The sequence below is a fragment of the Thermobia domestica genome, chromosome 5 (assembly GCF_964235325.1).
Source record: "Thermobia domestica chromosome 5, izTheDome1.hap1.1, whole genome shotgun sequence".
Taxonomy (NCBI): domain Eukaryota; kingdom Metazoa; phylum Arthropoda; class Insecta; order Zygentoma; family Lepismatidae; genus Thermobia; species Thermobia domestica.
Window position 1 is genome coordinate 213,911 of NC_137458.1, and position 144,179 is coordinate 358,089.

Below are 144,179 nucleotides of genomic sequence, written 5' to 3' on the forward strand. Positions count from 1 at the left end.
ATAACTGACAATATAGCCTCAAAGTATATTATATATAAATTATATAAAACATGTGCTGCGATGTTTTGTTTCATGCTTATAGGTGGAGGTAAAATACATCGCAGCATGCGTTGAGCCGAGAAGTTTCCATTTCTGCCCATGTTACAGAATGGATTGATTTAAATCACCTGATTTTTTAAATAAAATCGTAGATTTAAATCAAATTCCAAAATAAATTAATTTAAAGTGAAAAGTAAAATCCCATTTCTGTTCTGTTATTTCGATTATGAAATGAAATGAAATCTTTAAGTTTTACGTCCCACGATTATGCCTGTTAGGCTAAAGGAGACGGTCATGATGAGAGATGAGTAAAATGGTGGAATGTTATTTCGATTATGGAAGATAATAATCATAATACAATGAAACGCAATATATGTACAGCACAATATGAAAACGACTGTTTCGTGCAGAGGATGATTGGGGAAAATCCCGATCTGAACGGGTACCGGGGAATCCTGCTCTCTTCTTTTTGTAACATAGGGTTTGTAAATCGTTAACTATTCTACCGGGGAAATCACCATCGACATTTAAGACTAAAATTCTTTTGTGTACAAGTCTGCTTGTATATTCCCAGATAATAGGGGCGTATTTAGGGGATCCAATCCCCTCTCCGAAACTTAAAAATTTTGTACATTTTACATAACTTCAGTCGAAATTTATGTGTACTTCGTACCGCACGTTAGTTTTGGCCACCCGATTTTTTAAAATTTATTCCTGCCAAATATCAGTAAGTTTCGTGAAAAAGTTTATAAACGTTGCTGTACTTTTTTCTTCATCTTAAAAACATTGTTTGGGATTGAAATAGGTTAACGATTGAGGATTAATTCAAAATTCAACCCCAATACTTTTACTTAAATGACATAATCAACATTTTATACTAATTCCTAATGTTTTTTCTTCAGTTTCCGATTTGTATTATACGAGGAGAAAGATGTCATTTAAATCAAAAAATAAACTTAAATGAAAAATCAACAAAATCATATTTTACAAAATTATATCTTATTTTTACAAAATCATATTTTTTTTTCAACCTTGCTATGTTATAATCTACTCGCTATAAAATCATACAGAATACCTTGGCAACTTCTGTTCTGTATTTTTCTAGTACACGCTTTTTTTTTCTTTTTTTTAACGTTCCATGCTTATGCTCTAAGGCTGAGGGAGATTGTGACTAATGAACAAATTGTCGAGCGAAGAAAGTGAGCGGAAACGGGAAAACGCGAGAACATGGTGTTTATCCATCACAAAATCCAATTGCAAGAGCTGAGATCGAAATGAAATTGAAATTAAATCTTTCATTTTACGTTCCACGGTTATGCCGGCTAAAGAGCGGAGATCGAACCGGGGACCCCACAGGTTAGCACTCTACCAGTGAATTACCGCGGCCGTAACATGGAAATATTGGTTGGTATAAGTTTAGCATTCCGTTTCAGCACTGAGGCTAAATGAGACATGGACTACAGTTTAAGGTAGAACTTGAACGACAGTAAAGCGCTTTAATTTCAAGACTCTCCTACCGGCAATCGAAACCAGGACTCCATTAGCGCGCGTACGCTAGCCCTAGACCAGCAAGAACAGTTGCCAAGGTGTTTTTAGACTAGAAGTTAAAGTCAATAAACATGATAAGCATAAATACAACATACTGTGAGATGACCACAAACTGAAGACGCAAAATGACACATACCTAACAAATCAAATATATTTCATGCTGAGAAGTAAGTACGGGCCGGGACTCTCTAAAAGGTAAACGGAAGAAGACAGAGTAATACAATGTTGTTTATCACCTAATAAACTAGAAACAATGGAAATTCTAACCTGATGCCTATGCAACCAGCAGCACGTGAGTGTGTAATTTGGAGGCGATGTTGATGGATAATCATTGGGAAGACTGAAGTACAAGACTACAGGCGGAAGGAAGGCCACTTTCAACTCCTTGTAATTTTCATCTGAAACACAAATAATCAATTAGACATCTCTACTTTGAAGTTTACATAATAACACATTATTATATATTAAAAAAGCAAAATACGGAACTAACTCCATGTCTTAAGGAACCCATGGGTTTATCGCCACAAAAATATAAGCAAACAATTGAATTCCCTAACCAAAATTTTAAATACCTATTATAGTTATTTTTATTATGAACTAGTTTTGAGGATATTCATTTTATTTTGTGCAATGGACATAAAGAAGTGCACTTCGTTTCATTTCTGCATTTTCTTTCATTTTACGTTACAATGGAGTCTTTATTCACGTCTGAACCTCATTCGTGGGAATTATTCTGATAACGTACTCTCACATACGTTTCTTATAGGTCATGATAATGCTCCAGCCAATGAGAGTACACGTGCAGACGAAATTAATAAAACTTCGTATGATATGAGGGTTCCGAGATTTCATTTTACGCCTAGGTTCTTGACTTGTGGGCGGGGCGCAAGAAAGACTAGCATTCTGCAAGATGGTGAAAGACTAAGTGGAACTCCGTTGTGCTAGTTGCTAAGTTCTTCCGCTATTTTATTTTATTTATTTTTTATTTATTTATTTATTTATTTATTTATTTATTTATTTATTTATTTATTTATTTTTTTTAACTTTTTGTTAACCTAGAACAAAGTAAGTATGTAACTGTTATACTCAATCGTGAAACTCAATCCGGGACTTTTTTCTTTCCAGGTTTAAATGAACGTCTAGGCTGGAAGTTTTGTATGCAGTAGAAACTGGTAGACGGCGCTCATTTCCCGAACTTTTGGATAGACCGTTACTCAAGATGGCGGACAACAGTCTGAATGTCTACGTGGAACAGCGTGTTGTGATGAAGTTTTTAGTGAACGAGGGCATAAAACCTGCTGAAATTTACAGAAGACTTCAGGCTCAGTACGGTGATGAGCACTCAGTCACAGTAAGGCATTGGAATGGTGTAAGCGCTTCAAAGATGGTCGTATCTCTATCACTGACAATTCCGGTCGTGGTGGATCACAGCCCACAGCAGTCATTCCTGAGAACATTCAGCGCGTGGACCAGCTGATCCTGGATGAACGCTGGGATAAGTGCATAACCGTAGCTGGAGGTTATGTGGAAAAATAAATTCACTTTCCACACTTTGAAATTGTTCTATTTGTTTTTAAAAATGTTCCGGATTGACTTGAATGACCCTCGTTAACATTTCAAAATACAATGAATTGAAGTGAGGATGCATTTTATTCAATGATTTCCTCATTGTTCATGTTCACAGTCCGTTTCTTTTTATTATGTTCTCTATAATAGAATCGAATTGCTCAAGTATATTGCTTTTAACATAACTCCTAATATTGTGGTTTGTTGCGGCTGTTTGTGCTGAGGTTGGAACAGAACTTCGTTTTGTTTGAATCACATCATAATGTGCATGGTAACAGCGTTTGTCAGCGGATAGATCTGTATGCATTCTGCTTGTTATTGGCGAAGCTTTCAATGCATGGGGGCTGGATGGATTCCAAGTTCGATTCCCGAACTTGGTTATTATGTTGGTATCTTTTGCCATCCGAAATAATCATAATACTATTTCTAAATTGATTTAATCATTTTCTTCTCAACTTCAACTGTACGTAACGTTTCATGTGAAGTATACGTTTCTGCTATTACTATTCGCATGATACTTACTAATAAAACGTATGGAATACATTTTACATAATAAAAATTGTACTAACCTTTTTTTATTCCTAGTAAACTGAAATTACCTTAGCACACAGCTCTATAGCCAGTTATGGACCTTGGCTTCTTACACCAGTTACCTCCATCTTTTCCTGTCTCTAACTGGCTTATCAACCCATCTTTGTTTGGGTCTTCCTTTTCTTCTGTTAAAAGTAAATCTTCTCATTCATGATCCTTTTGGGAAGGCAATCTTCTTTCATACGTTTCACGTGACCCAGCCATCTCAGTCTTTGTTATTTTATGTATCCGACGGTCTTTATTTATTTATTTATTTATTTTTTTTTGGGGGGGGGTCTTTTACTTCTCTGTTGGAGTGTCAATTTTAATGGACCTAAAAATCTTCCTTTTCTTTCAAGTACGCGTAGACTATTTTGGTTTTCATTAACGAGTGTTCATAGTTCTGAAGCGTATGTTACTATTGGTTGTATAAGGGCTTCATATATTTTTAATTTTGTGCTTCTGTTAACTAGTTTTTCAGCAGCTTGTTGTTGGCGTGATAAGCTTTGTTTTCTGCTTGAATTCGTTCTTTTATTGCTATTGTTGTGTTGTTTCTATTACCTATTAAATACCCTAAATATTTAAATGTGAGCACGCTTTCAAACGTTTTATCTTGTATTGTTGTTTATTTCGTCTATACTCTGCAGTTGCTATTATCATATGTTTTGTTTGCTCTCGTTCATGTGTAATCCCATTATACTGGTTGTTTCTTCATTCCCTCTCAGTTCTTGCTATTATTGCAACATCATCGGCATATGCACAGATTTGGTTGGTCTTGTAGTCTTGTTTACATATATTGTGTATGGAGAGCGTAGGGTAACTATGAACAGCGTTGTTGATAGTCCATCTCCTTGTTTAACCTGTTTATCGTATTGGAATTATCCTTCTAATAACTGTTCTATTTTTTACTTTTGTTGTTGTTTCATTAGCAGGTTATCTAGAGCTTCTGTGAGTGCGTTTCTATTCACACTGTTGACCACCTTTTTAAAATCTATAAATAGTATCTGCAGGTCCGTACCATATTCGTAACTTATTTCTATTCATTACCTGTAGTATATAAACAATTGGTCTATCGTGCTGCGCTTTTTTCAAAATCCACATTGATATTCCCATTTCTTTCTTCGCATACTTCTTGATTATGCCTGTTACATTCAATGATGATGTTCTCTAATCTTTACATTCTATTTTATCTTCTTTTTTGTGCAGAAGATGTATTATCCCCATCTTCTATCTGTCTGGTATTTATTCTTCCGTCCAGGTTTGTTGGATTATATCAAATATTTTTTCTTCCAGTTTAGATCCTGCGTGTTTTATTAGTTCTGTGGTTATGCTATCCTCCCCCGGGGCCTTATTGTTCTTAAGTTTACTCATCATCTGTTCTGTTTTCCCTTCGAGGGTGTTGCCTCAATTTCTTCCTCAGGTTTTCCTTTCTTGTGTCCTTTAGCCATCTTTTCTTTGCCTATTTGCTCCTGTTGCTCTTCTTGCACCTGTATCTGAGGATTCAATAATTCTTTAAAATAGTCTGTTCAATTTTTTTTTTTTTATTATTTCCCATTTTTTTCTTCTTTCCTATTTCTGTATCCTATTAATATCATTTTCGGCTGATATTATCTTTTCATCAATACTGTATAGAATTTTCTGTTTAAATTCTGTATTTCCTACATTATACCTTTCATTGTCTCTTTTTCTTTTTATAACTTTATACATTTCATAGTTGCCCCTTGTCTCCTTTTTTTTCTAATTATTTCTTGATATTGTTCATCAGATCATGTTACTTTATTATTTCTGTTTTTCTTTCGTTCAATTGTTTCGGTCACAGCTTACTTTATTACGTCATCCCATCTTTCTTGTATTGTTGAGCTTACTTTTTATGCCCTTTTCTTACACTTACTTTTAATTATGTTCTTGAATTTATCAGTTTTTTCAGTTTGATTTCTGACTTCTCTGTATTCCATTTCTCATTTGTAACGGTTATCTTTATCGCAGTTTGAATCCCTTAAGCTCTTAACATCGTGACTGTTTTGCCTAATCACTGAAAATTTTGTATATTTTAATGAACCCTCGAATTTGAGGCAATTCCAAGAATTAACCTAAGACGCTAAATTTCTTACTGGATAATGAGAACAAGCCCACTCTTTCCTGCTTGGTGGTGCTGTTATCTCCTTTTTGTTGGCGGAGCAGCGTAGAACAGTGATAGCTGATGTCTTAGTATGTTATTCATCGATATTTTTAGAAATGCATCACCCAAAATGGACTCTTCCAGAAACACTTGTAAGTGAAAATTCGCCATACTAAAAATTTATGTAGTGCCAGTTTCAATGTACTTATGCAATATGAAAGTGCATGATAGTCTTTTTACTAAATTGTAAAATTTCTCTTTTACAAAATCTAAATTTTAAATTGAAAAAGCTAGAAAATCACGTGAAAACCACATTTTCTTCCCTGCATTCATCTGCTTCCTACACACCTTGGCAATTAAAAAAATGGATTTGTCCAGTTCTTTGAGGGGGTATGACAAGGGAAGGACATCTCAACTTAGAAGAAAAGGACAAAATGTGTGTTGTGAACGCTGTGAAATCCTATGAATTCTTTGACATGGATGAAATAATTTAAAATGAAATACGTCGTGAAAAGTTATGCACTAAATGAGTCTCCGTACAAGATGAAAATACGTTCGTACGTTTCTTCCGATAAAAAAGACAATAAATGAGCTTTGATGAACTTAATATAATGTAATGTAATGTATCAGGGATGATTACAGTGTTTTGTGCTGTAGTTAATAAGTGAAAAGTTATTAATTATTAAAAAAAGAAAGAAGAAAAAGAAATAATTACGAAAAAGAGTAAGATGTAAAAACTGAATCACTGGTTTCAGAAGCATAAAAATAAGTAAATAAATAAAAAGATGGGTAAATCGTTAGGTTCAGTCATTAATATAAGTGTATATTGTGTTGTTGTGGTAATATATCATGCCATTTGCATGGTGACTAAATACAGTCTAAAGAAATTGGAAACCAAAGAAGTGGATGTTACCCAAAAAAAAAAAAAACAAAAAAAAAATGCAATGTCTATATCCGGAGATCCTATATGTGTGTGAACTTACAGTTCCCTAGATGGTATGGATAGGTTCTTTTAATTCATAAAACAACAGATGAATTTATTTATTGGTGAAACCGGCTACAGCAGATAAAGGTAACGAATCACGGTTCATTACAGACCAGCTAAACTCACATCCCTGAAAAGGTTCAACCCAAAAATCTTCTGTTATAAAGAGTGGTCTCACAAGTACAAAAAAAAGATATTTAGTCGTCCTGAGGCATTCGTACAGTAATATAAATGGCTTTAGCCATTGTGAGGCAAAAGCCACTTACCGATTATGGAATACCAGATAAGGATCGAATCACTGACTGTACAGTTATACACATGGCGCCTACGCATCATGGGGCCGAAACTGGTCATATGAATGGTACGCATCGTTGGGTCGAGTACAATTATATGAATGGCGTCGCACGGTTTAGGGGCTGGCACGTAAGAAGTCTTTAGCCTGTTTTTTTACGAAACAAAGTGATCGATCCAACTGTCTAAACATAAAGTCATAACATATTTCATTGTTTATATGCCATTAAAAAAAATTAAAATATAGTACCATGTTGTGGGCAGAAAAATTAGAAGTTTTAGACCAGGTTAAAAGTGAAATTGAATATGCACAAACTTATAAATTTCGATATTCTGATAGTGAAATCAAGTTAGAAGAAATTTGGTGTTCTTTGGGTTTGCATCTCGAAAATGATACGTTGCGAAGATGCGGAAAAAAAGGTCTTAACTGATTCAATTTTCAATATTAATGTCGAATATAAAGAAAATTTTGTCTATTTTTAAAAATCTCCGAAGGTTCGATTCTTACAAATACATTGAAAAAAAAATATACAGCCAGAAACTACGTTAGTCTTAATGAGAAAAGCAAAAAAGTTAATAATCACCACAAAATATATATATCAGAATTTTCTTCTACATGTAACAAGTAGCGCTTTCGGAAAAAAACTTCTTCCTTCATCGGCTTGCTTAAAATTCAAAAAGGATTTAAAACATGAAGGAGTATTTGGAAGGGTAAAAAATGGTTAAAAGGTTAAGAAATGTAAAAACAAATCCTCTGTCAAAAAATTAAACAGATGGGAATACGCATTCACTGTCATTGCACACTGCTGTTCACTGTTTTCTTTTCTTGCTTTCCAAATGGTGAAAGTATGTAGTGAAAAGATTACTCCAAATAATATTTATTTCACCTCTTTCCAAATTAAGTAAGGGTCTCTCTTTATGGATGTAATATGATTATATATATATATATATATATATATATATATATATATATATATATATATATATATATATATATATATATATATATATATATATATAGGCTCAGGGCCCGTCTTTCAGAACCGGTATCTGAAAATTAAAACCGGCAAGGGTTATCATCATTGCCTTTTATTTCTTTAATTTATTTGTTTTGCATTTTGGAATAGGTGAAAGGGGATTTGAATAAGGGAGGGAAAGGAAACCACAAACAAGAAACAAGAGACAAAAAAACGAAACAAAAACAAAACAAGACAAAGAATGAACAAAGAATAAACTATTCAAAACTCAACTATTGACTGTTGTAATTTCCAAAGTGCTATAACCGTTAAGCTTGACCCTAACATATTCTAATATTAAACTATGCAATACTCAAGTGATTTTTTGATATATATAAAGTGTATATATATATATATATATATATATATATATATATATATATATATATATATATATATATATATATATATATATATATATATATATATATAAGAAGTGATTTTTTGATATATATAAAGTGTATATAATTCAAACAAAAAGAAATATTTGCACTAGAACAACTGAACATGTTCGTACTTCGAACTGAACATGTAGTCTCGGAACCCGCAACAGTTGTCTGGTCTAGCAACGCATTTTAGAGATTATAACCATCACATCGCGGAATCATGTTTAGTTGAAAAAGCAAAAACAGCAACAGAACGAAATATCAAAGAATCATATTACATCCACACAGAGAAACTCATACTTAATTTGGATAGAGGTGAAATAAATATTATTTGGAGTAATCTTTTCACTACATACTTTCACCATTTGGAAAGCAAGAAAAGAAAACAGCAGTGTGCAATGACAGTGAGTGCCTATTCCCATCTGTTTAATTTTTTGACAGAGGATTTGTTTTTACATTTCTTAACCTTTTAACCATTTTTTACCCTTCCAAATACTCCTTCATGTTTTAAATCCTTTTTGAATTTTAAGCAAGCCGATGAAGGAAGAAGTTTTTTTTTTTCCGAAAGCGCTACTTGTTACATGTAGAAGAAAATTCTGATATATATATTTTGTGGTGATTATTAACTTTTTTGCTTTTCTCATTAAATATTGTAGCCTTGTTGGAATTGGAAGTCGCTTGCAAGTCTTTAACATTGCAAAATTAGGAGGGGAAAAAAAAAACGAACTATCGGCTAAGAAAATTTATGAGAAATGCACCAAGAATGTGGTAGTATACAGAAGACTGTTCGCTTTATATCCGATCATTTTTGACGGGTACTCCCTTTGATAGATATCACGTCGCCACCACCAATCATGTTCTATTGGAACCCCAGCATTATGGACTATCACACGGCATAGCAGTTTCCATTGCAGCAAGCTGCGGTGCACGACAGGCATGGGAGTCATCCGGTGGCATGACAGGCAGGCATGCATTCCCGTTCCTGGGCTTTTTACAGGAATGTATTCAGACGGAATGACAGAATTCCTAATTCCTCTGTCATTTCCTGATAATAAAAATGTAGTGATGTTCTGGCGGTATGACTCGAAGTCTTGTACATATGGCCATCACCAGGTTCGTGACCATTGCATGCAACTGTGGGATGTCTCGCCGATAGATAGGTGTTATAATGGATTCTTGGAACTACCTTGCATTCATTTCTAGTTTTTTGTCCACCTTGGTTATCATTAACTTACCCTCATATCCGAATCCCTTAATAACCATAAAGCCACAAGGAAAACTTTCCTTGCACTGACGAGCCAAGTTGCTGCACCCCTCGCCGACAATGTCATGGTGTGTGATCGCCCGAATGTGATCACCAGCAGTGAGATGGGCACATGATTCATTCATTGTGACAGCTTTCTTCCATTCGGAACCTGCGAGGTACTTTCCAAATAGTTCCCTACAGGTCACTTTATGTTCAGCAATGTGACGCGGTAGCAGGTGGTGGATACGGGCCGTCCGCATACACTTCAACCTGAGACGCTTACGAATTGTTTTGTTGACAATGCGAGGTAGAATCTCTGGCACATATCACGCTGCGTCGGGGGATTTTCTTGGCACGCCAATCAATCGACGGATCCCCCTTAGCACTACGGGTGTCACTTTGCTTACAGCCCTTCTCCTGGTGCTTTTCATGAGTGTATGTATCGCAAGGGGAGCCTGTTGTGTGTTGTGTATAATCTGTTGCGAGGATCGGTTGATTTTCCGTAGAATATCTATAATTCTGGTCTTTGGAAAGTTTTGTCATGACTAACGTTTTAGTTATTTACTTTCAAGTCTTTTTTAAATATTAAAGTGATTACGAACAGCCTTTAATCTCCAACTTACTTTTGACGAAAGAATTGTGTGGACTGTATAAGTAATAACTGTAATGCAACAGAAAATAGCAGAGATGCCATGAACTGTCCAAAACTTATTCTTTACCTGCATTTAATTACTGTTACTTTCTTAATCACAAAGAATACATACCACTACTTCGGAAGTCCTTGTATACAATACTAAAGTCTTCAGGGACCTCTAGTTGTGCAAAGAATGTTCCTCCGGGCTCTTCTTCATTTTCGTTAATTTGCAATTCTTCTTCATTGTAAATGCTCTTCAAAGCAAACAGCTCATCTCTCTGACTCTCCTCGTCGTTCATCTACAGAAATTAAACACATCAGAGTTAACCTTAATAATAAATTATGGACGTCTCGCTAGTTCTTAATAGTAAACAGTCACGGTAATAGATGTCACTACATATTATTAGTGTGCGCTGGCACCTGGTACTCGAATCATCGCATTGAATATAGTCAAGTCTTTCAATAATTGGATAAATACAGTATAGAAATGAAATGAAATCTTTAAATTTTACCCGTACGTCCCGCGATTTTGCCGGTTACGCTAAAGGAGACGGTGATGAGGACAAATGAATGAAATGGTGGAATGAAGAAAGTGGGACGAAATGGGAGAACTCCGAGAAAACCCACGAGCACGGTGTTTGTCCACCACAAAGTCCACACGGCGAAAGCTGGGTTCGAACCAGGGACCCCAAGCACCGAAGGTAAACGCTCTACCACTGAGCCACCGCGCCCCAAATATAGTATAGAGTCTGGGAAACATTAATAATAACAATAATCATAATAATAATAAAATTTGTAAAATGTGAACAGTTAGAGCGAAACGAAAACTTGAGGGGAGCAAATAGCTATTTTAAAGGGAAAATCACATAACTGTTATACAATTATAAGATTATTGACATCAGTTGCTTTTTTTTTTTTTTTTAAGGCCTGTGTAAAATTATGATGATGAAGGTCTTGGTAAAGAAGAAAAATGAAGGCTAAAGGAGAAGATGATTAATGAAAGTAAATGTCGGAAATCGAACCCGAGACCATGTGAAGAGGAAGAAGAACAAAAAGAATCGGATCGAAAAACCTTTCCAACATTATGGAAGTCTTTAAACTAACAGCTCATCTAATTTATTTATTTATTTCAGTTTAATCTCCAACAGCTTTGCTCTTCAGGTACAGAAAATGATGAGAGAGAGAATAATATGAATGGTGGACAAACCATATGCAACATCCACTGGAACCCTAACAATCTTGGGGGACCTCCAGACTAACGCCATTGGAAGATCGATTGTTCCGAATTGCATATATAGGCCATACTGCGGACTATCAACATGAACAGTAACAAAAAAAAAAAAAAAAAAAAAAAAAAAAAAAAAAAATCACTTTATTAATTATCCTATTCCTATCGAAGGATAGTCGAAAATATTCGCACTGGAAACGTAGATGACAAAACTGTAACCTGATTTAAAAAAAGAAAATGTAAATATGTACACAGACTCAGAACAGGCAACATTGCTGAATGAAGTGCGTGCTCAATTGGTTCACGCTAAAAATCCAGAACAGTTACCACCACTTAAAAATGCTCTAACACTCCACATCATGAGAGCAGATCTGCAACTAACATTTGGCGTCAGGCAACTATAATGTTCCCTCTCAACTGAAAATGTTACAACTCGCTTTCTAACCTAATGGCAATATATTATGAGACATCTGATGACAAGAATTGACAATTTCATTTTAGTAAAAACAAACTAAATGTTGGTATTCTATTTCTAAAGTTGGTATCAGGAATGACTATTTTCCAGCTTGTCTATGGACTGATCGAACCCGGGACCCCAAGCACCAGAGGTGAACACTCTACCACTGAGCCAATGCGGCCCCCTCCCAATACTTGATATGGAGCAACATTGGGAAATGTTTTTTCCCTCGTAACTATTCAATATACTAGAATGTGTCTTGGCACAAAGGAACAAGAGTATATTTAAGGTGGATCGTATCCGAATATATGCAGCCACGGCTGGTTAAAAGAGCCCAAAAATTCCCTAATGAGATATGTTGGGAGAAAATTTTCCGAATTATCTCAAATTTCCCTTTCCCTGCACATCATACACTCGTGAATTTGACTTTTTTTTTTCAAGTTATACATGAGCCATGATACTAGGCTCAGCCCGAATCTTGAGCCAGGCGGAGAACGGGCCGAACCCTAAACTGGCCGGACACAAAAGAGACGGGTTCTAAACAGGCTGGGCATAATCGGCCTGAGAACAACCAAGTCTGATAAGCCAAGTCAATCCTTCAATATGCAATGGAAAATGAGAAATGTGTCGTCATAACATTGCAATGTCTATATGTCCTTCTCGAATGTCAAAATCGTGTGAAAGGTTACCCAAGGTCTGTTTTGTATATCCCTATTCTGTCTGTCTATTTGTTATCTGTGCTTGCTCTGTCCAGCCATCTTTATTATGTAATACAGCTCATGGATGTAAAAGTCTTATACTACACTCATTAGTGCGTTACGAGTAACAAGGAAGATATGTAAAACTGCTACACCGTATGTAATACTAATACTACAAGTACTACTGCTAACACTACTATTACTATTACGATTACGAATGCTAGTGCTAATTAAACTATTGCTGACACTGCTACTACTATTACTACTACGACTACTACTACTACTCATTACTATACTAATACGACAACGAATACCACTATGTTATTACTAGTAATACGAAAACAAAACAATGAAAATGAAATCTTTAAGTTTTACGTCTCACATTTATGCCGGCTAGGCTACAGGAGACGGTGATGATGAGAAATAAATGAAATGGTGGAATGAATAGTGGGGGGAAACGGTAGAACGCCGAGAAAACCCCCCACACACAGTGTTTGCCCACCACAAAGTTCACTTGGCGAGAGCTGGGATCGAACCAGGGACCCCCATGCACCAGAGGTGAACGCTCAACCACTGAGCTACTGTTACAGGAACACCTAATCGACCCTGGTGTCTTGGTGATTTATTTGATTATTATATTTTGTTATATTTGTAGTATCATACTATAAACAATACAGGAACATATAACACCATTTGGTATTTGCCTTGCTAATTGAACATTATTTATTACAAATTGTACTGATCTTATGAACACACCAGTTCACGGTTTCGGCCTCCGTGGTCTAATGATAGCGTAACAAATTCTGCTTAGTAGGTCAAGTACTTGACTTTATCATACCTTCTTTAGGTAACTACGGTTCAGGGCGTATGGATGATGATGGGATGAATTGGTGGAATGAAAACAGTGGAAAGAAACGGGACCACCCGGAAACTCCCAAGCACACTGTGTTTGTCCACCACAAAGCTCACATAGCACGAGTAGGGATTGATCCGACGACCTCTAGCACCAGGTGTGAGTGCTTTACCTACTGAGCCACCGTTGTCCCTCGTAGATCAAGCATCGCTTCACATTCTACGCAGACCGGCCATAGTAACTAGCATTTCTCAGTTTTCTTCTGTACTTAGAAGGTAAATTCGGTATCACCAGACATGTCAACTCTGACGTGAAGTTGTAGCAGTTGTAGTAGTATTAGCAGTGGTCGTAGTAGTAATAGTAGAAGTAGAAGTAGTAGTAGTACTAGTACTAGTAGAAGTACTAATAGTAGAAGTAGAAGTAGTACTAGTACTAGTAGAAGTACTAATCAGTAGCATAGCCAGGATGTGTGTTTGGGGGGGGGGGGGCAAGTGCTGTTATAGGTACATATAGAAAAATTACAAACAAAAAAATATATAAACATAAAAATATATAAAAAATTACAAACATCAAAGTACTAAAATACATTGTCGGACCTCTTTGGGGGGGGGCCCGGCCCCGCCGGGCCCCCCCTTCCCAACGCCACTGGTACTAATAGTAGTAGTATTACAGTACTTTGCAGTCTTTAATAAAGAGTCAGTTTCCCAAATACATTACGATTAACATAGGCTAACAACATTAGTTTCCGATCCGCCTTTCAGAGTGTCCGGGCGGCCCAGAAATATATGTGCCCGGTTCGGCCCTATAGCATTTGTGTCCGAACCGGAATGTGCCCGGCCCTGTCCAGTTTGATATTTGAAACGGACAAGACCGGGCCCAACGGGGCGCGCCCGGCCCATGCAGGGCTCTGACTAGGATTTATAGTTCTAAAGCAGTAGACATTTAACTGAAAATAGGACTAAATGAAACTCCTGCCGACCTTTAATGACCTCCTCGGAGCGTCAGGCGGTATAGAAATTCTCAGGAAGATAGATTTAATGGAATAAAGGAGATCTGTTGCTTTTACTCTTTCCAGCTGAACCGAAAGTCCTATTCCTTCTGTCCCTCCACTATAAGTATGTAGTGTATCCATATTGTTCACTTGTTCAGTGCTGCACTTTCACATATTCAGAAATAACGAAAACAATGGCAATGGAATTCTAAACTTCTTTCCTTACCTTATCACTCGAAGGAAGAAGTTGCATTCACGAGTGTAGATTATTTTGGGAGGGCTAAGTACAAATACAGCGTGTCGACATAAGGCATAAAACACGAACTAACTTAAAAACACAAACCCACTTTTGCTCAGTGGCCAAGCTTAAATGCTATCTAACCGAGTCAAAACAAGATAGCAGAGGCAAGCGGTAGCGTAGAGATTGCATCCGTGGGAAGCAGGCGCGTCTGCGACGGTGGGTATATGCATCAACAAGGACATTGGAGTACACTTTATATGATATAACACAAGCTTTACGTGTGACACTTCCTGATCAATTTATAGACTATCTTAACGTAGCACTTCATTTTATGTCTTCCTTAACGAGTACTTCGTAGTAAAGAGCACACTTTGAATTCGTATTTCAGCCTTATCATGCATACGTGAAGATCCCGATATATTTTGATTACTTATATAATTCTATTGTGAAATTGATTCACATATTCCTTCCGTATATTTTACAAATGTATGCCCCCTAAAATTGGATAGAAGCGAGCCCCGAAAGGGAAGTACGTTGTGGGACACCGTAAAAGGTTGCTAGAATCAATTGGTATATTTCTCTCCCATATTGCATCATGTGAGAGTTCCAAGTTCCTAGGAGCCAAGCCAAGGAGTTCCTAGGTTAGTTATAGTATCGAGACTGGGTTCGAAATACTGATACATCATGTTCTACTATCAGTTTATCCAATATGACCGCACTACGAGCCTTTATATATTCCAATATTAAACTTTACCTTTCTCTGCAATTAGTCACCGTACAATGGTGACCTTTACTACCTTCTTCCTTTGATGCTTAAATCTCGTATAATGCTATCGACTTTTTTACTTTTTGGGGAAATTAACTCGTGCACTCTTAATACACACATGGAGACGTGTGAACAACACTTATGTCAATATATTTGTGTTCCCTAGCATTTTTGTCATGTAAGGTGTGACTTTTACAAAGAAAATAATTTGCTAAATAAACTATGAAGAATTAGAAAGTCTTAGTGCCCGAGGCAGCAAAGCAGTCCAAGCGGTTGCTGGATAGATGTTGGATACTATTTGAAATGATTGAAGCCTATGTATATTAAATGCACGAAAATATTTAGTACGAGTGCAAATATTGTGTATAGTTCCTTTCTTATGCAGATTACGCTAATGATGCTAAAGTTACCCTAGCGTAATACTTCCAGGGGGCATATCGCCGGTTTCCTTCCATATTAATCTTCGTTTGTAAAGTAATATATTTCACCAGTAAATTTTCCAAACAATGACATCCAGATTGTGGATTAGAATTCCTATCATAACCACTTTGTCCTTTGCAAACTATCGCATGAATTAACGGTGCTGGTCAATAATAGTCCACCAAGAAAATGGAAACTTGATGATTAAAATGTAATACTTCAAAATAAACATCAGTAAATTCATATTTAGGCATTACATTAAAACACGCAAAGAGGTATGTTAACACAAACCATTTTATAACATAAACCAGCTATGTAACCAAGAACAATTAAACAACAGCAAACACACACTCCTGTCTCCACATCCGCTGTGCTTCTTCCTGTATTCGCTCTCTCTTACCTTAATATCACTTGTTAGGTTATAAAAACTACTTCTTTGTGCAGGTATACCTACCTGATAAACCTGGGAAATATCTAACAGAATACGAGTTCCTAAGGCATTAGAATAAAAATATTTGTGTAAGATGTTGGGCTATTCTTTACCTGCACATGTAGTAACATTACACAGCAAATTATAGAGCAAAAATAATGTATTACCGTTTCTCAATTATCTGCAGGCAAATAATTTGTCAGTATTGCATTCCACATACGCAAGAACAAAATATTACATCAATAACACCCTGGGATGCTGTATTACTCGTTCCTCAATAAAATCCACAAAATATGAACTTGAAAATAATGTCAATTACACATTTCCCAAATTAGCAGATGTGTTCTTTTTGAACGAATCTGAATCATAAACCAGTTACTTTCCTTCGTTCATCTGATTCGAACCAAGGCACAGAATATCGTGCTATACCCAAGCATGTAAGAAAATGCTCAACCGACTTAAAAAATAGCAGAAAACATCGTCTGCTTATCAGATGGACAATGTTACTGCTATCTTGCTATTGCCATCAGTGCTTAACTTATTGACAGTACCCCCAAACAAAATCATCTCTGCTAGTTCCAAAACACAAAATTTTAATGATCTTTGCTTTTAACTGATTCGTTGAACTCACTGTCATCGTTTTATATGGTCTCATGCTTCTGCTGTCGTCGTGTTCGAGGAATGGGAAATGTCTTCTCCCACAGTTGTTCCAGGTTCTTACTACTTCCTTATATCTTATCAGCTTCCACGAGCTTTCACCAAATGGCTAGCGAGAAACTTCCAATCATAGACAAAGATTTCACTAAACTCGATTATCCGCGCAATCGAGTGGAAGATTAAATTATGAGATATAGTTGCAACAGGCAAGCAGTAATAATTTATTAATTTATTCTTATGTAACGAGAATTTCTAAAATCGAAAATATGTTCCTATTGGAAGGAGGACAAAACAGTTCGCGTTGATTTTCTCAGAGTTCTTCCGTTTCCTCCCATTATCTCCATTCCACTATTTCATTCATTATCATCATCACCGTCTCCATCAGCCTTGGAGCATAATCGTAGAAAAACGAGCTTCTGGATCTCGCATCGGTACAGTGCCTGGTCATTAATTCCGTACGAGTCTTCGCAGATCATCACAACGCATAATATGAGTTAAGAAGTTTTCGTGCCAAACTAGAAAATTTTAAGGATAGCAGACAATACAAATTGGCTCATCCCTAAGAAATTGTCAAGACAACGCAAAATTTGCGATATAACATACGATAATCAGCCAAGCCATGGCCTTGCACTTAAAATGACATTTTGCCTTTGTGTGTGTGTGTGTGTGTGTGTGTGTGTGTGTGTGTGTGTGTGTGTGTGTGTGTGTGTGTGTGTGTGTGTGTGTGTGTGTGTGTGTGTGTTGTGTTGTGTTGTGTTGTGTTGATGTACGAAGATTTTGCAAAGACTTATATGGAATGACCCCGAAAACGATAAATTTGTGGCACAAATATCAAATAACAAAATCAGTATGTGATATTGGATATTACAATCAAGGGCGTATTTAGAGGGACCAAGGGGGTCTGGACTTCCCGAGATATCCTTAATAATTCTAAGAGTTATCTCTTCTAGAAAATAAATAAATAAATAAATGAAAATTGAAATATTTCTGGAAATGAATCAGAAATTTAAAAAAATAAACAGAAGGTAAAACCCATTTATCCGAAAGTTCAAGAATTACAACAGTTCAAGAGATGGTGATACATAGTTCTCTTCTCTGATTTTCGTTTTCCTTGTGATATTCAGAAATATACTAGCATTATCATAACACACGGTTAGAAGGACGCCGATTAAAATGTATAAAGAAACCTTTTTTCTGTATTCACCAAATTTTAAAATAGAAGGTAGATAGACAATGGATTGTCCATAATTATTCTCGGTTGACATTTCTACAGAGGTAATTAAAAGAAACAAGGTCAAAGGAACTTCGACTGATCAACAGTTATCTATTTTCAGTAGGAGCAGTAGAGGTAGAGATTCTGAACCTTTTTGTTCCTTCAAAAAGAACTTTCCGATTCTTTAGACAGTGAATCAAAACCATTGGCTCTAATATTTCAAGCATCATTTATTTCTATCATGTTCACAATCATTTCCATATTTATAATGAAGCTGACTTCGCAATTTTCTTTTAAATGAAGACCACAGGGAAAAAAGGAGGAAAGTCAAGACATGATCGAAAATGACTTAACAGGAGAATAATGTAACCTGAAAGATGTAGTTTGCATGGACTAAAGCCCACAATAAAAAGAAGGTTAGTCAAAAAGAAAGTTAATACTAAAAAGTTTGCCTACAGCGGAAGAAGTAGGTAAGTTAGTATGAAAAACAGGGCGACTGTGAACTGATTTATATCTTTTTTTCCCTGTAGTCTACAAATATAGGGCTATTTAATGTTATTCGCGAAAAAAAAATTATCTTCTTCGGCAAGCATAGCTGTATCTGAATAACTATTTTTCATATGGTTTACTTTGATTTCCTTGTAAGTAGAATTTATTTCAGAAAAGTCCTTGGCCATGAAGAGTGGAAAATTTACCTAGGTACTTAGTATTTTTCCGTTTAAGGAACTATCAATTCATGTCTTCGTCAAAAATTACAAAATGTTTAAAAATTACATTTTATAAAAACTATACAATCAAAAGAAAACGCCATAATAGTAATTATACTAAATTAAGACCCTGAATAATTTTCAAACATTGATTATCGTTAATAGTTATGTTGTCCAATCTTTTCTATTCGTGACAGGATTGATTAATCTTATATTTTATCTGGTCCTGAAAAATTTTTCTGGAACATAAATTCCTCCCCCTCCCCGTTTTGCAAGAAACAAGCTTGCAAGGAAGTTTCTAAAAAATTACAAAAGTTTTAAATGAATCTTATTTTAGTGTTTCGTTTCATTGAGAGTATAAATTTTAATTCTATTGAAACATTATGTATTAATATCTTAGATAATTAGTCTGTAACCGCTTTCCTGATCTGCTCCTGTCTTTCAACCAATGGATACTTCCAAAACAGCTAGGCTTAGCTGTTTAAGACATCGAAGAACATTTCCAAAAATGAATTACAAAACTTTCCCCGGATCGCTCTCAGGTTTCGACAATGAAATGGGCAGAAACTACCGAGTCGGATATCTCGTCTCGAAATTCTCATGGACATCTAGACAATCGCTTAGACTGCGACACACAAAAATACTATTCACACATGAGACGAAAATACAATGAATAAAATAATAATATACATATTTATTAGATGCACTATATGTATAAAAAAAAAACATTATGTAGGAGAAAATAATCACAATATGAAACACTGGTATGGATGTGGACAATTTACTTCAAAAAATACAAAATTACACTTCACGTTTCAGCACACAATAGCTCTTTAAATTTTAATCACATATATACACGAATGACACTTTATACAAGGAATGCATAAAAAATATTGGCACGGTTGTTATAGTTCACAATTGGCTCTATTAACGGTGAAAATACATGCTACATGTCGTCAATGTACTTATCCCCCATGTTCACAACCTTCTGCCACACGCATGGAAGGCGCCGTACTCCGTCAGCACTGTCTTCTCTGGTGATGTCTTGCAGCGACCGCCCTACTGCATTGAGAATGGCTTGCCTGGTGTTGTATCGTTGTCCACGAAGTGGTTTCTTCATCTTGGTAAAAAGGTCATAATCGCAGGGAGGCATATCCGGCGAATACGGTGGATGTTCCAGAATCTTCCATTGCCAGGCACAACATTGGCTGTGTGACAGCGTGCATTGTCATGCAAGATGATGGGGGTCCGTACCGAAAGATCAAAACGCTTCCTCGGAAGTGCTGGACGCAGATGGTGTTGGAAAAAACTGCAGTAAAACTGCATTTACAGTCTGCCCTTCTGGTGCAGGATAACCCCTTGAACATAATATGCCACAATGAACATCATCTTCAATCCTCCCGGACAATTTTATGGCATACCCCGACTTCTGCCGATAACTCACGCGCAGTCCACCGTCTGTCCACGTCCGGCAAGGATGCAAGAACCTGAATCGTTGTGTTATCCATTGGAGGGCGTCCAAAGGTTGGTGGTCTTCCATTTCTCCCTGCGTTCACGAAACATTTTAACCCATCGCGCCACGGTGCGGTATGGCAACGCTGCATCACGACAGGTTTCGCGCAGTCCCTAATAACATACTCGTGCACTACGACCGCTTGCCACTTCAATTTTGATCCACGAGCTCTGTTCCTGTTTAGTGAACATCATTTAGAGCACGTCCACTTGCGAGACCAATTTTACGCCACTGCCCTCGTTGACTGACTGACACTACAGCATTCCCACTCACCTCAGTTCCTCAACTGGCATTCCCTTCGCAGGTGCTGCCACCTCGCGGTTCTCGTCACTTAGATGGCGCGTGCCTACAGGGTTTCCAGTACTTTTTATCCATCCTATGTATTTTGGAGATCACTATAAGCACTTTTCTCACACCACCAAATGATGCACATTGGGGCTAACACTGTGGGAAGCCCACGACGTAGGCTCCTGACTACTGTGATAAGAATCCAATAAAACTTCACAATGACGTATCCATGAAATAAACGTTTGCAATCACAATGTAAGAATTCAAAGAAATTATAAGAACCTGTTAACTAATTATACGCATATCGTCAAAAGACCGGGGAATTAACTAAATGGGGCATGTCAGTAACAAAGTCTTTAGGCGACTCCTTAATAACTTGTGCCCCTTTGCTTAACTGTATCACGAACCAAAACTAGCGTGGTCATTGCGTCAAAACACGAAGAGAAAACTCTGAGTTGCGATACTCGGGGTAAAAGCTGGGCTGACTGGTCAATGTTGGTTGTTCATTTTAAAATGTAATCTAATTTAAGCCACCTGTCATATGCAAGTAAATATTGAAAGAATTCGCGTTAATTCACAGTTTACTGGCCACAATGTAGAAGATTAGAATAGTTCAAACGTGAGAACTTCGAGATAAGAATGGGTTGAGCGATAATGGTTGGCAAAGGTCTGACTACATAGCATCTGGGATATAGTATTTCCATAAGTAATTGAAGAAAGCACTTAATCCAGTTCCAAATAACTCTATAACGTAGTCTTTGCATATTAAAGAGTAAGGAGGGGCGCGGTGGCTCAGTGGTAGAGCGTTCACCTCCGGTCCCTGGTTTGATCCCAGCTCGCGCCGTGTGGACTTTGTGGTGAACAAACACCGTGCTCGTGGGTTTTCTGGGGGTTCTCCAGTTTCCTCCCACTTTCTTCATTCCACCATTTCACTCATCTCTCATCATCACCGTCTCCTTTAGCCTAACCAGCATAAGCGTGGGACCTAAAACTTAAAGATTTCATTTCATTTTTTAAAGAGTAAGGAAGAAACACTGAAGTGTTCAGATAGACAAAGTATGATTCTCACGCGTGTAGTTTACAAAATGAATGTTACTCACTAAAATTATTCCACTGTGAAACAACATTTTAAGTATATGTATTTGTGAACGATGAAAGATTCTATTGTTCTAACTCGCTAGAAAAAAGTCAAGTTGTTAGCAGTTCCCATCGAGGAAAAGAAATTACTTTCGTTGTAAGAATAAAATATAAATCGAAGAATGGTTTATGTCCTTCAAAAATATACAGAGCATCCCAAAAATTACTAATATAATACGGTAACGATTATAAGTCGATATTAATTTTGCTTCAATAATTCTCTAATGATGTCTAGTTTCTGTTTTGATACGAACACATTATTTCATAGACAGGAGGGATGAGTAAATTATTAATTTGTGTGTCAATAATTTTCAGATAAAATTATAAGAACTCATTATTTATTTATTTAAAAACTTTCCAGATGCAACCTGCGAGGCTAAGATAGTCCTACACAGTAATCACTCAGAACCCATCAGTAGTGGAAAGGGAAGTTCGACCAGAATTTAAAGATGCCATCATTATACATGCATAGTACTGTATAATTGAGGAAAATCTTTAATCAGAATAACTGGTCAAAACATTCCAACGCGATTGCAAAGCAGGAAAACTAACCACCAGCCTACACTCAGAAATCTTCCATTTTAATTGCTTGAATTATGAAATAAGCATGGTGTAGTTGCATCTTTCTACCACCAGAGTTAGACGTTTCTATTACCTGACCAGGATATTAGTGCGGTTTTTCGTGGAGGGCGCTAGTGTAGTGTTTACATCAGTTTCTAGGTAAGCGCGGTGGGACAGGGGAACGGAGAGCGTCACTCTGCAGTGTATCCAACGATTTTCAAAAGTTGCAGTTTACATGTTATAAGTAGCCTGATCTGTTTCGCTTAATAAAGAACTCCATAAATTATATAGTTGTTATTGAATGCAGTAATGGTTATTCCTGCAGTAATGCAGATGTATTGTGGATAATGGCATATGCATGGAAATTAACAATTTAAGAACAAGATAGCATAAAAGTGAGTTTCTACCGTGTATTAAGCAGATTATATAAAAAAAAATGATTACGTTTTATTTGATTTCATTATAAAACAGTAGAAACCTGTAAAACTCAGTAATAAGATGTATTAATTATGGGTTGATAGCTTAGATACTTGCGCAATATCTTGTAACTGTAAGTTTAAATCAAGTTAAGGCTCGCGATGCTTGTATTTGTTTTAATGTAGGTCTATCGATTGACAATAAATTATTTTCTTGAGTTGTAGCCAAGAAAGAATTCCGATACGTTTCCACTTGAGAACTGTGGAAGTTCTCTCCCTTGGTCTATTGGCTAGCGCATGTGTCTTTGTTGTACGTGGTTCTGTGAGAGCCCAACAATTAATTTTACAATGTTTCACTTTCATTAATCATCTGTCTCCTCTAGCATAAAGAGCATAATCATGGGACGTTAAACTAAAGAAATTTCATTTCATTGTTTCGATTAATGTGAACCCTTTGGGGGAAAAGGAAGTGAAGAAGAAATTTTCCTTAATTTTTTAAAGGGCTACGGGATTTGATAGCTTGTCTTTCGGGATTGCCTTGTAAAGCCTGATTACAATATATCTTTCTTTTAGGATTATAATCGTAATCCAGCCTTTTGGTAAATGTGAAATAAAAGTATCGATAAAACATCAGCGTATGGGTAATGTAAGCATAAATATCATTGGTTCAATACACAATAAATTCACAACTTTTATTTATGAGTATAGAAATTCCCTTTGAACTCCCTCTGAATTTCTTTCAGACCCTAGGTCTCTTGTGACAAAGAATTAATTCTATTATCTGTTTTCATACACAATATAATTTTGAAACTTGGGAGCCTAGTGTTGTCTTTGTGTCTGTAATACGTAATCATTTGTCGATTGACTTCAGAAGACTGAGTTTAGCCCGTGAGCATAAGTTGCATATAGTTCAAACATATCAGATGTACGGTCTTGTTTAACAAATCCTGTGTGCACATATGAAATTCAAAGGCAAAGGTAATCAATCGTCTTTAAACAGCTGTATTTTTATTTCAAGGTAAGTACTAAAATGTGCTACGTAGATTTCCGGCCAATTGTTTCATCGCCGGTATCTTTGAGCAATGAGATAGCAGTGGAAGACAAACTTCGTTCTTCTAACTTGATATTTTGAAAAACTTACGCAAGCGGTTTTGTTTCTTAAATACATATCTATTCACTCTAATCAATTTCAAAAGTACCATTAACTTTATAATAACATAATGAATGTAAGAGTTACCCTGAAAATGTATTTTGTATTTCTTTTTTAATATGAAATTCATTTTTTCTGAATTTCACGAGCTATAAGAAATCAATTGTCAGGCTCCCCACTTTAAATTTTAATCGCTCCCCTACCGCCTCAATGTAACATTGGGTTTATTTCTTTTAAATATTTTTTTTTTTCAAAATATGGTAGAAATACTGGATTTTTAAATTACCAAACCATGCTAAATAATGACAGGTTAGATATCAGAGAAAATTATCTTTATCTACCTTCTTAATTAGGGGCGGATCCAAATCTCCTACGGAGGCGGTTAGATTATCAGTTTCTCTCTCACCAGTCTTTTGCAGCACATCCGAAAATGATATCAATGCAAATTTGTTACTGAAGGTACTGTCAATCGATCGATCACATGGTCCAAATTGGTAGCAATTTCGAAGACGCCTTATCTCAAAACTACACAATAGAACTTGCTTTAAACAATTGAAAGCGCAGTTGCCAAAGTATAACTTTGATTCACAAAGATGAACTTCGAGGTTTCGTTAACAGATGATTTAGGAATTCCTTACACTCTAATGCTACGAAGTTCTTAGTGTTTCTTTGTATAACATTGAGGTTAGTTTATTCGCAAGTTATTGTCATATTAATATGGAGGGTGTATGTACTTTTTTTTCAGTCCTTTAAAATGTTCTGAAAATAACTTCCATAACTTTTGAAATTGTGTTTGTCTTAACTTGAACGTATGCGTGAAGTGGTTTATTATGAACAGAGCAAAAACAACTGTGATAGATTAATTACAAGTGATCCGGTTAGAAACACTGTTGTTTGTATTTTAGTTCCAAAATCGGCCGCCCGCACTCGTTCGCTGGTGGACTAATACCACTGTTAAATTTACGAACAGAGCCTTGTTATCAAATATTCACTTCCAGGAATTTTTTGAACTACAGGAGGTTCTAAGCTAATTGAGGGTATTCCTTTATACGTAATTATTAATTTCAATGTAAATAACAATAATTAGTAGCAATAATAATTATAATCAGTGACCAGACTGAAGCCTGCCCTCTTCTTAGTACAGTAATACTGAAGATTGATTCTGCTTACATATGCAATATGTTAGATTTGTAATCTTGATATTACGACGTTATTTTTTTTAATTTGTTTCAAAAACGTATTGCAGAGTCATTTTCAAAATAACTTCTCACACCTCTCTATTTAACCTTTCACAAATTTCAGTAAACTAGTCATATACTGTATTCTTTATCATTTTCAGTTCTTTCTCCGTAGTATGGACTATGCGTCAAAATTTACTATCTACGTGTACGAATAGAAAACATTAAAAAAGAAAGTGGATGAAAGTAGAAATTATGTGACACACACATATATACAAGTGTCTATCTATATCTATACCTATATATCTATATATATATCATCATTGACCTTTATTGGCAGGTCAATTGCCCAGCTGATAAGCTTCCATGCTCCACGGTTCTCCGCTAAGCTTTTCGTCTTCACGTATGATCTTTCTCTTTTAATATCATCCATTAATTGTAGTCTCCTTCGCCCACTCCCTCTCTTTCCCACCAGAATACCCTCTAGGACGTCCCTCATGATACAATCTCTTCTTAGGCAATGTCCCAACCAGTTTCTCTTCCTCTTCCTAATAATATCTAAAAGTGTTTTCTTCTCACCCACCATTTCTAACACTCTCTCATTCGTTTTCCGCTCTACCCAACTAATTCTTTCCATTCTCCTCCACACCCACATTTCGAAGGCTTCCAGTCGATTTTCGTCACCTTTACGTAATGTCCACGTTTCCGCCCCATACAGTACAACACTCCACACGAAGCATTTATGAGTCTTTTTCTCAACTCTTTATTCAAGATCCCACAAAACAGACTTTTCTTCCTCCTAAAGGCTTCTTTCGCCATTCCTATCCTTGCTTTTATTTCACGTTCGCATTTCATGTCATTACTAAGAATACTACCCAGGTATCGAAAACTATTCACTTGTTCTATTTTCTCCCCTCCTACTTTTATATTTGACACAGACCCCTTCGTTCCAATCACCATGGCTTTTGTCTTTCTAACATTTATTTTCATCCCATATTCTTCAAAGCCCTTTCTCATTTTTTTCTAACATTTTATTGATTTTCTTTTCAGATTCTGCAAGAAGCGCCATATCGTCTGCAAATCTTATGCATCTAATCATTCTACTTCCTACCGAAATGCCATCATCATCATGTAAACTCTTTTTCACTATCTCTTCTAGATAGACATTAAATAGTGTTGGCGAGAGTCAGCATCCTTGTCGAACTCCCCTTCCAATTGCACTCTCTTCCGTCAGTTCTTCCCCTATCCTAACACTTACTTGTTGGTTCATGTATACGTTTCTTATGAGTCTTCTATCTTTCCATTCCAACCCTATCTTTGTTAGAACTCCCAAGAAAAATTCCCAATTCACACGGTCAAAAGCCTTTTCTAGATCAATAAATACAACTTATATACCATATACCAAATAGGGCTATATACCAAGCTCATCCTTCATATGTATGTATAGGGTTTTTCAAAACAACCCGACAACGTTTGGCAGGTGATCCCTGAAATCAAGATAAGACAAAAAGCATAGACCAACCTTAGTGCACAAATGCTCCCTTTCGGAGTTATAGGCTGCCGAAAACATGAAAAATGAACTTTAACCCTTTAAGTAGCACAGTTTTCCGGAAATGTGTACTCTCAGGTGGCAGACGCGGTACTACATGATATCCACAAGAACCGTAGAACTGTGAAACAATGATGTATGTTTTACACGAACAACAATAGCACACAACAATAAACAAAAAACGTTACAAAGACGTCCCCGTCTCACCAAGACGTTTGCTACGGTTTTGAAATGCAGTTTCTGTTTCTTTTATTACAGCAGCAGCAATGTTCTTCTTAGAGCAACAATGTGCCATCTGTTATTCTAAAAGCTAATGTTGTTTGTACATTATTCGCATTCAGAGCCATCTATTGATTTGTTTTCGATTTAAATGTAAGAAGGAATGTTCTCAAGAGAGACTTTCGTCATGGCCACTGAACATTAGTGACTTTTTAGTCAAGACGTAGTACTACGTCGTAGCCATTTCCACTGCACATATGACAGAAGGTAGTACTACGTCATAACCAGTTAAAGGGTTTAAGGTCCATAGCTCCAAACCTATGCGACCTACCGTAGTCGGGTCAAGACTTCACTTAGGAAGTAATATGTGCCCTATCCAAAAGTACATGTTTCAGAATCCTAATGTATTCACGAAGCAATTTTTATAGAGTGAGTTTGCCTACGGGGATATAATTTGAAGTACTCTCCAACTACGTCTATAAAAATTGTTTCGGAAGTAACACAGGACGTTACGGATGTAATGTAGACAGTAAGACAATATATATTGAGAGACGTACGTTCAAGAAGTTTTGCACTGAACATACTTCGATCTTTTGGCTTCAAAATGGTAATAATTGTTGTTTCTATTGTTCACAGATAAACTACAATTGACCCTGAAGTCAGCATCAACATTCCACAACGGTCATGTTAAAACCGGTGATGTATCAGCCACATCAGAGGGTAATGCCTCTCTGGAGGAACGACAATTCCCCAGGAGTCATATCTCTGATTGTTCCCGATGAGATACCAGTATTTGTGCATTACCACTTTTCGCTCTCAGTGTATTGTAACTCATCCTAAAGAAGCTGTTCTGAAATCTTTACTGTTTCTGCCCTGTGACCTCGTGTCAATAGGGCCAACTTTCGACATATACCACATCTGGAATATCATTATTTGTCGGGATCCCGAAAACTATGCATTAGATACAAACATAGAATGTTTTTGCTTCGTTTTCGCTTCGCCTGTCACCCCCTCTGACCTCAATGCCACGAAGGCAACTTGGAGTTAAGCAGCATTGGCAAGTGTCACTATTCATCTCTTCGAACTCAAAAACTATAAATTCGATACAAATATAGTTCGTATTGTAATACTTCTACATGTCACCCCTTCCCCTCCTAGGAATGGTTTTAGTTTCTTACCCTCCACAGTATATTTTTCAGATGATAATTTATACGTATAATAAATACGTTTGAAATTCCTCCAGAAACGCATGTTGCATCGTACGGTTCACTGTACGTTTTTTTAAGAATGTAAAGATATGTAAGTATATTACAGTAACAATGGAATATTGTGTTACCGGCCGACTGTTCGTTGTGCAAAACTTCATCATGATATGGCGTAGGGAAATGAGTTAAATTAAAATTGTAATATTTATTATCGAAGTTGAAACATCGCAAGTGAAAGATAAGCATGTAATGCATATATGAAAGCATGTAATGCATGTAAGCATGTAATGCATGTAATGCATATATGAAAGATAAGCATAACCATAACAAATCTCATGTTTGAAAATAATTTCTGCTTAAACTAGCTGCTACTACGGTTAATTCAAAATTGAGCTTCTGGAATACACAGTATTAGCATAGATAAAAGAAAAACAATAAGAATGCTCGGGATTCGAACCTACGACCATCAACGTTGGAGTCCCTCACACTAACCATTCATCTTATAACCGTCACCAGGTTATATAAGTAATTTTTGTGGACGCTCTGCATAGTTGGAAAGACAGAAATCATTCTTCAATGTATACTTTATTTTTCCGACTCACATAATGTCTTTTCTTCGGGGAAACTACTAATAATTCAATTCCTTTCGCCACGAATCAAAAATAAAAGAGTCTTTCATCGTTCACCGATACATATATCTGAAACGTTTTTTTCACCGAGAGAGAATTTTAGTGAGTAACAAAGACCACATTCATTATCTGACCTATATGTATGAAAAATCGTATTTCCATTACTTGGATCTTCAGTGTTTCTTCCTTACTCATTAATAGGCAAACACTGCGTTCTATATTTATTTGGAACTAAATTAAGTGTTCTTCAATTATTTATGGATTATGGATGCCAGTATGGCAGGCAAGAGCAGACCAGGTGCAACCTAGTCAGACCCTCGAGAAGCAATGTCATTTAGCCAGTTTTATCTAGAAGTTCTCACTATCTTATCGTTCTATCGTTATCTTTTTGTACATTGTGACCAGTTAACTGTGAATTAATGCAAATTCTTTTGACATTTAATTTATTTCCATATAGATGGCTTAACCTAATTACATTTTAAAATGAACAATCAACATTGACCAGTTGGTCAACCCAGGTTGCACCTCGAGCACTTTAACTCTAGTTTTTTTCTTCACGCGCCGATTTAGCCAACACGTTCGCCGAATTCGCTACAGATTTAAGTAAAGGGACATACGTCTAGTGGCCGCTCAAGGACTGGTATCGCGGCAAGCCTCCGGTTAGTAAAATCCCGGGTCCGCAGACCCAGTACGTATAAGTAGTAAACGGGTCCTCCAATGTCCTAATTTTACATGGTGACTACCTGTGTTTGTTCTGCGGGTACTACCGCCAACTGTTTACGGATTCTTCTCTCAGCAGCCAGGAGCTTATGTCGTGGAATTATTTTAGTGTTTCCCCACAGTGTTAACCCCCACGTGGGTGTGAGAAAAGTGTTTGTAGTGAACCCCCAATTATAATCATCCATTCATCCATATGCGTGTTACAAAGGGCTATTACGTCGCGAAATGTTATAACGTTAATTATTCTGTTACGTTACATTCCCTGGTTCCAAATATATTAATATTTATACAGCACACGAGATTATAGTGAAGCACACAACACAGTAATTCACTTTTGAATATATATATATTCACTTTCAACATATATATCGTGTTTGTCACTTGAAAATATTATACATTCGGTCTTTATAAGATGGTTCCTTGTTCTATTTATCTTTCTTAGTTACCATAACAACGGCATCAAACAGATAAACAAGTCGTCATAGCAACGAAATTAAGAAATATTTTAATATTAATCAAATTTTAAAATTATTTCTTTATATTTTCTTCTTCTTCTTCTTAATTGCTTGTGTCTTTAAAATAGCACTTTTGCCCGTAAATATAAACAATACTTAGAAAGTACATACAAAAATATCGTTATAATGTGAAGTGTAATTTTGTTTGTATTAATAGTCAAGTGTCTATACCCATATCAGTATATATTTATATATAGTGCATGTAATAAATAAGCATAGTATTATTCTATTTAATGTGTTTTCGTTGCATGTGTGAATGATATTTTTGTGTGTCGTGATCTGAATGTCCGTGAGGATTTCGAGACTTGACATCTGAACCTCTCGGTACTTGATTCTCATCTCATTGTTGAGACCTGAGGGCGATCCGGGAAAAGTTCTGTAATTCCTTCTTGGAAGTGTTCTTCGATGTCTTAACCAGGTAAGTTCAGATCTCCTGAAAGTATTCGTTGGTAGGACAGCAAGGGGCAGATGCGGAAAACGCGTACAATCTAACACATCATGGCGTAAAGTTGCTGTTTTTCAAAGTTACAAATTATCATCCAAATGACACTCGTATGAGCATTTCCATTGCTGTTATCAATTTGTTTTAAAAGGCTTACAATTTACAACGATTTGTTTCATTCTCCCTTAGAGCTTTCCAAAGATCATTTATGGCAGTATTTGGCAGTACTTTATTAGATGGTTCTATAAGGTATAACACCATTAACACAGTACTTACAATCTTTTACTGACCTAAAAGTGTTCCTGAACAAGGGAAGTTCATTATGCGCCCTGTAACTAAGCTACAAGAAGGCTACGTTCAATGTCAACTGCGCACGCACAGAGTCAACTCTTGGAATATTCCATTCTATTAGTTTCTCAACGTATCTGAAGAAAAAGTATATGAATCATTGCATTGAGTTCTCCGAGGCTGAATGGATAAATTCATGGGTCGATAATTAAGAGCTTCGTGGTTCGAAACCAGTCTCGGAAAGTGAAAGTTTTCTAAAGTCTTAATTCATCAGATCTTAAGATATTTCTCTCCCTTCGTAATCATTTGATGCTCTAAAAAGATTTATCCACCTTAATTCAACAACTGTCTGATGTAATCCTCGCAGTTTCGAAACTTTCCTTCTTCTGGTTCACGAAATTACAAATTTCGTCAAAATATGGAAGCTGCCCGATCATTTTTTCTCCAATTCTAAATTTGTATATGTAAATCTGTCCTTTCTGTCTCCATATTTGAATATATCTGTCTCAATGTCGTCTATGAACTGTTATGGCTTGGAATCAAACCTTCGACTCTTGAAACCAAGTGTACGTGCTCTATTGATGTGCTGTAACTTTATAGGTTTGTTGCTAAAAGCAACGTCATTTTAGATTTTGTTCGGGAGGGTTGATTCTCCGCCGACAAGAGTTTTATGTTATATATCAGTGTTTTACTATACATTTAATCAAACAATATGTGTTTATCACACTAAATGGAGTAGGAATTGCACCCTCCTCTTCTGCCTAAATGACACCCCTGGAATGTTTGCTTGCAATCACTTGGAAACAAAATGACATTAATCAATAAATAACACTCATTTCTGTCAGTAGTTTTGCTTTGCACCCGCATTACTGATTTCGGCAAGCACAAAACATGCTGTCCTGATTGACAATTTCCATAGATTTCACACGGAGCACCTTCTTAGCGTGATATGATATGATATGTAGTTTTTGAAGAAGGGAAAGAATGCAAATAAAGCGTTTATGAAGTTATGGGAACATTTTGTGACGTTTTTATTCAGGCTCTATAAATATATTTCAGAAGAAACAATGAAAGAGACGGTTTTAGAGCTATAAATCTTATAAACATATTCTCTGTTTTTTGTTTGAATGGAAAGAGTATATTATATCACACAGACTGCTTTAGACAATGAGAGGAAGAGAGGAAGAATTTGGATTGAATACCAGAAGAAGTTAGTCGATCGAGACATGTGTTTCTGAATGTATAAGCACGCTTCGCAAGAGTTACAATTGTTTTTGTTAGTAATTGTTTTTGTAACATTTTTATGCCGCGAACTGTACCAACTTCTAAAATTTTACACTAATAACCTTAGCCTATGAGTTATAACTAAGTTTTAAAGTATTAAGATAATATGTTACGTCTACATCCTCAAATTTAAATTTTGACAATTTGTGGCTCAGAAACGGTCACAAGTTAGATCATCCAAAGTTAACAGGATCCTAGAGAACAATTACACATTTTTATTTATTTTTGACAATTCCAAAATTTTTAGGAAAGGATCAGATGTACTTCTCCAGGTCTCAAGATACTCATGTTCAATGTAAAGAGAATTAAACTTGTACCCATCCATATGAATATGTTACAATTTATTTTAGCGATCACTAAACACAACATTCAAAATTAACGCCTCATGGTAATTAATTTTTCCGCCAAATATAAAGTGTTACTTTTGACATTGACAATTTTGCTACCCACAAAAGGGAATAATTTGGCCAACCAAATTTAAAAAAGTATATATATCCAAGTTCTAGAGAACATTTACCAATACACATTTTTTGACAATTATTAAATTTAAGATGTCTCTTTCCAAATTTAATATGAAATCATCAATGTACCTATACGCTTTGAAAGAGAATTGACCTCTGCACTCACCTATATTAACATATAATAGCTATACTGAAACCTTATCAACGAGGAAATAATAGGTCCAAAAACTCCAAATTTTGAATTTTTGATAATTTCGTTTCCATGAAAGGGAACGAAATGGACCACTCAAGCTTACAGTGATTTGTATTTGGGTTATAGAGAACATTTAACAAATTTTGGTTTTTGACAATTCCCAAATTTAAGGGGTGGCTCTAGGTACTTCTTCCGAAATTTAGCTAAGAGGTGTGCTTCAATGTACTCATGTCATATGAAAGGATATGAACTCTTGTACTTGCCCATAAAACCATATAAGGTAATAAGGCCCTATCAAAAAGGATATAATAAGTCAAAAACCTCCAAATTTTGATTTTTTGATCATTTTTATCCATAAAAGGCAACAAGTAGTTCCTACCTCAGTTATAGAAATACATATTCGAGTCCTAGAAAACATTTACCAATATATATGTTTAAACAATTTCAAACATTAAGTAAGTCAATGTACACATCCCAAAAATTGAGATTGCACGTACATGGAAAGAGAATGCACACTATACTCAGTCATATAACTATATGCTGCAGTAAAATTATATCTAAGAAGATAAATGAAGCCAATAAATGACCAGCGTACCTAATGCCCGTACCTAGGTACATTTAGTATTTAGTACCTAGTACCTGTATCTAGGTACGATTTTCCTGTACCTAGTACCTATTTTAGGTACATTTCTTAGGTACATTTTTACAAGATCAAAATCTTAGATTTTAGATCTACAAAATCTTAGATCTGCAAAATCAGTGGATGATTTCGAGGACATATGATGCTTTTGTCTTCCAGTCCCATGTCCAACAAGATGGGCTTCTTCATTCGACACGATCACAAAGATTGTTTCGATCAAAAGTCATCCAGAATACCTATGCGAGCGATTGAACATAGGCAGGTTCAAAACATCTAACATTGATATTTTGAGTGAATATATCACAGTTATGAATCCTCAATGAATCGTACGGAAATCTCAAATAAATTTAGTATTACAAATCCTGAAATGCAAACAATGAAGTCTCCTGTAATAACCAGTTCTCAGATAGTACAAAGGGATCACTCCCCTCCCCCATGGAAGCGACGTAGAAATGCTGATAATTCAGTGACTGCAACAAGTCATAGATTTTCAAATGATAGAGTATTAAAAGGGTATAACTCTAATGTCAGCAATAAAAAAGAGCAACCAGCGCTTGCTCATACAAGTAAAAATTCCGATAATAAAACTATATTACAAAATTGGGATACTAACTACAAGTTTGGTTCCACACAGGGACACTTCTCGAAAGATAACACGTACTCCTCTAAAGATCAGCGAGTAATCTCTAAGCAGATAGGAGAGACAAAAGGTCTCAAAGGGAACACTAATTTGGATTATTCGAAAAGATTATGGTCATATTCGAAAAATCAAACCTCTCAAGAATCTACAGAGCTATCATATGAGACAAATGAAAAAACAAATTTTCACATAACAAAAACAAAGATAGCTATAAAACAAATTTTAGGAAATATACTTACCTCAATCAATGGTGACATCACTAGTGAAACAATTGAAAAACTAGCACAACCTCTCTATAATCTTCTATCTCCATACATGATTTAAAAAAAGTTCAATTCTAGACATAGATTATAGTTATCTTTCAGATATGTATATATAATTTATCAAAAAAAATTATGTGTTCACTACTCGATAATGGATAGTATTTTTAGGAAGAGTTTGGTAATAATTCAATGGAATTGTCAGAGTTATTTTACTAAACAATATGCTATAAAACATCTCATTCAAACGTATGAACCAGATATTTTGTTTATCCAAGAGACATGGGGGAAACCCAATATACCAATTCATATTAAAAATTATGTAGTATTAGAACATTTAAGATCAGATGGTTATGGAGGTTTGGCAACCATCATCCATAAGAATATTTCGTTTAAACAGGTAAATTCACAATTTGCTCATACATATCAGAATATTCAAATGCACGGCATTGAAATAGCGAACACAAAATTTTTAAACTTATATGTACCACCTGATGTTATTCCTAATAGTAAATTCTGGACTGATATTTTTCAACTTCAGAATAAGTTTGATTATATCTTAGGAGACACTAATACACAATCTTCTCTAACTGGTAGCACAAAAATAAATAAAGCTAGAAAAAATTTTAATCAAGCATTACTAACTTCTTCGTATTTATTGTTAAACGATGGAACACCCACTAGAATAACATTAGAGGGTGTGAGTGTTCCAGATATTTCTTTATGTAAAATGTCACTATTTATTCAAGCTTCATGGAAAGTACATTACGATTCATTTGGCAGTGATCATCTTCCTATAATCATTTATACTCATCCTATATCTCTAAAAAGACATGACCAATTTCTTCAGGATAAGATACACTATTCTATGGTAAACAGAATTGAAACTAAATTAAATTGGTCAATTTATAATAACATGATATCCAGAAATTTAAATCAGGTCAATATAAGACAGGATAACTTGAATGATCTGAATAACGTAATAATAAAGTCAGTTGCAAATACAAAATCGGAATATCTTACAGACAGGGCTCAGGCTGTTCATAAAAAATATCATAAAAGACAAAATAGCAAACCCATTTGGTGAAATATTGAGGCACAAAAAGCTATCAACATGAGACAAAAAGCTTTTCGGAATTTCTACCAAACTAGAAGCAAGGAAGACTTCCTTCAGTACATAAAAATAAAAGCAAAAACCACTAGAATTTTAAATCAAATTAAAAGGAGTTGTTGGATAAATTTTTGTAATCCACTTACGTACCAAACACCTAAATCTACAATATGGAAATTTTTCAGAAATCAGTTCAATAGATTGAATAAACAACCGAATTCTAATTCAATGCTTGAGCAACAATGGATAGAAGATTTCCACAGAAATCTTACCCCAGATACGTCTCACACGGATAGATCATTTTTACAAGCATACTTCAATTTATCTACATCATCGGAACTTGAAGAATCTTTTACAAAATTAGAATTACAAATAGCATTAAATAAACAAAAAAAGAATTCTGCCCCGGGCATTGAAGGGATTCATTACTGGCATTATAAAAATTTAACAGAAGAAGGAAAACAAGTATTACTTAACGCATTTAACCTAATTTGGGATACTGGAAACATTCCAAAATTATGGAAAAAATCCTTAGTAATTCCTATTCTAAAACCTAACACACAATGTAACATAGCTAAAAACTACAGACCTATAGCATTATTACCATGCAGTCTTAAAATTTTTGAACAACTTATATTGAACAGACTACAGTGGTTTGTGGAACATAATCAACTACTGCCAGAAAATATGTCGGGGTTTAGAAAAAACAGCTCAACTTATGACGCAATAGCTCCATTAATTGTAGACATTTGGTGTTCCTTTCAACAACAAAAATTTCTAATAGCTATCAGCATTGATTTCAAAAAAGCATACGACTCTGTTAACTTAGATATATTAATACAAAAACTAGTACGACTAAAAATACCAACAAAATTTACTAGAACAATTCATAACATTCTTTTGATAGAAAAGTTCATATAAAAATAAATAAATACATGACTAAGGCAAGAACTACGTCCTTAGGACTTTTACAAGGAAGCAAATTAAGTTCATTATTATTTAATTTATTTATAAGAGACCTAATATATCAATTAAAACAAAAAAACCAATGTTCAAGCTTATGCTGATAACGTATTAATTTGGGAAGCGTCTTCAACAGTTGATACGGCGGCAGAAAAATTGAACAAAGCGTTGGAGATCCTTCAACAATGGAGCTTCCTAAATGGTTTAGATATCAACTGGTCCAAATCTTCTTACATCATTTTTACGAAAAAAATAAAAACAGTTCCAAAATTCAAAATCAAGGATTCTTATCTAAATTACACGAAGCAATTGAAATATTTAGGACTCAATTTAGATCAACAATTAACATGGAAAGGTCATTTAAAATAGTTATTCAATGAATCACAACTTTATATGAATATAATGAAAAGCCTAAGTGCAAGAAAATGGGGCATTCTGAATAAAATAATAAATAACACCATAATGGCAAAAATATTATATGGAAGTATATTTTACTCTCAACAATTATCACAATTCTACGACAAAATTCCACGACAAAATTCAGCAATTACAATATGAAACAGCGAAGATAATTTACTCACAACCATCATATTGTCCAAAGAATGCACTTTTAGAAATTTCTAATAATATTCCTATTGAAATTCAAATATATAAACTTGCTGCGAATTATTTACTTTCAAGAATGCGCAAAAACTCGACTCTATTATTCAAATACTTGGACAAATTAATAATAATAAATACAAAGAAAAACACGCCATATCAAAATAGACTTCCTTGGATATTTCATGTATATATTGAATACAACCAATATAAGACAAGTATCTCTAAAGTTCCTTCAATAATTCCATTTATATTTCAGTATAAAGTAAACTTAATTAAAATTCCATCAATAATACCTAACTACATACAATTTCATTCAAAAGAGAAATTGCCAAACATACATAAAAACATATGGAATTATTATAAAGACCAGTTGTCAGATGATTGCACATTCATCTTCACCGATGGATCAAAACAACAAAATAACCCAGTTGGTGCTGCGGTTATCAAGTTCAAAATTGAAAAACAATACAAATTACCAAAAAGTACGTCAATATTTGAAGCAGAAGCGTTTGGAATCCGTCAAGCTTTCTTATTAATCAATACGCTACAGATAAAGAATGCATGTATATGTACCGATGCTTTAAGTGTTATAACAGCCATAAATCATCCTAAATGGTCAGCTTTTACATCATGGAATATCATGTTAATTAAATCTAGCTATTTCGCTCTATAAAACAAGAATTTTCAAATCCATCTATTTTATACCAAGGGTCATGTAGGCATAAAATTTAATGAATCAGTGGATGAACTATCAAGAAAAGCGACTACATCTGGCATTATATACAACATAAAACTTCCATTTCACAATTTCAAGTATATAGTTAAACAACAACAAAAAAGGAAAATAGACTTATGGAAAAACAAAATTAGACTTGGTCCTGGAAAACACTATTGGGAATTAATGGAGATTAACGATAAACCGTTATACAATATCTTAGAAAAATGGTCAAGATACAAAACGATACTACTCATCCGAATGTTTCTTCATACAATATTAACTCCTATAAAATTACATCAAATTAAAAAAAGAGAATAATCTATGTTGGTGTGAAAAAGATCATGGTTCGATCAATCATTTGATATTTCAGTGCGAACTATTTAATAAAAATAGAAATATTTTTTGTCAACAATTAGTAAAAACTATGCAAACTCTGCCAGTTAACATTAGTATGATATTATATTCAAAAGATGTTGATATATTAAGCTATCTCATCACATTCATGATTCAGAACAATCTAAACTTATAAAAAAAGGAAGATATATAACAATCAAGGAATTCATCAGATATTATTATACAATCCTGCGAATATAGTCAAGAGCAAATGGAAAAAAAGGAAACAGTCATATAGTGTTCAACCTTAAAAATTAAACATACTATTTAATAATAAATTTTATAATCTCAATTTCAGGATATAGGCAATCAAGGATGCAAGATCTGTGAACTTTAAGGAAAAAAAAACCTCGTTTGAGTACTCTGCAAAAATTGTATTCATTAAATACTAGTATTTCGGTTACATGTATTAACTGATAATTGTTGTTGTGAAAATAATATTGAACAGTTCAAAATCAAAGAAAAATCCGGAAATGCCAGATATAAATGCGAGAAACAACTGGAGCAAAATGAAATGGATAAATTTTGTTCGGTTAGTGAGCATATTTATGTTTTCTGGTTGATTTGCAATACTTTTCTTTGGATAAGGTTTGTTACAAACCTCAACACATTTTCCAAAGAAAATATTTTATATATCGAAAGACGTTTGAGAAATGAACCAGAATATACAAATATGTTCACTGAGCGCCAAAATGGATATGCACTCTTAATCTGCAAAACTCAACTGTCCTTATCTAATGTATAATAAAGCCCCCCCATTGTCTATAGCTATAATTAAATATCATGTCCTAATTTTATTTGACAGACGACTGTTCATTTATATATGAAAATTCTTGGATAGCAACTTGTACCCAGAAAAGTACCCTAGGTACTTTGATCAGTACCTGTACCTGTACCTAGGTACATTGGCCAGCTAGTACCTAATACCTGTACCTAGCTACAATTTTTGTCAGTACCTTCTACCTGTACCTAGGTACAAAAAAATGAGTACCTAACCCAACACTGCTAATATTTCGCAATTCTTACCTATAGAATGGATAATCAGGACCACCCAAATTTACAGTGATATATAAATGAGTCCTAGAGAAAATTTTGTTTTTTGACAGTTTTCAAATTTAAAGAGTGGTTCCATATATATCGCCCAAAATTTAGGGAAGTACATCAAGTACCCATGTCTTATAAAAGAAAAATGGACTCCTACACTCACCATATAACCATATAAGATAATAATGACTTACTAAAGAGAATAGACCAAAAACTTCCAAATTTTGAATCTTTGGTCAATTTATTTCCATGAAAGGGAATTAAATGGACCTTTCACGCTTATCGTGATATGCATTTTAATTCTAGAGAACATTTAACAATCTTTTTGTTTTTGACAATTCCCAAATTTAACGGGTGGTCTTAGGTACTTCTCCCATTATTTAAGGGAGTGCTTCAATGTACCCATGTATTATGTCTTATGAACTCTGGTACTTGCCCATATAACCGTATACGATAATAAGACCTCATCAAAGAGAAAAAATAGGTCAAAAACTTCCAAAATTTATATTTTTGGCAACTTTCTATCCATAAAAGGGAATGAGATAGACCATCCAAGCTTATCCTCGTCCTTGGGATAATGGTGTTTTCAATCATATCTTAATATTGTGCAGCATCCAAGATCTTATCAATGAAGACAAGTCCAATAAACTTTTCGACCGATATTCCACAACATAGTATTACCTTATCTGCCCGTTGCACCTTTTATGCATCGCCGCCATATTGGAATATGGCCGCTTGAAGCGTCAAATGAATAATACCCAAATACAAATAGCAATATTTTCGTTATGCTTGAATATAAAGAGATAAATTTAGTGTCGTTTCATAGAATATAGATTTTTTATAGAGAAACAATTTTTCATGTAACGAATATTAAAAAAAATATTTAGCACTAAATTCTAAAATTCCGAAAACTACCGTCGAAGTGTTTTAAAATTTTATTGAACTTAAAAAGTAATTATTAATTAGTTAAAATTTGACATAGATGTTGGCAAAGATTATTTAAATGACGTACTAAAATCCCACAACTTCTTCGTTCACCATATTGGAAAATGTCTAAATGTCCCAAGTAATTGAAAGATATTTTTTAAGTGAAATACAGTCTAGACCGGGCTAAACTGTAAATGCAGTCGATCCGAAGTCAATTGGGATCAATGTTGGTGGGAGAGGAGAAACATTATGACGTGGTTAAGGTTGTCGTCCGCCATCTTAGTAGCCGCGACCTTGGAATCAACTTGTATATTTTAAATCGCAAATGGTCGTGTGACATATTAAACAACATCCTTGTTCGAAGACAAACCCAACAGTAAAGTTATTTTTCACAAACTGCAACAGTTTTGAAGTTATGAATAGATTTAAGATATGTCATGTCTGAAATGATGTGAAATGTTCTGTGCGATGTTTCGAATTGAAGGATATGGTAAAGTGAGAAACAAGCTTTGCAACATATCGCATTACGTATTCTTTAATGACTAGGAAAAGAGAGAAATACAATGTAACAAATATGATAATATGAAACAAATAGAATAACATGACATGTTCAACATGTCCACCGTTCTGTTGTACGCACATGCTTAACCGTACAACATAATGCTTGTGCATTCTGCGAAGCATTGTCGGTTATATTTGTTCACAGGTCGTAATGATTCTTCTTTTCAGGTGGCTAATGTGATTAATTTTACACTGGGGATGCTAAGTCGAGAGGAAACAATCCAAATTACTCTTTTGCCTTTAGGACGCAGTTCAGCAATAATAGCAGCCGTCTTCAATGATCGACATTCTAATCGCGAGCCGGTGACAGACAGCGCTGTACGAAAACTAATCCGCAAATTCAGGGCAACGGGATATGCTGATGATTTACCTCGATCAGGACGACCACGAAATGCACTGATCCAGACACATCAACAGCTGTGTTGGGTGTATTGGTGAAAAGTCCTTGGGTGTGCGACGTTTATCAAGTGAATAGGGATGGGCACGAGCGAGTTCGAGCGAGTTTTGATGGAAACTCGACTTGACTTGAAACATACATCTTTGAGCTCGACTCGAAAACTACAAAATATTTCCTCGAAAAAATTTCCTCCAACTCGACTCGAATTTGACTCGAGTTGAGTCAAATGCTATGTGTAGTTCCAAGTACTTTCTTCAAATATCCTACGTAGACAATATAATTATTATCTATGATACTTACTACTACTACTACTACTACAATTTCTTCTGCTTCTTCTTTTTCTTCTTATTATTATTATAACAGCAACACCGTGTATAAACATGAAAGACAGCTGGTTTGTATCTGAATACTGACAACTAGTTGACTGCTGACCTCAGTAGCCTTTAAAGCTTGGAAGCATGGACATCGTTCACGAGGTTCTAGGTTTGAGTTCCGGAGGAGCAAGTATTCGGGCTCGAGCCAAAAATTGTTAAAAGTTATAGCACAGGCCAAACATGTTCAAAACTGTTCGGCCCAGGTGTAGAGTTGTCAACGACTCGAGCGGCTTGGCTCACAGCTCATTCACAACCAAGCCGAGCCAATAGCTCACCCAATTGAGTTGGCTCGAGCCGATGGCTCACATAAGCCAAGTCGGTGCCTCATCCTAACTGAGCCTGCTTGAGCTGTTCGCTCAGTTGAACCGAGCTGAGCCGGTTGACATCACTACCCGGGTTGGATCTTTTGCTTGGGCTCAAAAGTTATACCGTGCAGGTCTCAGTCTTGATGATCAGACTTTCTACGTATATTGGTGCTCACGACATTTGAGGTTGCCTCGTTAGAAAAATCCATTGTCGTCTCGTTAATCGAGACGAGACGAGATGCGAGCAGCACTAAAAATATCATATTGAGAGCAACACTAAAAATTGTCCACATTACTGCTTACATTTCTCATGGTTTTCGCTTTCCAATCTAATCAGGCAATAATTTCAAAACGAGTTAAAAAGAGCTAAATGAGCGAGCCATTCATCAAACTCGACTCAAAACAGTGATTCGGCTCGGAATTCGACTCGAGAAAGTTATCTTTGACTCGACACGAATGAGCTTCGAGTTTCGAGTCGAGTCGAGTTTTAACTCGACTAGTGCACATCCCTACAAGCGAACATAATGATAGTGTCAAAAGTGTTCAAAGAATCTTAAAAGAGAAAGGTGGCACCCTTACAAATTACAGTTGATACATAAGCTGTCAGAGGAAGATCCTGATAGACCAATGGAGTTTTGTGAGTAGGCGTTGGCCCAGATAGCTCATGACCCAGTGTTTCCTCATAACATTGTTTTCAGTGATGAGGCAAATTTCTATGTAACAGGTGAGGTTAACAACCAATATGTTCGGTGCTGGGTAATACAAATCTTAATTGGAGAGATGCATCAATGATGCAAGGTGCAGTCAAGGTAATGGTGTGATGCGGTATGGAATATGGAGAGAAAAACTTCTTCGACCTGTTTTCATTGATGAGACCTTGGATGCTGCACAATATAGAGATATACTTGAAAACACTATTATGACACTTTTGTTGAAAAAGGGAGATTTCCTCAATATTATCAACAAGATGGGGCACCACCGCATTATAGTCGTAATGTAATCGATGGCTCAAGAAAAAGTTTTTCAATTGCTGTATAGGTCGGCATGGACCACTTGAGTGACCAGCAGGGTCCCCCGACCTAACTCCGTTGGATTTTTATCTTTGGGGGCACCTTAAAGCTATTGTCTAACAATGTAAAATTAATGACATTAGCCACCTGAAAAGGAGAATCATTGCGGCCTGTGAAATATAACCTACAATGTTTCGCAAAACGCACAAGCACTGGGTCGTATCCGGTCACCCGCACCCGTACCCGTACCCTTGCTGGTCACCGGGTTAAGGATGTGCGTACAACAGAACGGTGAACGTGTTGAACATGTCACGTGATTCTATTTGTTTCATTGTATTTCTCTCTTTTCCTGGTCATTAAAGAATACGTAATGCGATATGTTGCAAAGCTTGTTTTTCACTTTACCACATCCTTCAATTCGAAACATCGCACAGAACATTTCACAGCATTTCAGACATAATGTATCTTAAATCTATTCATAACTTCAAAACTGTTGTAGCTTTATGAAAAATTATCTTACCGTTGGGTTTGTCTTGGAGGAAAACAAGGATGTTGTTTAATATGTCACACGATCATGTTGCCATTTAATCCTCATTTACTAGTGTAAGTAAAATTTACGTGTAGTTTTTTTCCTTCCCCTACCTCCTCCCTTACATCCACCCACACCTCCGTCTAGCTGTGCCTAAATCAGTCAGTTGTCCGTTAGGCGGAAGTGGTGTAAGGGGAGTGCAGGAGCTTATTGTTGTTTTCTGGTTTGTTATGGTGTAACGTGTACGTCAGATTTACGTATCGCTAGTAATACGAAAAAATATTACACGTAATATTTGCGTGTCCCTAGTAATAGCGTCTTGTGTGTCCACGTAAAATTAGCGTGTTGATAGTAACAACGTGGTGTGTGTGTGTACGCAACAGTTACGTATCGCTAGCAATAAGTATGTCAAAAATGTGTGAACGGCTGACACCTGATAGAATCTACGAACTGTTGATGAGTAACGAAGAGAGTGAAGACGACGTTCTGGAAGTTGAAGAAGATGACGTCAGTGATTATGATAGCGATAAGGACCCAGAGTTCGTTCCTGATGAGACTGAGGTACTAGAAGAAATTGTTGAAGTAATCCAAAAAGCAGAGGGCGGGGTAGAATCAAACATGCAGGATAAGAGACAGAAAAAGAGAAAAAGTTCACAAGATTCTACACCAGGAACGTCGAGAGAAAAGCCAAAACGGAAGAAAGTATCTCCAACAGTTGTGACACTTAGTGAAGATCCATCATTAAGGGAATGTGTGCTAATTCCTGATGTTGATACTCTGACAGGCAAAGATTATTTTAAATGGAAAACTAAGACCGATATAAGTCAGGGGAAGATTGATGCAAGGAATCTTGTACACGTTAGGCCAGGACCAACCCAGGTGGCGCGAAACTCTAAACGACCAGATGAATGTTTCAAGTTAGTTTTTAGTGACGATCTACTGCAGGAAGTTCTCGTTCATACTAATACTGAAATCAGACGCAAAAGAGTGAACTATACCAACCAAAATGATGCTTCTTTGCAAGATCTGAATTATGGGGAATTACTTGCATTTTTAGGTATCCATGTTTTGGGTGCGGCGCTTCAAGACAACCATCTGTCGTCAAAAATTATGTTTGACACATCATTCTCTGGCGACAGATACCGTGCAACCATGTCTGAAAGACGGTTTACCTTTCTCATTGATTGTTTGAGGTTTGACAATCGCGATACACGAGAGGAGAGGAAGAAAAAGGACAAGTTAACGACAATTTCAAAAATCTGGAATGTTTTGATTGAAAACTGTAAGTCACTCTACAAACCTGGTTCGTACCTTGTAGTTGACGAGCAATTAGTTGGATTTCGTGGACCATGTCCATTTCGGATGTATATCCCATCCAAATCCAACAAGTATGGCATCAAGATCGTGATGATTTGTGACGCTGGAACTAAATACATGATTAATGCAATACCATATCTACGGAAGGGTTCAGTGCCTAGTGGTATTTCAGCTAGAGAGTATTATGTGGACAAATTAGTTGAAACTGTTGTTGGAAGCAACACGAATATAACTTGCGACACTTGGTTCTCAATTATTCCGCTTGCAGAAAGACTTCTGAAGGAAAAGAAGCTTACGATGGTGGGAGCAATAAAAAAAAGAATAAAAGAGAACTACCACCAGAGTTCAAAGATTTGAATTTTCAGGAAAGGAAAACTGGATCAAGCCTCTTCTTGTTTCACGACGATGTGACTGCCGTATCATATAAAGCAAAATCAAACAAGATGGTCACCTTGGTGTCTACAATGCATGAAGATTCTGCAATCAACAATGAAACTACGAAATCGGAAATCATAATGACCTATAATTCGACAAAGGGTGGAGTCGATGCATTTGATCAAATGTGTCAGCGAATGAATTCTGAAAGAAAAACTAAGCGATGACCCATGGCATTTTTCTATAATATGATTAACATCGCAACGATCAATGCATTCATTATAAATGCTCACAACTTCTACAACAATCCAAGCAACTCAGAAACGCGGCCACTGTCCCGGCTTCACTTCATGCTCCATCTCCATGAAAGCCTTACCAGGATGTGGCAGGAACAACGACTAGCAATCCGTCGACTATCACAGGAGTTGAAAAAGTCCATTTTGAAAGTTCTAGGAAAGGAGGAGACGCTTACACACAGTAGCTACCACGTCGCAAGGGCAGAGAAAGTATTGCAGTTTCTGTGACTACAAGAAAAAGAAATGACGACTACGTACTGCTCATGAGGAAAGGCAATTTGCGGTGAGCATCAAAAGAAAAAGTGTCCGGATTGTAGTTAATTAGTTTGAGACAATTGCTGATAGCTATTTGAGAGACGTCTATTTTCAGACTTTGAAACGAGAAATGTGTTCTTTATTTACAGTGTTATGATCATTTATGCTGTTTGGTTTTCAATACTCATTTAGTACTTTTCATAAATAGAGTGTTTGATGTTCGTTTTTCATTTACAAGCTATTGCAGAATCATCCTTTAAATATGCATGTTTAATTCATCCATATTCTAATGAAAATTAAAATACAAACGCAATAAAAAAGAAATAAAGATATATATAAAACCTTCATTATTGTGCTTTATCGTCCAAACATTTTGTACAAAATCAGTTTTTTGCTTGTACGTAAAATTTACGTATCGCTAGTAATATCGTAATATTTTAAAACGCTAGTGTTCCAGGGTTAAAATAGACAAGTTGATACCAAAATGGCGCATGACAACCTCAACCACGTTATAATATTTCTCCTCTAGCACCAACATTGATCCCAATTAACTTCGGATCGACTGTATTTACAGTTTCTCAAATATTTAGCCCAGTCCAGACTGCATTTCACTTTTAAAAAAATATTTCAATTACTTCGGACATTTAGACATTTTTCAATATGGCGAACGAAAAAGTTGTGGGATTTTAGTACGTCATTTAAATAATATTTACCAATATCTATGTCAAATTTCAACTTGTTAATAATTACTTTCTAAGTTCAATAAAATTTTAAAACACTTCGACGGTAGTTTTCGGAATTTTAGAATTTACTGCTAAATATATTTTTTTTAAATATACGTTACATGAAATACTGTTTCTCTATAAAATATATTTATGTTCAATAAAACGACACTAAATTTATCTCTTTATGTTCAAGCATAACGAAGATACTGCTGTTTTTATTTGGGTATTGTCCATTTAACACTTCAAGCAGCCATTTTCCAAGGTCGGGTAGGATTTCAGGGGACTTTTAGTATGTTGTTTAAAACATCATTCCCAACATCTGTACCAATTTTCAGCTTGTTACTAATTTGTTCCTTTCTTCATTAAAATTTGAGCTTCATTTACTGCACTATGAGGTACCCAAGGAACCAAAAGTGAGTCAAAATGTCTATAATAGAAATACTACTGTTCATCTCGTTCTCAAATGGAATGAATGCAATGAGCTAAATTACGGTCTGTTTGCAGTTTGCAACACTACACGAGATTACGACCATAGTCAATTGGATTTCAGTGTGTAATGGTGTGAAACTGCTAACGAATATGAAAGCATCTATAAAGAAAACAAAGTAGAACCTTCCCTAATGGTGGAGAACAAACTACTAAATTGTTATTGAAATATTTTTGGATAGAAAGATAAAGTACTTGTTATGTAGACTTTTATATCACAAAACAATTTGACATCAAACATTCTATGATAGTAGATAACAACTTCGTAACATTATGCACTCTGATGGAAACGTCATTTTCCCGCGATAATTTAAGATACGAAGCGCGCTAAAATTCCTTCAGTTCTTCCTTTCCTGTTTCATTGCTTATAGTTTGTGTGAAAGCGGGAGATTTGCAATACAAAAATGGTTGTAGAAAAGAGCATTGGTAAGATGTATGTGATTAAAAGAGGTGAGTTTATTTAATTATTTTTGATTTTGTAATTAATTATGTATATATTTATTTAGTTATTTGTTTATGAAAGTGTTCTTTATTTCCGCCACCCTCAGCAGTATGGGTGCATAAGATAGGATCTGAAATTAATGAGAAAATTACTTCCATAAGCAAGTATAAGTTGTAAAGAATTCGATTTAAAATATCCTTTAAAACGAATTTTGAAAATAATTTTGGTTTCGAAATACTTGAAATGAAAACTAATTTTGATTGAGAATACATCAACATAAAAATCAAAAATGTTAAAAATCAATATTTTAAAAATAAATAAGTGCGCCAGTGCGTACTTACAGCTTGTCTTTGAATACACAAATCAAATGAACATCAACAGAAAATTATACAGCCAGGGAAAGTGTTATATAATCCTCTATACTCACTCGTATAAAGTATATTTCGCATCCTTACGAAAGTTCTAAATATTCATAGGACGTTGAACTACACATAACTGCTAATAGCGTGTGCCGTGGGCGCTCTAATACACTAGTGCGATTCTAATAAAATTGAAAATTAAATTTAAAACATTAACAGACTAGCTTCTCAAATATCTATTTGTAGCCATATTCTTCATGTTTGTAGCTATAATGAGGATACTTATTTACTTTTCACTTCCATTAATGTTACTTCTGAATCAGACGGTTAAACCAAATTTTAACAGATTTCTTGCATTTTCGGGTTAGGTTAGAGCTTCGTTTTTTTTTTTTTTTTTTTAGCAGAGCATGCACTAAATGAGCTCTTTTTTGCTACTTGTAGATTGACTTAAGGAGGGGGGCCGCGGTGGCTCAGTGGTAGAGCGTTCACCTCTGGTGTTTGGGGTCCCGGGTTCGATCCCAGCCCCCGCCAAGTGAACTTTGTGGTTTACAAACATCGTGTGCGTGGGTTTTCTCGGGGTTCTCCCGTTTCCTCCCACTTTCTTCATTCCACCATTTCATTCATTACTCATCATCACCGTTTCCTTTAGCTTAACCGGCATAAACGTGGGACGTAAAACTCAAAGATTTCATTTAATTTTTGACTTAAGGAGGGCTTATTATAAATACAGTGTGGACGTATGGCATAAAAACTACACTGCATAAAACGCGATCCAACTTGTGCTAGGTGGATACTAAAGAGCACGAATGCTATGTAACGATCAGGGCAGGAGCGCAGCAGAAGGGGCCCAAGCGGTAGTGAGTGGGTGCGTCCATATGGAGCAAGCGCGTCCGCGACAAAGCTATACGCATAAACGAGGATACCGGTACTGGATGAGAAAATACATACAATGCTTTCACTATCACTCAAAATTCACTTCAATATGCTGTGCACTGACAGTAATTACTTATATTCATACTCTCATTTCTTAACGACAAGTGTTTCACATCGTATTTTATCTATAAATTTTCTGTTTGGTAGAACCGTCTGCTCGAGTGAACCCAAAACTCAAATTGTTCATGTGTAGTAAACATTAGTTTGTGATATCTATAAGTAGGAATCGTATTATTACTCTATTTTGCTTTAGTTGTGTATCCTATGGCATGGATATCCGTGAATGTTTGTAAGTTAGCAGGGATTAAATGGAGAGGTGAACTTGACAAAACGCACTCCAGAAGCCAACAGCGTAGGTAGTAGCCTTGTGCATTTGGGCTATTTTCGACCGAAGAACTACCTCCATATTTAAAACAAACATTCTCATTAACACATTCCAGAAAAATAAAAATTAAGAAATAGAAAACTCAAGAAATTATAAACTACACATGCTTTTCGATACCTGCAGACAGAAACTGGAGTGTGTATTTAAAGTTTATGCCAGGGGCTAAAGATTACAAATCCCACTCTTTGATCCGATATTCTAGATAACATCCTTATAAAAAATACACTTAAAAGGGGGGGAATGCCCAAATAATTATGAAAAAACTATTCCATTGACAGAAGGCAACCCCTCCCTTCCCCGGAAATGGTAATACAATGTAATGTACAGTACTATTTACCGCAGTAAAAGCGCAGAATCGAGTAAACCAGCTACAGCGTGCATCATGCATCAATGTTTAAGTAAGTAAAAAATAATGTATCAAAATTCAGGAGAATATAAACTATGCACAACAGGGTTGGCTGGTTTAAACCAGCTGGTTTTTGTTTTCAAAAAAACAATTGGTTTAAAACTAAAAATGCTTTAAATCATGTGTGTTTAATTCTCGGTCGAACCACAACCCATCTTTCAAGTGTAAACCAAGTAGCGATTCGAGGTGTCCCTCTAAGCGAAAGTCTTCTCCGTGATAACCGTGATATTTCATAAGGATGTTCTAAACATACGAAGTGAAACCAAATTATATATTTCTACTTGAGTGAATGCCTGTTGTTTTATAAAGAAGCCAAGATTGCTTAAATATATTGATAGAAATTGGCAAAATGTATCAACTGCCTACGTATCTTCCAACATCAGCTTGGATTCGACTTGGTTTTAATTTTATTGAGTGATATATTCATACCAAATTTGTAATTTAATACCTCAGTTTTAGCGTAGTGATTATGATACGTTGACCTTAAAATTTTACATACAAATACATTTAAAGTAATAACAAGATTTTTTCAATGGCTAAGGCGGGAGTTTCCCGATTTATATATAATTCTGTATAATATTTTTACTTGTGTAACTGTTTATCTTTTTGTCCTTCTGAAATAACTCTTGACAATTATATTAACAAGTAGGCCTATGTAAAGATCAGTACAACGTATTTTTATCGGAAGTCCTTTGTGAGTGAATCGGCAATCGCATTTGTGACCAATTAGTCCCGGTTTCGTGTCCACAGGAACAATTTCTCTTGGATGTAAGCCGAGAAGCGGTTTGGATTCCGCTTTCTTATGTGACCCCTTCCAGCATAACCTTGTTGTTGCATAATAACACCAAGGGGAAACAAACTAATTTCTGTCCATATTAAATATATATACATAGAGTAAATTATTTAAACAAAAAAAAATGTTTTTTGGTTTTTTCAATAAAAACCATGGTTTTTGCCAACCCTGATGCACAATCCTGCTTGGATTATGGGAATTTTTGACATAGGAAATTTGACACCTGTGAGTATAAGAGAAAAACATACTATTAAGATACAAAATTGAAATAGTTTTAAAACGTATTTTCTTTGGTCCGTAGTATATCGCGACAAGGACCAATAGCCACGGTGCTGACGTCCCTCATTATTTCCCCAATCAGTTAATCAATCAAATGGATTCTTGGATAAAATATAAACTTTTCGCGATGAAATGCCGTGTCCGAAGTTAGTGCTTTCTGTATTCGTAGAATATTGAACTAGTTCCTATATTTGTGGATAAATTAATCGATTATCCTGTTTCAGAGCTCAAAACATCCGGCGTAATCGAATATAATTTTATTTTGTAAAATTTATTCCTTGTGATCTATTAGTGGAGACGAAACTTTTTCGCAACAATTTTAATATTTTGTAGCATTATCAATTTTCGAATTTATTATTTTTAAAAGTATCACGATTTTTTTATAATTAATAATTAATTAATTATGAAACTTGTAAACAGTATATTTTTGGTAGTAATGTGTATCTGATACAGATATGAGGATATACCTTGATTAGGTGCACATTCTAGCTAATGTATTCACTGAAATATAGAAATTAATTCAAAAATTTAAACAATTCCTCTATCCTTATTCTTAGTTAAAGGATAATCTGCAGCAAGACATTAAGAATTCTTCTAATAAGTTTGTTCTCCTGTCAGTAACATTCATATTATACTTTGAAAAGAATCTCTTGGTATCAACACTGGATATTGAACGTAACGAGCTGACAGCAAAAGACCTGTCTGTGGTTAACTTTTAGACTGTTTAACAATGATAACAATGTCGACTTCCTTATCCTCACTGTTGAGAACTTCAATAACCTTTCTTTTAAATTCATCGTAAGCACCAACAAATCATAAACATTTTCACAACAAAACACAGTCAACGATTTAAACAACAATTGAGCGGTCCCGGGTTCGATTCCCGGTGGGGGCACTCGGTCGAAAAAGTGTAAAACGCTTTTTCAGGCCAGCCACCCTGAATGAGGTTTTCCTCATTCACATCAGGCAAATGCCGGGGTGGTACCTAACTTATAGGTCCCAGGCCGCTTCCTTTCTTCCTTCCCTTTCCCCTGATTGTGTGCTCGCCGAGGGACGTCATCCCTCAGAAACGTGAAGGGCTAAATTACCTTAGATGCCGAAAGCCCAGAAATCTAAATCCTAATCCTTAAACAACAATTCAGTTTTGTTGATGTCTACATCTTGATAAAGTGAAACAGTTTCTAAATCAAATAATTCGCAGAGCTTCTTCGTAAATGCAACTTTTTCTAAGTTAAATAATATTGGAAATGTGCTTTTTACTTATTATGAATGATTAACAAAAATTCCACTTTTTAGTTTTCACTCTCTTTTATCGCAAAAATTCACTATAATAAACGTGATATCTGGCTTTGAAACGAAAAGTGTAGTTTTCTGAACACACGTTTTACACATATCGCATTAGCGAGCAAGTTTCGTCTCTAACTATTAGTAATTATTCCCAAATTTAATTACAAATCTGAGAGCCAATTGTTGACTGTTAAAAGCAAACCGAAACATTTGTTCTATTAAAAACAATATCTGCTATTTGCTAATGGATACTATAGGATACATATCTTTCTTTAAATAAACAGATGCTCCACTGTCAAAAAGATAAGAAAAAAAACATTGTTGTATAATATAGTCCCTGTCTAGGTCATTCGTCAGTAACGTTAGTGAGGAAGGTCCCAGAAAGGACCGAAATTATATTATTTCACATTTTATATAAGTTGACACAAATTATTTTTTGCAGGTGGTCGAAAGGAAGAGGTCCACTTCGACAAGATCACTTCTCGCGTGCAGAAGCTCTGTTATGGCTTGAATATGGAATACGTAGATCCGGTAAGTAATCCATCTTGATACGGGGGAAGGTTCTAGAAAACAGGTCCCATCCCTCCCATATAGGGTAGTATCTATGTTGTGCCGAGCGAGCGTTAGCGAGTGAAGGCGGGTTAGAGCCCCGCTGGGCACTTTTTCTGTTTTTATTAGAGCTAAATGGGAAGGAGAACCTGTGTTTTAGAACCTTGCCCTGTATAAGGGATACTTAATTGTCCTCGATGGAAGGTAGATTGACTTTACGGAGCTTCCTAATACGTAGATTACATAATTGACTTTTTCTTTTGTAGCTTTATGTCCTATAGTTGTCCGCAGTAGACTAAAGGATACGGTTGGTTAATGAAAGTTAATCAGGAAATGAGGGAACCAATAAACGCTATGTTAACCAAGAACGCAACACGACTTAGGATCATGCTGTACCACTAAAACCCATCATGTCCTCATTCACAGTAGTCACTCTTACCTGCCATTCGAGTATTGCTATTTTCATACTACACACACATGTGAACACTTACTGTTATGTAAGCTGCTCTTCTGCCGCAGGTAAACAAGCCACGCTTTCTGTAACCCACGAGCCAGAAGCCCGAAGAAATCAGTACCAGCAGATGCTCTTAGAAATAAATAGTTTACTTTAAATAAACCCTGTTACAATGTCATAGCTGCATCTGACATCAGAAGCCAAGAACGAGAGCACTAACTAGTTAATGTGTGCAGTTACTACCTAGGTACACTGCTCGTTTAAAACTTGTTTCTTTCAAAAGAGTAATAAACCATTTTCTGAGTCCTATACATTGCGTCACTGAATGTTCAACCGCATTTATTTATCGGTGAATTTCTATTTTATTTTAAGTCGTATAATTCTGGCTTTAGAGGATATTGTGGATGTGCTGCGAGAAACCTGGTTCGGTCTCAGGTTATGTAAGTTTGTGGTGCCTGTGTCTATAGGCTTTTTCGTAGTTCTAGTTTTCTTCCACATTCTCATTCCACCACTTCGTTAATCATCGATTTTCATGAATCGCCCATCTCCTTTATTCTACAAGGCATAATCGTGTAACTATTATTATTAAGTATTCTGCCTTTCGGCAGGTCCTGGGACTGATGAGGATTTTTTATTTTATTTATTAGATTTGGGCCTGGAAATGTTTCTTCCACTTTCCTCGATCTTCAACTTCTTCTTTTAACTCCCAATGTTTTCTCCTATCTTTCAAATCATCGATCAGCTATGTTCTTCTTCTTCCTATTCCTCGCTTCCCTTCCATCTTTCCTTCTATGGCGGTGTGAAGAAGTCGTGGAACTGAAAGATTTTATTTCATTCTGCCTTTACCGAAAAAGAAACTGTGATGAATAACAATAATGAAATGAATGGAAGTAAAAAAGTTGACGAGCGCCAAAAGATGCTGAAACTTCAAACAGAAGAAATTAAATAAATAAAATAAAATGTTGATTGTAGATAGTTCAGAGTTAGGTCAAATTATGATGGATTTTTTACTTGTTTCAGTATATTCAAAATGCAAAGATAGTAAAATTATCGTTCGTATGTAATTATTGTTTGGTACCGGTGTTATAGTATATTGCAAATACATGCAGTTTGAGACTATTGCTGTATACTAGAGTAAGAATGTAAGCTTTTACTGTGTTTAGAAAATAAAAGCATTGGTCTTCTATGGAATGGTGTAGGTTGATTAAGAAAGTAATTTTTCTAAATCTAACCATACATAGAGTGTTTGCGGCGTCACGAGTCAGGAAGAATTTAGTTAATCATAGCAATTCAGGGAAATCCATACCAGACTTTAAGTGTAAATGTTATCAAATTTATTTATTCAAAACACAGTAAAGGATTCAGTCAAAAGTCTCGTATCCCTCAATAACCCTGACAATAGAATTTACATGTTTTCGAAATACTGGTCGTGAGGAAATATAATTTTTTACCGCTTAGGAATATACCATAAGAGATAGTTAAGAAAAATTATAATATTTAATTTCTTTTACGTAAGGGAAGATGTTAAAAAAATAGCTTTTCTTTTCTTTGTTAGCCTGCGGTGACCTTGAAGGTGATCAGCGGTCTTTACTCGGGAGTGACAACGGTGGAACTGGATAATCTGGCAGCCGAAACTGCAGCAACGATGACTACAAAGCATCCTGATTACGCCGTTCTCGCTGCGAGGATTGCAGTTTCCAACCTCCACAAGGAGACGAAGAAGACTTTCAGTGGTGAGTCTTGCTTAGATAATAACTTGTACGCGATTCTTTATATTATTATTAGATTGATCGTCCTAATTATTCCCCCGAGGCTAAGAGAGGGTGTGATGAGATGGATAATAAGGGCGGAATGAAAAGACGAAAAAAATCTATAGAGACTGTTTTTCCACTACAAAGCCCACTTGTCACAGGCTGGAATTGAACCAAGGTTCCCATACACTAGAGGTGAGCGCTCTACTACTGAACCACCGGGCCCGTGAAAGATTAATATTCCGAAACTAAAAGATCTAAGAATCAAACAATTCGAGAGCTTACCTTGCCTATTCATTTGATCCGCTTCCTCATCAACTGCGTATTTTGTTTGGTGAAAGGCCTGCCTTTTCAGGAACTTGATCACAAGAATACCTATGACGATTGAATTAGATAACTGGAGGGAGGTTACCCCATAGCCTCTATAAGTGGGTGTTTCATTTAATAATACGCACTATGTGATGACACTGTGTAAGAAAAAAGTCTATTGTTTCCTTCATTAATCGTATAATAGTATAGTAGGAAGTTACAAAACTCGGTTTAGCTACGCAGTAGAATTGATACGGGTACATTAAATTCCTATATATGGTTTAAAAAAAAAAAACAAACAAAAAAACGTAGAGTCGCTTACTCTGAGGGAACAATGTAGACTGAAAGTATTTGAGAACAAGATCCTGAGACCAGTTTTCACACCCGAGAGAAACTGGAAAGGACAACGGCGGAAATTTCATAACGAGGACTACATATTTATATCGTTTACCAAACATTATTAGGATCATGAAGTCTAGGAGGCTTAGGTGGGCTTAACTGGAAGACCAATCGGAAAACGGCCATTAGGAAGACCTAGGCGCAGATAGGAGGACAATATTAAGATGGATCTCTTCAGAAATAGGAATACAAAGTAGAAGCTGGATCCAGTTGGCTAAGGATAGAAGTCAGTGGAGAGCTTTTGTAAACGTGGCATTGAACTTCCGGGTTCCATAGGCCATAAAGTTAGAGTTGCTTTTTTCTTTAAAATTTTTAATTTCGAAAATGACAATTTGTTTTTCAAACAAGTATTGCAATATATTTATAGTGTAGTAGGCTTAACTGAACATAAAATGATGCTCATTTAGTTCTCTTTTTTTTTTAATCAATATCTTCATAAATAACATCACAATGTTTATCAGCAATTTTATAAAGTGCAGAATAGGCTTACGTACGCGTATAAAATGCCAGCTCAAAAAAGTGCATATCTAAAACATGAATTAATGCTTGTTTCTACTCCATAAATCAGTGGTTCTCAATTGATGTGTCGCGACACTGCTGTGTAACGCAGTCCCGTAAAGTAGAGACCTGCACGGGCCGGGCTTGGGCGGGCCGACTCTGTTATTTCTTTGGGCGGGAACACATTGATTTCTCTTCAGGTCGGGCCGGGCTGGGGCCGATTAATTGTAATTCTTTAATAATTATTGACTTTCGTTAAACGATAATTAGAATAAAGACAAACGTTGAAGAAGTGTGCCCTTGAAAAATGTTACAAAATAAAACTTTTTTAAAAATTTATCAGGCCCGGGCCGGGCTTGAGCCAAGAATTTTAAAAATCTTATCGGGCCGGGCTGGGCTCGAGCCGAAAAATTCGGCCCGTGCAGGCCTCTACCGTAAGGTCGTTTGCACACGGCAACGAGAATATCGGTGGAAATGCTGATAATGTCGACGATGGAATCAACTTCAATGTACTCAAAATCTAACTTGCACACGCACCGACATTATCGACCGATCTTCCTATGACGGTAATGCAGCCGTAGAAGCCCCCGACAATGTCGGCGATATCGATTCCTTATGATTGCATGCACATGCGGCCAGCCAGGAGTTTAGGTGAAGAGAGTGAGTGACAAGGCACTGTGTATCCTTGTTTCGTTTCTTGTCTTGGGAATTTTGTTTCCATTTTTATTTTTCTGTTACAATTGTATATTATTATTATCTTGTCTTACAAACAACTTCGGAACAGATGATGATTATTATTATTATTCTCTGATTTGGAGTAGTTAATTCCCTTTGTTAAATAAAGTATAAAATGTGGGAAATCTGGAAAGTACTGATTTCCCTCTAAATAGCTATTATCAAAAAGAATATAAGATATTTAGATATCTACTTTCCGTTGATTATTTTCGTCCTCTCTCTCGCTCTGATTGTATCTTTTTCTAACTTTCTAATGCATTTAAATTTTATTACATTACAGCATTGCGCGTTTCCACAGTTAATTGAATGAATGTTCTGGAAATTCGAAGCTCAGAGTAATAATTAAATTGTGTATTTCAATTCATTACTGGAAATTAATTTAAGCGGAATTTAAACGAGTGGTAAGCTTTATCACAAGTCATAAACAAAAAGTAAATCTCTTTAAAGACTTACGTAGGTTTTCCAAAAGTTCGGCAGAAGAAAAATTCAGTATCAAAATTAAACAAGAGACTTACTCTATGCGGTGGTGCTATTCAGCCGGTCACCACGAAGTTCAGACGATGTAAAACTTTTTATTACCATCTGGTTTAAACTAGTGGTGGGCACAAAAACCGGTTCCGGTTTTTTCCAAAATTTGTTATTTCTGACCAGAATAGTGTTTCGTTGTTCTCCGGAAACCGATACCGTTTTCACAGAAATAGGAAACCGATAACGTTTTATGTTTTCCAAAAGTTTTCACCGAAACTAATTTCGGTGAAAACCGAACCGTTTTGGAGAAAACCGAAATATCGGTTTTCCGGGTTTCTATTCTAGAAACCGGTTTCCGGTTTTTATAAAACCGGTTTTGCCCATCCCTAGTTTAAACCAGCCAACCCTGGTGGGCTACTTTTTTCTAACCATCCTAACACATTCACTATCAACTTAAAAGCAAAAAACCAATTCTTACAACTACTTTCTACTTCAATAAATATGGCTTTGTAACCGCCTGTAGTTCTGTTCGGTGTCCGTGGCTCGTGGTACTACCAATAGGTATCTTCCTGATACTTTAACTTACCTGGACAGGACGATGAAGGACCTCTCCAAGAAAAGGTTACAAACTGTTCCCAAATCGCTCGTCGGTCTCAATAATATGAGCATTAGGCGTCGAGAGGTTCGGGTGTCTCGTCTCGAAAACCTCACGGACGATCAGACGGTCATCCAGACCATAACGTACACAAACATCACTCGTACAAACAACGAAAACACACTGGATTAATTGACACTATACTTATTTATTAGAACACTATTTTGAAAAAAAAAATAACGAAGAGAAATGAATACAACACTGGACACTAATAAATTTTGCCGCTGAAATTACGCTTTGCCCTTTTCGGGAAATATAGCCCTTTATATATGTATGATTATAATTCAGATATCACTATAAATACTTCGCTCACACCATTAACACACTTGGGGATTCGCACTGGGGAAAAGTTGTCTGGATCGTCCCACGATGAATCCAGTTGTTACGCTGAACAGTCCTGCAGCGTAAAGGTGAATCTTCAGCAAACACACAAAAGAAGATCTCCACAATGGAATACAGATATTGGAGGGCGCGTATATAACCTTTTAAACGCACAAGGTCTGAGGACCTGGGATTTCACTGGTTGGGGCTAGCCGTAAGAAATCGTCCTTCACCGGCTAAATAACTTGTGCCCCTTAACACAACTTATGTTTGAAGCTCGACGCGAGATGCGTGGTTACGGCTTCCAGACCTGGAGTAAAACTCCTTGAGCATCCAAGCTCAAGCTACGGGTTGCAATGGTCAACGGAAAAGTGTTGGCAGTTCAGTTCAAAATTCACTCAGTGAACTCACCTGTATGCACACACAAACAGAATATAGAAAACAATTTATGTTAATTTTAGCCAACTGCCTATAATGCACTAGACACGGCGATAACACTGGCGTGAGAAAGTACAGATAACGAACTACGAAAACTGTGAGGCTGGTGCCACTTTGGCTACTGGGACATCTGGTCAGCCCGTATTTCTCTAATCTATTGTAATGTTTCCATAAGCGATTAACGAAAGCACTTAATTCAGTTCCCAATAACTATAGAATATATACTGTGCATATAATGAGTCAGGGAGAAACACTGAAATGGTTAGTCACTAACTGAAATGTTCTCAGCAAAAGCAACGTTTTAAATATATATGAGAAAACGATGAAAGACTTCTTTGTCCAATTGTGTGGGAAAGAAGCAATTCCCACCAAAGAAAGAACTTATGTGCGTTGCAGAATAAAGTATAAATCGAAATAATAATCACTGTCTTCACGAAATATACAGTGTCCACAAAAAATCCTTCTATATCCTGGTAGTGGTTATATATGGTGTCCGAAAGTGGAACGACCTGTCAAGTGCACACGTGGACAGGTTGAGAACCCATGGCCGTCTGACGAAGTATGAATAAAATTAGGTTTTTCACCTGAAAATTTAAAATAAGTTAGTTGGCAACACTGTCATATGGTGTGAGACTTACGTGTATGAACGTTGAATGGTTTTTCACCTGAAAAAGGGCTATTTAAAATAGTTAAAGAACTTGTCCACTCACTACAAAGTGATGAGGTTCCTGCATGAGCAATGTCCAATCCAAGTGTTCCATGAAGTAATAAGATCCTCTTGAACAATTGGTGCAGTTGGGTTTCCTTATCTTCCGTTACTTCACATGTTGAAACCATGTGTTGAATATCCTCCATGATTCTCCAACGATGAGTTGATGAGGGGAGAAGGGGAGATTTTTTTTTTTAACACTGGTGTGAGAAACGAAGTACGGTTACAACACCTGTATGATAACTTTTTTTTTTTAAAAGTTCGCAGAAAGCGTTTATAGGGCTATTAAAATTCTTACTTTTTTTTTTTTTTAATACAAATACTTTTCGTAAAATGTTTAAGTGTTCCGTTTCGATCACTTTATTTGATATAATATGAAGTAAATATGCACACTCAATAACTATTCAAGAAAACATCGATTTAAAGAATTATCAAATATCTCAATAAAAATTAGTAAATATACTGATATCTGTATTTAAAATATCAAAATGTGAATGAATAAGCAAATAGCAAAACATGTTAAAGGTACTAAAATATTAAAATTATTGTTAAACTTTCGATATCACTCTAATATATTAGAAAAATATGAAAATCATTGAATAGTAAAATGAATGAAAATGTAAACACATGATAAACTCACAATATATAAGCAAAATAAGATTCTCACCTGTATGTCCCTTTTTTTTTCTTTAACTGTGCCTCGTGTTGTTTGGCAGAAAAGAACGAAAAATCGTTTTTCAAAAAATAAAAAAAAAAAATAAACTTAAGTGTCAAAATTGACGTTCATAGTAATTCCAAGAAATAAGCATGATTCTGCATATCAAAGAAAAGATCGTGATTTCGTTGACATGTATGAAGAAAATTCGGCACGCCATAAGATCAAATGCCATCTGCTCGTCGTGAAAATCGAGACTTTAATTCAGTAATGCTCAATACAACAAATGGTTTCATTCTGAAACAAAGTTATTATTAGCTTAGGCCTAGAATAATGGTTGTTGTTCACTTCTAAAACGTAAACATTGTAGGGTTACCAGAACATATGGGTATTATCTGCAAAAGAACTTATTAATAAAGCGTTGAAAACTATACAGTGTTGATCCAAGTTTTTCGAAGGTCTGAATCAAGGAAGTTGACTCGCTAGTCCAAACATTCCTGAAAATAAATGGTCGTTATGCCATGAATTGACCAAAACCATAGGTGGGAAAAATGTGTAATACTACACGTACTTACACACAAAATATGCAACCATAGGCACTTACAAAATGTTTCTGTACAGAACTGAAATATAAACATTTATATTCAGTAAAATACGCGTATGTTCCCTGGAACATAACATACGTCTTCCACCTAGAAAAAATGTGTAAACACACAAAATACAAATGCTCTCGTAGCATCGTAAAATATGTCTCTGAAAGACAAAATACATGAGACCTGTGAAAAGAAAAACATGGGATACAAACAAAAATATAGTCAACGACACTACAACTTTCTGGTCAATCTAAAACATCAAGATTAAATTCCCTACAAAACAGCTGTAACAAGCTTCCTTAGGCATCTTCGCTACAAATATTCAAAATGGTCTTATTAACGCATTAAAATTCAGTCATCGAGCATACGAAATAATTGACAAAGTCATTTTCATAAAACATTATGGCTTCATGCTTTTGGAAAGAAAGAAAATAAGTTTATTTTTCGGGATCTATATCAATATCTCTAAGACGGCTGAAACCTCATAAATAATGGGACATGCCGATTTTTGAAGAAAATCATCCGTCATTGGCAGTATGGCTGAAACCTAAAGATTTGTATTCTAAAACCTTTGGCCATGTTGATTTCTGAGGGAAATCCTCCATACTGTTTGTTATGGCTGAAACCTAAAGGTCTGTATTTCAAAACCTTTGGCCATGTTGATTTTTTTTTTAAATCCTCCATAACAAAAACAATTTTACTAAAAAATTCCAAATAATTTTGGGACATACTGTGACTAAAATATAACTTTCTCAAAATTAATGTAAAACTAAACATTATAACATCTTAGCATACAAATGCACATAATAGAATTACGGTTCATAAACACTAAAATATTCACTGAAATGTTACTAGACAATAACATACACTAAAAAAAAAATCTAACCTAAGAATACACATGGTTAGTTACGGGTTACTATAAAAGAAGAAGAGAAATGAAAAACTATATTTTGCGATTGATGGCGAAAATACAGTTAGCTATGGAATATCCAATGGATTAGCCACATCCATTTTTGCAACAGATCTGCAATTCCAGGAAAAATTGCCTCCCTGAAAAAAAAAAAATATTTATATTTATCCCCATAAAATATCCTACCCGAAGAAGTTTCCCTACGGTCGTTCAGTGGTCTAGAGAAGACGAAAAAAAAATGTTAATTAGAAATTACAAGAAAATATAGAAGTTAAACATATTTCCGCATATATATTAATATGAGGGGAAAAACGACCGTTCACCATCAGAATATCTGTTCATATAGTTCCTTCTAAAATAAAAAGATTACTGCTTTCGTTCGAAGAATATACTATTCACACGACATTCCTACACACACTATTAGCTAACAAGGAAATGTCTGTTTCACTTGTTTAAGGCTTAGCCTACTTTCCGTTCTAAACTTTTCTCTTCGAACAAAATATATCATGTCACATCCTGGAAATTCAAATAAGTCAAAATCGGGTAAATGACGTAAATGAGGTTCAATCAAATTACAGTAAACACTTCAAAATGAAAACGAAAATCTAAGATTTACACTGAAAAATAAATTTAACATTGATTATAAGTGTAAAGTTTCATATTCTACGCATGAGATTACATACTAAGTTTTAATGACAAATATACAAATATACGGTATATATAATTAACAACTAAAATTTTTCTTATCTATACATTCTCCTTTTCTTAAAAGGAAATCAAACTAATTGTGAGTCATACGTATGATAACATGTTTAAGAATTTGGAAAGTGGGAAGGGATTCTAAAAAGATTTTTTTTTTTTTTAAATGAAAAATAATAAAAATATGTTATAAGGACAAAACATCTTCCCACTAGCTGAGGTACAGATATCTCGCCAAGATGTCAAACCGTTTTTGGCTAAATACGGTCCCTCTACGTATGTGATTACACACTAAATTTTATTTATAAACATACAACTATATATATAAGTAACAACTAAAATTTTTCTGATTCTGCGCATCTGGATACATTTTTTTTTTTTTTTTTTTTAAGAAAATCAAACATTAATTGTGAATAACATGTAATAGCATATTTAAGAATTTCGAAAGTGGGAAGGGATCCTAAAAGATTTTTTTTTTTTTTTTTTTTTTTTAATTTTAGAACACAATAAAAATATATATTATAACGCCAAAACATCTTCCCACTGGCTGGGGATACGGAAATCGCGCCAAGATTTCAAATTGCTTTTAAAATGCAATTCCCCTACGTATGTGATATGTTAATTATTTACTAAAAAATCTAAATTCAAACATCTGAAATAAAACAAGAAAAAATTAATAACATTAACTAATAGTAAGTCAATGATAAGGTTTGAACACTCATACACAGCTGACTGAGGTGTGAACTGCTACACGGAACAAAGACAGAAAAAGAAAAGAATGAATCAGCTGTATACCGTCCGTTATTCGTCGACATTAACAGGTGATCGAAAATGCAGCGATTATCTTATCACAATAAAGAAAGAAAACGTGTTATCTGCTCTTTGCCGAACAGTTAAAAGCTGGAAGCAAAAAGGAGTTTTAAAAACAATGCGTAGTTCTCTTTTCGTACACAGGTGTTCTGATCAAAAACTAAAAGCAAAAAGGAAGAAAAATGAATGAATGTCTATCGCTTAAAAGTTGAAAGAAAGATTAAAAGAAATGCATTGCTTTCCTGGCAGAAAAATTTGTATCAACACACAAAGTCTTGGTTGCCTTTTTTTTTTTTTTTTTATGAAGTAAACCTCACTTAACATTTGTTTTAATTCCTGTTCTCTGTATAGCTTCTACGTAATTGTAGTCCACCGGTAAGGTTAGGTGCGATTAATGGGATACACGTAGGCTCCCAATATGTTGAATTGAAGTAATAATGTAACCAAGGATCTCCTAAATAAAGAGATAGCAAACGGGTGGTTGATAAGTTATTAACCTGTAAAGGAGTTGAATTATTCTCATCGGACTTGTCGTTTTCGGAGTTTGACAAGTTGACTTCTCCACTAGGGGAAAAAGAGATTGGTTCTTGAATTTCATTAACAGGTGACAAATTAAGGTCATGCAAAAGATCTTCTGGTAGTTGGCGACGTGCCAAGGCCATCCAAATTTCACGGGTTTCAGGGGTAGGTTCCCATAACTTAGTCCTGTCTATCGAATGAAGTCCTAAATATTCACCTGAAGAAGGGTCAACAAGTTCAACAACACGGTCATTAATGACCTTAACACATAAAAGGGGTCCTCGGTACAAATCAAAAAATTTTGATATTTCACCTTTCAATAGGCTACTGATGTTACGCTGTTTGAGAAAAATCAAACTTCCTTGTTTTAAACGTCGTCGCTGTTGTTGACTGTCGTTCCATCGTGCGTTCCTTTATTCAATGATGGCTTTTCGTCGGTGGTCTGCCATAAGTAATTTATTAGACCAACTAATCCCGTCTTCCTTATCAAAATCTTCAGATACCTGTAAACCAAAATGCTTAAAAATGGGACGAGAAAAATGAATATTAAGATACAAACTTGCTGGTGAAACACCAAGACTTTCGACGATGGAGTAGTTATGTAACAGAACTGCTTGCGTCAGGTTCTCGGCCCATTTATTATGTGACTGACAACATAATAACCTAAGGGTAGATACAAGGATTTTGTTAGTGTTCTGTGATGTTACTCATGGGGTGATACGGTGTTGTATGATGGACTTTAATATTGTACTCTTGCATTTTAGATAGAAACTTTTTGCTATGAAACATTGCAGCGTTATCTGTCAGTACTGCCTGCACGATACCTAAATGTAGCATGTATATATCAAATAAACACTTGATGACTGAAGTAGCAGTGGCGTTCTTCAAGGGGTAAGCTGTACAATATTGAGTAAACACATCAACAGTAACTAGTGCGAAACGCGCACCATTTTTGCCTGATGGATATGGGCCTAAAAAATCAAGGGCTAATAAAGCTCTAGGTTCTGAATAAGGATTAGTAGACAAGAAACGAGCTGGTGGGTGGTGATCGGATTTAAATTGCATACATTTCACGCAATCCTTTAAATGTTTCTTCACATCTGATCTCATTTTGCTCCAATAAAATGATTTTGAGATGATCCGAAGCGTTTTGTCTACTCCCGGGTGATCTAAATCATCATGGTAAGCTGTGAGAACGTTATTCACTAATGATCTGGGAATGCAAATTTTATATGAGTCTGGAAAATGAAAATCTCTGTATAAAAGAATACCATTATCGAGTTTGAAAAATGTTTTCCAATTGCGTGAATTCCTTGGAAGTTCTTTTATTTCCTCGCCTGCTAAAAAAGAAATAATGGGGAAATAATCAGGATCTTCCTTTTGCGCGTTCTGTAACTCTTCAACTGAAATATTTTTGATTTTGTCTTGAATAGCCTGTAAAAGATGAACACGTTTAGTTGGTAATTCTTTGGAAGGGAAGAGACGTGAAAGCGCATCTGCACAAAGGTTCTCGGAACCTTTCTGGAAACGTATTTCGTACTCCAGCTGCTGTAATTCCAGGGACCATCTAAGAAGACGAGTGTTCCAAGGCTTGGCCTTATCCAACCAACTGAGATTTTTATGATCTGTAATAAAAATAACATGGTGACCAATTAGCAATTGACGCCATTTTCGGACCGCAAATACGATTGCAAGACATTCAATCTCACTCACACTATAGCGAGACTCAGCAGGTGTTAAAGTCCGACTAGCGAACTGGATTACCTTTTTCTGTCCATCACTGTACTGATATAGGACTGCACTGACTCCCAAGCGGGATGCATCCGATTCTAAGTAATAAGGTAAATTCAAGTCAGGGTGTGACAAGAGAACGTCTTTACAAATATCGTCTTTAACTTGTTGGAAAGATTGTTCGTGTTCTTCAAGCCATTGCCACCGTTTTCCCTTTTTGAGAAGCTGAAAAAGAGGTTGCATTTTTTCTGAGAAATGAGGAATAAAATTTCGTGACCAATTAAAGAGACCAATTACAGATTGTAAAGATCTAATATTGGTGGGTCTGGGTAAGTTACGAACCGCTTCTATGGTTTTTGGATCCTTTTTAATGCCTTCGGGAGTAATCGAGAAACCTAGAAAAGATATTGAATTAGTGCAAAACGAACATTTTTCAATGTTAAGAGTAAGGTTGTGTTCTCTAAACTTTTCACAAAGATTTGTCTCAGCAATGCAAGATGTTCTTCGAAACTATCTGTAAAGCAAGCCAAATCGTCAATGTATCGTAAGATTTTAGCATGTAACTCTGGTCCCAATACTTTTTGGAGCATACTGTTTAAAACCTGCTACCATTTTTGTAACCAAAACAGGTGACTCGATATTGGTAATGTTGGCCTTCGAAATTGAATGCTGTATATTCCTGGGACTTAGGAGTAAGCAAGGCTTGATTATAGCTACTTACAAGATCCAGGGAGCTAAGGAAAGGTTTACATTTTACTTTTAATAAGTCCTGTATGCCCTCAGATTTTGTTTGGCGAAGTTCCACAAACCGGTTCGGCAAGCGAAGATCAACACATATTCTTGGTTTCCCGTTTTTCTTGGGAACTACAAGGATAGGATTGCTGTGAACAGAATTTGAATGACAAATCAATCCTAATTCTAATAACTTATGAATCTCATCTCGTACATCTTGGAGATACTTATGAGGGATGGGATATTGTTTACGTACCAGTGGCTTGTCAGTTTTAACCTCCATCTCATAAACGAAGTCTTTACAGAGACCTGGATAATTCGTAAAAATATCCCTATATTGTGACAAAAGAGAGTATAATTGCTTTTTCTGTTGGTTGTTTAAATTAAAAGTGCGGTTAACAGCATCTCTAATCTGTTCGTCTGTAGCACATTGTTTTACAAAAGTGGCAGCTGAAATAGAAAAATTGTTATCTATCGTATCTCTCTCTTCATCTTCGGAGATTTCCTGAAAGTCAAAAGTTTCTGGTAAAAGATTAATAATGGTTTTCAAATTATTATATTCCATGGAAATCGTACCATCCGAAAGATTGATTTGGCCTCTCAAAGCAGTAAGTGCATCAAGTCCTAAAATAAGATCTTGATTGAGAGATTCTGTAACATAAACTTTTACATAAACAGAAATGTTATCAATTTGAATAGTGACTAATGTGTAACCTCTTACTTTTCTTCTGGTTGACCCACTGAAATCCACTAAAAGTACATCATCAGCTGGAGTGAGTTTGGGTGACGTCACATCTGCGCTAATGCGTTTCCAAAGCGCTAAAGACATGGCACGTATCGGAGCCTGTGTCCGCCAGACATTCAACTTCAGTATTACAAACTAAAACTTTAAGTTTAGCAGAGATAGGGTTGGGTTGCGCATTAATATAATGGTCTAGACAGTCTGTGTCCGACTCACAGTCACTTCTAGCTAAATCAGGATTATTTACACTACAAATGTGAGTATGCGATACCAGAAAATGCTTAGTTGGACCTACAGTGGGATAGTATGTATTGGCCGGTACCCGGTCCTCAGTACCGCCTTCTAATTGTTTTCCGAGTGGCCAGAATTCCAATCATTACGTCGGTTTGACCGGTTTGAGTTGTTCCTATTGTTATGATTTTTCCTATTGTTGTTATTTCCACTATTATTATTCCTCCTTTCATTATTGGTACTATTGTTTCGCCGATTCCTAGAATTATTGTTCTTTCGTTCAGGTCTAGTGTTAGAATTATCGCGCGAGTTGCGATTCCTGTTCCGTTCCTCACTATTTCTCTGATCACGTAATCTCGAGGGTCGCTTCCTATTATTTCTACTATTGTCATGTCGCGTACGACCTCGGTTCTGATTCCTATCAATTCTCATATTATTGACACGCTGATCCTGGTACCTTTGATTACTCTTATTATACGAAAAATTTCGTTGGTTACTTTGGAAACTGGAATTTTGATTACCATTATAATTATTACCCTGCTTGTATCTTTCCTCTCTACGACTTTGCTGAGCGTGTAAAGTTTCTAATTTTTGAATTGCGGCCAAAAACTCCCTGATATTATTACATGGATGAAGAAAGAGTTCAGTTTTAAATCTATTAGGCAAAGTCTGTATTACGTCTGTAAGTATGAGAAATTCAGGCAATTGCGGTGTCAATTCACGAAGTTTATTGAATTGATCTAGCGCAAAATCATGTACGGAACTATGTACCTTGGGATCGAACCTAGTACTCTTACAGGTTGATAGCCTGTGTTGTACTGTAGCTTTTCCCGCGAAAGCTTCAATAAGTGCTTGTTTGATTTGCTCATAGTTAAAGTCGTCTTTCCTGATATTGTACCAACTTAATGAAACTCCTTGCAACAAATGTGGAATGAGTTTAAACAGAGCTTTATCAGAAAGGTTGGCTAATTGAGCTGTAAGCTCTAGCTTTTGTAAATAATTGTGAATTGATTCACTAGAAGGATCACCCTGAAATTTAGGAAAACACTGAATTTCCTTAAGCATGACATCGTCTTTTAATTTCGTATTTTTTCTCTGGCGATTAGTGAAAGTAACATTTTTGTCGCGCTTGCGCCTTCGGTCACATACAACCTTGATTTCTGAATCATCACTTGTGCTATCACTACTACTGGTGTTCTTACACTCCGAATAAGCCGAATCACTATAATGCCTAACTTGTCTAGGAGTATCTGTTTCTACTCGGGGTTCGAATTCTGACGCTCTATTTTCGGTACTTTCTACTCTCTGGGCGAGCTCTACCATATCACGCCTAATTTCTTTTATGTTCTTATCTATTGCCCGTATTTCGGCGCGACATTCTGCGTTAGATTCATTTTTTACCTTCATATTGTAATCTATCAGTTTCGCCTCTTCATATACCATTTTAATGTCTTTACCTTGCCTTTCTACGCGTTCAGAAATTTCCTCAATACGGTCATGCATCTCATTTAATTTATCGATTGTATCTATATGTAAACTAACGCAGCGTTCCTTATTAGCCTGACACACATCTCGGGTTGATTCCAACTGCCCTTGGAGGGATTGTGTGTAATCATGCAAGCCTCCTAAATGATTCTGAATTTTACAGACTTTTGTTTCTATTTGTTCTACACGATGGCATGTTTCTTCAGTCTGTTGCCTAACTTCGACGCTGGTCTGTGTGGCGAGTTCGATTGCCTGTTTAGTACTATGACTGACTTCGTGAAGCTGGCCATGAATCTTAAGTGTGATGCCATTGTATTTTTGTTCGAGGATTTCGTTCCTTCGTTTACTTTCGGCCTCCACATTCCTAATACTTTGTTCTAATCTTTGGTTATTTTCGCGACATTCTTTTTGCACGGCGTCTAACTTCTGACCTAATTCGACAAAATTTTCTTTATTCTCATCTACTTTTTGTTCTAATCTATCAAAATTCTCTTTAAATTGAGCAAAATTCTTTTTATTGTCTCTCATCGATTCTTCGAGAAGTAAACTCATTCTAGTTATAATATCTACTTCCTGATGTTCCATTATGGACAAAAGTAAAATTTAAAACGTATGATTAGAATAAAATATATTATCACCAAAACATGTGATTAAAATCACCTGAAAGAGATTTTTTTTTCAGATTACTGGTACTAAGCTGAAAGAGAAATGATATATTAAAATATTAATCTTATATGTATATTCGAGCACCAACGGTCTCGATTCGGGTCGGTAGTTCGGGCGTCATTTATTTGTAACCGCCTGTAGTTCTGTTCGGTGTCCGTGGCTCGTGGTACTACCAATAGGTATCTTCCTGATACTTTAACTTACCTGGACAGGACGATGAAGGACCTCTCCAAGAAAAGGTTACAAACTGTTCCCAAATCGCTCGTCGGTCTCAATAATATGAGCATTAGGCGCCGAGAGGTTCAGGTGTCTCGTCTCGAAACCTCACGGACGATCAGACGGTCATCCAGACCATAACGTACACAAACATCACTCGTACAAACAACGAAAACACACTGGATTAATTGACACTATACTTATTTATTAGAACACTATTTTGAAAAAAAAAAATAACGAAGAGAAATGAATACAACACTGGACACTAATAAATTTTGCCGCTGAAATTACGCTTTGCCCTTTTCGGGAAATATAGCCCTTTATATATGTATGATTATAATTCAGATATCACTATAAATACTTCGCTCACACCATTAACACACTTGGGGATTCGCACTGGGGAAAAGTTGTCTGGATCGTCCCACGATGAATCCAGTTGTTACGCTGAACAGTCTTGCAGCGTAAAGGTGAATCTTCAGCAAACACACAAAAGAAGATCTCCACAATGGAATACAGATATTGGAGGGCGCGTATATAACCTTTTAAACGCACAAGGTCTGAGGACCTGGGATTTCACTGGTTGGGGCTAGCCGTAAGAAATCGTCCTTCACCGGCTAAATAACTTGTGCCCCTTAACACAACTTATGTTTGAAGCTCGACGCGAGATGCGTGGTTACGGCTTCCAGACCTGGAGTAAAACTCCTTGAGCATCCAAGCTCAAGCTACGGGTTGCAATGGTCAACGGAAAAGTGTTGGCAGTTCAGTTCAAAATTCACTCAGTGAACTCACCTGTATGCACACACAAACAGAATATAGAAAACAATTTATGTTAATTTTAGCCAACTGCCTATAATGCACTAGACACGGCGATAACACTGGCGTGAGAAAGTACAGATAACGAACTACGAAAACTGTGAGGCTGGTGCCACTTTGGCTACTGGGACATCTGGTCAGCCCGTATTTCTCTAATCTATTGTAATGTTTCCATAAGCGATTAACGAAAGCACTTAATTCAGTTCCCAATAACTATAGAATATATACTGTGCATATAATGAGTCAGGGAGAAACACTGAAATGGTTAGTCACTAACTGAAATGTTCTCAGCAAAAGCAACGTTTTAAATATATATGAGAAAACGATGAAAGACTTCTTTGTCCAATTGTGTGGGAAAGAAGCAATTCCCACCAAAGAAAGAACTTATGTGCGTTGCAGAATAAAGTATAAATCGAAATAATAATCACTGTCTTCACGAAATATACAGAGTGTCCACAAAAAATCCTTCTATAACCTGGTAGCGGTTATAGCTTTCGGTACTGCATATAAGTTCTTTATATATATATATATATATATATATATATATATATATATATATATATATATATATATAATATACTGTAATGTTAGTCCGTGCGTTACTCCACATGATCTTTTAAACGAAATCAAATTTTGTTTTTTCTAATAGATAGCTCGAGCTATTATCTCGGCCGAATTCGTTAAAATGGCATAAGATCATTGATATCTTCACGGGTAACGGTGACTAACGGTACCTATGCATATTCCATTTCCTGCTATTCAAATCTGCCGCAGTTGACATCTACCGGACTGAAATTGAAACTTCGCGTTATCCTCTTTATCGTCTTTAGCACTGTTTTGTTTTAACTTTTCAAAGCCATCTTTCCCTTGCGTGCTTTACCAGAGAACAAGGATGAAATATAAAGTCTTGTTTGTTTCGAATTACGTTAGATTTGTGTACTTAAAAAAAATAAATTCCTATACTTCTTCATTCTTCATTCAAACTCCAGGATGGCGGCTCAGTGGTAGTGTTCATCTCTGGTGCATAGAGTTCTTGGTTCGATTCCAGCTCGTGCCAAGTGAGCTTTGTGCTGGACAAACACTGTGTACTTAGGTTTTCTCGGGGTTCTTCCGTTTCTCCCCACTTTCTTCATTCCACAATTTCCTTTATTTTTCACTATCACCGTCTCCTTTAGCCTAGCCGGCATAACCGTGGGACGTAAAACGTAGATTTCATTTAATCTTGTTTCAAACTCCAGGATGCACATCAAAGGGTTTGTTATTTGGCCACACATAGTGTTACATAATAAATGTAAAGCGATCCATGTAACATTGAGTCTATTGGATGCTTAAGTTCTTAACTTATGAAATCTCTTAGTCAGACACGGCGTGAGTTACACTAAGTCACATGTTGTCCAATCTTTTAAATGTCTCTTGATGCGAAATCATCGTCCGTCAAAACCTGGACCACTCTGTACAACCGAGTACTTTACTCTTAATTTGTAGCAGACGTGAGTTCGTTGTGTTCTAGCTGTTACCTCTTGTACTGAGATCTTGCAGCTGTTCAAAATACATTTTCTTTTGTTGCAGAGGTGATGGATGATCTGCACAAAATGGTGAATCCGAAAACTGGAAAGAAGACTCCCATGCTGTCAGACTACCATCACGACATCATCATGAGAAACGCTGATAGACTTAATTCAGCAATTATATATGACAGAGATTTTAGCTACAACTACTTTGGTTTCAAGGTAATTGCTATTCTAAATTATTTTTATTCTTATTACTATTTTAAATTCACTTTTAGGCTACAAGTAACACCATCTGTGTATGAGATCACTCTTGCTAACAATGTTTGAGAGGATTTTATAGGATGTTGAGAGAAGGAAAAAGACCCGATAATTATTAGTCAGTTTTGTCGCCTTTCTTGTGGATTGGAACAATGATTGATTCTTTCCACTCTTGTGGCAATTCCTCCTTGTTCCGGATGAGAATGAGTTTGTGTATGTTGTTTCACAATTTTTCCCCTTCAACTAAAATTAATTCATCCAGAATTTTATTAAAATTAGCTCAGCCGGAGATTTGAGTGTCTAATTTCTATGTAAAAATTTTGACTGTAATATACTATGTTAATGAAGAGAAATTTGTTTAGCGACGTGTTGTAGCTTGTGTTTGTGTCACAGTTTGGACATGATTGACAACCAGAATAAGTTTGATATGTAAAAATATGCTATCTTCGTCTATTGCAATAAAACCTTCTGAAGTAATTACTAAAAACTTGATTCTACTCACACGAGCCATACATAACATTTTTATCATATATATGTGTGTGATCATAGTTTCCTAAGATGATAATCTCTAGTTTTAATTCTAATGTGATTAGACTCTTGAGCGATCGTACCTGTTGAGGATCAATGGAAAAGTGGTTGAGCGCCCACAGCATATGTTGATGCGAGTGGCTGTGGGCATCCATGGGGAAGATGTCGAAGCGGCCATTGAAACGTACAACCTGCTGTCGGAAAAGTGGTTCACTCACGCGTCGCCTACGCTGTTCAACGCTGCTACTCGACGCCCTCAGCTATCGAGGTAAGGATTCTTCATTATTTAAATTCAAAATAAGAGTAATTCCTTGAGTTGTTGCATTAAGTTAAAAGCTCTGAAACCTTCAGTTCAGAATGATTTTGAAGTAAGAATTTGTTCAGAAATAAGAATATTTGGAGAGAATCTTCAATATATTTGTTTATAGTGATTGATAATGATCCAAAAGAAAGAGTAAGAAATGTGTAGTATTGTCACCCGATTTCTATCATCATTCTGTGGCGTCGGAAATGAGTTAAATTAACGTTCCAAGATTTTGAGGGCATCTCCCAGCCATTGTGAGTTAAAGAAAAGAATGTAGTTGTAGTGAAGAATTATTTTGCGGTGAAGGGGGGGGGGGGAGATACTGTGGCTGAGTAATAATACGCTTACCTTTCGTGCAAAGAGTTCTCATTAGATCTTAGCCCAAGTGAATTTGTGATCTACAACGTCGTACCCGTGGATTTTTTCAGAATTCTGCTCGCACATCGTCATTTCACCATATATAATATATATATATATATATATATATATATATATATATATATATTTCATTTTTCACTTCCATTAATTATCCGTCTCCTTTAGCATGAAAGGTAAAATTAAAAATTTCATTTTCAACCAAAACTCAACCATCTGTCGTAGCTAATGAAGAGCAAAACCAAGTAAAAGGGATTAGTTCGAGATAAAGAATGGAAGGGTAACTAGTATAGATAACAAAGTGTATAGGGAAAGAAATGATCGTAATTTTTAATGTAATATATGAAACTGATGGTTGGTCAGATTGTGAAACTATGTGGTTATAGAAATACTAGTCTTATCGCAAAACAGCAAAAATTCTGCTTTGAACAAATTAGGTTGGAGGGAAGGGGAGGTAATTAAACTAGATTGAGTTGGTGCGAGTGATTGTGAACAGTTTTCAGGGAAAGAGAAGGAAGTGTAGTTAGTTTTAGAAAATGCTTTCGACAAATGAACTGGTAAATTCGCTGAGTCAGAATATGAAAGAAATGAAATTGGAATGAGAGTTCATTAGGGTGTTCCTTTTCACCAACTTTATTCAATCACAAGATGTAGTGAGGAAGATTTGACTACAGAAGATGGTATTTCGGGAGGAATTAAAAAAGTTAACTTATTCTGTTTGGAATACATTCTTAATTATGAAATTGAATAAAAAATACTTCGTTGAATTCGAGAGAAAAGGGATGAATACTATGACATGCAGATAAATACTAAAAAAAGGGAAGAAAATTAACTGACAACTGTAAAAATTAAGAGGAAAAGTAGAACAACTAACTAATCTAAGATGTCTATAAAGATAGCATTATTACTGAGAATCTGAGGTGTCAACAGCAATAGCGTTTGAAAGGAAGTGTGGGTTCGCTGAATGAGTTGTGACAAATTATTAAACACGTTCTAAATGTGGCTGCAAAATGAGCAATTTGTTGAATCGAACAGAAAACTATAACTTAGGGATAGTTCAAGAGAAAGAACTTCATTGGAAGTAATTAGAAGAAGAAAGTAGATTCTGGTTGGGACATTTGTGTAAGAAAAAGTTGAAAGGAAAAAGAGGGAGGAGAGAAATACTAAAATTGTTGGCCTGTATTAAAACTAATTGCTACGAGAAGTCAGCTGAGAATGCAAACTTTTTAATTTGCGGCAGCTGATATGAATGATGGCACAATTCCTTTGATATGATAGTTCCTTATTTACGGAACCCAAAACAAGGTTCAAGAAGAAGGTATGACTTTTAATGGTAGAGACCGGTTGTGCAAATTAGAAGGTGAAGAAATAGTTAAACGCAAAACTTGAGCTAATAAATATAATTTCAGTAATGCATTCCAGTGCGAATTGAATTCCATAAAAATAAAGTAAAACTTTTTTCCGTAAAAGAACCCTCTAAGCCTATGTGGTAAATATACGCGGCTTCGATGCAAAGCCGGTGTTAGATCATGGTTTGAATCCTATGTCCCATATAGGAGACAGGTACTGAAAAAAAATTAAACTCAAATAAATCAATGATTGTTTTTTTTAAACACCTACAGGGATATCTCCCTTAACCTATAGTATGTAATTTTACTTCTGTTTATGTAGTTCTATATATTGACCTTTTCCTTTTTGTAGCTGCTTCCTGTTGACGATGAAGGAAGACAGCATCGAAGGTATCTATGACACCCTGAAGCAATGCGCGTTGGTCTCCAAGTCTGCCGGAGGGATTGGCCTTAATATTCATTGCATTCGAGCGAGTGGAAGCTACATTTCGGGGACCAACGGCATCTCCAATGGACTCGTACCGATGCTTCGAGTCTACAACAACACAGCACGATATGTTGATCAAGGAGGAAATAAGGTGAGTGTACACCATTAAACTCTTATTCATTAAATAATTTAAATATTTCTAGCCTTCAGTGAGACATAAACAGTAATGATTCTGGGGAAACAAATATGGTGAACACACATTCTCAGAATAAATAATCCTCTTTCGTCCAATGAAAACAAACTTTATAGTCCAATAATCCTTGATACATAATTTGAACGCTGAGCACCACTTCTTTTTATCTTTAAGAAACGATTGTTCTTATTATGTTAAAATGTACTCACATCTTGTAATGTATTGTATTTGCTATAATCTTCCTACCATCTAGAAAAGTGTGTCAAGAAAGTATTGACTCATACAAATCCGAAAGTTTGTAGACTATGGCGATTAAAATCATCACATGAGGATGTAGTTTGTATATACAAATTATTTTTTTTATTATAATCGTGTTTTGTCTGAAATTGGTTTTCCATTTGGACTAGACGTGGGTGATTGATTCCATTAACTGTGTAATCTAAGAGGGCGCGGTGGCTCAGTGGCAGAGCGTTCTCCAGTGCTTGGGGTCCCTGGTTCGATCCCAGCTCGCGCCGTGTGGACTTTGTGGTGGACAAACACCGTACTCATGGGTTTTCTCGGGGTTCTCCCAATTCCTCCCACTTTCTTTATTCCACCAGTTCATTCATTTCTCATCATCACAGTCTCCTTTAGCCTAACCGGGATAACCGTGGGACGTAAAACTTAACGATTGCATTTCATTTCTGTGTGATCTAAGCGCCAAATACGATGTGTGGTTATGAAAGTTACACGTTTTAAATCTAAAGTTTTCTTTCCGATATAGGTGAAGCTCAATAGTCAATTACATTTACGTGTATTAGAAGAGAGAATTGTAGTAAAGATAGGGGTTACACTTGTAACATTACGAAACAAACAGGGGTTTATTATTTCCAGAACTAAAGTTACCCAAAGTGTTTGAATTTTTAATGCATATCGATTTTGTAGATAATGTAAGGACATGTGTAAATCTTCATTATAATTTCCAGCGACCCGGTGCTTTCGCTATTTATCTGGAACCATGGCATGCGGACATCTTGGAGTTCCTTGACTTGAAAAAGAACACAGGTAAAGAAGAGACGAGGGCTCGAGACTTATTCTATGCTCTATGGATTCCCGATCTCTTCATGCAACGCGTGGAGAAGAATGAAGACTGGTCGCTTATGTGTCCCAACGAATGCCCTGGTTTGCACGATTGTTGGGGAGAAGAATTCGAAAAGCTTTATGAAAGGTAAATTTTTATTCCTGCACCACTTTCACTTAGATATTCTTTAAGATCAGTAATTTAATTTAATTTTATTGAAGCAAAAGTTGTAGCTATTAGAAGGATCATTCGAAATTTGGATTACACTTCGAAGCTAAGTAAGAGATGAATATTCTTCGCTAAACGTCAGCAATATGAAACCTTCCTAGTACACAGTGGCGATTTGGATTCCAATTTACATTTTCCTACTATATCATTTTATCCTTCTTGTATTATCTTGCCAATAGATTTTGGTCCATTTAATTTTTCCAGTGTTTTCATTTTTCACGTAATCGTTATACTTGTTTGAAATAGAATCTAGTGCTTGAATTGTAAACAACTATTTTTTTTAAACTATAGAAGGTGTGTGTGGGGGGGGGGGGATTGTTTTTTGAAAGTATTAATCAGGTTCTTTTTTATCACTTGATATGTGTTTTGTGGAGTACTATCTTACGTCAGCTACGAATATATTTTTGGGGATATAATCATCGTACAGTGCATACTACCGATTGATCAAAACAGTTATATTGTACTTAAGAGATAAATTAACATTTATAGTGTTCAATGTTATTGTTGTTTAACACTATGTACAATACCGTAACCTTACCGTTTTTTTTGAGTTTTACAAGCTGTTATGTGGAAGGAAGAGGTTAGGTTATTTGTGTTCGAACCAGGGTGGAAAAAAATCATGATTTTTTTTTAAAAAATCATTTTTGATGACTTTTTTGATTTAAATCAAATCTTTCTCTTCGTATAATACAAGTCGCGAACTGAAGAAAAACCATTACGAATTAGTATTAAATGCCAATTATACCATTTAAGTGAAAGTATTGGGGTTGAATTTTGAATTAATCCCCAATCGTTAACCTATATCAATCCCAAATAATGTTTCTTAACAATTTTAAATTATGGCTTTTTTTTTTTTTTTTTTTTTTTTTTTTTTTTTTTTTTTTTGGTAAATTATAGGCTTTCAGTCAAGCATTATCCCTATTTATCCTAGGATCATGGTTCATACCTCATTCTCTACAGAATAGAACAGACTTTAAAACGGTAACATTCACATTTTCCCTATCATGTCCCTGAAGCGGAAAATTTTGAGAGAAGTCGGGATTTTTTCTGATTTTTTTTAAAAAAATTTTGATCCCCTCTGGACTCCTTGTGTTAACACACAGATCTCAAAATCAACTGGGAAATACTAGGAGTGTACTAAATGTGTGTGTGTACAAAATTTCAAGCTTCTATCTTGAATAGTAAGGGCGGGAAAAATATTTAACAATGAGCTAAGAACATCCCCACAATACCCCAGATGACCTGGATGTGATATAAAAATTTCCTCAGACATCCCTATTTATCCTAGAATCAGGATTTGTACAATATTCTCTTCAGAATAAAACAGAGTTTCAAACGGTACCATTCAAATGTCTCCATCGTGTAGGCTATCTGGGGCTGGAAAATCACGGGGAAAAAGGGATTTTCTGTTAAGAAATATCCCTTTTTTAAGAACTTTTTACCCCTCTGTACCGCCTCTGTTTAAAGGCAAAGATCTGAAAAATACTAAGGGATGCAGTGAATGAGTGTCCAAAATTTCAAACTTCTAGATGCAAAAGTAAGCCCGCGAAAAATCGTATCCCCAAATACCCCAGATTCCCGTATAAAACAGGATCTCAGGTAACAGTTTCCTGAGACATCCCTATTTATCCTAAGATCATGGTTCGTACATGATTCTCTTCAGAATAAAACAGCCTTTCAGATGGTACCATTCATGTTTCCATCTTAGGCGGGAAAATCGCGAAGAAAGCTATTTTTTGTTTAAAATAGCCAATTTTTTTTAAACATTTTTGCCCCTGTGGACCCCCCTGTTTTCACGCAGAGATCTGAAATCATTTGAAAAATACTAAGGGTACGCTGAATGAGTGTGCAGAATTTCAGGCTTCTGAATGCAAAATGTAGGCCCGCCAAAAAATAATAAAAATAGGCACAACAAAAAATATCTTTTTTAAATTTATGACGTCATCACATCCTATGTCTCGACTCAGAGAGGCGTGAAAGCATATGTAACGTGCTTTACAATGCCTTCAGTCCTGAAAAAGCGAAGTAAAAAGCTTTATTAGTACTTGTTTAATCGAATAATGAAGATTTTATCCTATCACCTAAAAATAGGTAATATAATTTAAAAGGTTAAGCGTTAAGGAAAAAGTACAGCAACGCTTATCAAAGTGACACTTTTTATCCACAAAAGTTACTGATATTTGGCAGAGGCATATGAGGCATATTTTTAAGGAAATTGCAGCTAGCTTGCGGCACGAATTACATGAATTTTGCCTAAACTTAAAAAAAAAAAAAAAAAAAAAAAAAAAAATCAGAGAGGGGATAGGACACTTCTAAATACGCCCTATTATCTGGGAACAAATATATAGACGCGCACACAAAAGAATCTTCGTCTTAAATGTCGATGGTGATTTCCCCGTTGGAATAGTTAACGATTTACAATATAAACCCTATACTACGAAGAGAAGAAAACAGGATTGACCTGTTACCAGTTCAAAATGGGATTTTCCCTAATCATCCTCTGCATGACACTTGTTTTCATATTATGCTGTACATACTGTACATTTGAGTCTCATTGTATTATGATTATCATCATCTTCCATAATCGAAATAACAGAACAGAAACGGGACTTTACTTATTTTCACTTTAAATTATTTCGAAATTTGATTTAAATCAAAGATTTTTATTTAAAAAATCAAGTGATTTAAATCTTGATTTAAATTGTGATTTAAATCAGACTGATTTAAATCAATCCACCCTGGTTCGAACCGTTATCAAAGATGAAATTTCCAAGAAGTAATGTTCATTTTGCATTTATAAGATAACGTTAAGAGACAAGGTCCATTACAACCCGAAATAGTGTTACTTGAGACAGGTATTTCGTGTGTTGTATATGACATTCCAGTGGCGGAGCATCAATGTTTTCCTAGGTGGCGAGGAGTCGTCTTCTAATCACTTTCTCATTCTTCTCCCAGATGCAACGTCGAGCTATGTAACTAAACAATCTAGGTGCCGGTGACAGGAAAATTTTGTCTTTCGTCTTGCATGAGATTGTCAATAAGTTATTGTCGCATCGGAAGTGCTATTTGACAGCTATCCTGATCATTTAATGTGTTTTGTCCGGTAAACATTTGTCACCTTATACGATGACACCGTTCGTATTACTAAAATCTGATGTAGAATGAATTGCTCATGTTATATTTATTTAGTTAAATAAATAATGTGACTAAAATTAAATCAAGAATTTCTCTCGTTTCGTTCCAGCTATGAAAAGGAAGGCCGATACAGAAGGAAAGTCCCAGCACAACAAATATGGTACGCAATTATCGAAGCTCAAGTAGAAACGGGTGTTCCTTATATGTTGTACAAGGACGCATGCAATCGAAAGTCCAACCAACAAAACATTGGCACGATTAAATGCAGCAACTTGTGTACAGAGATCGTAGAATACAGCTCTCCAGATGAGGTAATATTTTTGTCATGTTATGCTTCAAAGATTATTCTTTTATAAGTAATAAAAACCATTAAATTATAGTATTAGTAACGTAATAATTTGTCAAAGTTTCATAAAATGAGCTACATTTTGTGATTTTTTTTTTTTTTTTTTTTTTTTTTTTTTTTTTTTTTTTTTTTTAGTAAGTAGCCTACTAGCAGGGGCACCCATAAAGGACAGCCCCAATAAATGCCGGGGTTTCGACCTTTGAGAATCTTTTTCTATTTAAGTATGAAATTCCCGACCGATAAAGTAATCGTAAATTTTAAAAATATGGATTTAGCTATTTCTAAACACCTTGTGGTCACAAGAATAAATTTCAGTCCACTGGTAACAGAGGAATTTTATAGACTTGAATTTTTGCTTAGCTATTTTCATAAAAACTGCTGACTACAGTGGGCTCATGATACCTATAGATTGCTCTGCTACAAGTTCCGTAGATATAGTTCTTACTCGCTTGCGCATTGAACCCTTTCATCTGACTCATTCCTGTTTAGTGCGTTGCAGTGATCGTCTGTACTATGAATGGCTTGTCTCTTGACAGGGTTCCCACCCTCGTAGGAAACTTGGAAAAGTCGGGGAATTTTAGGCCGGATTTTCACTCCTCGGATATTTTCTTATCCCGCTGTTTGGTAGGGGATATTTTATAAAATAAAATGTTTTGCTAAACTTCTATACTTGTACATCATAGTAGAAGAGGAACTTCCCTGATCGGGAAATATATATATATATATATATATATATCTTCACATTATATACAAACCTGTAAATTTGTAAATCCTGACTTGGAGAACCTGGAAAAGTCAGGGAAATTTGCTCGTCAAGTAAGTGGGAACCCTCCCTGAGTATTGGCGTATTGTCGAATATCCTAAATACTCGCAGCTCACAACGTTCTAGATTTCCTAACGATCTTAATCGAGTTTTGAGGAATGATGCTATTTTTACTAACCATAAACTTGCTATGGAATTTATCAGTGTCCCGAGTCTATTGTTCTGAAGTAGATTGTTTTTATAAGAGAAAGAATAGAAATGAAGTGTGTAAGATAAAATTTTCATGCTACATTAATCATTTCCCTGTTAAATAAATCTAGTTTTATTGAGACAGTGTACAAATGTATGTTGCGTGAGGAAGTTCTTTTTCTTGGGGGGGAGGGGGGGAATTCGGACCCGGTGTTGCTCAAATCCAATGTTATAAGCGCGATTCTTTCGCTATAAGCTGTCTCATGCCGTATCATTATGCTGGATGAAACATAGGCCAGGTCGTAGGAACGAAAATTAAAATGTTAATCGAACGAGTGGCGTCATTGTGAATTACCATGAATATTAACATTCAACAGAACCCTAGTATTGTGTAGGTTATGGTGGTTCTCGTGTACAGTTGAGATGGTATTATCCCAACGTATACCGCATCTTAAGGATAAACCATCATACACAGTATCACTGTAGTATCCTTGTACCATCTTTTAGGACAATGCTGCTTGTGCGTATATAGCGCAATCTGATTTGTTTGCTTAGTGGAATTGGAAAGTAATCACTTTCACCAAACTCCCCGAATTTAAGCCCTATAACTTATTTGATTCCTAAAATGATTCGTGGAATTAGTTTCCGAACATCCCAGAAATTCTTTAGGCAATGTTCGAACCATCAACAGGACGCATAGTATGACTTCCACATCGCTGACAATAGATTGTGCATGACGCTAGTGACTACGTGGAAGGACATTGTTTCAAAGAAACCTCTTTTGCATCAGTTATAAATAAGTAAATAAAGTTCCAACCCTCGTGTGTGTTGCATAATATATAATATGATGTTTTGAATTTACATTGTAATTGTAGTATTTAAGTTCACACGATATCTTAAGATATAAATCTCCCATCATTATAAGACTTTCATATTGAACCTTAAAATTTGATATAGTCCAGTTTGTATAATGGGAAATATTTTTTTTTATTAGGTGGCTGTATGTAACTTGGCGTCTATTGCTTTAAACATGTATGTGAAGCCCGACAGAACATACGACTTCGTTAAGTTGAAAGAAGTAACCAAAGTGATCACCAGGAATCTCAACAAGATAATTGATGTCAACTATTACCCTGTACCTGAGGTAATATTTCCGTATATTTACACTTTAATCTAGAATATAAAATAGTGATGTTGCGTAACATTTCAACTTGCCTTATGTTTTATAAACAGTTCATTTTTATTTTCACCTACATGTAAATTATGAAAGTATTTGCTCCTTGATTAAAGAGTCGAGCGGGATTTCCTAATCAATTGATAACTAGTAAATTCATTTATTGTGAAGTAATGGTTCAGTTAACTTCTTAAAAAGTGCTGTATCTGATTGTAATTAACGCAAAACTTGAAAAGAAGAATATATTGCTGCTATTAAATAATCTAGATATTCAATTATTAATTTTTGTTTAGCAACCTTTGAATTTTCGAAGTTGCAGAATGGTAGTAATCGCAATAAAGGAGGAAGGCCTAATTACAGTGAAACCTGTCTCTATGTTGGCCACCATCGGTTCCATCGAAAAGTGGCCAACTTAGACAGGTGGCCAACTTACAGAAAATAAGTGTGATTTGTGTATTTTTAGAATAGGATTTCTAGTATTACTTGATTGTAAAATTTTAATAAGCAGTGGCACGACAGCTACTTATAAATGTATATAGAGTAATCATAAAAATATACAGTACTAGAAAATATTACTATAGTATGCAAAAGCGCCGATTTCTCTGTAAATTTGGGGGGTCCATTCAGATGCAGAAGGTATATATATGAAGATTTTAAGACAAATTGCACTCAAATTATACCAAATATTGTATACTCATAAATAAAATAGGGGCCACATGAGCTTTGGGGGGCGCGGGCCCCCTCGGTCTCCCTAGGATCGGCACTCTTGATAGTATGTCTATGCATACCTTTCTCTTACTGAAAACTAGTTTGGTACATTGGATTTTTCGGATTGGAAACACAAAAACACAAACCATCATGAAATAGAAGTGTATGTACGCAGTTAATTGAAATTGATATTATAGCACACTGAGATATTCAGATTGAAAACAAGAAAAGCTAAGTTATAAATTGAGAAATTCATATGCAATTTATATGACTTCTTTTCAGCTGTTACTGAATGGTGGTTCATTCTAGACATATTTGCTTTATTCCTTTTGTCAGATATGCACATTCTAATATTGTAGTTAATTACCTCTTGTTAATGAGGTAGAAGCGTTTCCCTCGGAGCAAAAGATGTTTTGAGAAAATCTTGAGGGAATTCATATCTCAAAACCTCCGCTACCTTTTGACATGCAGTCAGGTGCCAATAAATGACAATTGAGCTTTAACCTTGAGAATTTTCTGGAATTACTAGCTTCCCACTGATGAAAGGAGCCGATATAGCTAATGGTTTTACCAAAACAGACAGGGTAAACAAATACGTACAACCATTTCCTGAATTCCTGTACGTGCTTTTTCATATTCACACCTTCCTTCACCACCCTTTATGAGGGTAGTGTTCTGGCCATTGACCTCCAAGAACAAATCGTGCGAATCTATGTTCTTTGTGTCCAGTCAAAACTACAGAACATCTGCCTCTCATATGGGAAATCGAAAGAGTTAAGAAAAATAACAAAAGTGTATTTTTCGTGGCCAAGATACACAGGTAAATTTAACATTATCATCATAGGGTAAACATTGCTTCAGTGTGGCCAACTTCCAAGATAGACAGGTGGCCAACTTATAGAGTAGAAAGTAACGAATGTCTTATGGGAAAATGCAGGTTCAAGACGAACTAGGCCAAGATAAGCAGGTGGCCAACTTAGAGAGGTGGCCAAGTTGCCAGGTTTCACTGTACATTGTAGAGTAGCCGTGTGCAACAGCCGGCCCGCTGGTCAGTTATTGAAAACAATTATTATAATTTTTCTTTTTTACAAAACCTGTTAAGAGTGAACTGAAAATTTTCCATCGATCACACAGTGCGAAACGAGGTAACGCCCTGAAGACAAGCACTTGGCAAGCGCAGGTACTTGGGGGAAATTTCCCTCTGGTATAAGGCTTGCTAGATGTACCGATAAAGTTCTAAATACATTATTCTGCTCCTCTTTAGTGAGTAAATACAGTATTTTGGTTACCAATATAACAGTTGTTTTGTATTATTGTGATGTAAATTACGATGAACATGTTCCATCATTTAATACTGTACTATTCAATTGTCGTAAAAATGATATATCTACAGTGAGGCCTGCGACGCAATTTAGTGCTCTGTGATTGGCCCACCCACTGTTCCAAGTTGCACACCCCTGTTGTAGAGGATAGTTGTTTAAAAATTTTATGTAAAGCCGTGTTCCTTGAGTATATATATCTACTGTTCTTTAAGTGAAGCGACTGTGACGTTGGCGGAAATATTCGTGCAGCGTTGTACAGTATATTTGTCACGTCTTTCTGGGTGCTGTGCCGGGAATTTTGCCAAATCAGTCTTTTTAAAGCCAGTTTTGAATTTTGGAAAGAGCTAAAATTTGAGTGATACAGTCAGGAAATGATACTAGTTTCAAATGGATTTATATGCCAGGGACTGCTGCTCCAGGGTGCTGTCACTCATTTTCTGCTTGATGCGACTGCTTCACTGATTTGAAACGAGCATTGCAGTGACTCACCATCAAACTACAAGGAATGTCCACTTCGTATGAATACATAAAATAGTGAATCATGTGTTTATAACGACTTCAAATGTTATTAACTTGCATAAAGTTTTCGATACATTTTTATTCTTTTTACGTAAGCCTTTTTCCCTCGGCCTTCCTTTATCCTTGGGAAGTCGGCCTCTTGTTTTGTTGCATGTACTATCATTCTGGGACTAAACCTGTTAATTAGATTAGTTTATCAGGTGTGTTAGAAAAGTAATGAAACTGGTAACACTGTGCACGAACCGAAAACTCCGTCTCCATCTTCACATGGCAGTTAACCCTCGCCGTTAACTCAGCAGTGTTTGAACTCGTTCCAGTTACTAGATGGTTGCTGAAAGCGTCTGAAGTGAACTTCTTTTTGTAAGGTGCGTTACTAAAATAAACCGACAAAATCTTGAGTAAAGTTGTGCTATCAAATTTTGTGTAAAGCTTGGTGAATTTGCTACTATGACTATGACAGAGGCCTTATAGAGAAATTCCCTATTCAGGACACAAGTATCCAGATGGCGCAATTTTTTTTTTTTTTTTTTTTTTTTTTTTTTTTTTTTTTTTTTTTTTAGGAGGGCGAGAACATTGGATCAGGAACTTCATATGCCAAGATCTTCAACTTCAAAAGTTTATGTAAAGAGTGAAGTCAAATCTCTTAAGGGGTTAAATCGTCTATTGACGGTGAGAATGATCAGTAATGAGTTAAATTTGAACGTGTTTACCGTCCATCAAATTTTAACACAGGGTTTGGACGGGAAAAAAAAAAAAAAGTTTGAGAAAGCATTGCATGCACTTGGATGATGCAACACAACGCTCCATGTCACACGATGGTCTTCATCAATGAATTTTTAGCAGAAAAAAAATGTGGTTCTTCAGCTCCACTATTCGCCGGACCTGTCCCTGTAACTTATTTTCCTTGCTCAATAACCATTTAAAAGGGCGCCATTTTGGTACTTTAAACAGTACCCAGAAGAGCGTAACCGACGAGCCGAAAGGTATTCCAGAAACTTCCATCAATGTGTAGCTGCCCAAGGGGATTATGTTGAAGAACCTTGATTTGTGAAAGTAATCAGAAAACACCTCGTTAGTAATAAAGATAAGGAGGGGGCGGGGAAAGCACGTTTCAGTTTCATGAACCAGTATTTTAACTGCTCTCTAGATATTTTATTGTTAAGTAGTCTGAAATATTTTATTTTATTTACTTTTTGTATAGGCGAAGAAGTCGAACATGAGGCACAGGCCAATAGGCATTGGGGTTCAGGGTTTGGCGGATACCTTTATTTTGATGAGGTATCCATTCGAGAGCCCCGAAGCCCAAAAGTTGAACATCCAAATATTTGAGACTATTTATTATGGAGCTCTGGAAGCCAGTTGTGAACTAGCTGAGAAATTAGGACCCTACGAAACGTACGAAGGATCTCCTGTCAGCAAAGGAGTAAGTACTCTTCAATAGTCCTAGTAGAGAATGTTGTTCTATGTATTGGCAGGTCCTTTGCTATTAATAAATATGAAAATGTAAACACAGTTAAAGCCACAGATAATTTCTTGAAGTTTATATCTGTTACACTGTTGCATCATAAATCAGTTTTTGTCCTTGATTGAATTTTTCTCTTCAATAATAATAATAATAATAAACTGTTGAATGTCTGAATAGTTAGCAATGAATAACATAAGTTTAACACCAAGTATGTTGATCTGTAGAAGTCTGTTAACTTGTTGTTTATGACAAATAGAAATTGGAATGGCTAAACAGTTATGATATGAGCTGAAGATTTTCTGATAAGAGTACGGAATAATTGTAGCGATGTCATGTAGTAGTAATTAAATGAATACTACGATTAAAGATTGTGTTATAGTTACTACAATTTAGTAATTGTTCATATGAAAAATGAAACGTCCCACTTTTATGCTCTTTGGGCTAGGGAGTACGATGAATAAAGTGAGCGATGATGGAATGAGAAAATGGGAAGAAACGGGAGTACCCCGAGAAATCCCACGAGCACCATGTTGTGCAGCACAAATTTGCTTGGCCGGGGATTGAACCAAGAGCGCTCTACCATTGAGCCACCTTCATTGTAACGAGTTAAGCCTACGTAAGCATCAGAAATATTATGTTCTGCAGGTTTCCGGTTTTCAAGATACGGGTGGTCATAGTTTCGAAAACAAAAACCCGTACACCAAATTTATGCAATCAAGGTCAAACGTAGCATGGTAGTAGACTTTGACCTTCTATATAAAAACGTCAGTATTCTGTTGTGCAGGATTCCGCTTCTCTAGTTAATGGACGGTCAAATTTTGTTGTATTTTCGAAACCAAAAACAAATAAAATAAACTCATCAGATCAGAATGAAACGTGACATGGCTTGATAGTAGACTTTGACTTATACGAACGTATTTATAATGTTGTGCAGACTTATAGTTCCTAGTTATGCACAATCTCAGTTCTAAATAAACTCATTGGGGTTGATGATAGCCTAATAAATACTGTTTCAAAGGTTAGTCTTAGAGAATTAAAAAAAAAAAATAAGACTCAGAGTATTTTAGTTGTGAGTTCTGGACCCAATTTGGATATCCAGAAATCTCTTTCGCTTCATTAAAAGATAGGCTGGTGTAAAAAAAAAAAAAAAAAAAAAAAAAAAAAAAAAAAAAAAAAGCAAGCTCCAAATGTCTTGTCATCCCTATACAAGAATACTAGACACATTTTACTGGATTGAGTTGTACTGTCTTAACAGCGTCACTTTTGAGTTGCCTGGTATCGCTCCTGGAAAATACGTTCCTTGATATTACCCCACAGAACGTTGTCACGAGGTGTGAGTCTGAACTTGTGGGAGGGCAGTCGAGAGGCGCTGAAGTTTTGACCCTCGTTCTATTCATCACTGAAAACCCCATGGTATTCCTGACAGTGACGGCATAGATGAGTGCAAAGAAAAGTTACCTTTGGGAGGTTGTACTCCAGTTTTTTGTAAGAGTGCGAATTTTCTGTGTTCCAGAAATATTTTTAGCCCATTCACTCCAGTAAATTGCACATTCATCGGAGAAAAACAGCTTTCCACGTTTGCCTGAAACATCAAGCAACTGCCTCTGTGCCATACGTCTTTTGTCCATGTCGTTATCACTTGTTGACAGATGCTTAATTGAACGGTTCCAATTAAAGATCCTTAACATTCTGGTTTTTGGAATTCTAGATCGAAAGTAGTTTTCGTGACACAGATGCCTTCATCTCCACACGTGTTTCTTCGCGTGGAAGTTCGTCCTTTTCAGCAGTTTGTTTCCAGTGCAATATTGTCCTCTTCGGAGGGGTCGAACTGTCTAGTGAAGTCACGTCGCATATCTTCAATGTTCTTGCCAGAATGCACACGTTCATTTACGCATGTACTTGCAATCAGCCTATTTTCCAAACTGTAGGAGCTCTTGTCAGCTATCTGCAATACAGGATTCCTTGCAAAAATAGCACTGCTACAAAATGAACCGTAATAAAATTTATTCACACACATTTGCAACACAATGACAGGGGGAAAGACATTTTGACCATCCTGTGTGCAGGGCTCCCAGCTGCTCTATTTTCGTATATTTATAGAAATTTGTGTATATTTGTCCTATATTTTAATCTTGTCCTTTATTTCCTATATTTTTTAGTGATTGAATTATTAAAAATAGAAACCAAGGGCAGTTCCAGTGATGATTTAAATTGCTACATATTAGCAATATGCTAAATGTCTTCGCATTTTTTTTTCCAAGGAATAGTCACTAATCCTCACTTTTACTTTTTTTAATTTGTTTTTTCCTATCCTCCCACGTCAACTTTTTTTTTTTTTTTTTCAATGTGCTTATTTTTCCCGAATGAAGCTTAGCTGAGGAACCTTGCCATGCTCCAATTTCTTATATCGTAAAGTGTGTTGGTATTCACCAACATATCCCAACGCCTTCCAATATTGTTGTACATAATATGCAGGGTTCCCTCACGTCACGGAAAACCTAGAAATAAAAGTACGGTATGTCGTGAAAACGCCCTGGAAATGTCTTGAAATTTATGCTGTTAGAAATGTGTATATAGTTTCTAGAGCTACAAGTTTAAAAGGTTATATATACTCTTATTCTGTATTAATCTAAATCTTGTTTCCTGTTGGGATGAAGTGTGACCTTCTTTACAATACATTTGTATTTTTTCTGTACTTCAGAGCATAATATTCTATTGTATAAACCAAACTGTTCTATATATTTTTCAATGTCTTACTGGGAGGCCTGTGTATATTGAAAGTAAGTAGTAATAATCATTTTCACTACAAACAATAATTAAAAATATCGGTAGTAATATTGTATATATTTACATATAGACCTCGAAAATTCCAAAATATAAATTTCAAGAATTTGAATTAATTTTAGTATGAATTTGAATATATATATTCTTACGAACTATATTTAGTACCTTGTTTCCATTTTGTACTAAAACACAACAACACACTGAGCAAGGCTTATGATAATATGTAACAAAACACACAATCACGTGATTGTGTGTTTTGTTACATATTATCACACAGCCTTGCTCAGTGTGTTGTTACGAACTAATACTTACATACCAGTTCACATTCCAATATTTTAAAAATAAGTTCCAGGCAAGTTCAGCTATGTTTATAAGCAATTACGAGCTCATTAACATGCATGCATAACTACTATTGATTTCATAATGTATTTTGTAATTTGAATATTTAGAAAACTAATTGGGAAATGTCTTAACTTAATATGTTATTTTAATAATAATTATAAGACAATGTGCTTGTATAAGGTTGAAGTCACATTTGCCGAGATATTGCTTGTCATATTCGTTAGACTTGATCATTTGTAGGAATAGCATTTCTGTTCTTGGATATGTAAATGAGTGATGCCTCTGTTTTATTAGATTCTACAGTATGACATGTGGAATGTAAAACCTACTGATTTGTGGGACTGGGCTAGTCTCAAAGAGAAAATCGCAAAACATGGCGTGAGGAACTCTCTACTGCTTGCACCAATGCCCACAGCATCCACTGCCCAGATTTTGGGCAACAATGAATCAATCGAACCATATACTTCCAATATCTACACTAGGAGAGTGCTCTCCGGTGAATTTCAGGTAGGTTTCTTTTCTTTACTTATTACTACAAAGCATTGCATTATCATAGTTTTGTTTATTTCTTTCAAATTTTATCTTATTGTCATACTATTTCAATACTAGGAAAATACGTTTATGGAAAGTATCAGAACCCCTTTCTTCCCCTTTGAATACGGGATTACAATGAAAGTGTAATAAAAAAAAATACAATTCCCTATTTTTGGGATAAATTTTGAGTCTCTCTATTTCCTTAGGATGCGGCCTTTAATCAAAGTGGTAACGCAGCTTGAAGTAGGTACTATATTCCAAAAATAACTTGAAATGGTTAAGCTATTTTCTTGTAATGCGATTACGAAACAGATAACGTCAATTTCAATGCAGTGAAAGTAGTTACAGGAATAGCCCATTTCCCCCACTTTCATCTCCCTTAAAAGCTGAATTTTCAAGAACTCAGAACACCTGTCCGCTTATTTCTAATGAAGCATTTATATACGGAGTTTCATCTTCCCAACTTGAAGTCGTGAGAGACTTATTTTTGGCATAAATGTATCTCCAGCTGATCAGCTGTCTCCCCGTGATATGATTACAAACAGGTAATGTCGCTTTCAATATGAAGAGCGAAATTATAGGAAAGGCTCTTTCCTCTCCATGAGAACTGAAACTTTCAAAAATACTGGGATACGCTCCCGTTTCTTTGTAACAAGGAGTTTGTGCCGAGTTTCGTGCTCCAAACTTGACGGACTCACCACGAGGTATTAAATTTTTCGCATAAATTACGTTTTACTCCCACTCTCCTCCTCCTCCTCCCCCCCCCCCCCTCCGCTAAAATACCAATTTGAATAAAATCTTTCACGTATGATGGGAGTTCATGTTTTAGATTTAATTACTATATGTTTTAATTTATCTGCCTGTACCATTAGATTAGTATAGAAGTATTACTTAACCATGGGAATATTTACAAGGTCGCCACTTTTTTAAGTTGTCTTGAAGTTGAGGTAGACTAATGCTAATAAAGATTTACAACACAAACATACTAAAGCACTAGATAGACACCACTTAACCTCGAGCAGGTTGTCGTTAGACTGTAAGTGTGAAACAGAAAAATATCTGTAAATCATTTTAGACATTTTAAATCGAGAACATGTGAATAGGTGGACATCGCCAGCGAAACATCAGTGTAGAAATAATGGGCGCAGTATAATAACATTAAAGATAAACGGAGAAGTAAGGAAGATTATGATAATATAGTCGATCTTTTGATCCACTCACCTGACTAGTAAATCCTTTTCCTCCTCACAGACTGTGCAATGTGACGCGGCCGAACGATCGCCCGGCAGTGTAGTTTCCACTATAGCAAACTTCTGCAAACAATTGGAGGGGGATTGGTCTCACCATACCTCTTTACGAACTTAACGAAGACTCTGCGAGGTCGAGGACGAGGTTGAGAAAGTGTCTGAGAAGCCCAAACCACAACAGTCTATTGGTGAGACGCCCAGGGGACTTCGGTGTTTGAAGACAGTTTGACGAGTGGCAGTCTTCTTCCCTAAGTGCAATATTCCGCAACCTCCAGAAATCCCTTAAAAAACTCTTCCTTGTACTGCAGCACAAACTCAGAACGACTCTTGTGGTCTGTTTGGCGGTAGAAAATTGATTGAACTGTTCCTCGCATCCCTCATCCATTTTTACTTGTCCTTATGAGGTATACGAGGTAATTTCCAAGAACAAGGAAATATTGGGAACTAACCTGTCTTATTTCTCAATAGACACTCTCTACAGTTCCCATCCCTCCGTCCATTTTGTGTAGCATGTGGCATAGTCCTCTTTGAGGGATATGTTTCAGATACTGAAAAATAACACTTCCTAGGGATGATCTACTGGCAAAATGGCGTCCGCGAAGAGAATCTCTGAGGTTTGAGAAAACTAGAAGTCACTTGGGGCTAAATGTGGTGAGTAGGGTAGGTGTGGCAAAAGTTCAATTCCGTGGTCAGCCAAGAATGAGGTCAATCTAGCACGGTGCATTGTCCATGTGGGAGATGAAATTGTCGTTTCTCAATTTTGGCAAAAATTCTGTATCCAAAAGTACGAAAATACTCGGCCGTAATTGTATGACCTTTCGGAACGGTGGAGCATTATCAATCCCTGGGAATCCCAGAACATAATGTACAACACCGTCTCACTGTATGCTACCTGACGACATTTTTTGAAAGATTGGTGAATCTGTGTGTTTACACTACATGACTACCTTTCTGTTTGAGTTGAATAATGAAATCTATGATTCACCCATTGTCATAACACTTGATCGTTATTAAGCATTTGTAATGCTCAGCGAGAAGAAACTTTCCTTAGGCCCAGTTCGTTTGTAATTCATTCTGCTGTTCTCAGTGTATCACAAATCGCCTGCATGGTGACACCCTATCTTCATGATGAAATTTTCAACATTGCAGTAGGACGTCCAGACTTCTGTTCATTTTTCACACATTTTTCACTTCCTAACATTTTTTTTCTGCAAGAGCACTATCACCACACACGCCTTTCACCTGACGATAAAAATAGACTGCACGTCCAACTGCGGTGAAGAGTTTCACAATTACCCGTTGCTGTTCAACCGAAAATTGTCCCCGGGCAGTGTCAGAAACACGTTTTACTCGTTCACTACTGTAACTCAATTACTGCAACCTAGTAAACAAAATCTTCACTGCTTAAGAGACAAAAAATGGTTGTGTCTAACGCTGTAGTTGCTCCTCTAAAATGACAAGAAAAAAATCTGGACTTTTGAACAAAACGGCACGTACTTTTGATGTGAATTTCGTACGTTAGTTTTTCTAGCGTCCTGGATGTGACACTTTGTAAGGCGGTGCCTGCGAGATTCTTCTGGATGATAAGTATTGTTTCTTTTGAGATACCATGTCGTATGGCCAAAATTAAAAGTTTAGTGTATCAAACAATAAGACCTGTTTTCCGCCAAAACTAATTCTGGTTTTTTGAAGAATATTTAAAACGACGAAAACAGCAAGTTCTGTGACCCAGCATTTGTTAAGAGTTTTCAGTTAACATTGTGACATTGAAAGCATACACGCAAATTTCCTTTTTAAATCTTTTTTTAAAAATTGTTAGTGTATAGTACTACACAAATTGTATTACCATATTGTTATTAAAATGTATTTTAAGAAAATTAAGTGCAAAATTGCTAACATAAACGCAGCAGATTACAAGAAAATATTTGTACAGTTAGCTGTAAGTAATTATGCATAAATTGTTATAAGAGTCAATTGAACTTTGTTTCAGGTTGTGAACCACCATCTTCTGAGAGATTTGACTGAGCGTGGTTTGTGGGACGAAGAAATGAAAACAAAAATAATTGCCCACGGAGGATCCATTCAGGTACTTTTTCTTATTTTAATATATTTTGAACTAGGCAAGATTAGTTACAAGAGTAACTGTTCAACAGAATTTGTCTAGAATTACAAATATTAAATGAGGCGCTCTCGCAAATCTTCAGATCGTTTTTCCATTCTGTATTACAACTAGTAACATGGAACAATTGTAACAATCTGAGGTCGTAATTCTTTTGTGGGTAGAATTGTTAATCGTAATAGTTTATTTTCTCTTTTCACAGCTGCAGACTGGATTCAGAATGAAAGAACTTGAATAGTTTATGGGGAAGTTATTGAACTTCCTTCGGTGTTCAGTCTTAGAAAAATCACAGAAGGTTAACATAAATTGCCTTAATTATCATATACACTCTTTTCGTCGGATGAACATATTAGGTATCAGTTTTATGAAACAGAAATCTCTCTAAGAATTGAGGAGTCGCGGTGGCTCAATGGTAGTGTTCACATCTGGTGCTCGATCCCAGCTCGCACTAAGTAAACTTTGTGGTGGACAAACACCGTGTGCGTGGGTTTTCTCGGGGTCCTTCCGTTTCCTCCCACTTCATTCCACTATTTCATTAATTTCTCATCATCACCGTCTCCTTTAGCCTAGCCGGCATAACCGTGGGAGTATAACTTTGATTTCATTTCCCTCTCTGCGGATCATCCTTTCTTGACCCTTTCAAACCTAATTTTCCTATAATCGTTAAAGAAAAATACTTCTGTACTTCAGAGAATCAAAAAAGTTGTTGGATGGAAAGTTATCCTACTAATAGTACAATCTGGTATCCATCTAAGAAAACTAAATGTTTTCAAGTAAAGCATTCCATTATAAAAATTAAGAAATAACGTGATAAATGGAATGGACGTAGACTGAATCTATTTGATCTATTTTGCATAGCTTGTTAGGAAAACTCGAATCCATGTGAATGAACAAGATATAAAATTTAAGATGTTCACGTATTGCGTCGCTATCTTCGATCTGTTCTGAAACTGTTTCGTTGGTCAGTTCAGTCTTTTTCAGTCGGCAAATATGTGTTTAATGTAGTCTCTTCCCTCCTGCACATATTGGTCTTGTTACTGTTCAGTTGACTACGTAGAATTCTTTCACTAAAGCACTAAATCTTGGACAGTGATAATTATAAGTATAAAAGATATTTATACATCTGACTGCTGTAACCTACCAGAGATTCATATTCTGCATTGGATAGCAGTTACCAGATCAAATCTACGAAAATAATTTGGTAGAAAACTAATTTCTAAAATTCTGGTGTAGAGTACCTGATATTACTGACTGCTGTAAATGAGTTACTAAATTACTTATAGCAGATTCTTTCGAAATTATAATGTTATTTCCGTTTATGGCCTTGTTAATGAAAGGCAAATTAGATAAGCAATGAAACTGCATAATCAACCATTTGTTAACAAGTAACAGATTGTAAAGAACTCAAAATAAAATTTAACTTCAAACCGGAATTTTAAAATATATTTTCAAAACTTGCAACATGCGTCAGTTGCATACTCTGAGGGAATAGATAATAGTTGTAAAAGAAGTGTTAAACGCATTTTGTAGATTTTGAAAGAAATTCGGTGCGTTAACATAAAATGCTTGCTGATTTTTAAAATTCTTAGTGTCAGTTTTAAAAATTCGTGAGATTGTTGTAATTTATGTATTTATTTATTTATTGTGTTTCTTCTAGAATATTGAAGGTATTCCTGATGATCTAAAGGCCCTGTACAAGACTGTGTGGGAGATCTCACAAAAAATTGTCATCAAGATGGCAGCTGAGAGAGGCCCCTACATAGATCAGAGCCAGTCTTTGAATATTCACATTGCAGAGCCAAATTATGGGAAGCTAACGTCCATGCATTTCTACGCTTGGAAGTCGGTGAGTTTATTAGACTCATGTTAGGGTAAATCTGAAACATGTTCTCTGTATTATGAAACCATTGGGAAAGGTCCCTCGACACATTTTATTTCTGACAAATCAAGTAGTATTTATTTTCATGGATTAATTTGTGCATGTGTACGCAGATTCTTCGACTGCTTCAAAGAGAGAACTTAACAATACCATGTATAATGGAAAATAAAGAACTTAACATCTAGAGAGAGAGGCAAAATATGAAATTTCATATTTTAAACCATGCCTCATAGTGCAATGGGTACAAGGATCTTAATATATCATGGTATGCTGATGTATGCCTAAACTTACGTCTCACTTCGTTAAACCCATGATCTTGCACTCCCTTCAAGGATAAATACACTTCCCCTCTGACATGTACAACTGGATATTTATTTCTTATGAGAACAGAGCGACCCAAGCCTCTCTCCTAGTTACAGACTATGTATTAGTGGAAGAACCAAATCTAGTGTAGACGTTGGAGCGATTTAAGGCAAACTAAAATCCCGCTTTTGGTGCCAGGGGGCGTCCCGATTTACGAGGTACCGAATCCTATGGTATGACCAGAACCTGCCAGACCCTAGCTTATGATCTGGAAACCCCTTGAAACCAGGGAGGGAACTGAGGTAACACCAGCACGTGATTGAAACCAATGAGTCGCGTAATCGATCAATTTGAGAATAAAAGAACCTCTCCTTCCCGGTAGGATCTCTTCACAACTCATTCATTTTGTGAGAAAGAAAAGATAATGCCAGCGTAGGATTTACTTGTACCCATAATACATTTAATTTTTTTTTTAAACATTGCTTTACATCCCATGGTGGACGAAGCTGTGCGGCGAGGTCCCACGATTGTCATGGAATGAGCATGTAGGAGGAAATAGGGAAAACCGAGGTATCTACCACAAAATCGCATGGCCTGATATTGAACCAGGAATTCACACCTTAATGGAATTTTTCCCCTTTAGGAGCAGAAGTTTTGAAAACATTGAAGAATTCCCTTATTTTTAAGTAAGGGTTTTTATACCGAATTTCACCTCTCCAACTGAAGCGAATCCTCTCATTCGCTAATTTCTGAATAAAGATCGGGAAAATAGATCATAGGAATGATCCCCAGTTTAACCCTTCGGAGAGAATTTTTTGGAAACTGTAAAACACTTATTCCCTTATCTTTAAATAAGAGTTTGAGTTTCACGCCTCCCAACTTCAGCAAATAATCATTCTGCACTTTGGGAAGGGAATGGTGGTTTTTTTAAAAATGACCGCCCATACTCCCTAATTTTCGAAAACTAAACAGTCTACCTCTAACTTAAGCAAATCCTCACATTCAGCACCTTCTGAATAAAGAAACGTAAATTTGAGTATTATAGTATTTTTTATATATTAAGGAGCAGGATTTTCGAAAACAAACACGTCACGCGGTGCGTTCCAATACAGAAACTAACTTTCAGAAGAGACTTCATTGACAAACCACGAAGCCAAAATATAGAACCACCTGAGTCCTAAAATTCAGAAAATTTACGAAGTGTTAAATCGTAATTACGAAGTAGAATTAATGTTTATAACTGCCAAAAATAAAGGACAACCACATAGAGCATAAATTAAAGACAAATTGTGAAATTCCACATAAATTATTAATGTCAACAGTCCTTTTCTGAAGGTGGCGAATTGACTGGAAATACAGAGACAATTATTAAGGGCAATCAAAAATCGAAATGAAGTCACTCAATACTTTGTACTAATTGTTGTTACAAGAAAAAACTTAAATAAGAGATGTAAAAGTAAGGATCCGGTGATAGTTCTGATGATGCTACCAGAGAGGAACGAAATATTCAATTATTAAAGTAACAAACACGGAGACATAAGGTGAGCCATTTTTCTTATGAATACATGGCCTATAGCTTCTGTAAGTAGATATACTATAAAAGTCATATTTCTTTATACTTTGCCCCTCTTTACTAATAATATAGAGACCTATCGACAATACAAAACTTCAGGGGGCGCGGTGGCTCAATGGTAGAGCGTTCACCTCCGATGCTTGGGGTCCCTGGTTCGATCCCAGCTCGCGCCGTGTGGACTTTGTGGTGGACAAACACCGTGCTCGTGGGTTTTCTCGGGGTCCTCCCGTTTCCTCCCACTTTCTTCATTCCATCATTTCACTCATCTCTCCTCATCACAGCCTCCTTTAGCCTAACCGGCATAACCGTGGGACGTAAAACTTAAAGATTTCATTTCATTTTCAGTAGAAAACTTTAGACTCCAATTTACCTATTTTCAACAAAAGAGATAAAAAGAAGCTTAGGCGTAAACCTGATCGAGATTGAATAGTTTACGAATAAAAACTGCTTTTTCATGTAATTACATATCAGTTCTCATACTACTAATGAGAATCTAGTTGTGACGTTGGAGTTGTTATAGATTGCAAGGTAATTTTCAAAGGTCATATTACAAAAACAAAAAAAAAAATTCTTAGACATAGTACAGATTTAAGTAAGTTAACCTTTTATTTTGAACATGGCGTTGTCCGCCTGTTTGGGCCCTGGTTTCTCTAATTCTTTGAAATGGGGACAAACAGCACCGAGTAATCTCGATTTCACTTTGTTCAATTTTTCTTGCTATAGTCCGCCACAGAAATCTCTTAACATACCAGAATCGTAATCTGAATCAATTAAGGTTGTCAGACCACAAATTTCTTTGCAGAATTACTCATCTCTTACATGTTTATAAACATTCAAAGAACGAAGTGTGGAGTCTCGCACTTTTTCATTGTTTGAATTTTTATTGAATTCGCATCTATGGAGGATGTAGAATAAAGTAAATCGGTTGATTCTTCCCATTTTCTCACGTAGTTCATCAAATTGTTGAAGTTTTCAACGATGGAAATTCATTGTTTGAAGACTGACGTATTCTAAATTTTCAGTCTTTTGGTTGTGCTGTGCGATAGTCAATGTTCTTTATATGTTTATTCTCTGATATTCTTGTTGCATTGAATGTCCAATCTGAAGTAGTTTTCCCAGTTCTGTATAGTCTTTGTAATTGCAGTATAGCCTCCTCAATACATTTCCGTTGTGCTTTGTCGTTTAGTTCGTTGTTAGAAGCTGTAGTGATATCATCTGTAATTTCCGCTGCTAATTTTATTCTTTTCTACCTATTTTATTATACATGTCATGTAACTCAAACAGGGTTCTGGAACTAAATTAATTTCATATTCCAAAGTTTCACTGATTTGTTTGAAATAGAACAAAATTCTAATGAAATCTAAAGGAAAAGACCTTTTAAGTTGAAATTAAATGTACATTAAATCTGATTAAATGTAGATTGGAGGGTTAAACGACACTTTGGATTACGTATGTGGTAATTAGAACTTGGCGGTCTTCTGGAAGTACAGTAGTCCAGTGCACATTGGACGCGGCTCACCACGAGAAGGAAACTTAGATTTAAATTCGCGTTGTAACACCAGTGAAAGAGCCTCGAGAAGATTCGAAATATATTTAAGATAATTCACTAAATTTGAAGAATGTTTATAACCTTTTCCTTCCACTGTGGTACGAACAAAAATGTCAATTGCCTGGATCCATTTTTCATAGCATAATTTTCTGAATTTAATGTGATGGTCATAATGCGTATAATTTAAATTTAGGAAAATATAACTAACTTTTTAAACATTAAGATTAGTGATAGTTTGATGTAATGAAGAATGTTTCTTGTGTTGATTTCAGGGTCTAAAAACAGGAATGTACTATCTGCGTACGAAGCCAGCAGCGAATGCTATTCAGTTCACCGTTGACAAAACGAAACTCAATAAATCCGTGGCCACATCAGTGAATGGCAACAGCCCAGCGCAGAAGAAAGCTGACAATATGGCGGCCATGGTGTGTTCTTTGGAAAATAAAGATGAATGCATGATGTGTGGATCATAACTTGAGTTCCTTTTTATATGTGATTATTTTAGTTATGTAATTAAAGAGAGGGGAGAATATATAAAGATTATTCATCACTTTATATGAATATTAGTGATTTTCTTTAAAACTATTTTCTTGATTATGGAACATGAATGAATCAAAGGTAGTTTTATAGTTTTTTTTTTTATTTAAGTACAGTAGAAAGCTTTTGTATATTGTGAATCCGTTGTTGTACGAATGCTGGCTCATGAGAACAATTACTCCTGTGATACTACCAATAGATCTTTTTACACGTGTTCACTTTTATATGCGTGTGCGTGTGTGTGTATTTATATCAGTTAACTAAAGCTATTTTTGTGAATGTTTTGTGTTGATGTTTGTTGAATTATTGAGTAACCAGAATACTACAGAATTTTTAACAGAAGGTGTCATTGAATTTAAATTCGTATTTATATTCGAGAATCAATTGGAGCATGTAAAAATCAGTTCCTGTTACAAATATATTTGACCTGCTAACAAGGAACTTAAAAAAACACTTCACAATGACAAGCTGTTAAAAACAGAAAATACGGATCACATTAAATAGCCTCTTAACGCTCGTGCAGTGTCTCTGTGAAATAACGAAATAAGTTCTACCGGATTTACGTTTTTAACTTCTGTTCCGGTGGTTTGTTTTACTCTGATGGATCAGGATTTTTTTTTTTTTTTTTTTCATCCTCAAATGCAAACTTTTTTAAAAGGATATATTAAACCTTAAAGTAATATCATCGTGTGAAAAAAAAAGTGTCTGGTATCATTGTAATCTTGTATGTTATCGATCTCTAGATTATTTGGCTTATATTCAAAATGAGCAAACGTAGACTTATAAGGAAATTGTATGGTCATTTTAAAATTTAAAATATTTGGGCACATGGTTCTGTCCGAAGTAATGTTTATTTGTTGCATTCTAGTTGAAGCTGTTACCTCAACAGTTTTGTTCATGAATATTATTTGATATAATTAAATTAATAAGTTTTTAAAAAATTACATTACTGAACTATTTACGTCCTACTACAGTCTTTTATTGAAGGAGCAAGTTGAGCGATCTCACAAAACAGATAGTAAACACTTTTTCCTGTTTCAGTAGTCATTGCTAGAGACTTTATATTTAATAAAAAAGAAAGAAAGAAACACATCTGGAAATGTAACTTTTTTTAGACAAAAAAAAAATGAATTGATTTTTACAAAATTAATATATATGTTTTAATATATTACACCTTGGTAAGTTCTTGTGTAACTATTGCCTTCGACTAGATCTGTTGGTATAAAATTCAGATGAATGTTAACGATTTAAATGTTGACCAGTACAATAACTTACAAAGAGTGAAAAAGTTATTTGATTTGAGTGGACTGGGACTCGAACGCGAGATCTCCTGCTTACCCTGCCGATGCGTTAACCACTACGCCACCCAGTCCGCTTCCCAGAACAGCCAAACACTCTGTCACTGCTGCAGTCGGTGCTCTCCACTCAGACCACATGGCTTGTACCACAGCCTAAGCTGCTGTGCTTGGATAATCCAGTGTTCATATATTGAGAACACCTTTTGACGGTTGTAATTTCATATACGTTAATGAAAGGAGGAAACAACCGATTCCGGGAAAGTACTAGCTGTCATAATAAAGTCTTTACTGTTATTAAAAGTACGTAAGTAAAGTACAATGATTTGGTACGACATTCCTGGAACAACTGGCGTATAACCTGAAACGAAACGATAAAAATAAGATTAATATATGGCAGGTGGGTGTGCAAAGTGCGTTAAATCAAAACTTACTGTTTTATAGAAATCGCATTTGAAAGTTCAGACATAAATCCAAAATCCGGTTTTGGGAAAATGGTTAGCTGTTGTAGCTTTTCATGTTAATAAGACAGTTTTATGTCTGAAACCCAAAACCGGATTTTTGGATTTATATCTGAACTTTCAAATGCGACTTCTCTGGAACACTAATTTAAACGCACTTTACACACCCACCCGCCATATATCGGTAAATAATGGCAGATCTTCGAGAGTAAAGTCCAATGTGACGAATTGTTTAAAGTGTATTAATTGTTGTCATTGTTAATGAGAATAAGTAATGGTGAAATAATCCATATGAATGTTATTAAAAGTAAATAATGCTACGAGAATGTACAGTATAAGCAATTTAATTTACCTGGTCATATTTAATTGGCTTCAAATGTGTCGTTCAGCTGCCATCCCTATAATAAACAAGTAAATATTTAATTATTTTACTCATGTTAAGACAAGATACACTTCTAACAAAACCTATTGCTTACACCCAGTGGCGTATTTACGATTTTGTTTTTTGGGGGGAGGGGGGCTTGGCTACTTTGCTACCTGGAAATGTTCTGCAGGATATTTAATTTACTTTAATATAGTAAATACAATTTTGGGGGAGGGACTTAAGCCCGGAAGCCCCCCGTTAAATACGTCACTGCTTACACCTGTGTTTATGTACTTCCATCGGTTTGCTTCCTCAAACAATGTGCTTCAAATAAACTTTAACAATTCTACGCACGCTTTAAACTTCTGGAATCGATTTCTAACTTAGCTAAAGGCCTGCAATAAATGAAGTTTGTGTATAATAAAATCATCTATCTTTATATAAGTATATATAGATCTACTTAATCTAACGTACAGAAAGCGTTATATGTAAAGAGCAATAGATAATACTCAACCCTAACTAAAGTAAGACCTTCAAAGCAAAGCGAACTAGTTGAAAAAAAGCCTAATCTACTACAGGAAGCACTAAATCTACAGCTGCAATATCTACTACGAAGGATACAACATAATCTACTTTCGGCTACTTACTACTGGTATTTTCTCTTTAACGGAAACTTGAATATTGAATTCTATAACTACAGACATGAGATTTCTTCTTTTATAAAATGCAGTATGTTCTATGTCGAAATCTAAAGAATTCAATCCAATGTATAATTAATTAGGATTATTTATATCGTATTTGCATGTTTTTGTATTTCAGTGTCAATTACGTGTTGATAAAATTTATTATGGTTTAAATACAAAATTGTATTTCAGGATTTTCTTGACTTTTTTTTTTTTTTTTTTCATTTGTTGAATAACTTGAAGTTTTTGTAATTTAATACATGTTAGCAGGTCAGTATTAAGCTCTGACTTCAATTAAGTCACGGTTTAAAGATTCCACCCACCACCGTGCGTTGTGATAGAGATTTCGTTGTGCCTCCCTAGTATTCAAGGATATGAATGCGTTATATTTGGAGAACACTTCTACGGCAACTATGGACCTACACTTTCACTCATCGCGGGGCTGTATCCGAATAAAATATCTGCGTTAATAGCAAGAAGCCGAAGAGTACGGGCGATTACACGGTCGTTGTGCGTACATGAGATATATATACATCATGAGATTCTCGGGCGGGAGTAGTTCGGTTTAACAGGTTATATAAGTTTCGTCATTAGTTCGGAGATGTCCTATGAAATTTCGTAACTATGCCAAGGTAGCATATGGGCATGACAGAATCATACACAGTAGGTTCAAAAAATATTTTCGGAATGCCGAATACGATTCCCCATCAGGCCTTTCACAAGAAAATACAAAGCGTAACTTCGATAAGATTAAATTGATCAAAATAATTCATCGTTTGTAGAAAGAGAGCCATGCGAGGCTTGTTTTTTCCTTCAAAATTAAATTTGGATGGGGACACTTAGGACAAAAGTTGGAACAACACGATTGACACCTTCACCGTCGTAACCAACCACTGTAGAAAGTGTATTTTGTGAAGCAGCTAGATTTTTTAGTATAGCATTCAATATGCATACACCCTATCCCTATTAACACCTTTCCTTCAGAGATAGTTAGTGAAGAAAGTCACATCGGTCAAAATTTAGTTCTATCACTTGCAAGTAAGGAAAAAAATAAGTTAACTGAAATATTAGTAAGTGTATACTTGAGTTAGTGCATTAGACGAGCTTTGTTCTCTTAGTTTGAAGTGATAGAACTTTAACTTTTACCGGTGTGACTTCCCTCATGAACCACCTCTGCTTTCTTTAGTTTAATTTTGTCACTGCTGATAGCGAAAATTATCAATATAATCATTTAAACAATCTATAATTATTTAGAGGCGCAAAAGTGAGTGATAAAATTGCTCTTCAGGAGGTTTAGTCACAGTGAATTAAATGTACCACATCCATGGATAAAAATGTGTAAAAGGGTTGGAGATAAAGAGCTAAGCTAGCGCCGGAAGACACTTAAGATTATATGTGTGCAGTGTAATTGTATATAGATGAGGACGCTTTGAAAGTCTGAATGAAGAGAGTGGAGATGTACCATAGAAAAACGGTGCGTGTATAATGGAGAGAAAACATAACATAAAAGAACATATTAATGAAATTAAGCAAAAACAGGTACTTTTCGCCAGGATACTAAACCTGGTTTAAGAAGGAAAAGTTTAAGACATAATTGGGCATAGAGTATCCGTCCATCAAGCATATTAAGCAACTAACACAATTAGCACAGATGGAAAATTCAGACTTCATGATGTCCACTGACCTTGAGGGGACGAGCTGGTGTAATGCGTGGTCTAAGGTATTAAACTGTCATCTGTTTGTTGCTGATTCTTATTCCGCTCAAAGCATGGGTATTGGCTTTTTGCCATTCATTTCTCATTGTCCCTTTCGTCTAAAGGGGACAACCATGAAACGAAAAACGTAATTTTTAAGAAATAGAAAATATTTAAATTGGCGGGAGAACAGCTTCTGTAAAATTCTGTTTAGTTCTATCATAACTTGGTAAAAACTGACAAAATTTGAATTGAGCAGTTAATTCTTCCTGAGACTCCTAAACCAATTAATTTTGTAATAATGTAAGTAATAGTCTAATTTTTGCTGGCATCACTTACAGAATAGATTTGAAGAAAAGTAGAAAGTTTCCAGTCATCATCATCATAGCAGTTTTCTTCTCTTCGCCAGAAGCTGATGAATATGTATACGAGGGTCGTTGCATAAGTTTTTTTTTTTTTTTCTCGAAAATGGGAACGAATAAATAAAATCTGAAATATGCAAATGGAAGGTTGGTTCATATGTAAACATTACATGAAGGGACATGGATGAACACAAACTCCACCATAAAGATATAGCTCCACAAAAAAGACAAAAGTTTCGTCGTTCCAAACGCGTCCTCCTGTCAATTGCAATAGTACACATTAGTACAGGGCAGGAACACGTACCTGTGACATGACCTGTCATCTTGTGGATTCTTGGAGAGACACCTGATGCCATCTAATGCGCGTAGTTTGTAATGTACTATTGCAATTGTCAGTAAAACTTTTTTTTTTTTCGTGCTATATCTTTAGGATGGTGTGTGTTCATCCTCTCCTTCCATATAATGTTTACATATGAACTAACCTTCCATTTGCATTTTTCAGAATTTTGTTATTCGTTACCATGACCTTTGCAATGACCCTCGTATTATGCAGAAGAGCATATATGAGATTATTATGCGAGATTGCAATTAAGCAAAACAAATAACGTTATGGATGGATTAACCGTATAATTCTCTCTTGATAGACTTCTAAATTTCGTCAGTTTTAGAGAGAGAGAGAAATTATCTTGGGTAGCGATGGTTGGTACATTTGTTTCCGTATTTCTTATTTCATTGTAGTTTGTTTGCTAATTCTTAATTTATCTTATTAAACTTAAGAGAAAGCAGTAACCTCCTCAGTAGTTCCATGTAATTGATAAGCTAGTGCATTTATCACAAATGTATTTTTTAGAGGCATCTAACTACATAAATCATTTATACACATTAAATGCATTTATTTATTGAACAAATTCCCAGATACAGCATAACTTTGCCATTTTACACAGGGATATGTTAACACAGGAAGAAGAGGAGAAAAAAGTGTCAACAAAGAGTGCAAAAGTAATATTTGGCCAAAACTCGTTTAATTGCTCTGTCAAACACCAGGTAACTCGAAAAAATCTCCAGATCAGTTGTTAGATGATTATACACACAGACACGAAATTTAGCTTTTCGCTCTGCACAAATATGTGTGTATAAATCGCATTGCTTCGCCAAAACACCTACGCATCTAACCAGTTTATTCAACCACATCTAACCACAAAACGTTAATAGAAGCAGTGGTGGCTTTAGCGGGTGGGCACAGGCCTACCCATTTTTTTAAAAAAATATACAAACGCTAAAAGATACAATAAAGAATAAATATATTTTCCATTCTTTGTATTAATGGTAGATGATTATTTAACAAATAACATCAAACAGTACTGTAAAAGTAATTTCCTTCTGTCATTAATCAATCAAATGTGTATACGTGTATCCATAAGCGAGGGAGCGAACCTACCCAAAATTAAAAATCCTAAAGCAGTCCCTGAATAGAAGTGTAAACAAATAGAATGGGATATCTCGAGTAGATAAATTTTGTTACCTTCAAATCAAGATGTTGCTTTTCTTGAAGAAATAGGTCAATCAAATGTCTTCAAAACTTCCGGACACACACAATTTCCACGTTCTACAGAAGTTTTAAGCAGACTACTTGCTACAAGCAAAAATTTTCAGTCATGAATTCATTATGAAAAACTAAAGCATAATATGTGCACTAGAGACATGGAACAAACACTATTGGAAAGCGTAAAGATTGCTCTACAAGTTGTATTATATTGAAAAAACCTGTACAATAAAAAATCAAATTCAAATTGAATTTCGTACTTAAATGTCCCTCTGAATTTGTTCAAAATTGGCCAGATTTTAGTCTCATATGTGTACTAAAACGCCACAAAGTTGCATTTTGGGCACTCAATGGGATCCGATTCAAAATTCAACATAAACCAAACATTGCAAGATGTCGACCATGTGAATATATGGGTTCAGATCGACAACTATTTATCTGCAGCATCAAAGGAATTTATATTCACTTCATTTGTTTCTTGATGTATTCATTTGAATTTTGGGGCCGCGGTGGCTCAGTGGTAGAGCGTTCACCTCTGGTGCTTGGGGTCCCGGGTTCGATCCCAGCCCCCGCCAAGTGAACTTTGTGGTAGACAAACACCGTGTGCGTGGGTTTTCTCGGGGTTCTCCCGTTTCCTCCCACTTTCTTCATTCCACCATTTCATTCATTACTCATCATCACCGTCTCCTTTAGTCTAACCGGCATAACCGTGGGACGTAAAACTCAAAGATTTCATTTGAATTTACACAAGTATCCACCTTTCGCTTATTTAGAGAGGTATTACGTTTCCGAACATTACTCAATAGAGGTCATTGTTCTTGTTGGTCAGTATGGATGTTTCTAAATTTCTATTGGCTACATTGATATATATTATTTTCATTCCGTTGTTTCAGGATTGCTGTTACAGACATTTGGAAGTGCATCATTGAAATAGGAAAAATAATTTATTGACTAATTGTTTGTGCTGAAAGTGAGTGAAGTGATTGTGAACAGTGCCCCTGTGTTTCATAACACATTTGATACAAATATTGTCAAAGGGAAGGAAATATGTCCCTCCCTTTCATAATAAGTTTTGTAACAGCAATCCTGAAAGTCGGTCCTGGATCCGCCCTTGATTCGCAGAGCATAAATCATCTTCTCATTCCTCACAATATATGTACATGTCCCTTTACAGACACACGTGAAAGGCGTCTTGATTAAAAAAAAAAAAAGCAAGGGATATCATAAAGGGGAGGTTTTTCGATTATTTTTTCTCAATATCTCGGACCGTTTGCAAGATTTGAGCCTGCTTCCAGTTGGAGTTTATAATTCATATATGACCAGTGTTTTCTTTCTTCTTGCATGCAGTATGTAATAAGCAAATACAGTACATATACAATTAATTATAATGTCAGTTTTATATGGTGTTCATTGGGCAAAACAAATTCTGTCGAGGAATTTGAAGCTTAAAATATATAAAACGATAATCGTGCCTGTTGTTATGTATGGTTGCGAAACATGGTCGCTTACTCTGAGGGAAGAACATAGACTGAAAGTATTTGAGAACAGGATCCTGAGAAGAATATTCGGACCCAAAAGGAACGAGAATGGGGAATGGCGGAAGCTTCATAACGAGGAACTACATAATTTATATGGTTTACCCAACATTGTTAGGGTCGTCAAGTCTAGGAGGCTTAGGTGGGCAGGTCATGTAGCTAGAATGGAAGAAAGTAGAAACGCTTTCAAAGTCTTGACTAGTAGACCCATAGGAAAACGACCATTAGGAAGACCTAGGCGCAGATGGGAGAATAATATTAAGATGGATCTCGCAGAGATAGGAATACAAAGTAGAAACTGGATGCAATTAGCTAAGGATAGAAGTCAGTGGAGAGCTTTTGTGAACGCGGCACTGAACCTCCGGGTTCCATAGGCCATAGAGTTAGAGTTAGAGTTAGTTAGTTCATTGGGCAAAACACTCAAAAAATAAAGATTTATCTTAAGGCTCTAGAAATGGTTATCCTTCCTTTTTCACTATTATTTGGCCATGGAACAAACGCCTGAGACATATACAACATTGTGGTGTTGGAATGTATAACGCATAGGATATGATGCTTTAGTTTTTTATTATTATTATTTCAACGCTTCCAGCGTACCCTAAAAAATGTAATAAAGAAATAATGGCCGTGTTTTTTTTAATATTCAATTAGAATTGGACAATCTACGCAAAATTTCCAATCGATCAGTGAAAACGTCATCTTTCTAGAGCCTGTAGTTTCCGAGATCATTGTCGAAAGGATTGACCACAAACATATAAACGTCCTCAACATATAGTTTAAAACAACTCGAAAGATGGAAGCACAATTCACATGCATTGATTTTAGAGAAGGCTTATTGAATACAAAGGCTTTGAACAATAATTTTATATCAAAAACTTGATGAAAAAGATATAGTTAACTAATTTAGACTATTTAAGGTTGGTTTAAAGGGACAAGTTTTGCCGATAGATGGCACTACAGTCTTCGTATCTCTACCATGTATTTTTTATCTTTCACGAAAATTCACGATTTCTCTTACAAATTTCAACCTACACACTTCAAATTTTTAGAAAAGGAACTTCATAATCTATCGAAGGCAACAATCCGTGCCGATATTTTATTTAGAATTTTCTTCATTGTTGAAATGGACATCCAAATCTCTTACAATCGAACTGTTTCAACAATGAAGAAAATTCTAAATAAAAAATCGGCACGGATTGTTCCCTTTAATAGGTTACGAAGTTCCTTCTCTAAAAATTTGAAGTCTCTAGGTTGAAATTTGTAAAAGAAGTTGAAAGTTTTCGTGAAAGGTAAAAAATACATGGGAGAGATACGAAGACTGTAGTGACATCTATCGACAAAGCTTGTCCCTTTACACTAACCTTAAAGCGCAAATACCTAAAATGTTTGTCTCTGTTAAACGAGAAATCACACATAACCGTAAATGAAAGATTTGAAAGCTAAAGTTATAGGTTGGAGCTCAGGCGCTTTTAACTGCTATTATAGCATTTTAATAGGTAAGATAAGATAAGCTTTATTGTCATTAAACAACATTTGTTGCAATAGACATTGTCAAATATAACATATATATATATTTACAAGTTTTATCACACTACCAGGTAAGTTTTATCTATGTATCATTGTTCTTGCTTTCAACTCTTGATAACAGATTTTTTCAAATTCAGAGATACTATATACAGAATTGCTTATAAGGAAGGATTTACAAAAGTTTTTGAAGTTGTCGTGAGGCATTGTGCGTACATTTTGTGGTAATACATTAAATAATTTCATAGCTGTATACTTATAACTTTTTTGAGTAGTGGTTAACCTAACTTGTGACATATTAAGGTCGCTTTTATGCCTAGTATTGTAGGAATGAACATCGCTTCGGTGATTAAAATTATCTAAATTTTCTTTTATATACATGAGACATCGATAAATAAATAAAGAAGGCACTGTCATAATTTGAATTTCCTTAAACACTTCCTTGCATGATGCTGTTTTAGGCAATCCCTTAATTATTCTTACTGCTTTCTTTTGCCATTTGAAGACATTCTGTGCACCAGAAGAATTACCCCAGAATATTATTCCATACTCCAAATGTGAATGAAAAAAGGCATTGTACGATGTTATAAGAGATTTCTCACTAATTACAGTTTTTAATTTACGCAATAAAAACAATACTCTGGATAACTTTCTACATAAATTTTCTGTATGTTCATTCCAATTTAACTTTGAATCGACGTACATTCCTAACAGTTTTACAGATTTACGTGTATCTGAATGACTCGTAGAATTACTAAGATTAATGTACAAAGTTTCTGTTTTATCCTGATTTACTGTAAGTCCGTTACATTTAAACCATATAGAAGACAACTCTAACATTTCGTTATTCCTTCTTTGAATATCAATTATATTTTTGTCTGAATTTACAACAGTAATATCGTCAGCATATAAAACACAACTATTGGGCAAAAAGCTTGGAAAATCGTTTATATATACAAGAAAAAGAAAGGGGCCCAATACACTACCTTGTGGAACACCATTTGTTACACACATGAAACTTGACTTTTCATTTCCAATGCGAACAGCTTGTTTTCTATTGCTAAGATACGATGCAATTAAAGATAATTGCAAGCCAGTAATACCATAATAGTGTAACTTCGCAATTAATATATTATGTGACACGGTATCGAATGCCTTACTCAAATCTAATAATGTAACCCCAACATGAAGATTGTTCTCCAAATTATCTAACACTTCTGATACTATATTTTCCACGGCTTTAGTCGTGGAACACCCAGGTCTAAATCCAAATTGCATATTATGAAATAATTTATTTTCCTCAAAATATCTTGACAATTGATTCTTAATACATTGCTCAAAAACCTTAGATATTATTGGTACCAAAGATATTGGGCGATAGTTATTAAGCTCCGTTTTATCATTTTTCTTGTAAATCGGAACTGTAACAGTGAATTTAAGGCACTCCGGAAATTCACCTTCGAGAAGTACGCAATTGAATAAATAGGTCAAAGGTTCAACTATTATGTCTATTATCTTCTTTAGCATGTTGTTAGAAAACCCATATATATCCTCACTATTCGAACCTTTTAATTTGTTGACCACTGACAGTACAGTTCTAATATTTATAGGGGTCCACAGAAAATGAGTACTATGTTGATTAATATTTGTCTGTGTCAATAAGCAAGCGAAATCTACTTGTGAACTAATGCCATTTTTGTGCCTACCAGTTAGTTTGTTAGCACTATTTACAAAATATTCATTGAATTTATTTGGGGATATCTTTATCGAGTCTTCAACAACCTGTTTCCCTAACTCCCTGTTAATAATAGACCAGGCCGCAGAGCACTTATTTTTTGAATTATTTATGAAATTCTCATTCGCAGCAATTTTCGCCATTTTAATTTCTTTTCTGTACAATTTTCTTGATATTTTATATTTCTCTTTGTCACTGGCTGACCTTGTCGCATTAGCTATGTTATAAAGAGCCATTACTTTATTCCGGAGCAGTTGAAGGCGAGGTGTAAACCATTTCGGATTTCCTCTGGTCAATTTGTTAACGCGCTTGTAGGAAGTAGTTTTTTCTTTTACAGGACAACATTCCTCTAGATATTTAGTCAAAGTCCACATGAAATTATGAAAGACTTCAGAAATATTTTTACCGTTTAAAACTATGTTTTCCCAGTTAGTTTCCCTTAGATTACTTCTTAATGTTTGTATGTTAGCTTCCCCCATTATTCTAAACTTTTTAGTTCTAACATAGTTAGAATCCATGCATACTGTCACAGGAATTAGAAGCCACAAACCTTCATGATCAGATAGCAAAGGCTGTATGACACCACACGTCATTCTGGTCTTATCTTCGTTAGTAAGTACATTATCTAGGCATGCAGATTTTCTAGTTGGTTGATCATTAACGTAATAATAGTTGTGAGATCTGAGGATATCACAGAATAGACTTCGTACCGGTGAATTAGTTAGAACGTCAATGTTCACGTCACCAATAAAGAATACTTTGTAATTTTTGTATTTATTAAGATAAATATTTAACTCTTCCCAATTAGCAATGAAAATATTGATATATTGTACTAAAGCTGTGCACAAATTTTTACAAAAATCTGAGATGGTAAAGTCTGATGACTTGTTTAGGGATGCGCACGAGACAAGATTTGCAGCTGTCTCGACTCGAAAAATGTATATTTTTCTATTGGAAGAGCTGTTTCTCGAGTCGAATTTTGTCAGGAAAATCCTGTCTCGTGCGCATCCCTAGACTTGTTGATTTGACGGAATGTCCCTATTGTTATTAGTTTTTGAATATTACGAAATTTTATGATTTGGTAAAGAAAAGGTCACGAAATTTCATATTGAAATTTTAGTAGACACCCTGTTATAATAGTTCAGTATTCTGTATTTTAAAAAAAAAAGACCTGAATAATTGCCGACCTAGGGCGGGCAAGACGGAGTAGTTGGATATTACGGGTTTTGTGGGAATAGGCACAAAGATAGTGCTTGAAGTAGGGTTCCGGTGACTATCTTATGAAGAAATTTTAGGCCAGAGTTTATTTCTGCGTATTCCCGGAATTTGGATATTAAGATATCGCAAAAGTTCTCCTTAGGTAATATTCGAATACGAAAGCGTAATACAGCAATAAAGAAGTTAAAAGTAGAATTAAGTATAGAGAGATGTGCAGGTGCTGCCATGGCCCATATGGGAGAGCAGTATTCGATCTTCGGCGCTATTAGTTTTATAGAATGTTGTTAATGATGCCACAGTGCGTGATTCAGTAAATCGGAAAAAAAAAAAAAGCCCGAACATGCGCATTGGAGTCTTCACTATTGAGGAGATGTGGTCAGAGAATGTGTTTCGAATCAAAGATGAGACCAAGATCATTATGTGTAATAGGGGAATCGTTGATATGGTATGGAGGAAACAGGAAACTTTTTTAGAGTAATGGTACTGCTGTCACATTTCACACCAGCCTATTTACAAAACTCATTGTAGCGAAATTGTTCGTGAGCCACGCGCCGAGGGAAATAATTCATGTTCGAATTTTAATAGTAACTAGCTGAACCTGCACTCTCTACACAGCGCATCATTCGCATATGAGCATAAATATCCTTCTCATTCCTCACATCTGTACATGTCCCTTTACAAACACAACTGAAAAAAGTCTTGATTTAAAAAAAAAGGCAAGGCGTATCATAAAGGGGACCTCAATATTTCGCACCGTTTGCAAGATTTGAGCCTACTTCCGGTTGGAGTTTCTAATTCATGCATGACCAGTGTTTTCTTTCTTCTTGCATGCAGTATGTATAAGCAAATACATTACATTCGCAACTAATTATAATCGCAGTTATATATGGTGTTCATTGGGCAAATCACTCCAAAAATAAAGATTCATCTTACTGGTTAAACTGCAAAAATGGTTATCGTTCCTTTTTCATTATTTGGCCTTGAAATAAACGCCTGGGACATATGCAACTCCTATATACAACAGCGTTGTGTTGGAATGTATAACGCGTAGGATATGGTGCTTTTTTTTAATTTCAACGCTTCCATGCGTACCCTAAAAAATGTAATAAAGAAATAACGGTCATGTTTTTAAAATATTCAATTAGAAATTAACAATCTACGCAAAATTTCCAATCGATCAGTGAAAACGTCATTTTTCTAGAGCCTGTAGTTTCCGAGATCTCATTGTCGAAAGGATTGGCCACAAACATATAAATTTCCACAACATATAGTTTAAAAGAGCTCGGAAGATGGAAGCACAATTCATGTGCATTGATTTTGGAGAAGGCTTATTAAAATACAAAGGCTTTGAACAACAATTTTATATCATAAACTTTATGAAAAAGATCTAGTTAACTGATTTATTTAAAGTACTCGTACTTAAAATGTTTGTCTCTGTTAAACGTGAAATCACACATAACCGTAAATGAAAGATTTGAAAGTCATAGTTATACGTTGGAGCTCGGGCGCTTATAATTGCTATTGTAGCATTTTAATAGATAGACTAGCTGAGCCTGCGCTCTCTACACAGCACATCATTCGCATATGAGCATAAATCTCCTTATCATTCCTTACAACATTTGTACATGTCCCTTTACAGACACAAGTGAAAGACGTATTGATTTAAAAAAAAAAAGCCAAGGAGTATCATAAAGGGGAGACTTTTTTCGATTACACTGTTTAACAACGAAAATGTAAATTGAACAAAATCAGCTAATTCTTATTGATTTTGTGGTGCTGATCACGAATTTGAAAGTTATTTTCGAATATTAGCTCTACTTTTCGTTTTACAGGCATGTCTAATAATAACGCTTTAAAAATAAATATATTCGCTTCGTTTGGGGTAAAATGTTACACTGATCCGGCAACACTGGAGAAACTATATGAACGCTTGGTTTCATTGTGTTCCTTATCTCAGTAGTGTTCTGCTATTGTTAGAAAAGACAGGTTTAGTGCAGTTATCAGCGTTTTGGGTGTGACGTTTGTGTAGTGCAGGACATAAAAATACAACTGCAAGTGCGCAAAAATACTGGTATTTCGAATGCATATTTTTAAATAGTTGTCGGAACTGTTTCAAGTGACATTTTGAGGATTTCAATAAACAAAAATGCCGCGAAATTGTGTAAACAGTGCGGATAGCTTCTGCTACGTGTGTGGGGAAGTGACATTTTCCTCACAAAAGCAGACTATAACACCACTAATAAGAAAAGCCTAGGAATATTACTTTGGTTGTAAAATTGGAGACCAAGCTAAATCTTGGGCACCCCACATTGTGTGTAACCATAGCTATCCTAAAGACGGCTATGGTGTAACACTTGTGCCAGCAATCTAAGAAATTGGATTAATGGGAAGGGGCGCTCAATGCCTTTTGCAGTGCCCATGATTTGGAGGGAGCCAAGCGCCACATCAGAGACTGTTATTTTTGTATGGTTCCTTCCGTCAAGAAGGGAATTTCCAAGAAGAAGAAGCGGGCCTTGATCTATCCTAACATTCCTTCTGCAATGCGCCCTGTTCCACATGGAGAAGGACTACCTGTTCCTGACCCACCTAAAGAATACGATCTTTTTTCTGATGATGATGAAGAAGTTGAAACTCCCGAATCAAGTACTTCGAAGGACCCTACGTTTGTTGTAGAAGAACCTCCATGTGAACCACATAGACTTACTCAAGAAAAACTAAGTGATCTAATCAGAGACGTGGACCTCTCGAAAAGCAAAGCCGAAATTTTAGCGTCACGCTTAAAGCAATGGAATTTATTGCAGGAAAAAGTAAATATTTCAGTGTATCGGAATAGGGAGAAGATGTTCATTTCATTTTTTACTATGGAAGACACACTTGTGGCATGTACAGATGTAAATGGTCTCATGACGGCACTTAAAATTAATTACGAACCTACGGAGTGGAGGTTCTTTATAGATTCGTCCACGGTGAGTTTAAAGGCAGTGCTTTTACATATTGGAAATGAACTTCCTTCAATTCCTGTAGGTTACGCAGTTCATATGAAGGAATCTTATGAAAACATGAAACGTTTACTTCAAGCCATTAAATATTACGATTTTCAGTGGCTCATTTGTGGTGACCTTAAAGTAATAGCACTGTTGCTAGGTATGCAGTTAGGGTATACAAAGTATTGTTGCTTTATATGTGAATGGGACAGTAGAGATCGTGGATCTCATTACCGCAAAAGTGATTGGAGTACCAGAGAAACTCTTCAGCCGGGAGTGAAAAATGTGCAGCATGAACCACTGGTAGATCGTAACCGAATTTTGCTTCCCCCTCTACATATTAAATTAGGTCTTATGAAAAGTTTTGTAAAGAGCATGAACCAAGAGGATGAGGCCTATAAGTACCTAAGAGGACAATTCCCTCGATTAAGTGATGCTAAAGTTAAAGAGGGTGTTTTCATAGGGCCACAGATTAGGCAACTATTCAAAGATCACAAGTTCGACGAAATTCTCCAAGGTGAGGAGAAAGCTGCATGGGAAAGCTTGAAGAGTGTTTGTTCACAGTTCTTGGGAATACACCGAGCAACAAATTACAAACAACTGGTAGCAAAGTTGTTATTGTGCTACGAAAATCTTGGTTGCAATATGTCTCTGAAACTCCACTTTCTTCATTCACATCTAGACTTCTTTCCCGAAGATTGTGGAGCAGTAAGTGACGAACATGGTGAGCGTTTCCATCAAGATATTGCAGCCATGGAGAAGAGATATGAGGGAAAGTGGAGTTCTAACATATTGGCCGACTACTGTTGGACTATTGCAAGGGATGCTCCAGATGTAACCTACAAAAGGCAAGCCAAGCGAAGACGCTCAAAATAAAATAAACATAATCCTGTACAAGGGATCACTTGAAACTTTTGTCTACATTGCAGTGTAGTTCTTGCACAAAAAGGTATTTGTACATATTTTTCATGTTTTGATGTTAATATTGATTTTTATTACGGAATTGTTAATGTTTAACTTGACCACGGTTACTTTATTTTCTGTATCGCTGTGAAACTGGTATTTGCGCAATTTTGAAAAAGGAAGTACAAGGGTATAGAAACCTATAGGTTAGGGTACTTCTTAACTCCCCAGCTTATCACATCACAGTGAAATAGATAAAAAAAAGTGAAATGTAGGTTTTTACAAGGATTTTGCTTAAATGTTCTATAAATATTAATACATTTGTATATATACAGCTACTGTTGTACAAGGGCGTTTTTTTCACAACCTGAGCTAAGAATTTTTTTCTATTATCATTTCCTTTCACATTATGCTTAAATGAATGTAAAAATCGCGATTTCAAAGAATTTACATACTTTCGATCAAAATTTGTTGAACAGTGTTATTTTTTCTCAATATCTCGCACCGTTTGCAACATTTGAGCCTGCTTCCGGTTGGAGTTTCTAATTCATGTATGACCAGTGTTTTCTTTCCTCTTGCATGCAGTATATAATAAGCAAATACATTACATACACAATTAATTATAATGTCAGTTATATATGGTGTTCATTGGTCAAAACACTCCCCAAAAAGAAAAGATTCATCTCAGACTGGAAAAATGGTTATCCTTCCTTTTCCATTATTATTTGGCCATGAAACAAACGCCTGAGACATATACAACCCCTATATACAACAGTGTGGTGTTGGAATGTATAATGCTTAGGATGTGATGCTTTAGTTTTTTTTAAATTTCAACACTTCCAATGTACCCGTAAAAATGTAATAAAGAAAAAGTGCCCATGTTTTTTTAAAAAAATATTCAATTAGAACTGGACAATCTACATGAAATTTGCAATCGATCAGTGAAAACGTCATCTTTCTACAGTCTGTAGTTTCCGAGATCTCATTGTCAAAAGGATTGGACACAAACATATAAACGTAGTTTAAAAGAGCTCCAAAGATGGCAGCACAATTCATTTGCATTTATTTCGGAAAAGGCTTATTAAAGGCAAAGGCCTTTGAACAATAATTTAAAAGGATAAACTTTGTGAAAAATATTTCTTTAAGTAATTTATTTAAAGTACACTCTTTTAAAAATATTTGACTTTGTTATAAACGTGAAATCACAAATAACCGTAAATAAAGGTTTGAAAGCTAAGGTTATAGGTTAGAGCTCGGTCGCTGTTAATTTTAAACCTCTTTGTCCATCCAACTTATCCTTTGTTCCCCTTACGCATAACTCCACTCCCAAGAGAAGGTATTCCCTTCTACGGGTTCTTGCATTGTAAAAAAAAAAGAAAGAAAAGCTCTTAATTGGTACTGTAACATTTTAATAGATAGATAACTGATCATTGGAGCATATTTCGCAGCTGCTTGACATCGATTCTCAGTGTATCCTAATATTTTTTTATAGAAAGCTGAATCTCTGCCTTTCGCTTTCTACTCAGAGTTAAATCTACATACTTTGGATAATTGCATAAGTATCGCGTATTTGAGGTGGTTTGTGGACAAACTCAAATAATACATGTAAACAATTTTTAATCACCCATAGTGACGTACCGTTCCATAGAAGTCTCAATCGTAAATGAGTGTGCAAAGTTTGGTTAGTTTGTGGTAGAAAGTATGGCAGATAAAGTTGATTGTTTATTTAACAATCGAAAAATCCAACGATTGTTTGTTTAACAATGGTTTCCTCGAACAATGATACTAACAACAATATGTGAAATCGACTGGTACCATTCCCTAGATATCTCTGTGCTAATCCGATGGGTGTGCCAAGTTTGGTCAGTTTGTGGTAGAAAGTGTGACAGATAAAGTTGATTGTTTATTTAACAATAGTGGTCTTCAACAATGAAACTAACAACAATATGTGGAATCGACACGTACCATTCCCTAGATATTTCAATCTTAAATGGGTGTGCAAAGTTTGGTCAGTTTCTGTAGAAAGTACGGCAGATAAAGTTGATTGTTTAATTAACAATGGTGACCTCTAACAATGAAACTAATAACAATATGTGAAATCGACACGTACCATTCCCTAGATTTTGTAACGTCCATTAACCAAATTATATCCGCTTTGCTTAATTTTTGAATTGTTCATTTTATTTTTGATTGTTTTAATTTTATTAGTTGTATATGTTAACATTGGTGACGGTGGCGCCATCTACCTTTTTAGACACAAACTATTTGGATGCATCCTCTTGCATTGTTTAATTTATATATGGCCAAACATATCTTGAGGATGTGAACTGTGGCACTCTTAGAACTACTGCAAAAAATAAAATCTTGATGTGAAATAATTTGATATACCGAAATAAGTTTATATTCGTTTCAGTTACAATGTCAAACTGCTTCCTTGCAACTGAGTCAATCAATTTTCCCGCGGTTATAAAAAAAATATCGCGTTCATCTTTACCAAAGTAGATGTGAATAACATTGCTGATAAAGAATTCCTCGTCATTTTCCCGAGAAGAACAAGAAGAATAACATCTAAAATTTATGATGAAACTTGAAGAAATAGTTATTCTTCTTACAGCCTCTGTTAGAATTACCAAACAGAATATTACGAATGCAGGACAAAATTCAAGAGGACAAACCCCAAGGAAAATTCAGAGAAAACAGACTAAATTCAAGCGACAGAATCATAGACGCAAATTAATAAAATAATGATTTTTTTTCTTCAACTGTTATGCACCTAAAATGTTATCTGAAATTCTTCACTTTACGGAAAGAACATTTATTTTAAATGCTGAAAACCCAATAAAGAACGTAAGACTGTTATAGTAAGTATATATTTCACATTTTGATCTTTGCAAAAAAGAAAAAAAGTCTTGATCAATATTTTAGAATTAAAATAAATATTTATACATTACTCAAAATGAAAGACTGCTATATACTACCACACAAGAACGACTTTTTTAAAATCAAATAGCATCACAGTTTTTTTCGTAATTAAAATGAATGGTCTTACTGTAATATGCTAAACGTATTTCAAATGTATTAAAGGTATAATAAATAGGAATACCCAGAACTTTTCATATGGGTATGTGTGAAAGTAATTAAAGCTAATCTGCCCTTTTAATATAACATTTTTACGTTTTATTAGGTTTTCAGCATTTTAAAAGAAAGGAAAAGTTATTTTAGTTGAAAAAATACAGATAACATTTTAGAATAGATATATGACAATTGAAGGGAAAAAATAATAATAGAGGGTGTGCACTGGCACATCCAATATATACTCCTGTGATTTTGTTCCTTGGGTTTTGCCCTCATCAGAATCTTCCTTGCATTTTGACCGCTTGGATTTAGTTCCCGCCCTCGTTTGTACAGCCATTTTATACATGAGTTCCGATCTGCATACAAACACGCTAGGAGTCAATCTTTTCTGTGCTGCATTTCCCCAAAGATTAGGCAGAACGAGAATTCCCGTTCTGCCAAAAGATAAGATCATTTAAAATATTTTGTCCTGGAGGGCCTTTAGGCAGAACGAGGATGGATCTTTTTAATATTGCACCCCCTAGTTAGGAGGGTATAAGGAATTTATTTCCGGGGTGTGTCCGAAAATTTTAGGGAGGTGTTAGGGGGGTTCGATAAATCACTGGGTAAGAGACATCGAGATGCAGTTGTTTACAATCGATTCAGCTTGCCAATAATACATTCATTTTTTTCATTTATCTTCTGTTCAAGCAGGAAGTGATTCGAATCAACTATTTCCGGTTTCAAAATTTATCACCATAGTACAGAAATATGTTAATAGATAGCGACAAACTGTTTTCTGCAATCTACTCACGGTTTCAAGAGAGCATATTATCACGAACCACAACATTCTACCAAAACCGGAAGTGGTTGCAATCAATTTACAACTACGGGCGGTTTGAATAATGATTTCTATAGAGCAAAAACGGTAAGAGAGATCGAGATGCGGTTCTTTACAATTGATTCAACTTTCCAAGAATAATTTTCTTTCCCGTTAACCTTCTGTTGAAACCGGAAGTGGTTCAAAGTAGCCATTTCCGGTTTCAAAATGTATTATCATAGAATAAAAATGGTAATAGCAAGTAGTAGGTTTTGGATATAGATTTAGCGTCCGAGGAATAGGTTCTCTCTTTGATCTTATTATTGCATTGCAATCAGTACTACTTCTAGTTTCAGTATTTAATGCACATAGATTGTGGAAGTTTTAGTTTCTCACTGTGAAACGATAAAAGGCCACTCTGCCCCCCTCCCTTAAAATGAAAATTTTTAAATTGCTGGAAGATGGATCATCTTATTTCTAATGAGGCGGTATACCAAGTTTCATCCTTCTAACTTGAAAGGCTCGTGAGGGTGAGATACTGTGCTTTTGGCATATCTACTGTTCTTAAGATAAGCCCTTCCACAAAATTAATATAATAAAAATCAAAGTTTGGACAGGATTCATTCATATTCAAAAATCGGTCTAGCGATGTAGGAGTTAACAGTCAAACAGTTTTACATTTTATTTAGGTTATATATATGTAATATATACACAACTATAGTGTTGAAAATTAATCAGTGAACATTAATTGTACTTAATCAAACAATTGAAAGTAATTGTAAATTATAGACTATTCAATTTCAATCGAATTGACTGAATTTAATTGCAATTACTTTCAATCGATTGATTGATTGCAATTGATTATCACTGATTAATAGACAGCTCCAATTAACAATTGAAGAAGTAATTTGGATAAGGGCGTATCGACCTATTTCCGGTAAAATGAGATATTTATATTTTCTGCAAGTTTGAGTATGTCTATATGTGTCGAGGTGGTATTTAGGTAATATCTTTGCACCGTAGCGAACGCCTGTCTCCAAAAGTAGTGTGTGAGTACGTTGGTTAATTGGATAAGGGCGTTTGTTTTTCTGGTCTCCTGAAAAATTGAAGAATTGCTAGTTACGCCCTTATCCAAATTTACCCCTCAATCAGTAGCGTAGCCAGGATGTGTGTTTGGGGGGGGGCCCAAGTGCTGTTATAGGCACATATAGAAAAATTACAAACAAAAAAATATATAAACATAAAAATATATAAAAAATTACAAACATCAAAGTACCAAAGTACATTGTCGGACCTCTTTGGGCGGGGCCCGGCCCCTCCGGGCCCCCCCTTCCCTACGCCACTGCCCTCAATTGACCATTACTTATTTCAATTGTTAATTCCAACAAACAATTACACTTACAGTTTAATTGTTAATTCAATGGAAATTTACTCAATACTGATATATAAACTGATACTGTCTTTTAAAGTTTTTTTGTTTGTTTGTTTTTGAGCACTTTAAAAAAAGGCCTTTTTTAAAGTGCTCAAAAGCAAACTTTAAAATATAAAATAATTGAAATGTGCTGAAAAGCATAAAATAATTTTTAAAAGCTTTAAAACGTTACAATTACATTTATTTTTTAAAAAATGGCAAACTAAACAAATAATGACTAATATAAAATTATAGGTTGAATTGAATTTTATTAGGTATTAATTTGTTTAGTTTGGTGTAGACTTAAAAAAAATTATAAAAGCTACTTTCTAGCGCTTTTTATTTTCTACTTTTAAGCGCTATTGAATTATTTTCTTGTTTTTAGGCGCTTTTAAGAAGCTTTTTAAAAAAACAAATAAATAAAAATCAGATATAAGTAAACAGTAAAATGCACCGTAAGTTAGCTTGAAATTTAATTTTTCGAAGCAAGTGAGGAAATGCTTCGTTTTATTATGGTCTACAGTAGTTGAGCTTGCAACACTGATTGTTGCAAAAACGCAATCGGGTATAAAAGAAGGGCCTGGCTGTGTATCCTTGAGATTGGTTGTTGCTTCCAAGAAGGCCCCCTGGTGGGAACTGAGAGAAACAAATTCTTAGCATTTCTCTCAGTGCTTTCCGTTCCGGTTTCTGGCATCCAAAACTCTTTTGAGAAAACCGCCTTTCACAGTCGATTCAGCGATCCCAATCCAATCCAGAAAGCAAAGAAATTTTGGATGGAAAATCAGGCAGAAAAAGAGCAATGAGCGGGCAGACTAGTTTCAAAAACCAATTCCTTTTTCTTTCTGATTGAATGACCTTGAGGAGAAGAAAGAAGAAGAAATACATAAATTAGTTTGGTTTGACAGTCGACAATCGCAATTCTTTTTCCACCGATTATTTATACGATTTTGGACGTGTCCATCTGGAAGAGCTTCTTTTATGAAAAACTTTGAAAGAATCTATGAGAATCTCTAAAAATTGAATTGACTTCTCCTTCTGACGGCGAATGAATGGATAATTAACGCATTACATTCCCAATCAATTTCCTCCAATGTAAATAGCTTTCTATAAAATTTGTTCTGAGTCTTATTCATGAAAAAATAAATTTAAAAAAAATGGGTAGATATATGAAAACGAGTAGTGAAGGTTCTCAAACACTTCTTACAGAGAAATTGATAACAAGAAACTTGCCTTACTAAACGTTATACTGAACAACTTGCCTTACTCGCACCATTAATTGAAATGAAATCTTTGAGGTTTACGTCCTACGGATATGCTGGCTAGGCTAAAGGAGAGAAATGAGTGAAATGGCGGAATGAAGAAACGGAGAAAACGAGAGAACTTCGAGAAAACCCACCCACACGATATTTGTCCACCACAGAGCTCACTTGGCGCGAGCTGGGATCGAACCAAGGACCAGCTACAGTAATTGAATCCGGGATTCCACACCAATTTTGCCATAAAGAAACTTCAACCGAGTTTCTGAAGGGAAAAAATGTATCAACTGTTTTCTGAAGACGTTTCTTGATACACCCTTCATACATTTCATTGAATAAGATTTGTGATTTGGGACAAGTGCGTACGTTAAGGTACTAATTAGCATAATTACAAAATTAGAAGATTATGTTGTACATGAAATTTACTGATATTATACTTTGGTCTTTCCTATATCATAATTTGTGCACAGTTCCAAAGTACCTGTATTGTAGGGTAAATAATAATAACTTTACATGAAGTAAGTCCTCAAATGCGCATTTTACTCTAATATTAGGACAATATGCACAGAGCAAAAACGATTAAAGATATCGAGAAGCTTCTTTAAAAAAATCGATTAAGAGTCCCAAAATTTTATATCCTAGACCAATGGTCGCCAAACTTTTGAAGCTTCTGAGCTACCTTACGTTTATGAGCTAGCAACCGAAAGAACTACCAACTGTTTAAAAGGAATCTTACATTGGTTTATTGCCTATAAACTTACATTTCTAGTAAATATGAAATTAAACTATCCAAGTTAACAAATGTCTAATATACACACGACAGACATAACGTTTATCAAATGTCTAATATACACGCGAAAGACATAACGTGTAGAAACGTACGCTTACGAGGGCCACTATTTATATTTTGAGCCTAACAATGAAAAAACAGTAATTTGTCGTTGAAAATTGTTTCATTGTTTTTCGAAATATTCTCCTTTATGATCAGTACATTTTGCATTCGTTCGAGCACTTTTCCATCATATGCTTCGTAGAAGCCAGTAGTCCGTCGTCTCCTGCTTATAGTAAATCCACGTGGTGAGTAATACACTGTCGTAAATCCATATGGTGCTGTTTGTAAACACAAGTGTAAAGTATTGTTTGTATACAATACGGTACCACGTGGGATATATATCACGTGGATGAGATTGATGGTTTCCAATGACTTTATTTAGGGTTGAAAGGGTAAGACGGCCAAAATTAACCAACTTAGATACAAAGGCGTACACAAAAGTGGGATTTAACCTTCCTTTGAACAATAAATCAGAAAAATAAATATTTTTAATATCTATTGCAGTATAAAAGTAAAGAGATGTTCGTGAAGCGGCTTGAACAGTTTGTCATGAACTTTGGAAGGTAGTTAATATTTATTATGTCACTTTGATTAAAGGGTGTATACTAATGGTAATAGGAGTTCAAAGTTTCTGTGGAAAATAGAGTGTTAAACGAGGTTTTATCCTTACATTTTCATTAAAATTGATATTTTAAGGGGCTTCAAATATTTTCCATTAACGTATTCTGACCGTGCGAAGAACGGGCATTTCAGCTGATTAAGATGTAGATACAAAAATCACGCTTATCCTGAAAGGACATCAGATTGAATGCTTGAAGCCCCTTGAAGAAATTCTGCGTACACCTTGTATATAATGCTTAGACCTAGTACATGCGTAACTGATGGGAGTATGAGCGTCACTGATGCAAGAAAACCAACCATAAGATGTGTAATCTGATACTTCCAATGCTTTTTAATTACCGATACATCACTGTGATACATAATTTTAACATTCAAATCTTGAAACTTAAATTTCAATCAGTTCCATGTCAAACAGAGGTTTGGAATTTTGTACAGATTCTTAACCCAATGACAATGCAATACACAGTGTGGTCCATAAGTTCCGGACGCATTTTTTACTGCTTTCCTACCAACGTTATTTGTGGGACAGCGACTGAATTATGTAGTATTAGGTCTACTTAAGGGGATGTCTACCCACTTGCAAGTGTTTCAGGATCCCTATAAGATAACACGTAGATATTTCTATGTGAATATTTAACAAGATATTGCACTTACCGTCTCCAAATTTTCCATGATATTTTCCAACAGCAATACCTATATGTTCATGGTTTCTGTTTTTCATTTAATGCCCCAGATCAATTTAGGTTAATTATAATGTATACTTCCGTTTACACTTGGCAACGTAGAGGATAGAATTTCTCCAGGAATTTAGAGTTCTCTGCTGAACCTCTAGCCCTAATAGTCTTCGCGTCACGTGGTAGTGATTTATGAGCGCTTCTGGCTAAAAACAAATGTTGTCTCTGTTTCTTCCTTTTTTTTTTTTTGTCAAAAACTTGTTTTGGGCAGCTTTGTCCTCAGTTTTGTCCACTGCCTCTATAGAAACAGCAGTTATACAATGGAGATCGTTTCCAGATCTCATAGCAGATAATGTAACATTCTTTGAAGAAACTCGAAGACTGACATACGAACCGCGTGACAATTTGGGGAGGGAATCTGGAGAGTTGCAATTTTGTGTTCTGAAGTCCGCCTTATCACAAAGGAAGAAGGAAAATGTTCTTAGTAATTGTTGTGTAGTGTTCTTAGTGGTTGTGTAATAATAATAATACTGTATAAGGAAAAGGAATGAAGACGTACTAAAGGAAGCTAATGAAGGACGACAGTTAATGAAGATAATAGGAAAAAAAGGAAACAGCATGCTTGGACATCTTATTCGGTACTGCGATTAGATCACCGTGTTGATAGGGGAAAAGGCAGAAGAAAAACCAGGAAGTGGAAGACCAAGGATAGAAAAATCTATAAGTTTTACGTCCCACAGTTATGCCTGGTAGGTTAAGGGAGCTAGTGATGTTGAGAAAAGAAGGAAATGCTGGAATGCAGAAAGTGGAAGGAAACGGGAGAACCCCGAGAAAACCCCCACACATGGTCCTCCACAAAGTTTACTTGGCGTGAGCTGAGATCGAACTAAGGACGCCATGCATTAGAGGTGAACGCTCTACCACTGAGCCACCGCGGCCCGACCAGGGATAGATGCAGTTACGAAGAAGAGACCTTATCAAATTATAAAACAGCTCTCCCAGGGGAGAGAAAAGTTTTAAAATTTCCTTCTTGCGCATCAACCTATGATTGAAGTGAGAAAGATGATGATGATGATGATGATGATGAAGAGTAATGATTATTATTATTATTATTATTATTATTATTATTATTATTATTATTATTATTATTATTATTATTATTATTATTATTATATCGAGAATGTACTTCTGGGTTTCCTCCTTAAAAAATACACACACTATTTCCAATTATGGTTATCCTACTTTTTACAAATTTGTCTTTTTTCCCCTCGGTCTTTCATTCCCATCATGCGATGGGCTGGCCATAGAAGGTGACGCCTTCTCTGTGGCCAGAGTGATCAAATTTGTCTAATTCAATATTGGTTTTAATAGTATTAGTTTTCAAGCTACATATATGAGTTCTTTGACTAACTGAATAGTGCACGCTCCTTCTGGCTCACTCGCCACTATTTAACATTAAATTTCAGATGCCTCGATATACTTGCATAAGTTTATTATTTCTAAAATAAACATTACGTAAAAGGTTACTCAAATTGATATCAAGTTTTTCTGACATTTGTATATTACGCATATCTTCCTTAATTTTCATTACTCACATTACCCCAGAGAACGAACAAATTTTAGAGTTCTGGTTTGAACTTCTCTTACAATAATAAGCAAATATACGAGGAACAAATTCACCATTATTGACAATGCGGAGGGGAGGAGATTTTCTGGTCTAGGTAGGAATGTGTGTGGGTGCAGAGCAGAGGTCTGCACGGGCCGGAATTTTCAGCCCGGGCCCGGCCCGTGAATTTACAATGTGAGGCCCGACCCGAGTCCAAAATATGTCTTAGCATTTAGGCCCCGAGCCCGGACTGAGCTCTGTGATAATCAAATGAGCCCGAAATAAGCCCGAATTGCAGAAACTTAATTATTATTGCAAAATTGTATTTTTATTTACAGCAATTCGAGGTTTGATTTTGCAGTTGTGTTTTAAAAGTCCTCCAGAAAGAACGGTGCAATTTCTATCGTTTTACACTATATTTACAAAGTTAGGCCCGAAAAAGTCCGAGAAATATGGTTATATATGTAAAAATTCACAGCCCGAACCCAGGGGCGTCATTTAGGGGGACAGGGAGAGGCATTTGCCCCCCCCCCTGAGTTTGAGATTTATATAGATTTTATCAATAGAATAGTAGTAAATCAGTGAAAAACGCGAAATTTTACATATATCAAGGGGTCTTGGCCCCCCAATCCAAATCTGAAATGACGTTACTGCCCGAGCCCCTCCCGGGCCCGAAGTGATACATTCTTTGTAGGCCCGAGCACATGCAGACCTCTAGTGCAGAGGCGTTTCAAGTGGTGGGCGACTGCCCACGGCCTTGCATCTTGAGGGACCTCGCAAAGACCAACGAGCCTAAATCGATTTGGCACTCACTTTTATCGATGCAACAATAGAAACAAATATGAATTCGGACTTATTTACAGAAAAACAATACATAAGGCTTCAAACTAACTTTTCATCTATTCGTATATATTAGATCGCTAGCATACGCGACAGGCGGCGAGTTTATTTTAAAATTGCGATAATGAATGTGTATAAGTCTTCATCGTTGAGATGAATTGTTTTCGATAAATTTTATTATAATTAGCAATTTTTAAAAAAGGGGGCAGGAAGGACTCGTAAACCTTATTCGCCTTCTGTGCAGATGGTATGGTAAAAATCAATACTGGATAATGAAAGTGTAAGTGTAAAGGCTAATATGGAACAGAGAAACAAAAGAGAACTTCTTCAGAAGGGAATTGGGAGGGGAGGGGATGAGAGTACAATGCTGTGACACTTAAAATGCGTCTTGATTTGTATACTTCAACAAACTTTTCTTATTAGATTACGCAATTTCTAGTTTCTTACTCCGATTATTCAAAGTATTCAAATGTTCTCGGAGGGAGTGACCGCCCCTCCCTTTAATCCGTCCGTGGTGTCATTCGTTTGGCTTTTCGCTACTAATTCAAAATGCTTTCCGAAACAAGTTGTCTTCTTGTGACAGCAGGGGCTGGTAGAAACAAACAAACCGTGAAAGGAAGAAAGAAGTGGTTTTGGGCTCTTCCAGTCCAGACCATCCTAACCACTGAGAAGTGAGAATCACATTAAAAGCAGGTAGAACAGATGGTCATCCCTCTCCCCTCTGCAGCATACTTTTTATTCTCTGTTGCCAAACTTACTGAAGAATATATTGCAATTAATCTAACGCATGTAACGTAAATTGGAGACCGTGGTTGGATTTATATGGGTCTTGTGTATATGTATTAAAAATTTCAAGTCATTACCTGCAATACTTTGTTAGAAATTACCATATTAAAATTTACATGCTTTCAAATGGAAAGTTAGAAACATAAGCGAAGAGGTATCAGATCCCCTTAACAACAATGCAAATTGGCGTTAGAGTAGTTGCAGTAGTTTAGAAGATAAAAAGATAAGATTCACTCTGCTGTTCTTAGTCTTTGTTCAAGTGTGAAATAGATTATAAGGACGAACAACATGTAGCAATTAAATTCTTGTGTAAACCCGATATGTCTGGAATAGACACTCTAAAAGTTATTCAGAAAGTTTATGGTGATGCAGCATTAAGCCGAACAAATGTTTTCGAGTGGCACTAGGGGGATATCGACGGGTGGAGATCCATCGGGTCCCAAAACTTTCTAACTCAATATATATTTGCACACTTTCTCAATAAAACCAGAGGTAAAAGTGTAGAAACGCTCCAAAAGATATGTACGGCGTCCCCCAGTTCCTGAAAAGTTACAATAGGCAAAGATAGGCAGGGGGATGGCGTGATGTCATTCCGCTACCTACTGTCCCCCCTACCTTTTCAGATCCACTTTCACCTCTGAGTAAAACTATTTTTGTCTAACAGAAAAATGATTGATGTAGCATGAAAATTTTATCTTGCATTTCATCTGTACTCTCTCTCTTATAAAAACAGCCTAATTCTATTTTTTTCTGAAAATCTAAGTGCAAATATTTTACAATTACTTACCGTCTTTTCGGGTGCAAAATAATACCCAGTCAATACTACATAGGTGTAATGGCTTGTAATATTGCCCCCCCCCAAAAAAAAAAAAAAACTTGGGTCTCTCCTAATAAAAAAATTCTCGGTGCGCGCCTGAGTGGCACAAGTGGTTTCGAGAGAGTAGGGGTCAGTGAAGAGTGACGAGTACAGTGATCGGCCCACAACAACGGGAATCGATAATAAAATCCCTGCCGTCGCTAAAATGGTCCTCACACAATATACCGAAAACTATGGTTTTACGAATTTTAACCCAAGATTTGAGAAAATATAAAGTATGCGAAAATTTGTTCCCCAGTTTCTGGCTCAAAAGCAAATCTAACCTTGCACCATCCCCCTTACTTTCCAGACTTGTCTTCGCCCGATTTTTTTCTGTTGTCCAAGTTGAAGTTTGAACTATAGGGTGAAAAAATCGAGACAGTCAAGGAGATTCAAAAAAATGTGAACAATCATATGAAGAGGATTCCCACAGGCTTTTCTTAGATCATGGAAAAGTTGCAAATACGTGCTCAGGAGTATATTCCCTCAAACAAAACCTATTTTGAATAAACAAAATAAAAAATCATACCAATCTTTTTTTTAATGGCCTCAGTCCAGGATCTTATGAACCACACGGTGTACTTTCACATAATGTTCGCTCCTAGAGTATGTTTGTTGTAAATTGCTAATTATATATCCTGTTTATTACATAACCAGAAATGCTCTGCAATAGGCATGTACAGCATAACATCCAGGAGATCTCTGACAGCTTTTCTCCACATTTGTGAAAGTATGAAAGACTTTATGAGCTGAGAAAATATAACAAAAAGTATAAAATATTTTTAATTTTTTTTTAAAAGAAACTTTTATAAATGACACTTTTATAAATTGTACAAAACGGCAGATAATTTATTTGTTTATCATGTAGTAAAATGCAGAAATGTGACTAATGTAAGAGTATAAAAGCATTGGGCGCTGTAAGGAGTTTGCTATAACTCAGTGCAATGTTTATTTTACTTCACAAAAGCAACTTCTTTTTCTACATACCATACAAAAGCACTGCTTTTCATAGTTGTTTTTCACATATAGTAGCTCTGCCCAAATTAACAATGTATTCCAGCAGAACAAAAGGTATCAATTATGATGTTACTGGCAACAAACAAATATTCATTTTTCATTATTTTCTCGAGAACTACGCATGAGATTTGACTCATTTCGTTTAGTACGATGTCACCTATCGGCATTATGTTTTAATAACAGAGCTAAACAAAAAGTTCAATTGAAGGGTAGATCATAACTTTCGAGTGTATCTCATTCGCGTTCTTCACTAAGCTTTAGTACAGTTGTTCCCAACCGCTGTGCCGCGATACATTGGTGTGTCACGCAGTTCCCTAGAGTTTAAAAATTACGAAGAATTTCATAATAATTAGTTAAAATCAACTTTAAGACAGATTGTACGAGTCAACGTTTCCAGCGGCAGCAGGAATGTTCAGTACTACATTCAGTCATTACATTATAAACATTATTACACATTATTATTTATATTATTACTAATAAACATTTGAAACAATTATGTCGCGATGCCCTGGACTTTGAGTAAAATGTGTCGTCAGTCAGGGAAGGTTGGGAACCATTGCTTTAGTTAGGGTTGCCATAATTTTTTGACCCAAAATACGGACAAGCCTCAAAATGATTACTCATCAAAGATACGGTGCCCAAACACGCAACAAATATTTTGAAATTTATTACCTAAAAATCACCGTTTTAGGTTATCACACAATTGTTTACTGTAATACTTGAAAACACTATTGTAAACCAAATGTTTTATCATTTTCTTCTATAATAAATCATGTCATTAAATTACGTATATTAAATCTAACCAAAGGATCCGTGAAATGCAAAAATGAGACATTTTTAAAAAACATAACCTACTTTACTAACAGTAACTGAAATATGTTATATACCCTACAATGAAAACACAATCCTTTTCGTCCGAGATTTTAGCGATTCCAGACTCGGAAATTTTCGGGTAGCTCCAAAAACTGACAAATACGGATATTTTCCTATGTTATGCTTTGTACGATACGGACACGGACACGGACACGACCCAAAAATACAAACAGTCCGTACAAAACACGGAAGTATGGCAACCCTAGCTTTAGTGAATAACTTAAAAACAACGAATAATATATTTTTTTTAATTTGGAAAGTGACAAAAATCCTCAAAACTCTTAAATAAATTAATATTCATTTGCAAACCTTTTCTAATAGACCAGACATTTGGATGCGCAGTTTCTGACGTCATGATTATTAGGCAGCCTAATCTGTACAGTATACGAAAGATGTAAAAAGCAATTTTATATTCTTCATTGTCTATGTTTATTCACTACAATTTAGAAAAGTGAGGGTTGCTCTTAGTGAAGAGCTTTCACCGTCGTTCGCTATGAAAAGCCTGGCAACGGAATATTTCCATCTTCATATGTGGCGTGGGTATTGTAGACGATCAATCTTTACGTTTACCAAAAAATAAAAATAAAAATCATTTTTCTGGAAAATATTATAATTTACACTCCCCGCACTTCATTCTGTTCAGCTCAATGAGAAATATGAATTTGTGTATACCTCAACTTCAGGCCTTTTTTAAAAAATCTTAAGTCTTCATCCCGGTGAAATTAAAATACCGCTAATTTTACAGTAATTATGTGATATCTTCAAATAGATAAAAGATAATCGAAATGTGGAACAAGGGCGCCCTAGACAATATTATTTTGCATGAGAAACCGTTATCACGACTCACTTATCTGCTTTCGATTTGGAGCCATTTTGAAAATCGGCATTTATTTTCGCGTTTCTAAACAGTTGAAAACGGAAAGCCACTAGGTGACTTGTGATAACGGTTTCTCACGCAAAATAATATTGTCTAGGGCGCTCTTGTTCCATATTTCAATTATCTTTTATCTATTTGAAGATATGACATAATTACTGTAAAATTAGCGGTATTTTAATTTCGCCGGGATGAAGACTCTTAATAATATTGTATAATTTTGCTGAATGTTGGGCTCCGCATACAGAGAAAAAACTACGTAAAAATGTAGGTTATATGAGTAAATCCTGTAGTTCTTGGACTTAACGTACGACTATACATAAAGTCTTGCAGCAAACGTATAACTGAAAATGAAATGAAATCTTTAAGTTTTACGTTCCACGGTTATGCCGGTTAGGCTAAAGGAGACGGTGATTATGAGAAATGAATAAAATGGTGGAATGAATAAAGTGGGAGGAAACGGGAGAACCCTGAGGAAACCCACGAACACGGTGTTTGTCCACCACAAAGTCCACTTACCGAACCCGGGACCCCAAGCACCAGAGGTGAACGCTCTACCACTGAGCCGCCGCGGCCCCTAAACGTATAACTAAAAACGTACGTTTTATAATACTTTCCGTATAAGTGTTGCGCCTATACGTACTTTCCATATGAAACAAAGAATTGTCTATAGGCGGTAAAGATGTATGAAACATACAGCTGAAGTATGTCATATACGGAAAACTCTTAGATATCAGATATCCTAAAGCGGTGTGATGTAACGTCTAAGCGAAGAAAAAGCAGTGCGTAAGTAGCAAATGAGTAGCGTATGCTCCCTACAGATTTTCGTAGTAAACACATGGATTCCGTATATTTGCAACATATACCGTTGTCGGGATAACGTATTTTTCTCAGTGTAGATGTGCTAATTTTGCAGCATGATTTTCTTGTAGTCCTCCTAGATTTTAGAGGTACACAATCATCTGCTATCAGTCTTCATAAGGAAGGAAGTAATTTCTACATCGAAGCAACAAGTTATTCGTTTACATTGAAGTTTCAGTGTTGCAGTGTCTGGGCTGGAGCCTCCTCAGTTATGACAGGTTTAAGGAAAAAATGGTAAAGCACTTCACAAATAAATTGGTTTTCGTTTCCAGGAAATATAGGGCCGAACAACGATTCTTTATTAATTGCTTTCCCCTGCTTGTCATTGCTTCTGTTTTCTTTTATTTTGTTCTTTGACCTTGGGTAAGGGGACAAAGGAAGCTTTCTTCTTCCATGACTCACTGAGCCTTAAACATTTGGGTCATCTCATGAAAACATCACAAAAATAAATGGGAAACCCATTGAAGCTTTCTTGAAATTCCGTGCAAGTTTTCGTAGCGAATTTACTTTTAAAAAATATGCTTTCTTAGAATCATGATCATAAATATTCATCTCTCCGTAGTAGGTTACACATCATGGAGTGAGAACATCCACAACGGTCCTTCACAACCTCTTGAATTGCCCTTTTCTAATATCGTCCTTCGCTTTCTATACTTCTTGTTTTCCTCCCTTTTGCCACCCTCAAACCGAACGTGCAACAAATCCTAACATATTACAACAGCAGCTCTCCTGGAAGATGCAGTGGTGCTCTTTCTGTAAATTGTTTCTCTATACTAGGGTTTCTCAACCTGGGGCTAGCGACCCACTAAGATTTCATAGGCGTCGCAAAGATAAGCGGAAAAGATAAATATAATTAGAATCTAATACTGTACCGGAAAATACTTTTAAATATTATTTTGAATTTTGTTCTGATAGGTATATTTTTTATTTTTATACATAGTGTTAAGAACAACAAAAAGTAGGATTACTAAACATTTTCAACAGGAGCAGAATTGTTTAAAAATCAATTTAAATGAAAAAGGTACGATATGAAACTAATGAGAATTCCACATTCAAATAGCAGAAAAATACAAATGCAACAAAACCTGCATATTGAAATACAATTAAAATTGAAAGTTAGTGAGATACCTGAGCATGGTATGATTTTTTCAGCGCTTTGATGTTGAGGTAATCACAGAGCCAAAACACTAATCCGGAATATCTTTATTGCGTTTATTGATAAATCAACAATGGACAAATTATTGTGTCGGCAATAAAAGGGATTGCTTCTATTTAGGATCCTTCGCTCTTTGCAGAATTTTGCACGCATGTGTGTGAACGAATAGTTTTTTTTTTTTTTTTTTTTTTTTCAGCAAGCTCGCCACAACGAAGGTAAAGTTTTTGCGTAGGATTTATTTGTTTCCTATATTTTAAATGTAAATAAGTTGCTGTTTATGTATGTATGTGTTCAGTTTTTGGCGATACTAAACACTACACAACAATGTACCAAATTCACTACAATATGAGGTAACACAAAGTGGCACCCTCTCGAAAATTAAAATACTCAACTTTTATTAACTACTGTCCAAGTTTTTTTTTAAACCAAAATTAGAAATCACTTTACTTTTTAAGGGAATCTTATAGTTTTAAAATTTTCAAACGGTCTCCATTTTGAAACAGTATGACTGATCGGATTCAATATTTGTAATATGAATGAACTGACCAAATTTGGTTTTAATCCATTCGCTTTTAGGGAAGTTACTGTATCCACTACATAGATGTAAGAAATGGAATCTACTATTATAGAAATAGATAAGATATCATGAGATCTCCCCAATAGGTATATTAAAAATCCCACACAAGGTTATTACAAACCAGAAATTGTAGCGGTTGCTCGCAAGAGGATATGATAAAATGGGGGTCGTGATAGGAATTAGTTTGGGAACCACTGCTCTATACTATCTTCTCCACGTGATAAACGCTCGAGCTGTGGGCACGGTAACCCGTGAGGGGATAATTTTAAACCACTATACAACTTGTAAAATCTTTGTAAAATAGAAATCTGTTAGCTGTTAAATAAATCTCTCTGTTCAAGTTGAACTTAAAAATCTAATTTTCTAATTGAAAAGCAGACCTTCTTTTCTTAAACTTTAAAATTAAAAACATTCTTTAGTATTTTCCCCCTCTAACACTTATTCCTATTTTGAATTGGGGCCGCGGTGACTCAGAGTAGAGCGTTCACCTCTGGTGCGTAGGGTCCCTGGTTCGATCACAGATCGCGCCAAGTGAACTTTATGCTAGACAAATACTGTGTGCGTGGATTTTCTCGGGATTCTCCAGTTTCTTCCCACTTTCTTCATTCCACCATTTCATTCAATTCTCATCACCGTCTCCTTTAGTCTATATGATATAATTGTGGGAGTAAAACTTAAGATTTTTTTTCTACTTTGTATCATATCCTTCTCAAATAATGTTGTAACGAGTCTTTCTCTCTTTTTATCTCCAGTATTGTTCTTCTTTAAAATTTCTTCTCAAATAATATTGTAACGAGTTTATTTTCCTCTTTTTATCTCCAGTATTGTTCTTCTTTAAAATTTCTTCTCAAATAATATTGTAACGAGTTTATTTTCCTCTTTTTATCTCCAGTCGTCCAATGATTTTTATTAGGAATAAATTATAGGTGATTTCGTTAAGTAAACGGAAGAAAGAAGTAATATGATATACTAATTGTAAATGTGATAGTGCTAGTATTGAACGATTGTGTGGTGAAAGGAGAAATATAAATTTGTGCAAATGAAACAAACGGCTAGAAATAAACTGTAGGATAAGTTGTATAAAGCATAGGAAAAACTGCTTCAGCAAAATGAGCAGGGTTTTGTTGTAAGTAAGCAGTTTAATTATATTATTATTAATTTCGCACAAATGTGCCACACATCATAGTACAAATGCTGAACATATTTACCTCTTCTGGAATGCTTGTCCATCAGCAGACAATTATCCCGGACATAATGAGAACCAAACACTGCGCATAGATATCTCTTGTTTTTAAATAACACAAATTATTAAAAAAAAAAAAAAAAAAAAAAAAGACAGCTTTATGTTATGCGATTGAACCCGTGGAGTTATAAGTAGAAATTCAAGGAGACATTACAGGTATTCAACATTCGTGAAATTGTAGAACTTATAATCACAACTGCTAAACGTTTCCCGAAATTGTTAAACGTTTGGTAAAGGAAGTAACACAGGATGTGATATCAGTGATTATACCTAGGTACGTTGGTTAAAACCATTTTATAAGAAAACAGCTATCTCTGCGGAAGCTAAAAGCAAACCAAGAGATAAAAATAAACTTTCTCTGACCCCTTCATATAGGTTTGAATGGAACACAAAGAAATAATGGTACTTCAGAGGATACTGCAATATCAATGGCCTCCTTCAATATATATTCGTTCTTAGTCAAAATGGGGCCCCACTAATACCTGCATGAGTTCTGGCCTATCTACAGGTAGGGTGGTAATCAAAGCATTAAAAGTGAACGATTTTTTTTTTTTTTTTTTTTTTTTTTTTTTTTAAAGAAAATTTTACACTGTATACCACCAGAGTACTTACTTTCTTGTATGAAGAAATACTACACTGGCCTGTTACTGCAGATGAATGTGATTAAGAGAAAAGGAAATGTAGAAAAATCTTATATATATTATACTTTTAATCGGATGCGGCTTGTGATGAGAGAAGTAACAGATAAAAATTTAAATATGTTTTGTTGCTTCAAACTAAAAGAAAACTTTCCTAACTAAAAGAAAATTGTTAATTGACGTATACAACAATCAGGGCCGGACTTAAGCGGATTAGACCGATTGCTCCCAATCGAGCCCCGCGCTAGAGTGTAATCCACTCGCCAGTGCTGTCTTGGCATTCTAATAGACAACTGTGAAAACCTCTGTGGCCCCTATGACAAAACTGCAAGTAATACATGTAATTAATACATTACAATACATTCTATAAGTAATACATTCTGCTTGCGGGGCCCTCGGTCAAGTGACCATCAGACTGTTAAGTGCAGGGTGCGAATTACCGGGGGTAATGAGGGGGATTTTCCCCTCAATCACATTTTGTCCCCCTCCAAAGAAATCAACTGAAGTATCCCTACCGGGGATGCTTGCTTTTCCCACCAAACTATGCTTAGTATAATGCCAAATTTCACTAATTTTAGCCATTCCTTGTAAGTTTAATCTGCTAATTGTATTCGACATGAGCAATGTAAACTATTCAGTTTTGGTCATTTTTAATTTCCCCATTATATTCATTGTTGTTCATTTGAACTACATTCCCATGCTGTAAGCGTCTTTGGACCACCGATGGGAAACCTGCGACCTCTCACGAAAAATTGGTGGCCCCGCAGCGACGATCCGCGGTGGCCCCACTTCAGTACCACTTCAAACTTATACCACAAGCTGCCCACCAGTGGCAGAGATACGATGAAACGCCAATGAACCACAAAATTACGACCCCAAAATGTGTTAAATCGCCTATATGAGGATTTGTTTACATTAAGGAGAATCTTTAAAAAAAAAATTAAAAAGTACTTAAAAAAGGGCCCTGAAGAGGGCGCGAACCACCAAACTTACGATTACTAGGTACGTATTCTTCCGACTTCCCCACGAAGGCGATGTAGAAAAACCACGCTTGTAGAAAATTATGTCGCTGAGGTCTTTTAATTTGGTCAATCAAAGTGCTAGTTTAACCGTGTATATTCGACGATAACCGTTTGAGATCAGATAAAATCAGGGTTGTTTTGTTTAAAACAAAATGTTTAAAACAAATGATTAAAACTTGTTTTAAACAATTGATTTTGTTTAGAACAAATTTTGTATACGTTTTAAACATGTTGTTTTAAACACATGTATTTTTAAGACTTGTTTTAAACATATGTTTATTTTTATTATATTTTATTTTTGGGGAAAAAATGCCAGAGAAAGAGAATGTCAACAGTGCTCCCCATTCAGAAGACTATTTTCTTCCCATGTGAATATTTTGATTTCTCGGGCTACAGCAGATCAATGTGGTAATCTACAATTTATTTTGTCTCTTTTTCCCTTATTTTTAACGTATTTTGTATTGGTTAAATGCTTCTCAATTAACTTGCGAGAAAGTATCGTAGTAGAAGGTTAGACTACTTGTAGAACTGATATTTTAAAAAAATAAATAAAATAATTATCATGGAAACAAATTTTTGACCCCCGTGAAGTTAGCGAGCAAAAGTTTAATAAATCGATATTTTTTTAGAGTTCTGAGTAGCACTTTAAGAGTTCTAGAGTTCCTGCTAGGTTAGACCAATAGTTCTGGGTAAATAAAGGTAAAATATACTGAATAATAATAACCGCATGCACATGACTGGCGATAGTTCGTGTTGGTCTCTTCGCGATTCTCTGGGACGAATCGAAGGAGCGCGGACCAAAATGAAGTCCTCGCCGATACGTGGTGGTAACTTCAATACCCCGACTCTAGATATATGTTTCGACTCGACGAAACCCTGCCGCCAGTGGCACACAAGCGGCAATCTTTGGAAGCCTCGCTATATCGACGATCGACATTTATTATATCGACGCTACGTATTACAACACAACAGACCCGTTCAGATTTTACTGTTATTCCTGCTAATCTGAACAATCACGTAATCCGAACAGGGTTCGGTCCCAATTAGTTTGGATTAGCGGGACTCCAGTGTAAATGGGCCGAATTATCAAGGAAATAAACCTTACAGAGCTGCGGGCACACGAGGGAGTACAACACATAAACACATTCAGAAAGGTTAGGTATGGTGTATCGGTGTCGTGCATTTTCGCACGGTGCAGTTTCACACGATGCCCATTATCGAGCAATTTTGCACTGTCTTGCTTATCAGATTAATCATTATGCAGGTGTCGTGCATTTTCACACGGTCCACCTGTCAATCACGTGATTTATTTTGTAATCGCTTTCACTATAGGGGGAGGGAGAACACAGAACAAATGTGAACTAAGTAAGAACAGAACAGGAGTAAATACAAGTTAAAATAAATACGAACAATTGCAATTAATACTAGAAATGGAGAGCTTAGAAAATGTTTATTTCACAAAAAGAATAATAAAGAAAGTAACTTGAAACTAAAATAACTAAGAACAACACACACAAAAATAAGCAAATTAAAGTTATGGTAAAGAAGAAGAGAAAAATAATAACATAACGTTGAGAAATTGGAATAAATAAGGAAAAAGTATTTCAAATTGAAATAGATAAAGCCAAAAAGAATAGCAAATAAAATGAAATAAAAACAGGAAAAAGAATAACCAAAAATTAAAATAATTAGAAATAGAAGATAACAAATTTAAATAAAGAATAAAATAAGGATCACATAAGAGAATTCAGTCAGGAAATTCAAAACTCAAAGAAGAATGTGTCCGTTAAAGAGTACAGAAAAACGTTATGACTTGTGTAGCACACAACATCAGCTCCATACTCCAACGCAGTTCGAAGAAGGACCATGTCATCTTGTTATTTTCCGAGCGAACAGCACGTCGTTAAGATGGAACCTTCATACTTCAGCACATCGTCAATCCATTTTATACAATTTATAGTTCATTATTTCAGCTTTCGAAGATAGCTCAGGCTTCTTAAGCATTTTTTTAATTGTCTCCACCATTTCCTGGCTTTTACAGGACTAACTGTACCGTTCATCATGACGGTTGTAGGTTGATTTTCTACGATTCTCTGCATTGCAATTTATGCTATGTTCGCAAAAGCATGGAAACTAGACGTTGCATCTACTTTTAGTACATTTCTAAGCTTCAAGATGTGTGGTATATTCTTCTATATGTTGCGGTTTTTAGTCAATCCTCCACTGAATTGTTTGTTCTGTGCCTTTGACCATTGCAGTTCCATATTTCTCTTCAGATGTTTGAATTGTCCATCTATTCGTCAATAATATAATCGTTGAGTTGCTCGATTTTCTGCCCAGATGGACAGTCCTTCATGACGGTGAGCCAACCTTCATCGATCGTGCTTGCTGGTACTAATGCTAATGCACTACACATACGAACATGATGGCGTACACCTTCACTGTGGAGGTATTCTTCGACGAGACCTATACTCTGAACCTTCCGTCAGATGCTCTGGCTGAAATGGCAATGGCAGTCGGAAACCTGTGAATTAGGAAACACCACATGTAATGCATTAATTGCAGCAAGCTCAAAATCCACTTTCAGCACTCGGGATTTGTTCTGGCCAGATCACATTTTAACAAATGTAAACAGTTGCTTTTATTTTGGCTCTGTTTTATCTGGCAGCAATTCATACAAGACTGGTATAACCAACGTGTTATCACGTGTACTTCCTATATCTGCATGTATGGGGTACAATTGAGAAAAAATATTTGCAGCAACTCTTAAACTTTCCGTCAGAAAACCATTGCTCGCTGTTCCTTACTACTGGTTTCAAACTCTTGTAACCAAAACACAGAATTCTTGCTACGCACACCTACAGTGAAACAAGCAAGAACAGGAAAAGAACAATCACAAATTAAAAGTTTATTCATCTCCCTATTTTTTAAATAATGAGCTCCGATTTGATTAACAAAGTGCTTATTTTATTCTTTATTGTTGAGAATAAATTTATTGTTGACATGCATTAATTTCCGAAAATACAGCCTTTGACCAATTTAGCCGCAGAATGCCGTGAAAGTCGATTTGTAGGAACGATATCAATTTCCAAAAACACTGGAGTTGAAACGTGCTTGACGTAATGAATCACGTGATTGACAGGTGGACCGTGCGAAAATGCACGACACCTGCAGAATGATTAATGTGATAAACAGGATCGTGCGAAGTTGTTCGATAATTGGCATCGTGTGAAACTGCACCGTGTAAAAATGCACGGAATCGGTGTATCGCAGGGGTGGATCTAAGGGGGCTATAGGAGCTATAGCCCCCCTTGACGCTCAGGTATACACTGGATAAAATGGGCTTCAATCCTGCTTTATACTGGATAAAGCGGCAAAGTATGGTTTAGCCCCCCCTTGATCACATCCTGGCTCCGCCACTGGGTGTGTCCATGTCAGACAATATATAGGCATATATAATTATTGTCGGTAGGTTTATTGAATTAATAAATCTTTTATTTATTACAGATGTTATGTCATATTTATGTGTGTGTTTGGGGGGTAGGGTTAGGCATTATTGTCTCTTTGAACCATTGCACCTTCCTGTTACGTCCTGTTGGTTTAATTTTATCCCCCTTCCAATATAAATTATCTAATTCGCACACTGGTTAAGAGACTCTGCTATCAAGTACACACAACATGTTGCAACCCAGGAAAATCCATGGACGTATAAACAAGGGAGCGTATGACCACGGTGGCTCAGTGGTAGAGCGCTTGCCTTCCCTGCATGGGGGTCCCTGGTTAGATTCCCAACCAAGTAAGTTTGTGGTGAACATCGTGTCCGTGGGTTTTCTCCCGTTTCCTCTCACTTTCTCATTCCACCAATTCTTTCATCATCATTCACTTGCCTTAGTAATCCGTGTTCCTTAGCCTAAAGGGCATGTTAAAGCGAAAACTTCATTTTTGTATCCGTACCCAATTATATTTAAACATTTAAATATGGACAAATTGTAGCCCAGCAGGGAGTATGGTAAGGAAACCACCACCTATAAACGGTGGAAACGTACTAATTACTGTTTGTTCAAAAGGATCACTAATTTCTTGTACAGTCTGTTTACGTATATAAGTAACCAAGCTACAGTTATTATTATTATTATTATTATTATTATTATTATTATTATTATTAATAATAATAATAATAATAATAATAATAATAATAATAATAATAATAATAATAATAATAATAATAATAATAATTGTTTATTTATAGCTCTAGGAACAGAAAATAGCCAAACACAACACTTTAATAAATCGGGAGATTAGTACATTCAGAGACGTAAATGTTTAAAAATAAATAAATAAATATAATTTGGCTTTACAGTTACAGCTTGACATCTCGTGTTAAATCACATATATGCGTATTTTATTTAAATACCTGACAGTGCATTTGTTATTATTATTAATAATAATTATCTTGAGTTCTTTCTCGTTATAATTTCTTAGTGCCCTCGTAAAATAGATCTACCGTACCTATTATCACATAGGTGCATATGTCATATCTTGCCTTGTCCTAACATTTTGAATAAGTAAGTGCTGGACAATACACAGGGTGTTTTAAAACAACACCGACAACTTTGACAAGGGATTCCTGACAGCAAGATAAGACGAAAAGTATAGACCAACCTGGGTGCACAAATGTTTCCGTTCGGAGTTATAGGTTGCCAAAACATGAAAAAACACTGGCGGCGCTAGACTCGTAATAGTAGGGGAACAAGAGGGGAGGGAAGAAAAATTTTGGGAGGGCGAGGCAACCACACTTGTTTTGCTTTGAATATTATTATTATCGGCTGTATATATTATTATTATTATTCACTGATTGTACATAGAACAATGAGGCGAAGGTAGGGCGAGATAAAATATTAGGGTGGCGATAGCCCCTCCTCGCCCCCTGTAGCGCCGCCACAGTGAAAAAATGAAGTTTAAAGGTCTATAGCTCCAATACTATTGGACCTACCATAGTCGGGCCAAAACTTCACTTAGGAACTTGTATGTGCGCTATCCAAAAATACATGTTTCAGAATCCTAAGGTACTCACGCAACAATTTTTATGCAGGCAGTTTGGCTATGGGCATATAATTTAAAGTACTCACCTACTACCTCTATAAAAATTGTTGCGGAAGTACCGCAGGATTCTGAAACGTGGATATTTGGATAGGGCACATACTAGTTCCTAAATAAAGTTGTGGATATTTGGATAGGGCACATACTAGTTCCTAAATAAAGTTTTGACCCAGATCCCATAGAATAGTATCGGAGCTATGGCCCTTTGAAGTTAATTTTTTTCATGTTTTCGGCAACCTATAGCTCCGAAAGGAAGCATTTGTCCATCCAGGTTGGTCTAAAATTTTTGTCTTATCTTGGTGCCAGAAATCACCTCCCAAACGTTGTCGGTGTTATTTTGAAACACCCTGTATTACTTTGAAAGTTTTGTTCAATCCTAATCAGGAACAGCTGTCAATCTCTAAAATATGTTGTTCATAGCTATAAGCGGTAGAATTGTATCTGGCTTTAAAACATAAGTATGTGATAAACTTATTATTATTCCGTTTAGTTTATGAGAATGGACTTGTTGCAGAGTTCCATCGTGAATATATATGCACGCTCTAATTTTCGTCTAACTAAAACCTTGTACAATGAAATAAGCGTGTCAATATTATTAACATTTTTGTATTCAGTTCATATATAGATAATAATAATAATAATTAATATACATTATAGCTATTAGAAAGTCTAAAAGTTTTGAAGTATCTCTTCTCGTCATTTCGTCAAATAAATAATAATATACTTACAGAATACATACTTAAGATAAGAAATAAAAGAAATATGAACACTTGCTGCCCGGGTATTCACTAGATATTCCAGCTGTAATAAATCCTGAACTGTTGGATTGCAATGGAATGTTGTTGCTATGAAGGAATATAGAGAAGCTAAAAAACAAAATGGAGATAGAACTGAACTATTGAGGGGAAAAGAGTGTAAAAGCCTTAGGGAAAGGTGCAACGCAGTCCCTCATAAAGGAACATATTTCAGTCATTTGCTGCGTTTTTCCTTAGTCGAAAGGAGTGAGATACGCTAACAGCTATGCAGGACAAACTAAACTAGAAGCAGAACTGAACAAGACAAGAATTTGTACTGCGTGGGTTAAAGCGAAACAATTGACAACCAGGTCTTCAACAATGAATTCAGAAAGGAACGTAATCCAGATTTAGTCTGTGATTGGGGAAAAATGATGTATCATTATCTATAGAGAAGGAAACTTCCTTTCAAATGTTAGGTTAGTTTATGTTGTGGTGAACAGCGACCATTAAATCAAAGACATAATGAGCTGAGAATTCTCGTTTACCAAGTCATCTCATATTTTTCCATATGGATGTTATTTTTTTGTTGAGATCTGATCTATATCTACAGTTACTTGTAGAAGGCTTCGGAATAACGAAAATATATTGTCAGTGAGTGGGGAGAGATGGACTCTTTGCTAATGAGCACGAAACGGATGATATCAAAAACAGTCGACTATCGCTATATGCAGATGCTGTGAAGAGATCGTCTTCTCCATATTTTTAGCTTGTGTTTCTCCTGAGGCCAAGGAGGAGCTGTCATCTCTCCCTCGCTTGATTCATGTCCATCAAGGATTGTGTAGTGCATCTTCAGAAGGTTTATGCATATCGATGCAGAAACAGCTTACAGTATCTTTCTTACAGAAAAGTCTTATTAATTGAAAAGAATAAGAATTGAATTCGTTAATTTATTTATCAACAATGAAAATTCATTTCAACAACTTGAGAGGGACGTTAGTCAAGTTACTCAAAGCAATAGAAAATTTCTGGTATCGTCTCTTTCGAACACGAGAAAAGAATTGTAATGTTTCTCCTCTCGTCTCGAATTTAAAACTGGTCTCGAAAACAGAAGTTACATTTTTCGTCTACTGGGCAATACGATCACTAGATGCCACAGATTAAGAACGGTGATAAGAGGTGGAATCTGGTGGACAAAAATTGGTCTGGTCCACTCTAGCCCAGTTAATGTTAAAGTCGTAAGAACATTCCATTAGACTGTCATTATGTTCACATGATCAATACAGTAAAGTCCATAAAACTTGGCATCCGATAACTCGGACACACCTTGGCAGAGCGAGAAAAAAAAAAAAAAAAACGCGCACAGGCACGTTCAAGGTCATTGCCGGGTATTTTTCTTAGATCTGTCTTATCAGGCACATTGGGTATTCATTAATTTTCATTTTCTGTATAGTAAAGACTCTATGCAGGGGCGGATGCGATCGCCCCCCCCCCCAGAAGAGGAAACTTTCTTATTTTATATATATAAATAAAACCCATCCCAAAGTACAAAACCCTTGAAAGTAGCAGTATGAAATCCACCGCTTCCCCCAGAAGTCGGTCCTGGATCCGCCCCTGACTATGTCATCATAAAGTAATTACTTTTCCTTTGCTTAAGGGAAATTAGACAGTTTATTCTCTGTTATTTTCTTGAACAACTAATACATACAAGTATAGTACTGTATATTCTGAGGAAACACTCGTATCTATTCTTTCTTAACCCGGCATTTTCATAAACTCTGCCACCCTTCGGTCCAAATTAGGCTGAGTTTTCGTGACTCTCCTGTATGACGTATGTGAAACTATATGTATATGTTGTAAGGACGCTCTTCAAAGTATTGTTTTGGATCCCACTCTAAAATACAGGTTCCATTTTGAGAAAGTCACGCCTCGTTCACCAAGTTAATAACAATTTAATCAATTGCGAGAAGATAAGGATTAGTGACTTTGTATTATACGTCAATTGCAGTTAGAAGACATGGGTTTCTCTCACAGGAAAGAAGCTCACACGGGAGGGTCCCACAAGTTGTCGCTAAAATGTGATTGTCATATAGCACATCTGATAGAGCATCATGAGAAATGAACATTAGCAAAATTTAATGTCAGTTTAAAGGGACAGGTTTCGCCAATAGATGTCACTACAGTCTTCGTATTTCTCTCATGTATTTTTTACCTTTCACGAAAATTCACGATTTCTCTTATAAATTTCAACCTAGAGACTTCAAATTTTTAGAGAAGGAACTTCATAACCTATCCAAGGGAACAACCCGTGCCGATTTTTTATTTAGAATTTTCTTCATTGTTGAAACAGTTACATTGTTAAAGGTTTGGATATCCATTTCAACAATCAAGCCATTTCAACAATAAGGAAAATTCTAAATAAAAACTCGGCACGGATTGTTCCCTTGGATAGGTTATGAAGTTCCTTCTCTAAAAATTTGAAGTCTCTAGGTTGAAATTTGTAAGAGAAATCGTGAGTTTTCGTCAAGGTGACCAGAATTTTTAGTTGCAAAAACGGGACGCATGCGAATCGGCGATGTGGGGGGGGAGTTATATC

General features: G+C 35.7%; 2 protein-coding genes across 4 annotated transcripts in view; one reads left to right on the forward strand and one right to left on the reverse strand.

The window, feature by feature from the left end:
• LOC145685678 (E3 ubiquitin-protein ligase RNF14-like) overlaps positions 1-17,249 on the reverse strand; it is a 44,255-nt gene extending 27,006 nt beyond the window's left edge. Inside the window, exons 1-3 of one of the 3 annotated variants that reach the window (XM_081758079.1) lie at positions 17,116-17,249; positions 10,531-10,699; positions 1,855-1,985 (exon numbers count right to left, since the gene is read on the reverse strand). In XM_081758079.1, coding sequence (XP_081614205.1) covers positions 1,855-1,985; positions 10,531-10,699; positions 17,116-17,139 — 324 coding nt within the window. In that variant the 5' untranslated portion in view covers positions 17,140-17,249. The other 2 variants (XM_081758081.1, XM_081758080.1) reach the window with 2 other exon arrangements.
• Positions 17,250-47,032: 29,783 nt separating this feature from the next.
• Positions 47,033-99,375, forward strand: RnrL (Ribonucleoside diphosphate reductase large subunit). The gene is made up of 14 exons (XM_081758082.1): positions 47,033-47,188; positions 52,065-52,153; positions 54,181-54,358; positions 71,280-71,440; positions 72,073-72,275; positions 74,388-74,613; positions 75,621-75,862; positions 79,188-79,389; positions 81,371-81,520; positions 85,301-85,522; positions 88,985-89,197; positions 92,462-92,557; positions 94,248-94,436; positions 98,167-99,375. The coding sequence occupies exons 1-14, from the start codon at positions 47,143-47,145 to the stop codon at positions 98,365-98,367; spliced, it is 2,418 nt and encodes an 805-aa protein (XP_081614208.1). The 5' UTR covers positions 47,033-47,142; the 3' UTR covers positions 98,368-99,375.
• Positions 99,376-144,179: the final 44,804 nt, after the last annotated feature.

Bases quoted from the DNA above. Each gene is read 5' to 3' on its own strand.
- RnrL (XM_081758082.1), top strand. From the start codon at position 47,143: ATGGTTGTAGAAAAGAGCATTGGTAAGATGTATGTGATTAAAAGAG. The intron at 54,359-71,279 runs GTGAGTCTTGCT...CTTTTGTTGCAG, and splicing joins GACGAAGAAGACTTTCAGTG to AGGTGATGGATGATCTGCAC. The intron at 71,441-72,072 runs GTAATTGCTATT...TAATGTGATTAG, and splicing joins ACAACTACTTTGGTTTCAAG to ACTCTTGAGCGATCGTACCT.